Source organism: Rosa rugosa, chromosome 2 (genome assembly GCF_958449725.1).
Source record: "Rosa rugosa chromosome 2, drRosRugo1.1, whole genome shotgun sequence".
NCBI lineage: Eukaryota > Viridiplantae > Streptophyta > Magnoliopsida > Rosales > Rosaceae > Rosa > Rosa rugosa.
Window position 1 is genome coordinate 66,448,943 of NC_084821.1, and position 120,771 is coordinate 66,569,713.

General features: G+C 38.4%; 16 protein-coding genes, 4 long non-coding RNA genes, 2 other non-coding genes and 1 pseudogene across 30 annotated transcripts; 8 read left to right on the forward strand and 15 right to left on the reverse strand.

Annotated features, from left to right (window-relative positions):
* The first annotated feature begins 15,441 nt into the window (after positions 1 to 15,441).
* Positions 15,442 to 19,454, forward strand: LOC133729462 (trihelix transcription factor ENAP1-like). Its single transcript, XM_062156999.1, has 2 exons — positions 15,442 to 16,586; positions 19,002 to 19,454. Exons 1-2 carry the CDS (start codon positions 15,494 to 15,496, stop codon positions 19,013 to 19,015), a joined length of 1,107 nt encoding a protein of 368 aa, XP_062012983.1. The 5' UTR covers positions 15,442 to 15,493; the 3' UTR covers positions 19,016 to 19,454.
* On the forward strand, positions 16,593 to 18,526 carry LOC133729465 (uncharacterized). Its single transcript, XR_009856377.1, has 2 exons — positions 16,593 to 16,782; positions 17,000 to 18,526. It is a non-coding gene; the product is annotated as an uncharacterized LOC133729465 (long non-coding RNA).
* Positions 19,455 to 20,096: 642 nt separating the features above from the next.
* On the forward strand, positions 20,097 to 21,369 carry LOC133729463 (senescence-specific cysteine protease SAG39-like; annotated as a pseudogene).
* Positions 21,370 to 22,238: 869 nt separating this feature from the next.
* LOC133729464 (protein LIGHT-DEPENDENT SHORT HYPOCOTYLS 10-like) lies at positions 22,239 to 25,735 on the reverse strand. Its single transcript, XM_062157000.1, has 2 exons — positions 24,947 to 25,735; positions 22,239 to 22,538 (listed from the first exon to the last, which is right to left on the reverse strand). Exon 1 carries the CDS (start codon positions 25,535 to 25,537, stop codon positions 24,980 to 24,982), a length of 558 nt encoding a protein of 185 aa, XP_062012984.1. The 5' UTR covers positions 25,538 to 25,735; the 3' UTR covers positions 22,239 to 22,538; positions 24,947 to 24,979.
* Positions 25,736 to 36,220: 10,485 nt separating this feature from the next.
* LOC133729466 (uncharacterized) lies at positions 36,221 to 38,127 on the reverse strand. The gene is made up of 3 exons (XR_009856378.1): positions 37,643 to 38,127; positions 37,453 to 37,533; positions 36,221 to 36,537 (listed from the first exon to the last, which is right to left on the reverse strand). It is a non-coding gene; the product is annotated as an uncharacterized LOC133729466 (long non-coding RNA).
* Positions 38,128 to 39,297: 1,170 nt separating this feature from the next.
* LOC133729468 (protein SCAR3) lies at positions 39,298 to 45,813 on the forward strand. 2 transcript variants are annotated; one of them, XM_062157001.1, is made up of 9 exons: positions 39,298 to 39,698; positions 41,037 to 41,200; positions 41,449 to 41,572; positions 41,702 to 41,834; positions 42,054 to 42,121; positions 42,250 to 44,677; positions 44,792 to 44,890; positions 45,258 to 45,368; positions 45,458 to 45,813. In XM_062157001.1, exons 1-9 carry the CDS (start codon positions 39,544 to 39,546, stop codon positions 45,494 to 45,496), a joined length of 3,321 nt encoding a protein of 1,106 aa, XP_062012985.1. In that variant the 5' UTR covers positions 39,298 to 39,543; the 3' UTR covers positions 45,497 to 45,813. The 2 variants fall into 2 exon arrangements, with proteins under 2 accessions (XP_062012985.1, XP_062012986.1); XM_062157002.1 differs by having other exon boundaries at positions 44,795 to 44,890.
* A 2,853-nt stretch (positions 45,814 to 48,666) lies between these two features.
* Positions 48,667 to 49,513, forward strand: LOC133729470 (dof zinc finger protein DOF1.5). Its single transcript, XM_062157004.1, has one exon. It carries the CDS (start codon positions 48,802 to 48,804, stop codon positions 49,321 to 49,323), a length of 522 nt encoding a protein of 173 aa, XP_062012988.1. The 5' UTR covers positions 48,667 to 48,801; the 3' UTR covers positions 49,324 to 49,513.
* A 404-nt stretch (positions 49,514 to 49,917) lies between these two features.
* LOC133729469 (dihydroorotate dehydrogenase (quinone), mitochondrial) lies at positions 49,918 to 54,121 on the reverse strand. The gene is made up of 11 exons (XM_062157003.1): positions 53,798 to 54,121; positions 53,490 to 53,569; positions 52,641 to 52,964; positions 52,196 to 52,451; positions 51,737 to 51,817; positions 51,543 to 51,650; positions 51,431 to 51,460; positions 50,796 to 50,933; positions 50,613 to 50,650; positions 50,397 to 50,496; positions 49,918 to 50,319 (listed from the first exon to the last, which is right to left on the reverse strand). Exons 1-11 carry the CDS (start codon positions 53,942 to 53,944, stop codon positions 50,245 to 50,247), a joined length of 1,377 nt encoding a protein of 458 aa, XP_062012987.1. The 5' UTR covers positions 53,945 to 54,121; the 3' UTR covers positions 49,918 to 50,244.
* A 2,645-nt stretch (positions 54,122 to 56,766) lies between these two features.
* LOC133729471 (olee1-like protein) lies at positions 56,767 to 57,641 on the reverse strand. Its single transcript, XM_062157005.1, has 2 exons — positions 57,325 to 57,641; positions 56,767 to 57,243 (listed from the first exon to the last, which is right to left on the reverse strand). The coding sequence occupies exons 1-2, from the start codon at positions 57,485 to 57,487 to the stop codon at positions 56,897 to 56,899; spliced, it is 510 nt and encodes a 169-aa protein (XP_062012989.1). The 5' UTR covers positions 57,488 to 57,641; the 3' UTR covers positions 56,767 to 56,896.
* A 130-nt stretch (positions 57,642 to 57,771) lies between these two features.
* On the forward strand, positions 57,772 to 59,522 carry LOC133729472 (uncharacterized). The gene is made up of 3 exons (XR_009856379.1): positions 57,772 to 58,131; positions 58,446 to 58,733; positions 58,934 to 59,522. It is a non-coding gene; the product is annotated as an uncharacterized LOC133729472 (long non-coding RNA).
* A 707-nt stretch (positions 59,523 to 60,229) lies between these two features.
* On the reverse strand, positions 60,230 to 64,204 carry LOC133729475 (14-3-3-like protein D). Its single transcript, XM_062157013.1, has 7 exons — positions 64,043 to 64,204; positions 63,427 to 63,733; positions 63,255 to 63,342; positions 62,444 to 62,553; positions 62,152 to 62,300; positions 60,653 to 60,708; positions 60,230 to 60,533 (listed from the first exon to the last, which is right to left on the reverse strand). Exons 1-7 carry the CDS (start codon positions 64,104 to 64,106, stop codon positions 60,531 to 60,533), a joined length of 777 nt encoding a protein of 258 aa, XP_062012997.1. The 5' UTR covers positions 64,107 to 64,204; the 3' UTR covers positions 60,230 to 60,530.
* Positions 64,205 to 65,134: 930 nt separating this feature from the next.
* Positions 65,135 to 69,923, reverse strand: LOC133729473 (putative lipase YDL109C). Of its 7 annotated transcripts, none has more exons than XM_062157011.1 (12): positions 69,538 to 69,923; positions 69,290 to 69,434; positions 68,916 to 68,983; positions 68,539 to 68,609; positions 68,171 to 68,413; positions 67,549 to 67,712; positions 67,408 to 67,463; positions 67,243 to 67,295; positions 66,880 to 67,048; positions 66,680 to 66,777; positions 66,486 to 66,596; positions 65,135 to 65,680 (listed from the first exon to the last, which is right to left on the reverse strand). In XM_062157011.1, exons 1-11 carry the CDS (start codon positions 69,704 to 69,706, stop codon positions 66,495 to 66,497), a joined length of 1,338 nt encoding a protein of 445 aa, XP_062012995.1. In that variant the 5' UTR covers positions 69,707 to 69,923; the 3' UTR covers positions 65,135 to 65,680; positions 66,486 to 66,494. The 7 variants fall into 7 exon arrangements, with proteins under 7 accessions (XP_062012995.1, XP_062012993.1, XP_062012992.1 ...); XM_062157009.1 differs by having other exon boundaries at positions 66,482 to 66,596; XM_062157008.1 differs by lacking the exon at positions 65,135 to 65,680 and adding an exon at positions 65,788 to 66,379.
* A 1,113-nt stretch (positions 69,924 to 71,036) lies between these two features.
* On the reverse strand, positions 71,037 to 72,578 carry LOC133733187 (heavy metal-associated isoprenylated plant protein 29-like). Its single transcript, XM_062160811.1, has 3 exons — positions 72,438 to 72,578; positions 72,162 to 72,237; positions 71,037 to 71,774 (listed from the first exon to the last, which is right to left on the reverse strand). The coding sequence occupies exons 1-3, from the start codon at positions 72,441 to 72,443 to the stop codon at positions 71,356 to 71,358; spliced, it is 501 nt and encodes a 166-aa protein (XP_062016795.1). The 5' UTR covers positions 72,444 to 72,578; the 3' UTR covers positions 71,037 to 71,355.
* An 8,699-nt stretch (positions 72,579 to 81,277) lies between these two features.
* On the forward strand, positions 81,278 to 81,688 carry LOC133731329 (uncharacterized). Its single transcript, XM_062158726.1, has one exon. The coding sequence runs from the start codon at positions 81,278 to 81,280 to the stop codon at positions 81,686 to 81,688; it is 411 nt and encodes a 136-aa protein (XP_062014710.1).
* A 1,213-nt stretch (positions 81,689 to 82,901) lies between these two features.
* On the reverse strand, positions 82,902 to 84,819 carry LOC133729476 (plant-specific TFIIB-related protein PTF2). The gene has a single exon (XM_062157014.1). The coding sequence runs from the start codon at positions 84,718 to 84,720 to the stop codon at positions 83,164 to 83,166; it is 1,557 nt and encodes a 518-aa protein (XP_062012998.1). The 5' UTR covers positions 84,721 to 84,819; the 3' UTR covers positions 82,902 to 83,163.
* A 331-nt stretch (positions 84,820 to 85,150) lies between these two features.
* On the forward strand, positions 85,151 to 86,287 carry LOC133729478 (uncharacterized). The gene is made up of 2 exons (XR_009856380.1): positions 85,151 to 85,649; positions 86,023 to 86,287. It is a non-coding gene; the product is annotated as an uncharacterized LOC133729478 (long non-coding RNA).
* Positions 86,288 to 87,269: 982 nt separating this feature from the next.
* LOC133729477 (UBP1-associated protein 2C-like) lies at positions 87,270 to 90,568 on the reverse strand. Of its 2 annotated transcripts, none has more exons than XM_062157015.1 (2): positions 89,420 to 90,568; positions 87,270 to 88,386 (listed from the first exon to the last, which is right to left on the reverse strand). In XM_062157015.1, exon 1 carries the CDS (start codon positions 90,486 to 90,488, stop codon positions 89,421 to 89,423), a length of 1,068 nt encoding a protein of 355 aa, XP_062012999.1. In that variant the 5' UTR covers positions 90,489 to 90,568; the 3' UTR covers positions 87,270 to 88,386; position 89,420. The 2 variants fall into 2 exon arrangements, with proteins under 2 accessions (XP_062012999.1, XP_062013001.1); XM_062157017.1 differs by having other exon boundaries at positions 87,270 to 88,427.
* On the reverse strand, positions 88,640 to 88,826 carry LOC133734965 (small nucleolar RNA snoR143). Its single transcript, XR_009858709.1, has one exon. It is a non-coding gene; the product is annotated as a small nucleolar RNA snoR143 (small nucleolar RNA).
* On the reverse strand, positions 88,918 to 89,019 carry LOC133734943 (small nucleolar RNA snoR103). Its single transcript, XR_009858688.1, has one exon. It is a non-coding gene; the product is annotated as a small nucleolar RNA snoR103 (small nucleolar RNA).
* Positions 90,569 to 91,931: 1,363 nt separating the features above from the next.
* Positions 91,932 to 92,255, reverse strand: LOC133731330 (large ribosomal subunit protein P2-like). The gene has a single exon (XM_062158727.1). It carries the CDS (start codon positions 92,253 to 92,255, stop codon positions 91,932 to 91,934), a length of 324 nt encoding a protein of 107 aa, XP_062014711.1.
* Positions 92,256 to 103,448: 11,193 nt separating this feature from the next.
* LOC133731331 (uncharacterized) lies at positions 103,449 to 105,752 on the reverse strand. The gene is made up of 3 exons (XM_062158728.1): positions 105,640 to 105,752; positions 104,036 to 104,433; positions 103,449 to 103,647 (listed from the first exon to the last, which is right to left on the reverse strand). Exons 1-3 carry the CDS (start codon positions 105,750 to 105,752, stop codon positions 103,613 to 103,615), a joined length of 546 nt encoding a protein of 181 aa, XP_062014712.1. The 3' UTR covers positions 103,449 to 103,612.
* A 6,397-nt stretch (positions 105,753 to 112,149) lies between these two features.
* On the reverse strand, positions 112,150 to 113,751 carry LOC133728376 (flowering time control protein FY-like). The gene has a single exon (XM_062155793.1). The coding sequence runs from the start codon at positions 113,619 to 113,621 to the stop codon at positions 112,278 to 112,280; it is 1,344 nt and encodes a 447-aa protein (XP_062011777.1). The 5' UTR covers positions 113,622 to 113,751; the 3' UTR covers positions 112,150 to 112,277.
* Positions 113,752 to 114,162: 411 nt separating this feature from the next.
* LOC133733191 (U-box domain-containing protein 7) lies at positions 114,163 to 117,860 on the reverse strand. The gene is made up of 2 exons (XM_062160814.1): positions 117,098 to 117,860; positions 114,163 to 115,411 (listed from the first exon to the last, which is right to left on the reverse strand). The coding sequence occupies exons 1-2, from the start codon at positions 117,541 to 117,543 to the stop codon at positions 114,562 to 114,564; spliced, it is 1,296 nt and encodes a 431-aa protein (XP_062016798.1). The 5' UTR covers positions 117,544 to 117,860; the 3' UTR covers positions 114,163 to 114,561.
* Positions 117,861 to 120,771: the final 2,911 nt, after the last annotated feature.

Here is a 120,771-nt window from a genome sequence, read left to right on the forward strand (position 1 = left end):
CTGATATTTTGACAAAAGGATTGCCTTCACCTATCTTTCGGACACATTGTGTCAACCTCAGACTAGTCACCCTAGCTGAGCTTGAGGAGGGGTGTTAGTTGATTACCAAAACTCTGGAAGTTTCAGGAAATATGTGGACACGTGCCTCATGCCAGCTGTTTTCCTGTCATCAAGTCTCTTCCATCAGCTAATTAGTTAATTAGTTACTAATTAGTGGTTTAGGTTAATTAGTTAGGTGTGAGTAGTATGAGAAACAATATACTAGTATACTCTTTTCTCTCAAACTATCTTCCTCTCCATCTAGTTGTTCATCTTCACAAACCCTAGCTCTTCACTGGTACCATGGCTATCAGTAACAAGGTCACCAAGGTCAGGAAAGCAAAGAGAATTTAAGAATGCTCCTCATGATTTGCCTCAAAGCTGTGCTCATCTGTTTGCTGTTTTCTAGTGGAGTCGAGGTTATTGATGCTGCGAGGATTGGTTACGGTTCAATTAAGGGACCACTTCCTTCGCCTCTTGCTCCATACAATAGAGGTTGATCCCAAATTACAAGGTGTTGTGGCGGTCCTCCTACAGTTGTTGGTGCCAACCACCACATAATTGATAATCCTCGATCATCACCTTCACTTAATTAGTTCTTAACATGCCAAAAACAAATGGTTACCAACAAAAATAAAGGGGTTAGGGATTATAGCTCCATTGATAGAGCTGGAGCACTTACCCCAAGTGTTATTCAACTATTGCATGGATCTATTATCTATGCGTTCACCTGTTGGGTCTTCACATAGTAAGATGTTGGATTCTCTCTCTCTATTTTTATTTTTATATTTTATAAGGTTTGTGAGGAATGTTATCTGCCAATTTTCTGGGCTATATTTTGATATTGGTAGTTGGATAAAGTATTGTGCGATCAATTTGGTTTATGAGGATAACCACCCAAGTCATTTTGGTCCTGGTGCATGATGCATATATAATCTAGCACTATTTTGTGATGGGATTTTAGATGATTTTGCATTGCAGCTTTTCATGTCTCATTGAACATCCATGTTTGCTTTTCTTATGCCCAATGTCGTTTTTCATTTTACCGACTTTTTCCAAGTCCGTTCCCAAAATGATAAAGCTTTATTTTATTTTTTTACAGTTCCGTGTCAAGTGATGTAGGAGCAGGTGAACAGTAAATTAGGGTGTAGAAAAGAGAGAATAACTACACACATGCGCGCGTATAACTATATATATGTAAAGCATAAATAACTAGGTGTTTATGTGATCTTTGGAAATAGACAAAACCTCTTGAGATGTCTACTTAATTACCCTTAGTCTCTGTTTGTTAGCTAGGAAATCAAATCTGGAATGTGAAATAGTTTCTCATTCTATTAAATTATCGTGTTTGGTTAAATCATAAGTTTTGAAAGGAAATTAAAATAAATGAGTTGATTGGAGTTCAATTCCATAAAAGAGGCGGAATAAGAATACCATCTAGGGTGTGGTATTTCAATTCTTTTACTCAAGATTAACCTCGTTAATTTGTGGAGTTTGTGTGCCATGGAGAAAATGATCATTCACTTCATGATATCATCCACCATGCATTTTGCACTAACCCTAAATTAATTCATGGCCCATGATATCCTAGATTTTGAAGCCAAAATGATTGAAGCAAAGGTACGCGGAAACATACAAATGATTTGAGATATAACTAGAAGAATTCTAGCAGGTTACTTGTTAATTTGTTATACATGGAGATAAAAGGAATAATATTCAATTGATCAGAAAAACTAGCAGCAAAATGATGCAATAATTTACAAAGCAAGAAATAAAAAAAAAACCCTTTAATAATATCAGAAGCATTACATACAACAAGGCTAGAAGCTATCAACTTCCTGAATCTTAAATTGAAGCGGACCATGCAGTAATGCGCTCACTTCCATAAACAGTAGCTCATAAAGAGTGAAGAAACCATATTCTTTTGTCATCTTTTTGCTGCAGAAGAATGGAGAATCCGAGAATGATCAATGATGGAATTGAAATTAATTACTGTTTACTCCCTATACTTATAGGGTTTCGTCGTTTCAGTCCCTGACCTTCGAATTTCATCTTAAAAATCCCTAAACTCTCAATTTCCTCCCAATTGGTCCCTGCCGTCAACTTTCCGTCAAAGACCCCGTTATTTTGCTGACGTGGCATTAATTTTACGCTAAAATATCTATTATACCCTTATTTACTCTTTTTTTTTTAATTTTTTTTCTTTTCTCTCCTTTTTTTTTGTCTTTTTCTTTTTACCTCTTCCTTCTTTTACTTTTTTTTTTTTAATTCTCTCTCTCTCTCTCTCTCTCTCTCTCTCTCTCTTTTTTTCTTTCTTTTACTTTTTACCTTTTCTTCGTCCAACTCTCTCTCCTCCTTCTACACCTGTGACCGACTCCGGCTTCCGCTTCTACACCTGCGACCCCATCGATCCAGGACTTGAGGCTGAGGGGCTGCTCCGACCCTGAATCAGCGTAGGACGGCCCAGATTCATGAGTCCCGATCCAGAACTCGGCGTAGGGCTTGACCGGGTCGATGTCCGACCCGGAATTGAGAGCGAAGAGCCTGGCGACCTTGGAATTGTGGCCGAGAATGCCCCAGTCGTAATTCTTGACGGAGCAGCGGAGCCGGATGGGCCTTTGCTTCTTCTTCATGGTGTTCTGCCACGGCTCCATTAGCTACCTCATTTCGATGCAGATGAAGGGCGATGAATAAATAATGATTTCCCCGAATTGCAGGAGGAGAGAGAGGGATTGAGGGGAGGAAAATGGGATTCTGTCGGTGGCGAAATGCGAAGGGTGAAGCTGACAAGAGCCGATGGTCAAAAGTGTCAACGTCGCTCCGGTGGGGTCTTTGGCTCTTTGCTGGGTATATATTTTGCCCCGAATGTTTGTTTTGTTTTGGTTTCATTATTCAATCTGGGTTGAATATCCATTCTTTAGGTTATTGATGGGTCCTGTCTCTTGAATATCCATTCCTAATGTTCTGCTACTCTTTTGGACTGTCGGCGGCCATAGTCACTTGAACCTCATTCAGTTCTGCAAGGAGTAGCTCTGCTGCTCTTTTGGATTTTCTAGTCTCTTGCTCAGAAGAAGCTACATCTGCGCGCAAATCAAAGCACATTTTCCCCATCTTAATCTCTGAAGTTCTATTCATACTCTGCAATTTTAACTTGCCCCATCTTAATCTCTGAAATTGGGCAAATGGTTTTTTGTGGGATTTGAATTTTGGGGAAAAAATTGGATGGAGAGTGCATCGAAGGTCTAGGCTGAAATCTGGGTGAAGAATCAAGCCCAGAAGAATAGGGATTCATGAATCCAATGAATTGGGAATTTTGGGTTCGTGTAATTGTACCTAAGATGCTGTAGTTCTCGTTGTTTTTGTTGTTAATCGGCCTTCGATGGAATCATGGAAATCGAAGACCTGAATTATAGAGGAAAGCCTGTAAGGGATGAGGGCAATGGGTCTTCTTGTTGTTGTTGTTTAAGGGATGATGAGGATGGTGATGAGAGGGCGAGCGTACGGAAGCTTAGAGATATAGATGGAGTAATGTATGTGAATCTTGATTTGGAATGAAGTTGCAGACGAACTGGAAGTGATGATGGGTGGGAGGGTAGAAGAAATTGATTAAACAAAATAAAGGTAAATCAAAAGAGAGAATTGTTATTTTTTTTTTAAAAGTAACTGAGGGTAAAATAGACATTTTGGAGTGTCAGAAATGCCACGTCAGCAATTTAATAGAGATTTTGACGGAAAATTGACGGTAAAGACCTATTGTGTGAAAATTGAGAGTTTAGGGAGTATCCGAGTGAAATTGAAAAGTGAGGGACTGAAACGTCGAGACCTTATAAGTATAGGGAGTAAACAGTATTTAATCCTTGAAATAATTAAGTGAATACTACTGAAGCGACGCCTCCCACTTTTCAATCGATTTAAGTATAACTAAAACGGTCCCTTTCTCTAATCTCTACCTTTTGCTTCCATTTCAAACTTAGATATGAATTTCCAAACGAATCTTATGCTGCACCCATTGTACTCATATACGTAGTAGTAGTATGTACCTACATACGTCTCCCCAATATTTGTATACGGTTCAATTATTGAGCTTATACGTAGACATATACGGTTCGATCATTCAATCTTGTTATCTGCAAAAACTCAGACTTTGCATGTGGCAGAGTTTAACCTACTCCTCCGCCATTGTCAATCACGTACCTAGCTAGCTAGCGACCTGTCGTATGGGACTTCATACCTTGCTTGGTGGCCTTCTAGTTGCATATGTTAAAGTTTGAAATGAGATGTAAGAGGAAACGAAAACTATACGGCCGTGTTTGTTAGGGGGGATTGTGTTACCCCGGCTTAATTTCTTTTAGAGTCCTCCACTCTTCAAGCCAGGCTATGCTATAGAGTCCCTTGACCAATGTTTGGTGCCAGCGGGATTAAATATAGAACCTGCAAAACCTTCAACACCAGCAAAGCTCCACAATCCGTGAAGAGGGAAAACGACAGAAGAACCAAAGCTGTCCAAGTGGGCCAACTTCTTATTCGTCCGGGGGTGATTGGTTTCCGAGAAACAGCAAGAGAAAAACAAACCCAGCAAGAGAACCAAAGCAAGTCTGCTGGCTTTTTTCTCTCAGAAACCTCACGAGTCTCTGAATCGAAGCACAGAAGCACCAACCCACCACCACCTTCACTACCAGGTTTACTGATCGCAACCCACAACTTCTTAAATGTTAGATTTTGAAAATTTCATTGCTTTTTCTTCAATTTGTGGTTGTTGTGGTTGTTGAATTGGCTAAAGTTGATGATTAGGGGATCTGGGTCGTTGAAATTTGTTGGTTTTAATGGCAGCTTTTGTGGGTTGAGGTTGAATTGCAGGTTGAGAATGATGAGAGAACGACGAACGGAAGGGAAGAGACGAAGAGTAGATCGAGTGAATGGGGCTTCCACAATCCCATGATTTTTGGTGGGTTTGTGGTAGACGGTGTCGGGGTGGTTTTTGGGACTGTGGAGTCTCATTAAAAAGAGTCCCCTTGCTGCCAAACATGGGATAACTGGGATTGGACTAGATAAGAATGTCCAATCCAGTCCAATCCCGTGTAACAAACACCACCTACGTGTGTTCAGATCATAATTTAATACGCAAATTTAAAAAAAAAAAAAAAATCATCCTCTAATCCTAAGGCATTGGGTAGGGAGATGATTGAGAGGGGAAGCTTGTTCACCCATATAACTCACGGGAAGTATGGATAATGGAAGTCACCGTATCTGTCACAAAGTTTTTCCCCGCGGGAATATGCTAGAAAGAAATTTCCTCAAAGAGTAGCAATTCTTTGAATATCTCTAATTAGGGATCGAATCCACTAAGGAGGGTCACTTTTCTTCTTCATGCAATCAATGACTATTTTGGAATCACCTTCGACAATATTTTTGGAGCAATTGAATTGAATAGCTTGGAGAATACTGTTTTTGAGAGCACTGGATAGAATACTGTTTTTGAGAGCACTTCAGCAATCGGAACATTAATTGGAGAAGCCTAACTTTCTTGTGCCAGCAACAACCGGAGAAGCCTAATGATAAAGCTGGCCGCCGCAAGCCTTTTATGATTAACCGATCAGTCAACATTGGAAAAAGCCTAACTTTCTTTTGTTGCGCCGCAAAGCTTGTTAAAATGTCACCTGCTACAAAACAGCTTGCTGAGCGAAAGGAAAAATTTGCAAGCAACATGCATGTGCTAGATGGAAATTACATTGGTGTTTGTATTCAGCCCTATGGCTATGAATACCACTAACATATTTCAATGATATCGAAAAGTAAAACTTCTACTACGCATATGCACACATTAATTCAATGGTGTCTCAATCCCTGCAATGAACAATAGAAAACTCATACAATGCTTATACACCGTCAGATAAATGTGTGCATGATATGCACGCATGTATAATAAACTTTCCGATTGAAAAGAATGCAATTTATGGTTCGAGCATATGCATTTGGATCTAATCTGCTAAATAAAGCTTAGGTGGCAGATTATTGACTTTGATCCAGAAACGACATTGACTTTTGACAAGAATTTTCAGAGGGTTTTTGTCACGCCCCTGATTTTTTCACAAATAAAAATCGATATACAATCTCATAATTATATATGCTTGATCGTTCAGCCATCAATACAAAATACCTGTAAACTTTTTCCCTTTTTAAACCAATTACATATTGATGCCCTGAACCCACTGTATCAATATTGACCCGCTCCACAGAGTCATATATTACATAAGCTTTCAAATTAAATTGTCAACAACAAAATAAAACGTAAATGCTGCTCAGAGTTAACTATACAACGGAAGTCCTTATCAACGGTAAAGTCACAAAAATGGCTTCCTACCGTAAAGCTGCAAAGGCACTACCTCCACTCCAGCCCCGATTATCCTAACCTGCAGGATTAACCCCTATATCGTTTGAATAGTGTACCGGGTTGTCACACAACAAACCCGGTAAGCTTTTGCAAGCCCGTATGAGTAACTCAAAATAGTCAACACAACTCACACTAGAATTAAGGAAAACAACTCACGCTTTGATCCCTTAAAAACACGAAATAAAGGAGAATAATCCACCCTTAATTTCCTTTCAAATCGAAATAAAAGAAAGCAACTCACACCTTGGTTTCTTTTAAAACGAAACATAGAAAGCAACACACTCCTTGGTTTCTATCAAATATAACATAGAAAACAACTCACACCTTGAATTCTATCAATCGTACCATAGAAAGCAACTCACACCTTGATTTCTATCAAATATAACATAGAAAACAACTCACACCTTGAATTCTATCAAACGTACCATAGAAAGCGAATTCTATCAAACGTACCATAGAAAGCAACTCACACCTTGGTTTATATCAAATTGTACCATATATAGAAAGCAACTCATACCTTGATTTCTATCAAATCGTTAATAAGGAAAATAACTTGCACCTTATCCCCTTAAAAACCGTTAATAAGGAAGCAACTCACACCTTGTTCCCTAAAAACACGTAATCTCATGAGTTAGATATAACCAATTCCTGTTACCCCATGAATCACAATTGTGGCAGACAGACTAGAGCTCTAACTGAAAACGTAACTACTCGTCCGGCCAAAGACGTGATTACCTGATATTCTGCCCAAGGTCATAGACCTTCATTCCTCGAACTTTTCAGTCCCTTGGAATAAAACATTAAAGGAGTCACACTGGACCCAAAATGTTACACAAATCGCAACGCTTTTCAAAACAATCGAAATCAACATTTCCATAATCATTTGTTTTCCGAAAAGCCATAACCCAAAAGAATAAAAAGCATCATTCATGCATATTGTTTTCATACCCAAATCTCAACGCTTTTCAAAACAAATCGAAATCAACATTTCCACAATCATTTGTTTCCCGAAAAGCCATAAGACAAAACAATAAAAAGCATCATTCATGCATATTGTTTTCATAAATCACAAACCCACCAAAACATATATATTTCACGTAAATATATATATATATATATATATATATATACGTAGTCATCCGCTCATGAATGCCTACTAATACCAACTATAGTTTGCAGTTAAATAAATAACTCTCGAAACGATAAGGTAATTCCGTTCATAAATGAACCTTGTGAGATTACTCACCTCGAAATTCCCGCTGCGTCTTCAATATAGAACAAAACAGTCTAACCACCAACTAACCGTCCGTCCAAGAATACTTCGTCAAGTACCTAAGGAAATACAGTCTTGATTTAGTCAATGAAACACAAGGAATAACGTTCGAAACCCTAAATCGAACCAAAATTCCCAAAGTAACGCCAATTGAGGCGAAACCACATCCGAGACCACCCAATGTCTCCGGAATACTTCTACGATCGATATGTCCAAACCACAAGTCGATCGGACGCTCGGATCCTCCTGGATCGAATAAATCAACCGGTATGAAACCGTAAAAATCCTAACAAATTCATACGAACTCTAAAAATTGCGTATTATATACCGAAACGCTCGTATCGACGAGTAGAAGATATATAATACCAGAAACAGTCCCTTACATGGCCAGAATGCCGCCGGTCAAAACTCAGTATTTCACAAAACTTCCAACATCAAAGATGTTCATCTCAGCATGCTTATCCATTTTCATAACTAGCACGAAGTCAAAATCAAAGCATAAAGGGTCGAAAACTACCTCGCAAACCTTGGATTACTGTTCAATCCGAGTTGAACCAAGTTTCACGTGAATTGATCCAAACAACCACCATAGATCGATCCAGGAGACTTCTACGAACTCACAACAGGAAGCATGAAGCCACGACGTCGCTGGAACTAGGATCTCCGGTCAGGTCCGAATACCTCGATCTGTGCCGCCTTGCAACGCCGCCGTGGAGGAGAATCGCCGTTAGAGGCCACCACAGAGACGACTGGAGCAAGGAGGCAAGTCGATCTGGAAAGTTTCACCGCCGGAAAAGCCGGGTCTGATTTTCGGGTTCAGGTCGGGTCAGACGCGGGTGAGGAGAGAGAACGGAGAATTTCTAAGTTTCCGGAAAAGGAAACTTGCCAAATGAAAATAGTAACCTTCCAAAAACGGAAATCCCTATATATAGTAACTTTTCCAAATTTTCAAATGCTCATAACTTTCTCATACGAACTCCGATTGACGCGTTCCGCATGTCCACGAACTCGTATCGACGCGCTCTACAACTTTTGTGAATGAAGTTTTCAGAGAATCTCAACGTATCAAAAGTCAACCTTGAACCCCCCCCCCTAAATCCACACTTTTCGAATAAAAATTCGTCCGAAACACTTCCGCTCCGTCCACGAGCCATGAAACCGTCCAATAACCACAATTTAGATTCCGGAAAATCCTCAGAAAATAAATACAAATTTCCGGGGCATCACAGTTTTTTTATTAATATTTTGTTCAAAGAAATAAAATATAAAAAAAAAGTAGCAGGATAAATGTTAGGGTTAATTACATATAAGTGCATATTTGAATGTTTTTTTAGCCATAAGGCCACCAACTAGTTTTTAATTTTCTATAAGTTAATAACGTATGAGATGGGCTGAATAAAACCGAAACCGACATAGAAGGAAAATAAAAGCCTAGGGAATCAATTTTACTCTCATCGCCAAACCCAAACCATGATAGGCAGGAAAATCCCAGGCTTGCGAAGAGAGCAAGGAGAGAGCCCGGAGAGGCGGAGAGCATGATCCGGCCGGAGATACGGTATGTTTTTTTATTTTTTATTTTTTATTTTTGTGATTTGGGGCTTTGGCTCTTTAATCACATCTTTCAATATTACCACAAACAGGTAGCAAGGTCAAGGCCCGGAAAGCAAAGCGTCCACCTGCTGGAATTGTACCTTGTAAGATTTTGGATTTTTTATTTATTTATTTTCTTTTAGGTTTAAATTTTCTGCGCTGTGTGTTTTGAGGCATATCTATGGTATACAAGTTTTTGATGGGATCATAGATGAATTTGGGTTAAACATTCATGTGTGCTCTTCTTGTGGTCGTATTCAATTTATGTTGTCATAGTACTAATTCTTTTGGTTTTAATGTTACTGTGAAACAGTCAGGACAATAAAATCAGATATCGTCACTTATCCTAGCAAAGATAATAATGCTTTATTTTTATTACAGTTTATGGTACTAATCAATATTAGTGGTCATAGTACTGATTTTTTGGTTTTGACATTGCCACTTACAGATGCTGAGTCTACTACATTGTACTTTACGATTGTAATAAGCTCTTGATTTTTGTATTAAGGTTCGGGAATATCCTTTGGCTCTGTGTTTTGAAGAACATGAATATTTTCGTAATTTTTTTTTTTGTTAATGAGACAAAATACTGTGTGATCAATTTGGCCACTAGTTTGCATTAGGTATAGCCAACGCAGAACGATATTTGTAGTTTTGCAATATAACTTCTCCAGTCAAATCATTTTGTTCTATTTGGTCTATGCCTGATCCATAGCACACAATGAAGATAGAGCAAATATCTGTTGATGGGATCATAGATTTCGTTGCATTAGCAGTTTTGTGTTTATAACAGTTTTAATCACAGATTTATTCTTGCTTTTCTTATGACACTATCGATACGTTTTCTAGTACCTTATGTGATGTTGTAAGTCCTCAACTCTTGATGTTTTGGTAAGAAAATTATATATATATATATATATATATCAGATCCTATCCAGAGCGATGCCTCGCTCTGAAATTTCGGAGTGAGGTTAGGGTTTAGGGTCACTTTTCGGTCTCATATCCACATCTCGACCGTTCAGGTTTTAGGTACTAATGTATAGGTCATCTCTGCAAAATTTCAGCCAAATTGATGATCTATAAGGTATCTAACTTGTTTAAATCAATTGACGAACTAAATCTGTCCAACCTGAACCGTACTAGCTTTAAGGCAGTTATCAATGCCTTAACGACCATCAATTTGACTGAAATTTTACAGACATGATCTATACATTAGTACCTAAAACCTGAACGGTCGAGATGTGGATATGAGACCGAAAAGTGACCCTAAACCCTAACCTCGCTCCGAAATTTCAGAGCGAGGCATCGCTGTAGATAGGATCTTATATATATATATATAGACACACACACATAATGGTATTTCATTTAACGGAAACGCATTCATTTTATATATAAATTTTGAGAAAAGTCAAAAATTAATGAAAGGTGCCAACTAATTAGAAACTTTAAAAATTAAATTGAATACATAAAAATAAAAATAGAAAGTAATTATAATAAAGTTGGGGTGATGGCACAAACTTGTAATTTGCCTGCAATTCCTTTCCCCACATTTGGGTGTGTACCACTTCCCTTCTTTATTGCGCCGAACGTAAGCAATCAATTAGGGTTGGAAGCAGCAGCTGAAGGCTTGAAGCAACGTCCTGCTGCTTTCCTGAACGAGGCAGTGAAGTCTGTGCTTGTGGGTGGGCCCAAGCCGAAAGTGTGAAGGCCTTTGTGGAGCTTTGCAGATCCAATGAAAATTGCGACTTACTGGGGTGTTGTGAGGACTAGTTTCTGTGGAGAGATTGTGGAGTCTTGCAGATGCATGTTTATGTTTTTGTTGGCCCAATTTTGAATGATTATAGCTCTGTTTGGTATTCCTTGCTGATCAAGAAAGAAAAGGGAAGTTATTGTGGAGCCTAATTGCATAACCAATTTAATGGTCCATCACTAGGATGGTTTTTCATGGGTGACTTCTTCAGTGCATTGGCCAAGAAGCTGAAGAGAAACAGTACTGGTATGTAGAATTACCGCTGAATTTTCGTTCCCCCAGGAACCCCGGCCTCTGAAAGTTCGGAAAGATGTACTTCTTAAGTTAAAGAGCAGCAGTACGTATTATTTCTTCTTTAAGCACATTCATGGTATCGAGAATTCGAGACTATGCATGTTTGTATTGTTAACTGAACTTGTTTACAGGATATTTTTAGGCCGAACACTGCCATAATTGCTGAAACTGGAGACTCCATGGTTCAATTGTCAAAAGCTCCGCATCCCTGCTATATATCGAACACAACTGTTTGTAATTGTGTACATTAAGAAGTTGGTATCCAACCAGTTATATCATTTTTATTCAGGTATGAATTCAAGATGCAAACTCATTTGACAAAAAAGATGAGGTGATAATTGAGTTACATACTCCCGGCCACTTCCATACTTTGTGTCATAATAATAATTTTTGAATTTAGATTGTACTAGCAACAGTTGTAAATGTTTGCCAAGTGATATAATTGTGTTGCTTAGTTGAATATCAAACAAATATTATAAATCAGATTTTCTAGTGCTGGGCATAACACACCGGAAATCCGGTAACCGACCCGACCGCACCGGATTTTCCGGCTTGGAAACCGGACCGACCAAAAACGGTGCCGTTTTGAAGTCTCACCGAACCGAACCGGTTCATAACGGTTCAGAATCGGGTCCAGCTGTTGAACCGCCCGACATAAACTGCCCAAACTGCTTTTTTATTTAAATTAATTTTTGAATTAATTTTATTACTTGTCTAATTATGATTGGTCATAAACCAAGCTTACATAGACTTGTATGCACCTGATCTGCAGAAACCCTAAGACCCTCACAGCCTGGCCGCACGACCTCATTTGCCAAAAGTTCCAAAACTCTCTTCAGAAAACTCTCCCAACTCTTGAAAAAAACTCTCTCGATCTCTCTCGACCTCTCCCAACTCTAAAAGATCTGCTCCGATCTTGTCTATTTTCTCTAAAAGATCTGCTCCGATCTTGCGAGGGTAAGCTCTCTAGGTATTTGGTCTCTTCTCTTCTCTCTCTTCTCCGATCTGGGTATTTGGTTGCTTTGCAATTGGTGTTGTGTTCTTATTGATTCTTGTGGTCAATGCTGCAAAAGAAATGAAGTGAAATGCAAAAGAAATTCAGATTGGATGCTTTGAAGTTTGAATTCTTGCAGATTAGGCATAGGAAGTCTTTCAATCGGTGTTCTTGCTTTCTGTTTTTAATTGTGGCTTTCAATTGCTTCTCTTTTGTAGATGCAGACTATGGAAGAAAATCAACTTAATCAAGGGATTAGCGCAAGTCCGACTCCTACACCAACTCCAACTGCAGGTTCCAGTATTGGAACCAGTCAAACTACTCCCACACCAACTCCTCAGCCTACAATTGATCAAGCTACAGTACCACCAGTTCCAGGAGTTCCAGTAGTACCACCAGTCGAACTACTCCCAAACCGGTTACCGGCCCGCACCGAACCGCATTTCGGTGAAACCGAATAATGCGGCCCAGCCCACTGAAAAACCGGTTGCGGTTCTGAAAATGGCTAAACCACAAAATACGGTGCGGATGCGGTTTGGGCCTCAAACCGGGCCGACCCGCACCGAGCCCAGCCCTAAGATTTCCTTCTTTTTTTTTTTTTTTTTTGTAACTCGGTGTCATAATAATAATTTTTGAATTAAGTACAATCTCTAGCAAGAGTTGTAAGTGTTTTCCTAGTGATATAATTGTATTGCTTTTTTTTGAAACTAAACGACGACAACCTAAAACTCCAAAACCCAAAAGAAAAAAGGGAAGAACTTGAACTAAAACTCTTAATTATCAAAAATACATCCGTAAGAGCACCGAGAAAACAAGAGAGAAAGCTAGGGTTTGGAAAGAGCGAAGGAGAGTGTGACGCTCGACCGGCGGTGCCTCCTCGTTGACCGTGGCTTCCCGCCTCAGCGACGTATGGCAAGTGTTGCCGGACGGGAGATGGGGGTTTTGTCTTCTCTTCATTGGTTGGGGCTTTGCATGCTTCTTCTCTACTCTCAGGCAGAGGCGCAGGCGTGGAGGGGGAATTCGGCTGCGGCGCAGGCTTGGAGCAAGGGGCCACAGGCCAGATCGTGGCGGTGGCATGCCATGGATCGTATGGCGCTGGTCTCTGTTCGGAGGTTGGTCGCTCGGCGATGTTTGCAGAGGTGGGTTCGGGCTCCCAAGCGGATGGACACAGATGGGTGGAGCGATTTCGTTCCGAGGTGGAAAGGCACGGTGATTCCCTTCTTGTTTCTCGCTGGTTTGGATTGGAGTGGATTTGTTCCCAGATCTGGATCCGGCCGACGACAGGCAAGTGTATCAATGTGGCTTGCGGGATTGATTGGGTATCTTTGGGGAGGTGAGCTCGAAGGGCAAGAATTATGGAGGTGGTCTGCCGGCGGGGAAATTGGAGAGAGGGAAGTTGATTGTAATAGCTTTGGTCTGGTCTTGTTTAGAGTTTTATTTTTGGTTAGGCTTTTGGTTAGTCTTTTCTGGTCATTAGTATGTCCCTACTCTTTTGAGCAAGGGTTGGGTCAAATTGAGGTGCCATGGATTTGGTGTCATTCCTGGGGACGAGTTGGTTTAGTTTTGGTTTTATCTTATGGTCAATGTGCTGACAAACGATCCTTGCACGTGGTCTGGTATCATTGGGACACGGTGTGGAAGAGGGCGTTGGTTGTCTATGAGGTGGTATCTAGATTCTCGGGATTCTCTGTAGACCGAGGGGTTGGGCGATATAGGTGGTTAGGGGTTGGGCCCTTTCGGCTCAAGGAGGTCATTCTGGATGACGGACCCGTAACTGGTTTAGGTTTTAGGGAGGAGAGTGGGGAGTTCTTGTCCACCACCGGTCATTCCCATGTTATGTAATTTTAGTTATCAATAAAGGTTTCTTATTCTAAAAAAAAAAAACGACGACAACCTTTTATTAGAACTAGTTGTTACAAGAAGTAGCAAAGAGCCCATCAAGAATCGGAGGGACACTCCCACTCCGTGAAACTTGTAGCCCCGAAACTAAGGCAATTTTAGCAAGATTATGAGCAATCCTATTTGATTCTCTATAAACATGTGTAAAAAAAGAACCTGCCAAGAAAGTCAAAGAAGAGATGTCGTCGACGACTACCTAGCTCTGAGGTGTCCTCCCCTTCAGCTTGTACTGCTTGCACCAGACGCAAACAATCTAATTCGAACATGTACTATAGGTGTCAACTGATAGTCCTCTGCTAGTTTACAAGCAAGGCGGCCAGCGAAGGCTTCTACCATAATTGGAGACATGATATGATCAAATCTGTAGCATGCTCCAGCCACAACCAAACCTGTTTCATCACGTACTACACCACTCCAGCACCACCTCTAGGTGTGTTTTCATCATAAGCCCCATCCAAGTTAGCCTTGAGCCAACCAACTGGTGGAGGGCACCGAGGTTTAACCTGGCGACTAGCTTTGATAGTTTGTTTAGCCCTCTTCCTCTACCGCCACAGATCCCAAAAGCCAAACTCCACAACTGCATCCTCCGTCAATGCCAATGCCGCTGTCATTTCTTCTACCATGAGAGCAAACGATAAAGATTCAGAAAGCAGAGGGAAACCCCAGTTACTCTCTTTACCCTAAGAGCAACTCCAACAACTTCCCCATATTTTGATTTTTCTCTACTTTAGAAAAAAAAATGAGTCTTTTTTGCTCCAACAGACTCCCTATAACTATCTCTATTTTAGGGAAAGTGAGGAAAGAGAAAACCAAATTCTCTATATTTACAGCAATCTCTAAAATAGGAAAAATATAGAGATTTTAGAGATTTTTACAGCAGAATCTGTTGGAGTTTGAGAACAAAAAGATGCTAAAGTTTTGACTTTTGCATCCCTATTATATGGAAGCTGTTGGAGTTGCTCTAACATTAGCACGTAGGTTTTTTCATAACGTATGGTTTTCCCACACAATTTACCCGTGACTTACTTTCTTGTTCCTTTATTTAGGGAAAACTGTAAATGGTGTAAATGTTTCTGGCATATATTTATCTAGAAAATAAGATTGAGAAATAAAAATGGGGAAAATCTGAAACGTAATTTTGCTCGTCGTGTATTTTTATCTAGTACGGTAAAAAAATATTAATTCCGGTAGGTAAGAGTAAAGCAATTGGGAAACGGACCGCGAGCCGAGCCGAGCCGGTAAATTAAGCCACTAAGGCCAATAATGACATCGACAAAGCAGCTTCACGCGCTCATCCCGGCGACCTGCCTCCTACACTCGCGGCTCATTCGGCCGGCGCTCTCCTCCCACCGACGCGACCTCTCTCTTAACACCTCTCTCTCTCCTCCTCCTCACAAAACCAACCACAACCCCAAACCCCCCAATTTCACAGCTCCGTTCCCGATGGGCGACCTAACGGAATCCTCACTCACGCCGTCAACCACCACCCCCAATTCCTCCTCAAACCCTAGGCCCATGCCCGTCCGCGAGGACTGCTGGAGCGAAGACGCCACCTCGACTCTCATCGACTCCTGGGGCCGCCGTTACCTCGAGCTCAACCGCGGCAACCTCCGCCAGAAGGACTGGCAGGAGGTCGCCGACGCCGTCAACGCCCTACACGGCCACACCAAGAAGACGCACCGTACGGACGTCCAGTGCAAGAATCGAATTGATACTATCAAGAAGAAGTACAAGGTCGAGAAGGCTAGGGTTTCTGGAGGATTGACCTCTTCCTGGCCTTTTTTCGATCGCCTCGACGCTCTCATCGGATCTAACGTCAAGAAGCCCTCGCCGTCGTCGCTCTCGCCTTCGCCGCCGGTCGCGGTTCCGCTGCCGCTGGCGTACCGGAAGCCGTCTCCGGCGAGGCCGGTCGTGACGGCCGTGGCTCTGCCGCAGAAGAGGTCGGCGTCCGCGGCGGCGATGAACGAGGGGTTCTTCAGGATGAATTACTCGGCGGTCGCTGCTGCGGCGGCGGCGGAGAACGACGACGACGACGACGACGACGACGAAGAGGATGAGGAAGATAACGACGACGGGGATGAGGAGGCGGAGGTGGAGAGGGAGAGGGAGAGAGACAGCGACGGCGAGATTGGAGGCGGCGGCGGAGGAGAAGGGTTGAAGAGATTGGCGAGGGCAATAGAGAGGTTTGGGGAGGTGTATCAGAGAGTGGAGGCTGAGAAGTTGAGGCAGATGGTGGAGTTGGAAAAGCAGAGAATGCAGTTTGCTAAGGACTTGGAGGTTCAGAGAATGAGGATGTTCATGGACACACAGGTCCAGCTGGAGCGGATCAAGCACGGCAAGCGACCCGGCTCTAATGGTGAGCCGAATCTGTCAGCTTTCTTCTGTATGCTATAGGATTGTTTTTTGGTTTCGTCTCTGAGAATCAATTTGTTAGTTTTCAGGGTCTTGTTGGATTTATATGCTCTTGTTGAGAAGTGTTGCCGATAATTGAATAATCTATTCGCTTATATTGACTGGACAATTGTGGTTTGATCAATGCTTTACATAACTGTGTGGTGTGGCAATTGTACCCAAGTTCATTGACTAGCTATTACAGATTCAAGATACAGCTGCACTTCAACTCGGGAGATGTCTTTGTACTGATGTGAAAGGGTTTTTCATCGAAAAGCACATGTTAATTTAGAAAATCTAGCTCACCCTGCTTGAGGAACTAAAATAGGTTTGTTAGTTGCTCAGTTTAGGATATACAATTCCCCTTTGCGTAGTAAGGTCGTATCTGGCTAGGTATTCAGAATGGAATTAGGAAGGATATCTTTTGCTAAAGAGCTTTACCCTACAAGTGTGGTTGTGGATTCGAGCTGCTAATTGGTTTCTGACAGTGATGTTGTTCAATCATATTATAACATTTAGCTTTCAGAGTTTACCTATGTAAAGTAGCTATTCTTAAAATAGATGCTCGGTGTGGGAAGTTGTGAAGACCTATGGACTGTGTTGGTTTTTTGTGAAAAGAAAAAACAGATAAGGTGATATATATATATATATATATATATATATATATTATGCTTATACATACTCAAATTCTGTTAGTAAGCTCATGAAAAAAGTTCTGATAGATGTACTTTACATAATGACTGGTTGATCATCTTATTTGTTCTTTTCTGACCGATTCTCTTTCTGGTATTTTTGTTTCCACATGATGTCTTGGTTGTTATTTATTGTCTTTGGGTTCATCTCTTGGTAGTGGGAGACTTTATGATAAATTGCTTGTCCAATTTGAGACCTCTTCTCTGCTTTTCCTTCCTTTAAAGATGTTTTCTTTTTGGTATATGTAATTAGAGGTTAATTTGTGCATTGGATTGGTTATTTGGCTTGTAATTTACATGCATTCTGGGGTCTCCTCAGATAGATACAGGATGCATTATCCATTCCTTTCTTGGTTCCATTGCCTTGTTTGCTGTTTTACCGTTTGGCATATTTATTGTTCCATCCTCATCAATCTAAATTTATGCAAATTTTTTTTTATGTCCAGGCTCTGATAATAGGATTTCATGTTAATTTAATTGGGAGTGGTCTAATAAAAAGAAGGGCCTTGGAATGGTACTTAAACTTACTGAGTGAGATTTTAATAATCTATGTCATTGAGACATTAATATTTCTCATATGATAAATGTTGATACAAGAAAGCAGTTCTCTATCTGGGATGTAAGACATAAGAATGGAATTTCCCTTGCACAGTATTTTTATCAAATAGCTTATTCTATTGGAAGAATGTTTCAGAGAAAGTAGTGATAATCTGTGATAGCAAACATATGTACCCTATTGAGACTAAATTAAGGTGGCTAGGGATGGGAGTTCAGCGTGATTACTTTATATTGAATGCTTCTCTTACATCCTCTTAGTTTTCTAGTATGATTCATTATCGCAACAAACTTTAGTTTTTTGCCTCTGACTATTTCTATAACATTTGTTCATGGGATGTTAACGTCTGTAAAGTTGAGAGATTCACGTAGAGCTCTATCAATTTGTAGTATGGAAGAATACGAGTTTTTCTTTGAATCCATTCATCTTTTCATCATCTCCCTCCCAGATTCTGTGTGCATGTGTCTTCGGTTAAGATTGCTATCATATTATGTTTTTCGTAAATTCTATGATTACTTAAAAGACTGCTGAATTGCTAATGCATCTAAGCAAAGAGCGTTTACTAGCCTTCAGTAGATTCTATTGCTAGGTTTGTCATATTCCACATTGCAGAAATGGTCAGTCTGTTGTATATTGATAGGTATCGAAGTAGAAAGATATATTATTCATGCATAGAGCAGCCTTGATTCTCTTAACTGCACATGGTGGATAGTGCCTTTGATAACTGTTGGTAGCTTCCATGAACAAGAGTGAACTGCTGTTATCTTCATGAGGCCGATTGACACCATAAATAGAATCCTTCTTATGTATTTAAAGCTATCTGATGTGACAACTTGCAAGACATGAAGAAATGACTCGACATTGAAATAGGTCATAACTCATAAGATGTGTTTCAGACTTTCGATATTATTGCTAGCAGTAGAAAAAGTATTCTGAGCATGCCATTGATGTGGAGCCTCATTAAGGATTGATGTATGTGAGTAGCAATCACTTAATTAGGGAATCTTTACACTCAATATTTGCCATTAAGCTATCTGATTAGCTTGTTTATACTCTGGTTTGCATTTTTGGTTCCCTTGCATTCTGTTTTCCCGTAGATTTTCTAAGATCTGTTTATGGTTCTATTTTGCAGATATTTATAGCTAGCCATTTGCAAGAGTCCTGTAATGGTACATGCGAAGCATATGTAGTATCTTCTTGATTGAGTACATATTGTTCCAGCTGATACTGGCCTTGGAGAAAGCTTCTGGCACAACATTCCCAAGTGACTTTGGTTCTTCTTAACCTGGCTTTTGTTCCTTCTACTTATTATTATCATGTTGGGTTTTTGGCAGCTGTACTTGGCCTCAGATTGGTCCAATGACTTTGCTTTTTCCGCTGTAATAGCTTTCTAGCTGTACTTAAGAACAAAATCTAGTTTCCTTGTGACACAGAAAAGTAGGCTAGGCAAGTGATGCATCCGGGACAGCATGGTTTCAACTTTAACATTTAGTTGGTATAACTATCCCCTTAAGTAATACCACCGATGTTAGTTCCTGTTGTTAGATGTTGCTCAAGCCTGTGATGATTTGTACATTCTCTTCCATTTCTGCTCTCTCTTGTAGCAATGGTGTTTAGAAGTTACTAATGCTTTGTGTAGTAATTGAATGATCTCCAATTTCGTTCAAGTTTTTGAAGATATCTCGAAAGGGTATTCCTGATATGAGAATAAGAGAGCGAGATGTAGAATGAAAGGATCTACGATTCAAAGAAGTAAAAGCCTACAATTTCACTGCTCCGTCTGCCTCTGCCTCCACGTCTTGGTGATAATTACGATCACCGAATAAGGGTCTTTCAAAGCAGCTGATGAAAATTTAAAAAAATGTGATCACAGCAATAAAAATTACCCCAAAAAAGCCTAGAAACCACACCAACATCTTCCATGTTGGTAAATTGCACCCCTCTGCTTCTCCATAGGATGATTCCAATTCTACAAAGGATATACGATGTGATATAATATTTTTATCACTCAATATTGATTTCAGAAGTTACAGCTTGGGTTCTTATACACGGAAAGTTAAATTGCAGAATCTGGATTCCAAAATTGTTGGTTTCAATCAAAACCTAGAAATGCAAGTCTCCATCAAACAATTTCCTCACAAGAAGTTTTTGAACACGTGCCCACTTCGAAACCGTACATCGTGCTCATCAAAACCTAAACATTTCTATAGTACTAAGACACCTTTTCATGGCTCTCAAAAACCAATTAGGCTTGGCCTTTCTCTTCACTTTGGCCCTTTGCTGCTCAGTTAGTATTTTCCCGCCAGCTTAGTGACGAGAAAACCATGCTGAAGCGGCACGAGGAGTGGGTAGCTCGACATGGACGAGTTTACAAGGATGCAGAAGAGAAGGTGAAGCGCTTTTTGATCTTCAAGATCAACGTCGAGTTCATAGAAGCTTTTAACAAACAGATGGAGTACCAAGAGTACACACTGAGGTTAAACGAATTTGGAGACCTAACTAACGAGGAGTTTCGAGCAATGCGTAATGGCTACAAGAGCCAATCCTTGTCCAACTCCCTGAAAGCTACAAGTTTTAGGTATGGAAATGTCAGTGATGTGCCTTCTTCAGTGGACTGGAGAGAAAAGGGCGCGGTGACTCCCATCAAAGACCAAGGAAAATGTGGTAATTAAGCTTTACCAACAACCAATATATATATATATATATATATATATATATATAGGGAGGATCAAGAGATGACGTCTTTAAACTCTTAAAGTGAAGATATTTTTATTTTTAGCATGTATTTTAATAATCACACCATTCATTCTCTAGTATCCTACACACGATCACACACACACACACACATATATATATTCTACAGTTAGGAATACTGTGTTATGTGACTTATGTTGTTTCAATGTTGTAGGGTGTTGTTGGGCATTTTCAGCAGTTGCAGCTACAGAAGGGATCAACCAGCTTAAAACGCTTAATTCCTCTAGCAGAGCAAGAGCTTGTGGATTGTGACACTGGAGGCAAAGATCACTGTTGTAAAGGTGGTCTAATGGATAATGCCTTCCAATTCATCCAAAGCAACAAGGGCCTAACAACTGAAGCCAATTACCCCTACCAGGGTGTTGACAGAAGTTGCAAAACTCAGAATGCTACATCCCAAGCAGCCTCCATCACTGGGCACGAGGATGTGCCTAAAAACGACGAGAATGCTCTGCTGCAGGCAGTCGCCAACCTGCCTGTTTCTGTTGCCATCGATGCAAGTGGATCCGCGTTTCAGTTTTATTCGAGTACGTGGTGTGTTTACTGGAACCTGTGGTACCAACTTAGACCATGGTGTTGCCGTGGTTGGGTACGGGACTAGTAGTGATGGGACTAAGTATTGGCTGGTGAAGAATTCTTGGGGAACAGGATGGGGAGAGAGTGGATATGTAAGGATGCAAAGGGATGTTCCTGCCATGGAAGGACTCTGTGGAATTGCTATGGACGCTTCTTATCCGACCGCATGATTAACAAAATAGATGAAAATGTCATGATACATATAGTTCTCATCTCTACACTCTACATACACAAATATATATATGCAAATAAATAAATACACACACACACTGTAATTAATAGAAATTCCATCTTCATATGCATGGCTTGAATATTTGTAAGGATTATGTGCTTGCATATTAATTGTTATCATCGATGTTTCTCATATATATACTTGAACCTTGAACATTTGATCCATTCAGAAACTTAAATCGAATTATATGACTTGGTTTTGCACCAAGATCTCTCAGACAGATAAATAGCAAAGAAGAGCAGTATTTAATGTATGATGCTAGCTAATTAAACTGATATATATATATATAACTTTGCTCAGGAACGGAGGTCCGTTCCTAAGCTTATGGAACGGATTTCCAGTTTTTTCCGACTTTTCGATCACACATTCACATCTTAACCGTTCAGTTTTTAGTTCCTAATGTATAGATCACTTCTGTAAATTTTCAGCCAAATTGATGATCGTTAAGGCATCCAAAACTGCAATTTATACGAACGAATCGAATCTGTCGAACCGGAACCGTTCGTGTTCATTGTTGTAAATTGCAGTTTTGAATGCCTTAACGATCATCATTTTGGCTGAAATTTGCAAAGATAATCTATACATTAGGACATCAAAACTGAACGGTTAAGATGTGAATGTGTGATCGAAAAGTGGGGAAAAACTGGAAATCTGTATCTAAGAAAAGGTACGGACGTCCGTAGCGGAGACGGACTGTGTGTGTGTGTGTGTGTATATATATGTATATATATATATATATATATATATGCCATCAGATAAGAGAAACAATACTCGATCTTCTACCTGTTTTATGGGAGCTAGCTGTAATAGAGAGATAGACAGATATAGCATCTTGTTTACTGAGCTTTGAAAATGTCTAGGAAATTGTAACTAGAAATTAACTTACAAGAGGTGTAGCTTGATTGCAACTACTTAAAACTTTAAAAGTAATACAAGTAGGGTTTGAACTAGCTAGCTTGCTGTAGTACGTAGTAAAGATTATTTAGAGCTAGGCTAGCTGATATAAATCGTAACATATTTCCACATTTCCAGAGGAAGAAATACAGATTACGACCTTGCTATATATATCCATCTCATGCATCCAAATGACCTGTTATATATGTGATCCTGCAATGACATCACACAAAAATGACACAATGTTAATGTCTTCCAACTTTCATTGCTAATTAGGATATAATAGGTGGTGATTAAGGACAAGAAACTGTTTATATGCTGCAAAGACCATTACGTCTATATATGCTTTAAACATCGTTGCTCGGATCCATTAATTAATTTCACTTGATCTTCCTTGGCTAGCAATTCAGCAAGTATACAGATAATAAATAAAATCTACATTAGTCCGGATTTTTAACTTAAGCCAAATAAAATTAGGCTTCTCCTTATTGACCATGAATATATAGGAGTTGTGCCAAATTATGAAGTCGGATGATAATTGTGTTTTATAGCCAGATGATTACAACCATTGTGATTCCTTAATCTCAAGCAAGTATGAATTCAAAAGGCTATCAGAAAATGTAAGCTTTATGAAATTATGATGTAGCATTCTTTATAGAGACATAATTAATCCACTCGATCAACCATGCAAATGATGATGAGGTATCCTAATTCGATCGGACGGTCCACAAAAGGGCAAGAACTGAAGGTACTGTAAATGAATAGGGTTTGAATTAAGTTTGAGAGAAAAATCAATTGTTCAAATTCATTCTCACTATTGGCATGACCAATTCAATTATGAATTTTCTTTAACCTAAGACGGATAATACAGTGCTCATCGAAATGAATTGTGATTTGTGAAATTTTTGGAAAGAGAAAATTTCCATGAGAAAAGATATTGGATGCTAGGAAGTCTTTTATGGTTTTGGATTATTTTTGTTCGAGAAACAAAGAGTTATTTAAGCAAAATATGTCCAATTGTCGTAGAGTTGCAACTAGACTTTTTTCTTCAAGAAAGGATGAATGATCGTCGAGAAAAACAGGTTCTATTTAAAATTCAAGTAAGGTATAAGTATAAGTAATAATGTAAGCAGGAAGATACTATTAGTACTTCCATAGAGTCATTCTAGGTGTGTAGAGCTAGTTATTGAACTAAATATGTGTCTGTTAAGAAATTCAATAATCACAATCTGAGTTTCTATCTCTTAACTTGCCTCCATTTGTATGCGTTGTGATGCCAAATACTTTAAATGTCAGTTAATTTTATCATTATTATAATTGAATCACCTATAAGTGATTAGATTTAGACAAGAAAAGTTATATATATGAAGAGATTTGTAACCTTCTATATTTTTATGCAAATAGTAGTACTGAAAATCATGGACTACGCAATCAGTTCTAAACTAATGTGTGAGCAACAAATTAAACCGGCCAATAGCTAACTGAGTTGTTTAATAACCATAGAATCCTGATTGTGTAGAAAACAATAGAATAAGATCAAGATAAGTCAAATACTTTTCACAGCCCTAGCTAGTATACAATCGATGCTTATCAAGCAAAGATCTTGGGACGCATTAGTGATTTAAGTAAGCAATCTACGAAAGGCAGCTATGATATCTCTCATTCTTTAACAATATTAAACATATTCCCTATGGTTTTGGTTCCACCACCAGAAAAGGTATTATAATATATCGATCACTGCATGCATGATCCATATATCTACAAAAGAGATTGATTGCCTGATTGGGAAGAGAATCATACTGTATGTTGTTAATTTATAATAAGAACATCTCAGTCTCCTCTATATACGTACGTTAGTTCTCACTTCCTGAATATACAGCTCGCATGCAATGTACGTACGTATATATAATATATGCATACAGTATATACCTATAAATATATATGTATATCCACACTGTATATGGTCGCCCATGGGGACTGGAGAGCACCAAATCAAACAGAATCACAACCGAGCCAAAAACAAATGAAAAGAGTACGTACAACCAAGTGATGAGAAAATAATTAATTTAATTAACTATGAGGACAAAAATAGAAACAGTTTTGCCTACTGAGATCGATCGATCCATTGATCGAGAGAGAGAGATCAGAGAGAGAGAGAGAGAGAGCCAAAAAAAAAAAAAACTTAATGAATCATGGCATCAAATATATAGGGGGAGGGTCCTTATCATAGATCATATTGAAGTAAAATGTCACCAACTAAGTCAACTAAGTTCTCCATCACTTAATCTTTTATGCCTGCAGTTTAATTGAGTAGCGATTATTGAAATTAGGGTTTCGTAGGTTAGGGTTTTAGGATGAAATTGAATCTGAGTGGGTATACAATACTGAATTTTACCCGTTCAGTTTGAAATTTGATCCAGCTCCACTTGTTAAAACCCCATTTATTGTCTGCTTTAAGAGTATACTTTTCTGTTAGTATGAAGCTGATGAATTATTACTATAACCAGCAAGTTACCATATAAAACAGTTTTCGGAATTCAAATTAAAGCAGAAGCTAGCTGAAAACTGATTATCACTCTATATATATAGTAAGTACCTAAGTAAAAACAAAATTAAATTACCATAAATCGATCCGAAGAAGCCAAAGCAACTAATCAAGAAGTGATCTGCTTCAAACCCTTAGCCTCATCACTAATCGCCTTGAGCTGATTGTTCCTCTTCTTCTTTTTCTTCTTGTATGGAATCCCTCTCGCCTTAGCTTGGCACTCCTTCACTTCCCTCAGGTAAAGCCGAATAGCTCCGTTACCGAAAGGGTTGGTCTCCGGTGCTCCTCCGTGCTCCTCATACGCTGCCCTGAGGCGCCCGATCAGCGCGTCGAGGCTGCCCCAGGCCTGCCGGAGCGGGCAGGTGCAAGGGGCAGGAGGGTCGGGCTGCCCGAAAAAGACACAACCATGTAAGTGCACCTTGGTCTTTCCAAACTGGTCGAGGTAGCGAAGGAAGTCGAGGACGTGGTTGAACTGGCAATGGGACATGGAAACCGGAGGGGTCTGGTTCTTGAGGTACTGGCCGAAGGTGTTCCAGTCCCGGCGCTTCTGAGACTCGTAGCGGCTGAGCGGTGGAGGGTTTTGTTGCTGCTGCTGTTGATGATCGGCGTTAGTGGATCGTGAGGAGGAGGCTTCGATGGAATCTTTTCGTCTATGATCTCCAGACATGTTTGGGAAGAATTGGAGAAATGGTAGGAGGTGAAAAAAGAAGGAAGACAGAGGTATGGGAAGAATAGGTTAGTGCAGTGTTGAAAGAAAAGATAGAAATCGAAATCACATCTTTGGGTCTATTGAGAGGACATGTCATGGGCCCTGTGAAAATGCTTTATGTTCCTCTTTTTCTATTCCTAGCTTAGCTATCTAGCTCTAAACACTCAATCCCTCTCCGCTTCTCACTTGGATCTCTCTCATTTTTATAGTGACACTATTAGCACTGAGTAGTATTATATTGTTTCTTGTTTCTTGGGAATATATAATTATAATGTGTGGTATGGTACTCATCATCCAAAACAAATCCAAGGAAAAATATGGGTAGAATAATGTTATGCCTATATGCTATCATCCATGCAATGATTACTCATTTTCATCTGTAGTCAGCAATATGAATATATGATGATCATGACATAATATATATATATGGACCCTGGTTAATTTCATATGTACAGGGAAAAGAAATAAAAGTTTACTCATTCAATAGGACAGATACACTGCTAAAACTACTTAGTATCAATAATTAGGGATCTTTTAGCTACTTCGATATATTAACATTAATGACACATGATAGAACAGTTTTACACATACATCAATGATAACTTCATATGTCAAGTTAGTCTACCACAACTATGATAAAAAAAAAGACCGATATTTATCGCGGTAGGTAGAACAGTAAGAGAATACGCGTTAGTAATTGTGACCGTTTATCCAACATAAAAACTTAATCATAATTATTACAAATTTACAAGATTTTGAGCTTCCTTACCCATTATTGTTTAAAATTTGATACTCTAGTCTCTACATAATATTGACAACGTATCGGGGTTTTGAGAATAAAATTATTATGAATCGATTTCCACCCTTAGTTAATAGTAGTTGCACTTGGTAAGCACAAGAGCCAAAGCTAGCCTTCTATTATGGTAAAAAAAAAAATAGTATCAGGGTTTTGAGAATTTATCTATTCACCCCACTAAGTTATCTTATTTTAAGTTTTAACGACCAATAATACATATCCTTGTATTATTATTTTAATGTGTCTACTATTTGTTTCCCCTTGAAATTTGTATATTTACGTTGTTACTCGGGCAATGTTCGTTGCGGATGTCGCTGTCCTCCGCCCTTTTTCATGATCTACATGAATGGTCACAAAAAAAGTCATAGGAATATAGCTCTATATTCCTTAAATCCTGCTGTGTAAATTTTAATGTAAGCCAGGTGGTGTTTGAATAATGACAAGAATTCATGATCAAAGTGCATTATACGCTCGGAAAGTTTACGAGTTCAATTTGGAAATGGTCGAGTCTGAATAATCTCCTATGGTAAATCCAAGAGATCGAACATTCTAGTGCAGTATCACAAGATGCATGTATCCAAAATGGTATAGTTCATTAAATAATTTAGAAGTCCTTTTGTTGTTAAACCCGTGTAGTAACAGAACACATCTTCTCTCTTTTCCCCAAACCCTAATTCTAATAGGCTACTTTATATCACAGAACTTGATTAGTAGCCATAATTTCTGAATTAGGGTAGGCTTGTAAAATTAGAGCGGATATGGAGTGAGCTAGCTGGCAATTACTTAGTGTGTTTGCATCGGATTCTAATCATAATTGAGTGTAATTTACTAGAAGAATAGTTGATGTTATTTATTATATTAAAATTTGACGGATATTACATTAAAAATATAGACCGAACTTATAATTTTTAACAAAGAGAAACACAGACATCACATTTGGAAGATTTTAACATTAGAAAAGCAGTTTGGATACTTGCAATAAGATTGTTTAGAACACTGTGGAAATAAAAGGAAGAAACAGTTACTCTGCAATGATGATATGAATGCATAGTCAATAGTAAAGAATGCAAGACATTGAAAAGAGGGGGATGACTGGAATCGTGGAGACATCTTTGAGAGGGAAATGGGACCCATCCTTAGTCTGTTCTTGATGCAATAATTACAAATGTTGCTTGGAGTCGTTCAAATAAGAATTGAATAAAAGGTTAGAAAACTCTGACTTTAGACCCTCATTTAGATCGATTAAATGCTGATATAGGTAATTAGTTTGGTTCAAAATACATAAACAATAAGAAAACATGGCTTCCAATTACGGCGTTCGGAAATTAATTTGGAGCCCTATGCTATGAATTTACCCTTTCTGGATTGTGATTTCTTCTTTATTTTCTTCTTTCCTGGCTTTGACATGAATGATCAAAACCTTTATGGTGCAGCTTTTCAGCTTTTTGCCGATTAAGATGGTGGGTGGTGGAGTAGTAGTAGTAGTACTAAAGGCAAACAAGTTAAACTTTCTCGGCAACCAACAAGACAATTTTACATGTACAGACATGCAGACACTATTTGTTGTTTGGATGATTAATTATCTCTCTTTATGGATTTGGTGTTCGATCGATCAGGTCCCCTTATTGACAAGTTACACGCTCTTCCAAATCATTTTGCTCTTCGATCAGCTCAGTGCGCATAGATATATAGGTCTGAATTAATGACAGTGCGTAGGTCCAATGGGACCTTAAAATCCATCTATATAATTAAGATACTAATTGAGAAGCGTCTACCCTAATCTTTTAAATATATATACCCTGGTTATTTGAACAACAGGTAGAAGTGTTCAGATTATGGTGTGAGCCTTACATTAACAAGGAATTTATATAGATATCGATTATATTATTTTTAGGAATTACGGTTGAATGTTTTCTATAAGTTTTGAGTTTAGGGTTTGAACAATTTCAACTCTCGATTGTGGACTAGCACTTCATATTAAGATGTTGAACACGTTGTTGCTTATACATTATACAATGTATTTGATATACAAAACAATTTTGAACGACAATATTGCAATTTGCATTGATACCTAGTTCAGAATTGACTATCATAATTTAAAGTAGAATTAAGAATGCTTAGGGCATATATAATTTCGTGGAAGAACACAAGCTATGATATATATGATCCTCAAATAATGAGAAGATCTTGTGTGGGACAACTAGGCATACATTTGTGTCCATTATTCCACCTCCCAACGTGGACAATGGGACCAAGTGTTTGCTTATTAAAGAATCACCACTACTACAGTTGCACACTATTTCTCTAGATCCCATTTAAAAGGATCAATTGTCGATCGAGGAATACAAATTGAAATGTTAATGCCTGAATTTAAACTCATATTTCTCATAAAATTGTGATAGTTTTAAACTAATAATGTTCATGAAATCAGCTGGATTAACGGTGCCCTCAATGGAACGAGATGGATTGGCTGGTTTAATAATTTTGCAACCAAAAAAAAATAAAAATCATGAAATCAGTTGGACTTAATAAGCTGGAATCATGAAATCAGCTAGTTTAATAATCTTATTTCATATATCTAAAACTTATCTCTGTACCCTGATATGGAACAATCTAATTGAATGATGAAAAATATGCCATATTAATGGTGCAAACACCAAACGCTGATGAAATGGTAAATTTATAAAAGTAACTTATATGGATTTTAAATTCCAAAAATTGAGTCGATTTAAGATGACAAGCCCTAGAACTTTGTTCCTTTATCAAAGTTTGAAGATGAGACATTGACGATAGATCGACAACATAAAAAACATATATAATATGCATTATAAAGGGTCATAGAGATCAATATTGATCAATTTTGAACCATGTGATGTGTCGCATAGCGAATGTTCTTAAGTTTTTTTGGTGGCAAAGGAGACCAACATGCATGTATATATTGATAATTTGATAAACTTCAAATTTAGATTCTTTAATTTGAAAGTTTCATATAATCATCTAACAAAATTAAATGTCATTTGTACATATATATATATATACCGTCTTGTTTTTCCTTGTTATGTGGAAGAGAACTTGATGAAAAATATCTAAAACTTATCTTGGTACCTTCAATTGGAACAATCTAATTGAATGATGAAAAATATGCCATATTAATGGTGCAAACACCAAATGCTAATGAAATTGTAAATTTATAAGAGTAACTTTTAAAAATTCATATATTTTAAATCTAAAAAAATGAGTCAATTTAAGATGACAGACATTTAATCTTTAGCTAGATAGTTTTTACGCTTCGTTCCTTTATCAAAGTTTCAAGATGAGACATTGATGCATGAAAACATACATAATATGCATCATCAATGGTAGATCGACAACACGTGAAAACATATATATTATGCATCATTATAAGGGTCATAGAGATCAATATTGATCAACTTCAAACAACGTGATGTGTCGGATAACGAATGTTCTTTAGTTTTTCGGTGGCAGAGGAGACCAACATGCATGTATTGATAATTTGATAAACTTTAAATTTTAGTTTCTTTCAAAGTTTCATATAATCTAACAAAATTAAATGTCATTTGTACGGATGAACCCTCTTGTTTTTTCTTGTTCGATCGAAATTATATGGAAGAGAACTTGATGCCATACAAACAACTAGCTAATTAAGATAAAGAAAAATCGATCAAGGTATATAATTAGCATCTTAGTAACATCAAACTAATTTCTTCTTTTATTTTGGATTAGATGGTAATGCTGTGAGATATCTTTAGTCGAGGAGAAGGAGCTAGGGCCACTTTAAAAGCAAAATTATGCAGTGTCGAGTCATTCAAATGGGAAAGAAGGAAAGTAGTTATTGCACTGAATCTCAGTTTGCTTTATAAGACAAAAAATCAAACTTAGTCTAGGAGGTTGATTGAGATGCTTGCTGTTCTTGCTGTTCATCCAAATTTATATAAGCGTTACGTTAACGATGAATTATTACAATGCCCTCTTTTAATTTCTTATCAGAACGACACGTGATTCTTGTCCAAATGTCTTTGACTGGATATTAAAGTCAAAACGTACCCTAATTATTTGTCACTTGGGTCTGCCAAGTGCCAATTTGGTTGCCTATAGGCCAGGTACTAGGTCTGAAAGAGTTTTAGGCCAACCCATAATTGAGTTCGGCTCGGCATTAGAGGCCCAATATTTGTTAACTTCACGTCACTTTTATGAAAAATAAAAATAAAAAAACCTTGACACTATACACTCTAATGGGATGGCTGTGGTGAAATTATGGCACAGAACATTTTGAATAAAAAGTGATTTTGTTATGATCTGATACTAATAAGTTGTGGCATGTTATTTTTAATAAAAAGTTGTCTCGACGTTGTTTGACACTTATATGTTGTCAAATGCTATGACATGTCAAAACTTATGTCAAGCGTTAACAACATCTTTTTTATTTTTTATTTTTTTTATTATTATTAAAATTCTCCTGTGTTATATTCTCATTGGTAGAGCATGATTTTCAATACATGTTTCAAGTGACCGCTCACAAATCAACTATCATATTTTTGATTTCTTATAATTTTCTAAAGTCACAAACCGAAAAATCATAAAAGATAATAGAAAATTTGATTTTTGTGAGTGCCGTCACTTAGAACATGTCCTAAAAGTCATGTTTTACATATAGTAACTATGAAATGAGACAATTTGAATACAAAAAGTGGTTTTGACATGGTTTTGCATTTCTCGTGGCACGCCATTGTGACATGTCAAGACATGTCAAATCTCTATCCACACTTAATTTATTGAAAATTTCCAATTGCCATAACCCGACGATTGGTAGAGAATGATTTTTTGACATGTTCAAAGTGAAGGCACTTAAAATTATTTAATTTTATGTTTTTATGAGTTTCTTGATTTTTCGACTTTGAAAAATCATAAAAAAAAAATAAAAAATAAAAATAAAAAAGGGTTGAAGTTTTTGAGATCCATCAATTCTACAATTGATTCAAAATTATGACTTAGCTAGGGGTGAGAAAATTTTTGGGAGAAGATAAGAACATGTCATTTTGCCCAAAATATCGTATGTTACATGATTTTCAGTATGAAATCACAGTCTCAAATAACTTTTTTTTTTTTTTTTGAGATAGTTTCAGCATTGGTTCTCATAAAGTTAGAAAAACATACGACATTTTTTTGGTGTGCTTAGCCTCACTTACATGGGTGTGACATGAGTATCGTTAGTCTTATTAGACATAAACACCAATTACACCATTAACTTCTCATTTGACATGAACACTGATAACGTCACTTGGCATGGGTGTGGGCAGTGCCCACCTTTAGCCACACTTAACATATCATCCTGCTTTGTTGGATTTCACCAAAATCACAAACCAAACTCACGGTACTAGGCTTTACATACTTACATTATTTAGTTATTTAATTAGTGCTAGCTTTCAAAATAAATAACTCGACATTGACAAACTAATTAGCTAGGGAGCATTTCTGGAGAAAACAAACAAAGACCATGTGTTTAAGATTTGCCGAGGAGCCTAACCAAACTGATCGGATCTATCGATCACATATCAGAGACAAGTGCTATATGTTGACAAAAAAATAAAAGAAAAAAGACAAGTGCTATAGCTAGCTCTTGGGCAAGTACGTGCTTTGAAGCAAAGCATATGATTGTCTCATTCAATATCTTAAAGAGACCTGATTTTTACAAATCAACTTCCCTGAATTGGTTATCAAACAAAGGAAGGATTATTTTGCCAGGCCATCCATAGCCCAGTTCTGGTCATAGAACATGCATCTCTGTAAAGATCTCTGTAAAGATGAGGATGCTCAAAATTGCAGTATTTGGTGCTATATATCCTAGTGAAGATAATCATTGCAATGCCTATGTAACTAACTATATGAAAACCCACCCGCTAAAATGGAATGCATTCTTTACAAATCAGACTCTAGGGAAACAGATAGATATGCTAGTGGCTCATGTTTTGGCTGTGGTTTTTGTAATAGGAGGTGGCATTTTGGGACTTAATTAATTATTCAAAAGAAAACTCCCTTGTTCATTATAATGGTCATGTGAGCAAGCATCTTTATACTTATCACTGATAACATAACATAACACACACACACACACACACTCTATTCAGAGCGAGGTCTCGCTATGAAATTAAAGTGCGAGGTTAGAGTTTAGGGTTACTTTCGGTCTCATATCCACATCTCGATTATTCAATTTTTAGGTACTACACACACACACACACACTCTATCCAGAGCGAGGCCTCGCTCTGAAATTAAAGTGCGAGGTTAGAGTTTAGGGTTACTTTCGGTCTCATATCTACATCTCGATTATTCAATTTTTAGGTACTAATGTATAGATCATCTCTGCAAATTTTCAGTCAAATTGATGATCTTTAAGGTATCTAACTCGCTTAAACCAATGGACGAACTGAATCTGTCCAACCTGAACCGTAGCAGCTTTAAGGCAGTTATCAATGCCTTAACGACCATCAATTTGGCTGAAATTTTGCAGAGATGATCTATACATTAGTACCTAAAAACTGAACGGTCGAAATGTGGATATATATACGGATTTGCTCTTCTAAGGAGGTTCGTTCCTTAGCAAATGAACAAATTTCCATATTTTGACCACTTTTCGATTACATATTCACATCTTAACCGTTCAGTTTTTAGGTCCTAATGTATAGATCATCTCTGCAAATTTTCAGCCAAATTGATGATCGTTAAGGCATCCAAAACTGCAATTTATAATTATGAACACGAACGGTTCAGGTTGGACAAATTCGGTTCATTCGTGTAAATTGCAGTTTTGGATGCCTTAACGATTAAGATGTGAATATGTGATCGAAAAGTGGTCAAAATATGGAAATCTGTTCCTTAAGCTAAGTTAAGGACTTCCTTAGCAGAGCAAAATTCTCTCTCTCTCTCTCTCTATATATATATATATATATATATATATATATATATATATATATATATATATATATATATATATATATATATATATATATATCAAGAGAGAGAGTTCCAATCCAATCTTAAAGATATATATATATATATATATATATATATATATATATATAGAGAGAGAGAGAGAGAGAGAGAGTTCCAATCCAATCTTAAAGATATTCAAAAAAATATTTGTAAAGCTCTCAATCTACAGTAATCAGACTGTACGTATCATATGAAATTTAGTAATAAACTAGTGATTATCAATCCCATCCTTTGCTAAGCTTTATAACATATATCAAAGATTGCTTTCAAGTTTAAAATACTGAAGCTAGGAGATGTAGGAGCAGAGGTTTAAAACTCGTAAAACTAGTAATGAGTAATACAGGAAGACATTTCAAACAAGAAATGAATTATCAAATATTTTTACAAATCGTATATCTTTTGTTGGTGATGAACATGACTCATGACCAACACAAAAATACATGTATATCTTTTTCTCCAACGAAGTATTCATTGGGCAAAGTTGTTTAACTCATATTTTAGTTATCTACTTAACAAAAGGATAACACAAAAATGATTTCTACTAGCGCAGATCACTTAGCTTTATTCTAATTAATCGAGACTTAGAAATGAAAATAGAATCAAAGTAGTTGATGTGAATCATGCCGTTTTGCTTCACTATATATAGCTAGCTCACAATTGTGATATAATTAAAGTGACATTCTCAGAATCATTTAATAATCTTTGTTCTAGTGCCAATTAAGAACAATATTACAACCAAAATAGTCACGACAAAGCGCATCAGTCGACGAGCTAAGGGATTAAATTCTTAAAGCAGCTAGCAAGCACAAGCTATTGTAGCTAACATCCCACAAGTCCCATAAGTATAGTCTTCTCACCAGCAAGTCAGCATGTTGAATCTGCTAGGGGCTCCCTCCATACACTTGGATCATCAAACATTCTGTCCCATCATATATATAGGGTTTGTTTTCTTCTTTATATTTCTGCAAGCTAGATATATGCATGTCTTAGTAGTAGCATATTGTAATCTGTACTGCAAACTTCGCTAGGTGGCGGCAGAGCCAAAGCAGTGGCGTGGAAGCCCCGCCACGAAACCGCTGCTATTGTTGGTGGCAGCGCCGTGGTTGCCCACTTGCACTGAATGTTTAAATACTGATTTAGTACGTAGTTCAATGGAAATAATGGCATATAATAATAGCCTCCTTCTACATTTTAGGTATGACTTGCAATTCATTAAAACTCGGGTTCCCAGATTTCCATACTGCAATAATCTTCACATAAATGAATTGTTAAATATTCCACTTTGATTCAAAACCCTACCAGTTGGTATTATTAATTTTCATTTTTCTTGGGGTGGAGTGAAGGCTAACTAAGATTCTGGACTGCTGATCTAACTAAGGTCAATTCTTCACCAAATTTTACGATGGGGTGAGTCAACCCTACTCACTGACAGAAGATGGGGACCCTTTTTTTTGTTCTGATATGGGGACCTTAATGTTTGTTACGCTATTGCCCTCATATTATTTGGACTGGAATCTTAGGCTTAGTTTGGGATTGCTGTGCTGTGAGGGGAAGCACTTCCGAACTTGCTGTGAGAGGAAGCACTTCCTAAGTTGCTGTGAGGAGAAGCAGCTGAGGTGTTTGGTAAACTGTTTTTAAAAGTGCTGTGAGGTCCAAAAGCAATTTCTAGGTGTTTGGTAAGTTGCAAGGCAAAAGTGCTTTGGCTGGGTATAATTACCAAAATGGTCATACATGCTAAGATATGCTACTAAAATACTTAATTTTGTTTTTTGATTAATGTAACCATACCAAATTAAAAAAAAGTTCTCATGTATTATTCTTGTACCCTTGATTGGACTGAATAAAAAATTTACTTTAAATCCTTCAATATGCATATTATGTAGATTAATTTTCCGACCATAGTTCAACGGGAACCATTACACAAAATATATTAAAGTCACTTGAAATTTGCAACTAAATGCTAAGTAGATGCATTCATTAGACTTTGTGCAATTGCATTTCTTAACACCTCCATTTCTTGTCTTCCTGGACCATCTCCATCATGTTCATTATCCTCCATCTCTTCACTAGTCTCTTCACTTGAGTAATTTCCACTTTCATCAAAATCAATATCTCGTTGAGCATATCTTCTTATGTAATTATGAAGAGCCATAGTAGCAATAACTATCTTCACTTGTTTTTTATAAGGAAAATGTGGCATATCACGTAAAATACTCTATTTCTTTTTCCATACCCCAAAAGTACGCTCAATAACACCCCTGAGTGAAGAATGTGCATGATTGAATATTTCTTTATGACCGGTCGGTTCATCACCTCTACGAAAATGTGGAAGGTGGTACCGCTCACCTTTATATGGTCCTAAATAACCCTTCATTTGTGGATATCCTGCATCCACCACATAGTATTTTCCTGAAATTAAAAATTATAAGGAATGATTGATCTCAGTAAAATAAAAGATTATAAGTTATTATTTGTGTAATTCCGGAAAAATAAAAAAAATTAGTACCGCATGGACTTGAATAAAAAAAAAAAGGCTTTCTAGAAAATAGCAAATTGGCAAGCATTTATATAAGGATAACATATTCAAGAGATGAATTGGATTTCAGCATTGTTCATAATTTTTCACAAAAATAATTCAAACCCGACAATAATGATTCAATTTTTCATAATTTTACTTTACTTTAGCATTGTTCATATTCAAGAGATGAATTGGAAGTCAGCTACCTATATACAATGTTCAACATTTACTTTAGCCCTTTTTACACTTTAGGCCACTACTCTTTCCACCGGTGTTCTCATTCAGGATTTCTATTGACTGCATATCCACAATGGTGAATAATCTGACGAAAGATAACAAGTTTCTTGCAATTGCATCATCTTACATTGAGATGGGAAAACATTTACAGATAGTGACTAAAGTGATACCTTTCTTGTATTAGCATCACATTACATGGATTCAGTAAATAATATGTCAAGCAATAAGGTTAAGCTCAATAATGATTATAAGAATACCCTCAATGTCTCAAATCAATTCCTTCTCATGTTGAATACAAAATTTCTCACTCCTTACTTGCACACCTACTATTGAGTTAAAATCTAACAAAACTTTGGAAGAATCCTTCCACCACTAGGCCACCTCCATAACAAGGCCATCTGCAGTACAAAAAGCTTTCACAGAATCAGTAGGCTGCTTGATAGGTATACCAAAATTTTAACTTGCATGAAATCTGGTTAGTGCAGCAAAGACCTAATTTATAAGTTTCACCCTAGAAATAATGACTTCCAGTATAGTTTTTTTCTACGTCATCTTACATTTTCCCATCAAACTCAATGGTGCAGCACAACTTATAAGGGAAAAGAAGAAAGTAATGGCTACTTGCAGTGCTGAAAATGCTTAGTTGCTTTGGTGCTGAAAGTGCTCTACTAATTATAGTAATTTTTACCGAAACAACATTCTAAAACACATTGTTTTTGGTGACGGACATAGGGAAATAAAATACTGTTATAAAAGAATGGCCAAAGTATCCCTCCCCGGAGTGCAAATCAACTATACAATCTAGCAATTATATTTGTCAAAAACGAGTTCTGGTGAAACTGCTCAAAATCGATAGGGAATTCAAAAATTTACATCAGTTTCCTGCCAAGCATTAGCCATCCAAACTAGTTTTAAACCGTAAAACCAACTGAATCTGTAACTAAGAAGTTCCATCCATTCAAATTGTTCATAAGCTGAAATAAGTTTAATCCGATGGTCAAAGAACTACTCAAGATACAGGGAAGAAAAAGGAACATATGCCACCAAAGATGTCTAAAGCTTTAGCAAGTCAAGGATGTAAATCATAATCACTCCAGCTTGAAGTACTTGAGTTAAAAATAGAAACTGCAGGTTCACCTTTCTCTCAAAACCCAAGACCAACTGATAACAACACACAACCAAGCACTCACTCAGTACAAGCACTCACTCAGTAAAAGCACAAACCAAACTCACAGAAGAATACCAATTACATGGGTACGAATAAAAAAAAAGACTGAATCTGAAAGAGTAAGGTAAAGAGAGCAAGATTGAACCTTTTAGTGACAGCAGAGAGAGAAGGAGGAGAAGTTTGATGAGGATCGAATTATCCAATGTTGAGATGTACAAGAATTCTCCTATATAACAATTCAATGAAATCTGATCAATTTCTCGAAATAAAAAGTAAAGAGAAGCAGTCAAGCAAACTTTGGGTTCTGGAAATCTGACTGAGTGAAGCTCACATACCTTACTCCTTTTTGTGCAGCTATGGAGGAATCAGAGGAATTGGGTTCCGTTTGATAGATTATCTTCAGAGAAGAAGCATAACCCAGAAGACCCAAATTGTAGCGAGAATCCACGAATTGAAGAAGAGGAAGGAGGAGATGTGGAATAATAATGATATTTGTGGAGACGGCAAAGAGATGGAACCCACGAATTGAAGGAGGCGAGGCCGGCGAGAATCCACGAATTGAAGAAGAGGAATGAGGAGATGTGGAATGAATGACGGCAAAGAGATGGACAAAAGATAGGTTATGTTGTTTCGATGTAATTATCAGAAAAGGAGGAGGACATAATTGGCAGGAAGTGTGAATTTCATTAAACTATGCACTGTTCAACCTCCGTGTTTTTCCCGAAGCAGCTTTCCAAAGCTACAAAATGTTGCTTCTCAAATTCGGCTTTACGGAGAAGCCATTTCAACCAAAAGCTGCTTTCTGATATTTTACCAAACACCATCCTCTTGGCCCAAAAGCAGAAGCAGCTCCAAAAGCACCCCAGGAAGCAATGCCAAACTAAGCCCTAGTGACATAGTTTTTTTTTTTTCTTTCTTTCTTTTTGGTCTGAAGTTCTTGGCCTCTTTAGCTACATGTTTTTAATTATTGGGTATTTTGCTTATGGAAAATACAGTCTATAATGGCCAATTATTAAGGGCACCACTAATTTTTTAGGGTAATAAGAACAAAGGGTTAGGTTGATCTCAATGGAAAATGATGCATGAAAAGAGTAATGAGGTGAAAAAATTGATAGTCCATTAATTAATTTCACCATCATATAATCAATAATTTGCTGCCCATGCAATCAACATTTAGAATATATCATTGTCTTTCATTTATCTATATCTACCTCCAATCACACAATCTTATGCCCAAACTTGCAAAGATACAAAAACCTCAAGGACCCATTACTATTCCAATTTTGCCCATGTCTAAATTTTTAAGTAAACGAAATGCTAGTAATATTCCAACAACATTTTCCTTCATTTTTTTTAGTTGGTTCATCTTCTGAGGCAAAATTTCAGAAATCGTTTTATTCCATCTCCTGAATGTAAAATTTCAATTACATCATTCTATGTAATTGATTTCTAACCTTTCTACATGTTAAAATAAAATTAGGATAAACAAATCATAACACTATAGTTTATTTTTGTAACCGCTAGCAATCTTTTCCTTTTGACTTTTTTCAGGATGTTTATTATCTCCAAGTCAATTTTATAGTTTAACCGTTCATCCTATGTTATTACTTTTTTTCTTTGATATATAAATGATAAATTATTAGGTAGTCTTGAACTAACACGTGTTTGCAGTTTAAAACAATCTAAATCATCAATGTGTCATATACACTAACACTAATTGGTCTCATTGATTTGACTTTTTGTTCTAAATTTTGATCCCTATAATCATTCTTGAAAATAATAAGACCGTTGGATCGAATTATAGACACGTAATACTCTAGAACTACAGAATAATTAACTATCGGCATTACTTTTTCCTTTGAACATATATATATACACACACACTGAATACTTTTCCTTAAAATTGGGTACTTGTAGGACACCCAAGTCATTCTATGCAAACCCAAGTGCAATTCAAGTAAATATAACCCATCTCCCAGACAATGATTTCCATTTTGCAAGGAATGGCTTGCAGAGTTGGCAATGTCCCCCCCTATTTTCTCATCCCAAACACTCAGTCCCTCTCGGCAGTTAAGCAGCTTCAATCTCCCCACCTACTCTTTCTTCCTCTCATTCATTCCTTCATTCAATGCCTGCTCTTCATTCATAAAGCTCTCAACTTTGTCTCTACCAAGCCATTAAATTCCTCTAAAGTTTTCACCTTTCCGCTCAGAAATTAAAACCCATTAGAGAAGAGATGCCTCTGGTGAGGTTTCAGGTGAGGAACGAGTATGGTCTGGGTCAGCCTCAGCTGTACAAGGAGGCTGACAGAGAAGATCCCAAGGCCGTGCTCGACGGTGTTGCCGTCGCCGGCCTCGTCGGGATCTTGCGCCAATTGGGGGATCTCGCCGAGTATGTCTTTCGTTCTTTTGCTTCTGGTTTCTTGTACATTTCGTGTGTTTCTCACTACCCTTTTGAAGTTTCTTGCTTTTTCTGTGTGGTTTGGTACTTGGGTTCAGCTCATTGTTCACTGTGTGTGCATTTTACCGTTGGGAGTTTTTGTGTTTTTGGTTTGGGAGGTTTGATTCTGTTGCTGAAGTGAATGCAATTTGTGGGTTTTGGAGTTGCAGGAATTGGGTTTTTGATGGATGAAAGTTTGAGTTTTTTGTTTTTTGTTTTGTTTTGAATTATGTGATTGTGAGTTGAATTTCTGGTTTGCTGTTTGAGTTTCTGTTTCTTGGGATTTCTTTTGGTACTTGGGAAGGAATGAGAAAAAGAGTTGAGGAGAGGAACATGTGCAGGGTTTTAGTTTTGTACTGTTGGATCTTCTTAGCAGCTGTGACTCTCTGAAGTCTAGTTAAGAAGGACAGAAGGAGTTCTTCTTTGTGGTAATTTAGGATTTTGGAATTGAGTTGTTTCATGTAGTGGTGGTTCACTATATGTGGGGGGGATTGGGGTGCATACAGTATGCACTTTCAAAGCTACTTGACATGAAAGAGCGCTGGATCTTATATCTGTAGGTACTGTGTTGTCCTCATAGAATACGTTAGCTTTCACTTATACGTATCAGAAAGTTATAATATTGGGGAACTACTAGATTTCGTGGTAGTTTCTGTCTGCAAAGTAGAAGCTTTTATTATGGTTGTGGATCCTTAATACCTGTTGTCAAGAACCTTAGTGTATTGGCCGTTTTAGGGACCCTTCATGCTGCGAGATTGGTTTTGCAGTATCATTTAGATTACTGGAGAGGTACTTCAGTTATATTGTGACAATGGCACACAAAGGCACTGCTACAAAATATCACTGTGCAAGAGATGTCTCAGGTTTAATAACATTATAACATGTACAGCAAGTTCTGACCGTAATGTGCCTCTTAAGATTAATTGGCTGCTAGTTCTTCTTTTGGCTGGAGATTGATGTTAAATGTACTTAGGGAGAGCCCCTCAAGTTGGGCAAACGCCAAAACTTGTACTTCTAAAATACTACCTACTGCAGTCTTACGCTAATAAACTTTTGAGACATAAAGCATAACTGTGGATCTCTTGTTTTGGCGACCAAGTCTGAAACATAACCAGTAATATTCTCAGGTTGAAACATAATGATTATTCGCTAAATATTCTTTATTCCCAAGAGCTTAAACTGTTTGGAACTTTGGATATAGGTGAAGAATTACTTCATATTGTAACAACTGTTCATCATATAATATTGTCATAAAACGGTATTAACTTAGAAAGAAATTTTAACGTGTAGATTTGCAGCAGAGGTTTTTCATGGTTTGCAAGAGCAAGTAACGACTACAGCTTCTAGAAGCCATAAGCTGATGGTTCGCGTTCAACACATTGAAGCTGCACTTCCTCCCCTTGAGAAGGCTGTACTTGCTCAAACAAGCCACATACATTTTGCATACACAGCTGGTATGGTTCTTGTACCTCATGTTGTAAGGTGTTTACTTTAGTACTGTGTTTTATAAATGATTTGAGACCAGGTGTTTATACTTAAGCTTGTTATAGTCCAAGACTGAATCTGCAGAATATGTGTGACATTTAAATTAACTTCTCTTTGTTATATTTTCTTTATTGTGGAGATGGTTTTGTCTATATTCCATATGCTATTATCAATATCCTGATAATTAAATCATTAATAGATAGCAGTTACTTTGCAGGTTTAGAGTGGCATCCACGTATTCGAAGTGAAAGACATCATTTCATCTACAATGACTTGCCACGCTTTATCATGGATTCGTATGAAGAATGTAGCGATCCTCCGCGTTTGCACTTGCTTGACAAGTATAATTAATTTATTTTCTTTACCTATTTTTACATTATTTGGATTAGAAGCATGGTCAAGTAGTGAAGTTTAAATTTGTATTCTGACTGTTACATACTTACATGGTTGAACCTTCGCTTGGCATTCAGATTTGATACTGGGGGTCCAGGATCTTGTTTAAAGAGATATTCAGATCCAACATTTTTCAAAAGAGCATCAGCTATCTCTGATGAAGCAAATGCTGAAAAAATCCAAAGAGATAGGAAGGCTCAAAGAAGCAAGGTATGCAATATTGTTTTTGAATTTAGCTCAAAAGCCTCATTATTAGAGAGCACATAGATTAAATTCGTTGATAAGATCGTGTAGTGCAATAAACCATCACTGTAGTTCTCATGATGATAACTTCTGTTTCTGCTATTAAATTTTGTAATTTGTTATTGGGTTGTTACTTTAAGTACTTCCAATTTCTTTCTTGTCTGATTAAAATGTTGATATGGACAGAAAAAGAAAGGATCACAGCATAATGGAGATGTATCACGTTCTGCATCGATATCCAATCGCAGTAGCAGGTATCCTACAGATTCATAGTTTTATACTTGCGTACAAATGTGTAGATATATTCATAAGATAAAATGTGACTTATGGTTCCGTCTTTGATTTGATGGAACTAAAACACTTATGATCTCTGACTCTGCAGAATGCAACCTATTTCTTCTAATGTGAATCGGCAAAGCTCGCCTTCGCAAACTGTCTCCACAACTGACATGGCGGCATTAAAGTCTGACCTGGGAAACAATTCTAATTCTTTTGGTTCAAGAACTGAGTCAGGATATAATGAGTATGTTGCCCATTCAAGTTCCTCCCTGCAAGCCAAACAACAAGAATACAAGGAGTCCCCTACTTCTGAATCTGTGCATCATGATGATACTCTTGAATCTGTTTTGCATGATGGTGAAACTGTGTTTGTAGATGGTAACTCTCCTGGAAGTTCATTACAGGACCAAGTTACCTCTGGTTCATCTTGTGGTAAATGGGATGAGAAGGCAGAAATAGTAGATCCTACAGGTCAACAGAAGTGTTTAGATGAAACTACAGAAACGCTCCCTACAATGGATGACTCGGATGCACATGAAGGGGGAGCTGGTCACATTAAGAGTATTCAGCAAAACGATTTCCTCTTTGATGGCGAAAATATTTTGGAGCCAACCTCGAGCAGGAACCAAATTGATGAAATTGAAAGTGAACCAGATGAACCAGATACTTTCATGGATGCACTTAACACCATTGAATCAGAATCCGAAAATGATCTTGATTGTCAAACAAAACGAGAAGTGAAACATGTCCCTACTTTTGTCAACAAGAAAGGACTGGATGCAGTGCATGATATTACCATGGATTGTTTGAATCCTCAAACTCCAAGGTTTGAAACTCATACTGCAACATCTCACAGTTCCCCGGAAAGAGAAACGCCGGTGGATCTACCAAACTTAGCGTCATTAGAGAGCCCTGTCCCTGAGCAGATCCCTCAAGTAGTTATGGAACCTTCTAATTCAAACCACTCTGTAGGCTCTGATAGAACTGAAAATCTTGATGATTCAAGGTTAGAAACTGTTAATTGTGATTCAGCATCCTCTGGCTCTGGAACTACTAATGTGCAGGATAACATCATAAGCAGTTTACGTGAACCTCAAGACTCTCCTGCTGACATTTCCAGGAATAATTCAATAAATTTCTGGACTAATGGTGGCATGTTAGGACTTGAGCCATCAAAACCTCCTGATTTCACCATGGCAAGTCCTGTAAATCCAGCTAGCAGTAGTACATCTGAGACAATTGGTCTCTCAAATCATGCTTACAAGATTATAGTCGACGAGCATGAAATGGAACCAAGCATGTTGACTATGGATGATCGATGTAATGATAAAGGTCAAGAGGATGGTATCTCATCAGAGAAAATATCTAAGGGAGTTTCACCTACGGAATTGTATACAAAGCTTGGAAATATTGATGATTCTGATAAGAGCAATGGATTTGGCCATGCCATGGAGGATGGTTGGAAAAAAACCAACGCAATGGAACCTGGAATTGTGTTACCAGTTGCTCCATATACTAAATCTGCTTCCAATGACTTACATCAGGAGAATGATGAAAACTCTTCTCTGGTTTTCGGACTTGGTCGTAGGTTACTTGAGAATGGTTTTGGTAGAAATGTATCGTATGACAAATTTGAGCCTGCTAGTTATTTGAATGCTGGTGAATTGGAGCAGAAAAGCGAGCACCAGAGTGTAGTGTACCAATCATTTCCTGATACAGCCTTCAAAGAGCAGTCTGAGGATGGATTTGCAGTTCATTCATCTCCTTCTTCACCACCACTTGAGCACATGAAGATATCTTTCCAACCCATAAATGGCATTGAAACTTCCAAACTAAAACTGAAATTATCTGATGGGATTCAAAGCCATGGAAGTGTAAGAGACACGTTTCAGTCATTCCAGCTGATCCCAGAACCTGCTATCCCTCTGCATGAATTTGGTTCTGATTCTGACGATGACACCTTCTGTCGATCATCTCCTTACATATCTGATGATTGTGTTAGCCATCACTCTGAGTCCAATTCTGAACAGTGGGAGTCTAGTGAAACTCCGGAGAGAGACAACCATGAACTTTATGATGCCTTGCGTGGAATCTCATCAACGGAACACATTTCCAGCTCCCCAGAACTAGGGGAAATAGGCAGCAATGCCATTTATAGTGAAGGTGGAATCAAAAGTGTTCACTCTGAGAATGGTATGGTACAGTATCTCTCTGATCCTTTACTTGATCTTCCAAGCTTAGATGCTTTTAAACCTGTACTCCTGCAAGAACCAAAAGATGATTCTACACCAATGGATGTCCATGGTTTGAGATGTCCTGGGGAATCTACACCAGGACCACCACCTCTCCCTCCAGTGGAATGGTGCCTTTCAAAGCCTCAGTTAGATGCTACAGAAGAAAATCACGATGTATCTGAAGGTTTTAAACATGTACTTGATACAGACCTCTTGGGGTCTATCACCTTCCAGCAACCACCATTGAAGCAACAAGAAGTGAATGAAGAGCCTCTTTCTATTGAACCAAAAATCAAGGTATTGTCTAGTATAATCCAATCCTACTCATTCAAGTTATAAAAGTCATACAATTAAGAATAGTGGGGTATCAAAACTGCAAAAGAACATATAATCAAATACTTCTTATGGCAGCAGAACCAGCAGGTGAATGAACACAAAGAAGCTGATCAGGCTCTAAACAGCAAAGAGATAGACGAAAAGGACGATTTCTTACAACAAATCAGAACACAGGTCAGTGTGCCATCTCTATTGTAATTTGGTCCTTTCCAAGATCCTGAAAGTCACTTATCTGCTTATCGGAGTGTTTCTATTCATGTGCAAAATGTGCCTATATAGATCATAAATGCACAGTTTTTGGAAATAGACATGTGGTACTCTGGATCCTTAAAAGGCTTTTTATGCTTTGAGCATGTCTATGGTCATTCATTGCCATTGTTGATAAGTAGATTGTGGTAAAGCTTATGTTTTAATCAGTGCTTAACTTTTTCAATCATATTATATCTACCTTGTTGTGACCTTGAAAAAACTAGGCAAGTACAGTAAGTAATAAAGTAAACTATTGCTAATTTGTGCTCAATCTGCTGTTATGTCCTTCCAGTCATTCAACCTGAGACGCACAGTGACAGCAAAGGCAACAACTACGACACCAGGACCCGCTACCCATGTCAAAGTCACTGCAATTTTGGAGAAAGCAAATGCCATCCGCCAGGTTCCCATTTGCCCTTTTCTTTACTTCTCTTTCTTTCATTCTTTTAACATGCATTGTAGTACAATTCATAATTTAATGAAACTTGTCAGGCTGTTGGGAGTGATGATGACGATACCTGGAGTACTTAATCTGACCATGCTTGTTATGCCAGTCCATCAGAACAATCCTCTTGTAGCCGGAGTTTACAAAGTTGGCGGTGGCTAGGTTACATAGTATGTGAATAATTTCAGTTACTTCCTGTAATTAATCTTAGGGCTAGTCTTGTATTCCCCATTTCAGTAATTTTGATTGATTCCTTTAGGTAGAAAGATGAGATAAGTTGTAGGGCTGAGTATGATCGTTTATCTACAAGCTTGAGGCAACCATTTATATAAAATGCCTATAATGCCTGAATATATTGTTGTTGTTCCTTGAGCTCTGGTTTGTTGATATGTTCTTCTTGCTTTGTCTGTCAAACGTAAAAACAGAACACACGCATTAATGGAATATGTCACTACATGCAATTTGATTGTGTCATTTGCTTAGCAACCAAGAATCATGGAGAAGACACCTTGCATTCATATGGGTATGGAATGTTAATCAAGTCTAGTTGACCAAAACCAAATTCCTCAAGAAACTTAAAACTGGGAAATTCTGCATGCAGACTAATCAAATTGACATAGAAGCGTGAAAATTAAGTACGAATATAAAATTTTTGAACGTATAAAAATACAAGAAGGTGGAGTATGACGAACTTTTTGTGAAAATTAAGTCGAAGCATAATTGCGATTCTAAAGTCATCAGAATATAGAACTTAAGAGCCTTTTTTTTTTCCTTCTCTGTCTTTTTCTTCTCTTTAAGACTCTAGCATTATCAATAATATCTCTGTAACTTCTGGTGTTTAATTAATCTTGTTTTGAGCTGGCATTGCAAAGCTTCCAACCGGCACACTGATTGGATTAAGAAATTTAATACTTAGTTAACACATAAATTAATGAATAAAGAAGGAAAGGAAGACTTTCTTTTTCATTTGATTAGAACAACTTGATAACCAAAACCATGACAGCAGGTACTTGGTACTTACAACTTTCCAACTCCACCCAAAATTATATGTTTTGTATATGGGATAATATCCCAATTAAGGATGTGATTACGGTGTGTGTGGAATGACAATGACACATATAAACCCAACTGGATTCACCCATAAGTAATCGAAATAAGAGCTGCAACTTCTAAAAAACTTCTGCTAATATTCTGCTGATCTTTTGCTCTTTATTTTCATTAGGAAAAGAAGACAGTTTATTTCTAAAAGAAGGTTCTCCAACAATGAAAAGGATGCACGTAGATTATACTTTGTTCTTTACATTAAGCTTTTAACTAAAAGAGACTGGGAAAGCATCACAAAGAAAAAATGCATGCATTTCAATTTTCAAAGTAAAAGAAACCATGATATGAGGTACTTTGTCTGCATTATATTATTAGTAAAAGCGTTACAAATGAGGTTCCTTTTGCATTAACTAAATAAAGATTCCTTTATTAAAGAAATCCCATATCAGATTACTTTTTTAATTTACAAATAATTGCAAAGAACTGAAAGCAACCCCGACCTTAATAATGTCTGCAAAACTACAATGTCAAATGTCAAGCGAATGAAAAAGAAGCAACAAAAGTTAATCATCAACTCCATTTAAGACCTGAAAGGCTGAAAAGATGGCTTTGAAACAAGTGTTTAGCAATAGCATTACAAAAAAGTACGCAACTTTAATGTCAACATGTCCATGTCCATAGTTCTTCGGTCTTCTTTTCTTTGTTGATAATACTAGAAAGGATTAGGCATGCTACTGCAAGCTCACTTTGCTGACTCCGATTGCACAAAACTCATTCAAGGCATGAGTATAGTTTTGAACTTGGGACCTTATCTGTTATCTATTAATGGTTTTTAATTGTGGAAGAAAATTCGAACTCAAAAACCTCGGATATAGCCGTAAATGCTCTTAATAATTAGAAATACAATTCCCTCATAAGAGCCTCATCTTTCATTCATGTCCATCTCTTTGAGAGAGAAAATGCTCTCAAGTACAACGTTTGAAGATAGGATCTTCAGATATATAGGATCATGCGTGCGTATATTAGATGGACTCAAAATTAGTGTTGTGTCATGCACCTTATAACGAGTAAAAGTTTAGAACATTTAACTCAAAATTAATTGATATTTGTTGGAAAAATTTAAAATCAATCGCATATTTTATTAAGAAACCAATTTTCGATATGTAATTCTACATGTTGATTCTCCCTAGACACAGAAGTACGAGTAGAACATGTTCTGTTCGCCCATGCCTTGCAATGGAAACCATTGTTGGCAACAGTAGCTTTGTTAGATAAACAACTATGGCAAAGCCATTCGATTCTTCATCGATCGATCTGTCAAAAAGTCTCAGTTTCAATCTTAAAAAGTCACTAATCGATCCGCATGTAATATACTATAACTGGCCCCTTTTAATATCAAATTAGCACAATGTTTGGTAGTGCCAAACTGCCAATTAGATCAATTTGCACAGTAAAAGTTGAGATCGATGCATGCACTATGGCCTTTTGCTCTCCATAATATGCTTTAAGACCACCTAACTAATCCCCTTTTTCTCTTTTCCCAGAAAGTATTTATAAAGTTCTATATAGAGCTTCACCAGCACTGTTTACTGTTGGGGGGCTAAAGAATAAATAAGATCAATAGTACTATATGGTAGTGACATATAATATTCCATGGTGCACCAAAAGTAAATGGCCAAATGGATGGAGATTTCTCATAACATAAACAAGAAAAAGACTCTTGCTTTAGCTTTAAATCACTTTATCACTTTCTAGGGTAAGAATATGTACACAACCACAACTTTCATTAACAACAACTAAAAGGGCTTTTATCTCTTTATGCTCCTATCACTATTGATATTTGTCTGAGACATGCCTGAATTGAGACGTACTTTAGACTTTCTAGTGAATAACTATAATGTGTATCTGATTTCTGATACATTACACTAGTTGTGTATCGTTTTACTTAATATTACCATTCGTTAAATGAAATTATGTGTTGGAAGAGTTTAGACAAAGATTGAAAGAGATTTTGAAAATATATGCTTCCGATGAAACATCTTATATTAGTATGAAAAACTAGACCGTGATGATGTGGAGATATGATGTGTGCAAAAAGCTCATCCTCAGCTTTTTCCAAACCCACCTGCCTGGCTTCTTGGCGGCTGTCACATGGATTTTTACATGAATAATTCTTGCTTTTAAATTAAGCACTTCTATCCCATACCTCCTATATATATTCGTAACCTAAGAAGTAGCACACCCACCTTCCTTAAAAACCGATACAAAGTTTGACTCTCACATTTGAGAGCATAACACATCTCTCTCTTCGTGTCTCTGTCTCTCTGTCTCTCATTCTTAAAACTCCATGGCTGAGGTCAGCAGCGGCCAAGATGTGCCCGGAATTAAGCTGTTTGGGACAACCATTACATTGCAGAACAAACAAGTAGTACTAAAAGATGATGATGATCATCGTCAACCCAAGAAAGCCGACGACGTTCATGACCAAACGGTGGAGATGAAGAGGCCGGAGAAGATCATACCATGCCCTAGATGCAAGAGCATGGAGACCAAGTTTTGTTACTTCAATAACTACAATGTAAACCAGCCTAGACACTTCTGCAAGGGCTGTCAGAGGTACTGGACGGCCGGCGGGGCCCTACGGAACGTGCCTGTGGGAGCCGGCCGTCGGAAAACCAAGCCTCCGGGCCGGGAGTTGGCCGGTTTCCCGGAGGGTTGTTTGTATGACGCTTCAGAGGTGGTGCACCAGTTTGAGTTGGATGGGGTGGTGGAAGAGTGGCACGTGGCGGCGGTACAAGGCGATTTCCGACATGTTTTTCCGGTGGTGAAGCGGCGGCGGAGTGGCTCAGGTGGTCAAACGTGCAGCTGATCATTGCCTCTTGATATTTTTCGTCCTTGTATAATTTAGTAAATTTCATGAAAATGAAATTACAATATAATATGTATGCGTTGTGTTAGCCTAATGTTAAGGGTGCATATATACGAGTGGTGAAATATGGGTATTTAGTAATCATTCAATCACATATAAATGCAAGTGAAATTGCCTTTTTTTTTTCCTATTTTTCTGAAAGATTGCCTTTCTATTAATATATGGTTTAAATGATTCTCTCTCTGTCTCTCTAAATAAAAAAGGGCAAAAAAAAAAAAAAAATGAGGCAAAGACCTCTCAAACTCATTCATGCAAATGAAGCCGTAGGGAAGCTAGGTTTTTCTGATTGAATTGCAGCATGAATATTATAAAGAGACCTGGATAGTTGACCATGTTGGAAGGATAGGATCTACTTTGAAAACTTAAGAAGGGAGATATGAATTACAAGCAACCTTCTTGGTTCTTGTCAGGAAAATCTGAAAATGTTAATGTTTTTTGACCAGAAAAACTAAGATGGTAATTTGCTATTGCACATACCTAGATAACCAGGGGAAATTATTGTCTACAATTTGTTTACCTCTCGGCCATGATGTGTTAGCACGTCTCCACCAATAATAACTGGAGCTTTTGTTAGAGAAGCTTTTAATAATATTCAGCAACAGAATTTTTGTTTCATTTGCTACAACTAAAATCAGCATTCATATTATATAGTACAAAACTACAAACAAAGGAATGCCTCTTCAATTTACTCCGAAATTATCTCTTCTAATCTCTCAAACATTCCTGACTCCCCCGTTGATCCCAAAAGAAGGATGATAAACAATTTAAAACCATAATTTACACCATGCCATGTGAAAATTTGCTTCCTTCCTAAAGCACATTCGGCCAACTCCTGAATTTAAGTGGGGCGAAAGGGGGCTGTCATCTGCAATCTGCACCAACTGCTTCAACAACGGTTTTGAAGCCATCTCTTTCTAAGCATTCGGTCAATTCAGCCTAAAGAAAGAAGAGATGAGACTAAGCACATTTTGACATCAGAAGAAATTAAGGTTCATGTGAGCATCAGAAAATACCTTTATCTGGGGAATGAGAGCAGGCCCCCCATAGGCAAACGCTGTATAAAGCTGAACAAGAGTTGCTCCAGCTCGTATTTTTCGATAAGCATCCTCGCCACTAAATCAATGGCGTAAACAGATAAAGATTAGTATACGAAAACTAAAGTACCACTAACCCTGAATAGAGATGTCACTGAAAAAAAAAATACTAATAAAGGAATGTTCTCATCTTACCTACTAATACCCCCACACCCTACTAAAGGAATCTTCCCCTGATTGATAACAGATAACAAGTCAAAAAGTTACGAGCTCTGATTCATATATTCAAAATGAACCAAAAAGCTATCTCAAGTTCTATGTACACTCTACCTCAGTGTAAACATCATGAATAACAAGTTATACGAAAAGCCAACGTACCCTTGTCAACAGGTACATATCCTTTAAGAGTCTGGTAGAGGTATCAAATAGTGGTTTCCCACTCAAGCCACCAGCTTCAGAAGCCACTGGGTTTCTACTAACAGACTCTGGTCTTGAAACAGTTGTGTTTGATATAATCTAGAAACAAATTAAACAAATTTTTAACTTGCAATAAACAAAATTTCAAGAATAAACCCCACATACTGAAATTATAAACTCATCAGTAACATATAGAATACCCTATAGTCATCATTTCACAGCATGGGATAATGTAGCCAATTTTTCCATCTTTCTCATAAGTTGAGTAATTGGCCATTCTTCTTAACATATGCCAAAGAAAAAGCTTTTTCCTTTTTCCCCCATTTCTCAGAAATCTCAAGGGGGTGATCAAAGACAACAAATTCTTGAGATGTTTATAATAAAGTATCTATTATGCAGATAAACTTTGATTTTAATAAACCACGCGTCAACAGCAACATCTAAGCAGTAAAGAAGTCTTTTATAATTTTATTACTTCACAGAGTTGGCAGCCTAATAGTGCAAAAAGCAAGTAATATTCACATTTTGATAGGCATGATAGAGCATATATGCCAAACAAGGGTACTCATTAAGTTTCTGTTTAAAAGGAAACATACCAATCCGTCCAAGCGAAGGGCAAGGGCCACCTATATCCATACAGAAGAAAACCATGAGAGCACCATCTTAAGGAGAAAAGAAGTAATCAATTACAAGCATATATATACATACTGCAGCAATATCTTCAAGATCTTCTTTAGACAAATCTGGAGCAATTTTCACGAGCAATGGAGGAGGGCCCTCTTCACCCCATTGCATTTCATCACGAGCAGCTTGTACCTTCATAACAGAAAGTGTTACATTTTGCACTAGTTTTGTGAACAACGATATTGAACAAAAGGGGAACCATTCTTTGAGCTCCATACCTTCTTCACAAGGTCCTTTAACTGCTTTCTTCCTTGAAGCATACGTAACCCGGGGGTGTTGGGTGATGAAACATTAATCACCTACAAGGGGATAAGCAGATAAACAGTCAAATTAACACCACAGGATTAAACTCGAGAGTTATGGAGACACCAAAGTGCTGTTTGTGGATCATTACCAAAAACTTGAATTGCATTCTTTTGGACATAATGAAAATATGTAAATTTCTGACTACTTCAACAGCTTTTACCAAATTACTTCACGACTGTTGAAGGGTCACTTTTTTTGTTTTCTTTGTTTTCCCTAGACTTGCTTGTATGGCAGAACATCCATGTTTTGACTTAGAAACCAAAATACATGTTCAAACTATTGGGAATAAACTTGTCTTTAGTTGCAAAGCAGCACAGTATCCCTAACCAGATAAATTACTATGCAAGGTGAATCAGTAGAGAAGAACCTACCAAGTAATCGGCATACTGGGACAAGGAATGAACCCCTTGTACATAATCTGAAGCAGCATCTTCGCTTGTCTTATTTTTTCCAAGATTCACGCCCAGTATGCCAGGGCCAGATTTTCCTCCAGTTTTGGCTTCATCAGCTGACGAAGATGAAGTATTTGAAGTTTCATCCAACATCCTCTTACCATGCTGGATTCCCAACCGCTTTGCAACGGCAATAATTCCTTCACTATTAAAGCCACATCGATTGATGATAGCTCTGCATACAAAATCAAGTAGATTGATGGCACATAAGTCAGAAAAAAAAATTATTAGACGTCAAATTTTCAGAATCCAAAGAACATTCACCACCTTCCAAAAGTGAAGAGAAAATTTGTGTTCACACATGCCATATCAGAACAACAGAATAAGATAAAAAAAAATAAGAAGAAGAAACTAATGCTCTTACCCTTCATCACGCAATCTGAAGATACGAGGCTTTAGATTACCCTCCTGTGGAACAGGGGTTACAGAGCCAATCTCTACAAAGCCAAATCCTAAACCAAGTAAGCCATCAACAGCCTCGGCATTCTTATCAAAGCCAGCAGCTAGACCTATAGGGTTTGAGAACTTCCTTCCCCAAACTTCTAGGCCTAAATTAGGTGGATCTGGTCTCTTCTCCCTAGGAACCCAACCACGTGCTGCGGCTGAGACTCCCAGTCTATGAGCAACCTCTGGATCCAGAAGAGCAAAGAACGGATTCACAAGTTTGGTAGCTGAGAATAGCCATCCACTTCAAAATTTTGATATCCAAAAATTAGCAACATGTATAACTAAACTTAAACTTCAATATTTTATAACAGTTAGGCCATTGAACAAACTGACAAATCAGGCTTATATATTTTCTGCAAAATAAATATAAATAAGTGCACACAGGCAAAACTACAGAAACCTCAAAACATAATGAAAATCCAGATTTAGGTGTCTTGTTAAACCCTTAGAGGCTGCACACCACACTCTCACTGATAATAACATGCATTACAGGCTATTCTCTCTTAGCATCCGAGACATCTCAAAATTAAATTACGATTCCACAATCAAGCATATTACTCCCAATGTTTCTAGGTGGCAATGGAAGTTTTAACATTATTCACCAATCACCAACAAACCCACACCACTCGGTTCTCAAGTCATCAAAGGTTTTCCTTAATCAACATGGGTTATGCTCATACTTTGTGGTGAAATACATACAAATATTAAAGTACAGTAATTGCACACAAAAGCAGAGAAGTTGTAGTCAAAGACATAAAAGAGGTACCAGAAAGTTGCTTCATCTACAGTGCTTGCATAAGCTCCTCCAGCAATAACCAACCCCAAGGTGGCTGCAGTAAACAACCCCTAAACAGTTCAAAACAACCACAACCCACTTCAGAAACCAAACAACACACTCAACTCTTCCACCACCAAACAGCTTAAAACAAAACAATGAAAAGGCACCACTTTGGCGAAATGGGTTTGCATGAAACTGGAACTAACAACATTCCAATCCCCTAACTCTTCTTCCTGTGATCACAAAGACGCAGCCTTTACATAAAACACAAAGAGGGGCAATGAGAGAAAACATACCCTCTTGGAAAAATGAGGGATCTTTGGAATCTTTGGAGGGTTTTGTGCAGCAGAGGAGCAATGCCTGGCAGCTCCAATTGGAGCTGTGCATGCTGTTCTTCTCAGCACAAAGTCTCTCAGTAATTTTCTTGAAGCCCTTGCCGCCATGAGTTGAAATACAGAGAGAGAAATCAGAAAGGTTGGTTTGGATGATTCGAATTCAGAGAGAGAAAGATGAATATTTTGGGAGGGACAGAAGAACGGAGGGGGGTTCACGGCTGCTGGTGACGGCGGCTTATTGAAGGAGCGGTAAATAGCATAGAGATGGGTTTTGGCTTTTTTGGCGTATGGGCAACCGGGTTTTTAGATTTTATTATTTTTTTTTTTTTTGTTCTTTTTCCTTTTTATATACATGAAAACAAAATTATTTATATACCTTGAAAAAGAAGAATCTCAAAAAGGCAAAAAGTTTTCAATGAGAAAACATGAAATTGTAGACGTGGAATCTTCCTATACATGTGTATTATGCTCGTAATATGACTTAAATTAACTTTTTTTTTTAACAAGTCAATATTGTGAAAATTCATCTTCAAAACAAGTCTAAAATTTCACCATTTCGGTTCAATAGTTCAAGAAAGAACGGTTTAATTTCATCAATATTATACAAGGATAATTCTTGAAGAAAATAAATTAAGTTATAAACTAGATATCGTTTGATGACCTAAGTATATTGAGACAAAAATGATAGAGAGCTGTATACCAAATCGCTAAATGTCTTTTTATTTGATTGTTCTTTTACGATAACAAAATTTGTATAAGAAAGTACAAAATTAACAATTTTGTTAGTATCACATGTTGAAGTAGGTCTCCAAATTTGAATAATGTACTAGAGATTTACTCGATCTATAGAAGTCTAGAGCATTTATACATGTTCATCCATTAATCATATATATGATTATCTAAATAATCACGACTATTTACTCAAGTATGCATTAAATTTGACATTGTCAATACTTGATTTGTAAGAGAAACAAGTCAAGCTCACTCATGATCTTTCGTTGTTAGATGATTCCCAAAACCTATTACAATACTCAATTAACTTAGCTCAACTGGTTTGTACATAAAGTCATAACTTACTTTCTCTGTATAAAGTAGTGGTACATGAAGTCGCTCTTGCGACGGTGCGATCAGTACATAAGCTTGCCCGGGCCGGGTGTGAGGCGGCTCAGCCACCTCAAACGTCTGTACTCTGTAGTACACTTCTGATAATTTATTGTTGCGAGTGCAAGTCATGCATATTGATCGATCGAGATTACTTATACATTCCAATATATATGTACGTCATTTGCTTATTATTGGCACCTCCACACCCAAACACAATACAGATCAATTACCAGAAAGGCAGAAAGGCAGGCATCATATCTATGATCAGGCAAAGAAATCCGAATCTTTTTTTTTTTTTTGGTTACATGTGTTAATCTATTTTGCACCAAACACCCTCATTATTTCTAATAACTCCACCAGCATCTATATTTCTAATAACTCCACCAGCATCTATCTGGCCTTTATCATTCCTAGAACCATTCACATTAAGTTTAAAGTGGTCTCGATCTGTCAGGTTTCTTCCAACCGATCATTTCCGAATATATGCCATTATATTAATATCCTGCAATATTAGGTGATATATATAAAGTTCCGAATCACTTTTGCAGTTTGCTCACAGTGGCCGGCCAAGGAACACAGAACCTTTTTCTTTATGGTTAGCCATCATGCATGGAATTATAATGAAGCTCAAACTCGACTAATTGATTCTCCATAAAATAAAAATGGCATTGCTATCTGCAGCTAATATCGTAGTATATATAAAATTACTTGAGCATAAGTTGAAAATTAGGGCTTAGCTCTTAGGATTTGAAAGAACTCAAAGTATTGTGTTGGATCTATACTCAACACCATAAGAAAAAAATAGGAAAAAAAAAATATATCATACTATTTTACATGCATAAGGAAATACTTCATTGATCCATCTATTAAACCAATGTGGCAAAAAATTAATCTCATTTGAGAACAATACAAAAACTAAACCAACTTTCCAGTAAAACTATACCCTCCACCTGGAGCCTGCTGGCGGCATCAGCTTGGGAGCTGTGAGCAAATTTGAGGAGGGACACGAAGCAAACGGCAGAGGCAGCAAGCCTAGTAGAACTATGTTTTGTCATTATTGTTAATTAAACGTTTGCTTATTTTTCTTGTTTTGTTGAATATCAACCAAGAGGAGGACAAGATCGAGTGCATAGCTACATGCAGACTAATTAGAGGAAGGAATTTTTCTATATTAGGAAAAACTTACGTATTTTTTGGGAATTTGCTTTGTGCTAGCTTTTGTTTGTTATGACCCGTTATCCAGACCTTAAATATTGATCCGTGTCCTACAGTATATTTAGCATCCAAACAATGATTCGATATTTCAGGACCCATATTTTCCATAAAAACACCCATTTTCATTTTCCAAAAAAGGGTGGTCGTGTTGACACGGTTTGCAAAGAATTAGGTTTCCACGGGTTCATAAACCATCGCTTCACGGCGGTACCGGTTTAAGAAGCTCATGAAACTTTCAAACTTTGTGTACTATCGGTCAAGAAGCCTCAGTTGATATTGTTGCTGGAGCACTTTCACATATCCTTTCTCCAGTAGCACTTCTATAGTCCTAAAATAGAAGATGAACCTGAAGAAGCTCCTTAAGTCTATTCTCTCCCATTGGTGGCTGAAACAACGGCCAGTTCATTTTGGCATCAAAACTAGAGATGCATAACCACTTAAATTATCATGGATTTTTCTGAAAATCTAAATGATTAGTCATATCTTTCATTTTATTCTCATACTCAAAAGACGGAGCTACAAGCTTCATAATTCGGCAGAACATCTAGGTTAGTTAGGGATGCTCAACAAATTGGTACTAACAAGTAACAAGGCACATGCCTGTGCAAATCTCTTGATAATGAGCTTATTATCATTTCTTCAGAAGAATATAATCCGAAGTGTGTAAACGACACATAAATCACATGGAGCTTAAATCTGTACACTTATTCATAATGTAAGAAATGATCGACTGATAACAACTTATTCGATGTCGCCATCCGGGGTGAGTCCAAGCTCCTTGAGCACCTCAGGGCACTCAGGAGCAGCTTCCTTCTTCATGAAGCCAAGAGGGTTCGGAATGCGCACCGGTCCGGCAATTCCATTGTGTTTTGTGAGACTAATCCTCGCGCTGGTCTGTTGGTGTAAGTCGTGGTTAATCTCGTTGCAGTCCTCGTTGGGGCTGCTCACCAGGACGACCTCGCAATCCTCCTCCTCATGGTCACTATCCACTTCAATTGAGTACCTTCCTTGCTCGTTGGTCTCGGCCTCCTTGCTGTATGTTATGCTACCACTTTCGCGGTCCTTGCATTCCAACTTCACCTTTGCACCTGCCATCGAGAATGGTTGCTTGCATTGTAAGAAACTGAAGATATATTTGCTCGATTAATTTAAGCTTAATGTATACCAACCTTGTATAAGCTCGCTGATTCTGGTGATGAACTGGATGCGGCAGCTGTCACAAAAGACTACGCCTTCAATCTGGAGTGTTGTCTTGTCTTCGCTGTAAGCGTTGTTGATGAAGGACAAGAAGCAAAGGGCTGAAGCGAGGATGATAATACTAGACTTGGCCATTGTTAAATAATTACTGCTAGTTTAAAATTGCTTGGAGATCAAATCAATCAGAGGATCGAGGACTATATATTAGAGAAAGAAGGGTTCCTTTTTATAAGGGAGAAGACTACGTAGATTGTGGAAGATTTGTTTTGGATTTCTGTTAGTAGTTACTAGTCTGAGGTTCCCATCTTCATACCTTCTTGTTATGTTTAAGACCTCACTATATCTATTGTAATTTTCTTACTTGTTTATATGTGGCTGAGACAATTATTTTGACTCGCTCTTTTGCTCCTTAAGTCACGATCTGCCTTAGAAACTGTTAATGAGTAGAAACTACTCATTACCTATACTAAAGCGCTAGCTCCCCGTGAACAGAAACTCTCAAATTGATTTACTTTTTTGCCCCTCATTGTTTCTTTATTACAATGCTGCCATTCGACTTTCATAGAGTGAGAGAGACTGGGAGATAGATAGAGGTCTTTTGGGTCTTCCGCGAGAGACATGCACCGAAAGAACTCAAAGAAGAAGAGGGAAATTCACATCACTAGACTGATCGGAGAGAGAAGGAGAAGCATCTTTTTGATAGTACAAATATAAGAGAAGAAGAAAAGGGAGACGAAAATCGAAGGAAAGCAGAGGCAGAGATTGAAGGAATTCAGTAGGTAGAAATTGAAGGACAAGTTTGAAAATATTGGATCAGAGGGTTGCTTTATATTAGAAATAGAAGAAAATGCTTAAAATTTTCGTTAAAGACATGAGTATATGAAAAAAGCTAGCTTTAGTGATAGTAATTGATTGCTGTTTCAGTAACAATTAAATTAAAAGACCTTTCAGGTTGTGTGTTTGAACTATCAATATATGCCATTTTAGTTTAATATGAAAGCTTATGTCTGCTGTTTCTTATAGTATGTTGAGTTCATTTTTTTATCTAATGGATGGAAAGTCATCATTGAATTAGTATTTTGCAATTGTGTAGATACTTTTGAAGATCAAACGTGAAAGAAGAAAAGAAAACAAAGCTTTGACTATGGAATTGTTGGCTGTGGCATATTCGTCCCGTGCAGCCAAAATTGAGGAGATTATATATAGGCTGGACCTGCTGGAATTTTCAGCCACACATAAGTATTCTCTTGCATCTAATTCCACTTGCAATGTGGAAGAGGCTGGTGATCTGTACAAGGCAGAAATGGAGGAATATATGCATAGATTTGATAATGGAAGAATTAGACAAAGAGAAATATAACTAATGCATGCACCCTATCAGGTACGCTTTGTTTTTCAGTTCAACTTTATTCTCATTTTAGTATCTTCTGATTTAGAACTATCAAGAAGTAGGGTCAGGATCCTTAAGTTTCACACATTAGGAAACTGACCATGTTCCATATGTGGATATCAAGCTAATCATGTTAATACTAATGTCTTTTCCAATTTCATTCATTGATGTGCTTCTCTGTCAAATTGCAGTGAAGTTGATTCCACAGTAGCATCCTTCTCTGGAGGAGCAATTGGACTGATCTTAGCACTGACAGTGGTTGAGAACACATTTTGGTCAATTTGTTTTGACATTGACAAAATATGATAGGGAAATTATGTTAAAAAGAAAAATGAGAGTATAGAGGGATAAATACATGGCCTAATGCAAATCCTGTGCAAGTATGGAGTGAGTTGATATCCGACATTGAATTTTTTTTTTCCAAAGGTCAACAAGGATGGTGAAGAGTATGGTGGAGGCTGAGATTTAAAAGATTTCGTAAATTTCATCAATGAGAAATGTGGGACTAGCAGAGATGCGAAAGGACAACTTACTTCCAAAGTTAGTACCATTTTAAACCAATGAACATATCTCATCAGTTTCCTTACCAATTGTCTTCTCTTAAGCATGTACGTTAGAATAGTCTTAAGTTTGGATGAGTTGGTGAAGAAGTTTGTGAACCGGCTTTTATGATATGTAAAACGATAGCATATTCGGCAAGCATTATAAGATTGTAATTTCTACTCTATCACCTATAAAAACACAAATCCGCAGCATCGCTCAGGCGAACTTTCTAGTTTATTTCTAAGTCATGATCTGCCTTAGAATGTAACCATAGACAATGGGTTTAAATATACAGGAAAAGAAGTTTCGAGTAGAAACTACTATTGACACTCTGAACTACGGAAGAAATCATTATATACACTCCAAATTTCTTTATTTAAATTTTTTCTAGACTCACGAAATCAGTAAAGAAGATCAAAGATTGAGAAGAATTAAAAGAATACCGTAAAGATAAATGCTATGAACCACCAGAAATATAATCATGATATGAGATATATTTCTGCAAGAACACAAGCACAAATATCATGTCTTGTAAATTTTCTTTGTTTGAGTTTGAACATTTAAAAAACTTGTAAGTTTCATCAAAAAGTTTTTATCAACACGGTATCTCAATTTTTTTACACCTGCACTCCCATGACATCTCTCAATGTGTCAATCCACGCAAAACTCCATTTCTATTCAAAATTTTCATATACGTTTAATCTAACCATTGGACCACTAGAGCCATTATTTCATTTAAGGGATCAACAAGCATTTTCTAATCACATTTACTGGTGGCCTAGTGCGAAAATAACTGACATGAGTTTCTTATAATCTAATATTTCCTGGGAAGTTTCCTTGGGCAAACAAGGTAGTTAATTGGGTGGATTCTTGATGTTCTATTAAATATTGGTATCATGCCTTGAGAAAAAAGAAAAAGAGAAAAAAGAAGGGGGCAGCCTAAATGAACAACACCACAGTGCCACACATTCAGCAGATAACCAACTCCAAGTCTCCAACTAAATGGAGTCTCACATCCTCAACAAATAAAAGGATGATATGTGGAAGAAAAACCTTTACATTAGGTCAACAACATGGAAAGAGAACTCAGGGTTGCAAATGCTACAGTGACAGGTCAAACTACAAATGCCAAATGATACTAGAATCAAGTTTGTAAAAATCAGAAATAAAAGCAGCCTACGAGTAGACCCTGCAAGTTTTCTTCATCCATAAAGTACACAAGTCCTACCCATGGTCCATGCCGAGTCACTGCCCAAAGAAAAAAGGAAATAAGGATGTCAAAAACCCTCTAAATATGACAAAAATGATTGCTAGATATGGCTGTAAATGAAAGAACAAAATGGTGGCTAGATGGGCAATAAAGCTACCTCTGCATCTTCACCTCCAGTTTTTGCAGAGCTGTCCGCCTTCTGCCCTTCTTCAACTGCAGCAGAATAATAAATGAATGAATTATGCAGATATCAACTCGTTAAGAAAATCTGGAGACAGGGAGAGCAGGAGCGGGAGATAGAGTCAATGACAAGGGTAATTTGGAACAAAGTTCGATACAACCTAAGATATAAGAACAAAAGCATGATCGAACAAGACGCATCTTGACAATAATATCTCAACCCCTTAATGCCACATGCATAATCTGCATTAATCCCATATACAGTGATTCCACCTCATATATGTTCAGGATTACAAAGAAATTCTTTAAATAAACCTATGGCTAATTGAAAAAGATCATGTCAACCCATTAATATCAAATTCGTCCACATAATTGGCCAAATTTCTATCATACGAGGCTATTAGGAATCAAAGCACTCTGTATCTTTAACAACTTGATGTGATCTAATCAGAATGTTCATTGAAGGTCTTACTGGATCAAGCTGGGAAAGAAAAGAGACAAACCTAATAACGAATTCACATCCTTGCTACATAAAAAACAAACAATTTTGATTCTAAGTTCTACTTCTATCTATAATTACTCTTTACTTTTTAATTCTGCAACTATAATTCTTTTATGTGCTACATAAAAACCTTATGGACAATCTTTTGGTAATCTTTTCAATTTCTAGAAGTATCTTTTAAGTTTCCTCGGATAAAGTATCAAGAATCATCTTATAGTTTGAAACCACTATCAAAATGATGTGTTTTACATAACCACGTTACATGTATGAGAAAACAAAAGACTTATATTGGTTAACTCTTCTACTGTTTCTGAACTCTGCAAATATCTTTTTGGCTTCCGCAGAAAAAGTATCAAGAAATCACCTAATGGTATCTGATCACTATCAACATATTATTACATAGCTTTCTACATCAACATATTATTACATAGCTTTCTACACGCATGAGCTAGCAAGGCCATGCCCTCTCTTGCATAGGTGATACAGGCTGGAAACCCCGAGAGTATGAAAATAAACAATAATGCATACAAATGACTACTACTACTTGGGTCATCGAAATTTGCAAAAATCCAAATAGGCTGGTGTCATTTAATTGAAGACAACTACCATTATTAGGACATTTAACTGCACCATACCAGTGCAACAAAAGATATGAAGTGAAATTTAGAAGCTATAAGTAACCGGATTACTCAACGAAATATGACTTTAATAGATAGGAACACATCAGACAACCATTACTCCATCTAATAAATTGTCAAAAGACACCCCCAAATTTGAAGTCACTAATAAACATCCAAGACTTGAAACAGGATACAACCAGTCCTTACTAATGCATCCGCATGAAATGACATTAATCCAGAAAGCCACCATCCTCAAGATAAAAGAAAATAAGATAAAATCCAACTTGAGAGAAACTCTACCAATACAAATGCAGAAGGTAGAATAATCTTTCTCTTATAATAACTTATAATTACCTCCATCCTCCGGAATGTCAGAGGTCCACAATGTGAGGTTGTCCCTCAAGAGTTGCATGATTAAGGTGCTGTCCTTGTATGACTCCTCACTCAAAGTATCCAGCTCGGAGATAGCTTCATCAAAGGCTTGCTTTGCAAGATGACAGGCTCTGGTAAAAGTTACCAATGTACAACCAAGTAAATTTCGTTTCTTCTACTTTTGCTTTCCGTCAACAAACGAAACATTACATTACATAAACTAGTTAAAAAGAAAAATCTATAGCACGAATATTGATCACAATGAAACGCATACCTTTCAGGAGAATTCAAGATTTCATAGTAAAAGACAGAGAAGTTCAAGGCCAATCCCAGCCTGATGGGATGTGTGGGAGGTAAATCAGTCTCTGCTTTGCTAGAAGCTGCCTGGAAATAGATAAACAGAGAGACAGTTTGAGTGACAAATCAATTACTTGTGCATTTGGACCGCGATCTAAAAAACAGTAATGACAGTTTATGTATAGGAGGAGAAAATCAGTATAGCCATATCAAATGCCGTCCACACTTTCTGATACGCCCACATTGAAAATATAAATATTAAGAGTCATATGTATATCCTAATCAAGGCAAACAGCCTGAAGGAAAACAAGAAATATCAGGGACCTAGATGGGATCCCGCACTCAAGGATTCATTAGTGGACTGCTTTGACCAACAATAATAACTTTCAAAATGCACATACACACTACAGCACAATCACTAAACAGTTACGAATACCTACATACACAGGCCAAGTCTTGCAATGTAGAACTTAACCTAAGACTATACCCCCAGCCCTCCACAACTTGAAACACCCGATCAAATCTAGGATGTGATTGTCCACTATGATAAAATCATCATATAAAGTAAAAAGAAACTAAGCAATATCTTCAACACAACCTGGTGTTAGATAGTACCAACATTAACTTTAGCCAAGTATAGTTAGTTTTGGATAATATAAATCAGATATAAGTTTCTACTCTTTCCTGTTCAAGCAACCAAGAGTTCATCTTTTTGACATCTTTCTTTATCCTAGTCTCCTTTGACAAACAAACAACAGATAAACCAAATTAAACATTTTCCAGCATACCTGATAAGCCTTCATTGACTGATCAGCAACCTCTTTCCTGTCATCACCAGTCTTAAACTCAGCCAAGTAGCGATAGTAATCTCCTTTCCTGCAATCACACAAAACAAACCACTCAAAACTCCAATCCACACACCAAAACCCCCAAACAAAACCTTCTTGAAACCACACTCACATTTTGTAGAAGAACACAGTGGACTCGAAAGCCGAGCAAGACGGAAGGAGATGCTCATCAATAACCCTCATGATGTCACTGCAAATGCTGGAGAGCTCAGTCTCCACCTTGTTCCTGTACTCCTTGATACGGCTCACATTCTGCTCATTCCCCTTGCTCTCCTCCTTCTGCTCAATCGAGGACAGTATCCTCCAAGAAGCCCTCCGTGCTCCGATCACGTTCTTGTACCCCACAGACAGCAGATTCCGCTCCTCGATAGTCAGCTCCACGTCAAGCTTCGCCACTTTCGTCATCGCCTCCACCATTTCTGCCAAAAGATTAAAGTAAAAACACAACTTCAAAACCTCAAACCCTAACCCTAGCCTAGATTTCGCTCTAAAAATGCTCAAAAACTAAGAAATCAAAGGCCTAGATCTCGATTCTCCTGCCTAACACTGTTCTTAGTCCAGATTCTCATCACAAAAATCACAAAAAATAAATAAAAAATAAATAAATTCCAAAGCCAATTCACAGTCCGTTAAGCTCTCTGCTCTCGTTGATTTCCTCACTAAACCAAACAGATTTCACAAAAAAAAAAAAAAAAAAACTGAGTGAGAGTGAGAGAGAAGAAGGGTACCGTCGTAGCGCTCGGCTTGCTCGGCGAGCTTGGCGGTGTAGACGTGGTTCTCTCTCTCGGCCATGGTCGATCTCACTCACTCTGAACCTTTTTTTTTTTTTTGGTTATCTCTGTGAGCTCTCTCTCTTTTCTCAACCTTTCTTTCTCTTTTGTAAAAAGGTCTGGAGAAACTGTTTGGTATGTGAATGAGGTTGGGTGAGGAATGGGACCCAATTCTATTATGCCACGACGGGGGCAGGGCTCCGGTTTATGTCTCCGCCACGCCCCTTTTGGCGCGTGAGAGCTCATATTCGTTGAAAAGGCGAAGCGCGTGTATTGCACGAAGAGGAGAAGGATTTGTGGCGGGGTAGCAAATTGGAGGTTGGGGATTAAAGGTTAATGATACCCTTGAGGCCTTGACCATAGAAAGAATATGAGCTAAATGATAACATTTTTTTTTAAAGACAAATTTTAGCCGTAAACGTATCCTGATCTAGTGTAAAGAAAGTAATTTTTATTTTTGGTTACATGAATGCGGTTGAATTTTCATTAATTTAGAATTTTGTTAGTGTTTGACGTTTAATCCCTTTCGTATACAACTTGTTTAGTTCTAATTGGAAGGAATGTTGATTCTATGTCCCGCCTGACACGGTTTAACACGCGGTGATACTTAAATTCTTAATTGATTAGGTTTGAATTTTGAAACATAATGTTACAATTTGAAGTATTGACGTCTTTTGAGACTGTAGTTTTGTGGTCATGTGTGACTTTTTTGACCACCGTGTATGTACAGTAGAATTTTCTAAAGAACATGTCCAAATAAACTTATGTTCATACATTTTCTAACATACCTGCAAAAAGAAGTGTGAATGCACAACATTATTACTTTACTTTTCGAGTTAATAGTTAACAAGGCCATGTTCACAAATCACTTTTACAATGTGCTTGATCTTCTCGGTTGGCGGCCGGCATATCACAGTCACAAATCGTATTCTTCCGAGTGTGGAAAGAGATTGTATTCTTCTTCAAATCAGGGAGGGGTAACCCGTTTCCTATATAATCTAGGAAAGAACAACATGATCAACGGAATTAATTGAATTAAAATTCCCAAGATATTCTAGATTTCAATATTTGATAAAATGTCGATCAGATCCAACTCATTCATTTCATTAAAACCAACATCCAGCAGATCAAATACATAACCAACCAATTAAACAAATTTCATATTGTTAACAACTAGCTAGCCCTCGAGGGAGGGATTGATTCAGTAAAATGTTGTCATGAATTGTGGGATCATCATCCGGCTGGTCATCAAAATGCTGGAAAACCAGAAGAATAAAAGCAATGAAAATAAAAGCAGAAACAACGAGGATAAGATTCAAGTAATACTTGCAACTATATGATAAGAAATAGGCCTCGCATTCGATGGTCTCCAAAGGATTGGTATTGGTATGCTGTGCAGATTGTCCATTAACCAAAGGAAACCTGTGATCCAATTCACATTTGAACTCCAACTCCTCTTTCGATTACATAGTATTCCTAGGAGGCGATACCGAGAAATAGAGCTGGGCAACCATATTATCATCTGTAATAGCAGCAACTACTCCTTCACTATCAACCTTTGAAACACCTAGGCCGTCCACTGGTGCAGGATGATAGCTAGAAATCATGCATGAAATTTGGTTCATAAATACATGCCAAAAATAGCATGATCTCATTCTATAAATCGACCAAAAATCTTAATGCATTTAATCAAAGCTCACGAATGGGGGAAGTCCTCGGTGTATAAGCCCCTGGTTTTGTTTACAATGTGTTATGATATATTAACAACTGACTCTGTGAGTAATTAAATCCACTAGTATGGGTCTGATACATGGGAACCCTTCCAACTTTAAGGTATGGAACTGGAGAGCACACTAGCACAGTCACGAATGAAACCTAAATTATTGGTACATATTGGTGCTAAACTAATAAGACTGACTTGAAACCCACAACATTCATTTAAGTTCTTGATCTTTCTGCTATAACTTCTGTGCAGAATATCCCGCTCATGCATGTCTGTTTTTGTGTGGTTACACCTTTCATTTCAAACATGCACCTGACTACTCTATCAACGTCTTCCCCACAAATCAAGGTTATATGAGCGAACAATGAGGTAGGTAAAAGGATGTACAATAGTGACTAACAATACGTGCTGCAAGTGGCCTAGTGGTTCTTGCTTAGTTGGGTGTGCTCCCCAACCTAAGTTCGAACCCCGAAGCTGTCAAAGTGGCGAGGCACTGTGCTGCAATGCACAGTTGGAGCATTTCACATGCGCCGAAGGGGTTTATCTTGGGCCTAGGAAGCCTTTGGGTTCCCCTTGACAAAGTCAAAAAAAAAAATAGTGACTAACAATACGTTTCATTGATTGATCTCATAATCTCAGGTTTTTCTACATGTTATCACTATCAGTGCACTTACATACAGATTATAGCTATAAGCTGGCAGTCAATGTGGAGGATTCTTGTTGCTTTAGAGTGTCAGCAACGTGTGCAACCACTCCAGCACCAGCATTGTGAAGCCATTCATTTTTTACCTGGATTTACAAAGAGAAATCCATTTAGTCAGAATGGAGAGATGAGGCAAATCCCATGAAGAAAGATTGATTCAGAACAGTACATGAATGTTGTTGTGGGCGAAGAATGGCCAAGGTGCAGAATGAAAGCTGACATCAACTTTTTTCCATCCCAACTGTTGTAAGCCTCGTATCATTTCATCTGTTCACAATACTAAGCAAATTTTTACCCAATGCCAAGTAAAGGATTGCATTCCATCTATGTCATCATATCATGAATATCTGCTGGCACTTATGTACTTACCTTCAACAATTTCATGATATTCCAAAGTGTTCTGTTGGTTGGGTTTACTTTGGGCTGCCTCCTTCGCCTTAGCTGCTTCAGGAGGAAAATGGGGGCCGTCAGAGGAAACTGGGGGACAATACTCTACATCTACAACATGCTTGTAGCCAACCAAAGACCGGCGAGGAGGCTGCAAATAATGTTAAAATCATCAGATTGATGCATAAAATTGAAGGGTAGACTCGGTATTTGAATTAATCAAAAGCTAAAATATTTAGCTTGAGAAACATGATGGCCATGATTCCAAAAACAAATTATACCGGTTTTGGCAATAGATAGCACAAATTTACAGAAGTTACAAACTATGGTTATATCAACAATCACCTTAAAAATTTCTGTCTCTCTCCTTATGGATGATGTACGCCAACCAACCATATCTGTATAATGTTAAAGAAACTGGTATAGAAAAGAGAGACTAATGAATTGAAATTTGAAAGTTTAGGCATTCATATAATTCTGCTACAAAATGAATGATAAACATGAGGATACGATCATAAGATACATTAGCATAAAGAATCCGAGATCTAAACGATCCCAATGCAGATCTGCAAAATGAAACATCAGAACCATAATATAACTTTGCCAGAAAAAGAAATGCCTAAAGTAATTAATATAAAATGCTCAACTTACACAAAATTTCCATCTTCACAATCAGATGCCATTCTCAAAAGAAGCGGTGGTTTTTCAGGTTTACCATCAGTGAGGAACAGCTGACTACCAGTTCGACCAACAACAATAGGAGCAATTGGCGCAGCCAGCTTTTCTAACAATGGTACGCCTAAAAGAAATGGAAGCTGAAGAAAAAAGACAATTAAAATATTCAAATTTAGTATGTGAAGGTTAGGTTCAAGTAGTCCCAGTTACAGGACATAAACAGCTACCATAATAAAGCATGACAGAAGTGAAGATATTTAGTTAAAAATGCATTTCTATCTTCGTTTTTTTACATTTGAAGTCTCAGTATCAGTACTATGTTTAATTGTTCTCTCGATAATGTGAAATATCTGACAAACATTGTGAACAGTCCCCTAATGGATGCCCTCCAACAACTCTTGATTGTTGCACAATTAAATAACAGTGTTAACATCCTTTATCAGAAAAGTTAATCCATCTACTCATCCCTTACTAAGTTCCCTAGGTATACGGGTGTTTGTTCCAAGTCAGAATGACTTCGGAAAAAAGTAATACACCTTAGCAGAGTCCAGAATGGCATCTTACTATAGGGTAAATGTAGTTAATAAAATAAAATTACCTGCTTTTTCCCCCTCACCCCAAGATGTGGGGTTGCCAATGTTACAAAATTGATTGGCTCCAAACCGGCAATCTTTCCTCGTCTCAAAGAGTGTGTTGCTTTTGAATTTACAAGAGGTGAATTGGGAATATCAGTGGGTCTGTAAAGAACAGATATTGCGTATCTTGCAAACAAGCCCCCTAGAGAATGGGCTAAGAATGAGATTTTCTTCAGGCTATCAGTCTTTTGCACAACTTGCATGACCTGTTAATCAAAATATTCCAAGGTTATGCAAGTACGGATATTATTTCTCAACTAGCCACAGGTAACATGATTTATAATCAAAGAGTAAACTTTACAAATAGTGGCTTGTAGATTTCAAAACTCACTTCATCTGCCAGTCTCTTTCCAGCTCCATCAATCCCGGCAAAAGTTTTTGTGTACGTGTTGCATGAACTTGCTGAAATACAGTACGCGTGATGTTAAAACTAGCATATTAAAGAATAACAGCCAATGTTAAATTCATGCATTTGAAGACCAGGTAAGGTTATAGAGCAATCTTATAAGCTAAGATACAAGAGCTTTTCAGTCCAGATTTCCCATTGTCCTACTTAATCTGACAGCTCTCAACCCCACCACTACCTTTTTTTTGACTGATACTCTGTTTCTTACTGTTCTTCTAACTTATTAATTCTACATATTTAAAACTATCATAAGCTGAAAGCAAAGTTCCACATAGTTGAAGAAGTAAGTGAGATCAATTCACCATAGATTAAGAAGCTTCTGCCTAGACGCTTTCGTAATTCTGCTTCCACGTATGTCCAATCACTTGGGCTGCATTACTAAGAATCAGTTAACTTGATATCAATTCAGGGGAGAAAGCCAAAGAAATGCATAATCACGGATAAACAAAACAAAACCAAAGCAACAGCAATCATGCAATCCTTCAACTTATATAAATCCGAAAATTTAAACCAAGACTAACAAAATCAAACGACTCAAAGATAATCACTTTCACAATTATATGCATATATTTCCAACAAACAAGACTCATCTCACTCGAAGGTATGCACATATTAGCCTCTATCTAACATATAACAATTTTACAAATCTCTTTTGAGGAGTTGGAAGAACACATACCTAGCCAATATGCCATGAACAAGTACGAGAAGATGATCAGGCTTCTTCTCCGCACTCGCAACACCTCTGGAGGAAGAAGCAAAATTCCCCTGACTGGTCATAGCGTGAGCTCTGAGTCCTTGGTTCCTCCAGCAATTATACGCCCCTGAAAACTCAAAATCAAAATCAAAACCTCAACAAATTCAATCTCCTTATTTCTAAAATCAAGCAAATTTCTCAGGCAATTAACAAAATCGTACTCAATTTACCAGAAGAGAAGGCCAAATACGAAGAAGAGCAACACGAAGACGAAGACGAAGACGAAGACGACGACGGCGACGAACCTAGAGCTCCTCCTCCTCCATTCCGTCGATTACTGCTGCTACTGAATCTGGGCGAGTAACCGCAGCGCGCGTGGATTAGAGGAGCGGAGGCCATTTATATAGGGTGCAGGTGGAAGAAGAAGAAGATAGAGATAGAGAGAGATCCTAATTTCTCGTTTGAATCAAAGAAGGCAAGGTCAGCATCGATGCCATACTCTTAGTTATCATCTTTGCTTTTCTGACGAGCAATCATCATAAGCAAAGCCCATGTCTAATGTCTTCTTCCTCAGACACATAGGTAATTTTCTATTCTCTCTTTCCTTTTTTAATTACATGTACGTAAATGTAATCAGACAGCGCACTTATTATTTAAAAACGCGATTTTGTTCCTACATTACGTGTTTAATTTGAGGACGTGCCTCAATGGCTATCCCGTGTACTAAGAACTGATATATCCATCTAAATTACGGTGACTATTTTCTTCTCAAAAAAAAAAAAAACCTTGGGAAGTACTTGCCGAAAAAAAGGATGGTCTTTTTGTGTATGATTTGTGGAGATAGGTTTCCAAACTTGGCTTCTAGGTGACCAATAAATAGACATGAGGTTTTGGCTTAGAAAGGAAAGGAAGAATTTGGTTCATTGTATGTGAAAGAAACGAGTCGAACTTAACTAAAAGATAAAACTCTGAGTTATACTTGAGTGTATTTAACTCGTAAAATATGTTTGTATACCTGTTTCAAAGCGAAATACTCAATGGAGAGGTTAGCGATAAGATTAAATTGATGCATGTCTCCTTGATTCGATCGAGGTTTTTAAATTCGTGTTGGATATGTTGCAACACTACGCATGATCATGACATAAAGGAGATGAATTTCACTAATTTTTCATGGTATGTGTATAAAGGTAGCACATCACATGTGGGTTGAGCAGTTCAAATCAAAGTAGCGCCAAAGGGAAGAAATCATTGTAGTTGTTCGTTGGGTACAGGCAGGTCAGCGGCTACATACATATTACAAAAGCATATATACAGCAATCTTATCCCCAAGAATTATTGGCTGGGCTAAGTTTTTGGCCCGCCTAATATGCCTAAAGGCTCTTCTTTCTTATCAGCTTCAAAATAAAGACATAAGAAAAAAAATATCTATGAGCTTAGTATGTTGTCATTGTCTTCATATGCTTGGATAAGAAAGCTACAGGATATATTAGTCGGTGGAGTGCATCGAATTATAGTTGGTCGAGTTTAATAAGGTGGATTTGTAATTACACGTGCAATGTATAATGTGATTGATTGTATAAGGAAAACGTCTCGTTTCTTAGTCTATTAATTTATATTGTGATTACTTCAAATTAAAAGTATTGGTACATATCACGTGAGTTGCTTTCTAGTCGGGCAAAAAAAAAAAAAAAAAATTCTCAGAAGAAACTCACTCAAATGCTGGACTAAATTGGAAAAACCAAAAATATATACATGCCACTTCATTCATTATTGATATACATGATAATTGATCACATCCTATTACAAAAGTAATGGAGAGAGTGAGAGACTTATGAGAAGCGCACACTAATTAACGCTTGTGAATCACTCAGAAGTACACGCATGAATAATTGCATATATACAGCAAAACTAAATGGGAAATCAACCACTAGAACCAGGGGCAGATTTAAGGTAGACAACCAGTCCCAAGTTGAATTTCTGTCATGAAAGAGCTCCATGTATATCATGAAAGAGACTACTAAATTTACCGTAACATAAGACCTATGATGTCACATAATGGAACAGGCATGAGGGTTTTCATCACTGAACACAGCAGTGTCCTGCTCATTAAACATGGTGGAGTAAGGAGGAGGCTGATAATAGCCATGCTCCTTGCCACTGTAGCCATGCTTGTAGTAATTGTACGAATAAGACGAGTAATTGGGAATCGAATTGTAGGTGGTAATCTTGTGTTTACTTTGATGATCATGATGGTGGTGGTGGTGGTGATGTTCGTGGCCATCGCGGGGCTGATGCTGCTGGTAGTACTGAACATTAAGGTTGTGACCATATTCAGGGTTGTAAGGGTAAGGCCAAAGCTCAGCTGTCCTTCCAGTCCTCCTCACTGCCTTTAAAACCTTCTCTTGTTTAGCCCATCCCATGACAGTCACCTTCTGCATGTTTATATCCACGTCAATATCGTCTACTCCTGTAAAATCGATAGTTGCATACAAACAATATTAGATATATCACATTAACTAAATCCATCTGATTAGATATTGTTGGTCAGTTAATACATAAGTCTACGCCCATTCAGTTTGGTCTTGGTCTTTGATTAATCTCTTGATCAATCTTACTCCATCGTTAAGATTCTTAGTACTCGGATGCCATACCTCGGATTTTTTACACCTTTGAATCTAGTTATATCATAAAGATCTCAACGTCCAGAGCTATAGAGCTAATTAATAACCATACGTAAGTACAATCAAATTTATAAACTTTAAGACTGTGAGCCACAGATCCATATGGTCGATAGGAATAAAGCTGATATCTGAAAAGGGAAATAGCAAAAAGAGCATTTGCAAAGTAGTTATACCTTTAAGCTTTTTGAGAGCTTTCTTTATCTTGTTCTCACAGCCAGAACAGTCCATGTGCACTTGCATCTCTACAATCTGCAGAAAATTAACCAGAACACAAACAATAGTTCAGATGCAGTACAATTTCTGCTTTTAAAGCTCTAGCTTGCTGAGTGATCGTATATTTCGACCAAGAAACAATGGTATATAACTTCAGCCGTAAGTAACAATTGCATAAACCAGAAGCATGCACTCTTTTTCATAATGCAGCTAGATAGGTTAAAGCAAGTACGTACCGTCATGTTTCGAAATAAGCGGATAGCTTTGGTGATCTCTTATGAAAACTACTGCTTGAAGAACCTTTGGCTCTAAGAATGAGAAACAAAACGAGACAGCCCTCTCTATTTATAGAGACAAGCAGTGGTAGCTGTTTCTCTCTCTTTAAAGCAAAGAGAAGAAGATAATGACGGCAAAATAGGCTATGGCTGCTTACGCAAGATCGATAAGATAGAATAGTATTCTAAACCGAGTAGTCCCCACAATTAACTTTCTTCGTTTTCTTGGTCTTGCTCTGAAAGAAACAGGTTGGTTAAAAGCAAGAGCTACTAGTACTACGGTTTAGAAAGTGTACAGCAAGTTCTAAGAACTTGAAGTGCAAGGAAATAAGATATGAAGCAGCAAGACATAACCGTGTTGGTTCAAATGTGGAGGAAATAACAATGAATTTTCTCCTGTGTTTATGTAGTCACTCTAACATTTATATATGATTAGTCAACATGTAGTTTGTTGTGAGCGGCATTGATTTTTTCAAGCTTGTTTTAGCCATTGTGTGAACGCTATTATTATCATCGCGCGTCATCAATAAAAACTTGTTAACTATGGTCATCATTGTGAAAAGTCATTATATATGTGCATGTATTCCATCATTTGAAGCTAGCTAGCTAGCTAGTCATGTTTTATGACGGATCTATATAAAGAGCAAGTTGACATACTAAAATTCTTGTGATAATGACCGATTAGGTATTGACCCAGTAGTATTTCTCTTCACTATGTTCAATTATTGATTTTTTTTTAGTTTAAATTCTTCCAGTAAATCCAAACAAATATGTTTATGTCATAAGGCATAAGGGCAAATGCACCGGTGGTTTAATTGGTGGACCAATTGGGCAATTGGTAGCAAATGGGCAATGCACCCACAAAATACTGCCCGACTGATTGCTGGGGCCAGCGTGGGGACCAGCTGCCTGGGCAATTGGCTGACTGATTATTGCCCAACGAAATGCCCGACTAATCAAGGTGGGCTCCATTTCAGCTTCCAACAGTTCTATTTTGCAAGCACACAAACATGCAACGGTTTAAAATTATAGCCGTTGGATCTCAATCCAATGGCTGTAATTAAATACCAACGATAATTTTTTCTTCTTCTGTTTAATGCAAAAATTAATTCGAACGTTAACAAAAATTAAAATTTATTTTGAAGAATTCTATAAATACTCATTCCCTCTCTTTAATTTTCCATACCAAATTTAACATTATTTTGATCTACAGAATTATTCAAATTTAAAGTGTGAATAGTAGATTAGCAGGCAAATTGCCTTTTATTGGTGCATTGTGTAAGCTAGAGGCAATTGCCAATTTGGGATGAATAGTGGATTGGTAGTACCAATTTAGTTGACAAATCAGCAATTGCCCTTGGTTCATGGGTGCATTTGCTCTAACAGATGCATCATACATACTAATAATGCTAGTGAATACTATCTCTTATAGTCTTACATGTTTGTACATTATACATGTGCAATGTTTGTTGTTATGGTAATAATACATGTGCAAATTATTTGTTCTCCATAAAATATGAGTCCAAGGGGCCAAGGGGAAATAATTTGCTTCTTTAATTGCATGTAGGGACTAGGGACTATTAGCAAAAACAAAATAAATGTAGGGACTATATATATCTCCTTAATAACAAATCACAATTTTGATACATGGAAAAAACAATTTATTTTCTCCAATAAGTTATTCATTTGTCGGATTAGTTTTTTTTTTTTTTTTTTTTTTGAGAATGAAATTTTTTTTATTCCAAGATACTAATATTACATAAGACGGAAATAACCGGTGGTGGACATAAGTTCCCCATTCTCCTCTCTAAGAACAACCTCAGTTCATTTGTCGGATTAGTTTAGTAAATAAACTTATAAGGAAAAGTCTCTCAGAAAATTGACTCTATCATATCTTTACAAAACCGAACAAGGTGCATGTTCAGTATAAAAGCGTTTTTGTACCTCTAAATAGCAGGTCATGTTTCGAACTTACTAGTAAATATGATAAATTCCAATCTCGATCATATGGTGCACATCGGTTAAGTAAACTCCAATGTCATCAAAGGCCAGTAGTGTACGTAGTAGGAATCTTACAGATTCCAAAAGCTAAAAGACTTTACCTCCATCGGTCTCCATCTAGGGTTCTTTCCCAGGAAAATGCAGCCAGAATATTGTAAGCCTAGTTGCTTCTTTCCAGGTCCAATTTTCCAGTCAAATGTTCTTTAAAAAAGGAGGATATCCAATAGGGATAATAAAGATTTTCCCAAATTTTCATATGCAAGAGATAATTAACATAATTCCAGAACTACTTGCTCAGCAGCAGACGACTTTTAAAACCAACCCAGACTTTCAGGATTGAAGTACGTCGTGGACAAAGACTTAAAACTTATGTTAACTACCATAAAATTTTGTCATTATATATGCATTCCCCCAGTGCACAACTTCAGTCTACTATCTCTACTTCATCTAATTAATTGCCACATTATCATGATAACAAGGACATGATCAGCTGTACACTTGTAATTATCCTATTAGGTTGAGGATGACTACCTAAAAAATGATCTAATGGTGTGAAAGAGAAATCTAATTAACATATTAAAGGGCAAAGAGCAGATTAAATATTTCATTTTGGAGTTCAACATATAGTCGGTGAAAAATGCCAAATGATTACACCAATGCTAGAATATTGCTAGCTAATAATAAGGAACTAGATTATAAAAATAGCACGAGACGTTGCTTCTATTTTTTTATTCATTTTTTTATTTTTTTGAAAACGGGTGAAGACGTTGCTGTTAATCACATTAAAAACAAAATTTAATGGTTAACATAATGGGCTTAAAATTATTCAATGTTTTTGAATCAGGGAAATTGTATATTCATCACAAGCCATAATAAGCCGTTACATACAATTCCGCTGTCATTTAAGGCTATATATAGACAGACAAGAAGATATATAGCGGTAGTACCCACAAATGGTACGTACAAATAGTCCTACTCATTATACATTTAAATACGTAGAGGTAGCGGAGACCCTCCTTTGGTACTACTCCAGAGGCGCTAGAGATACTTATAGTGCACATATAGGGATGGGCCTAGGGCAAACACCCCAGCCCAAAGAGGAGTGACCCACAAGGATGACTTGACCCAAGCCCAAATTTCATCTCAGCCTCCCTGGCTGCACACGACACAGGTGCAGCTTCGCCGGATCCCACCGCTGCATCCCAACGCCTCAACCCGCGGCGCCACATACCTCGCTGCCGTCGTCACCTAGCTACAAGTCGTGCCGCCACGGTCAAAACATAGTGCCGAAGCCACGACCAGCCTCCCACGATGCCCGATCCGGTGTAGATCCACCATTAAGCCCCACCATCGTCGATGACCTGCCGTGTACAGATGCTCACCGCGTCCAAGCCGTCGTTTGGTACTTGCCGTCAAAACCATCAGCCAAACCTTGAGCCAACACCCCTCTCTCAGAGCTCCCGAGCAAGTAGCCTTCAAACACCCGTCCGGCAGCAGCTCATTCTCGGTGAAGGTCTCCCTACCGACCTCGAGCACCGCTGGACATGCAGAAAGATGCAAACCCTAGACCCTTGGAGCAATCCGGGTTTTTTGGAGCAGAAGTTTATTTGTTTATCCTAAAATTATTCAATGTTTTTTTTTTTTTTTAACAAACCCAAATAGGGCGACTATCATTCATCGAAAGCCAGAAATGGCCATTACATATCCTCCCTCTACTATCAAGGGGTAGATAAAAAGTTTGTGGTAGTAGCACAGTGATACATAGATTAGGTCCAATCATTTGACGGTTCCATGCTTCGAAAGGAAGCATATAGACTATTAACTACAACATAGTAAATAGGTCGAGTAAACTAGACTCGATGACGCTCACTAAAAAAAACTAGAAGCATAGCTCCCTAACAAAGTAGGGAATTATTTTAATCAAAATGACTAAACTAAATAAGAGGGCCTAGATCAAAAACCCAGCCCAAAACTAGCAGCCCAACAGCCCAAGAGAAGACCCGACTCAGGCCCAACAAGAATGGCCTGACCTGAGCCCAAAGTCAATTTCCAGCCACATTGGTCGTCGACCGCCGCTACCCAGCGCTAGACTTCGCCGCTGCAAACCAACGTCGGACTTCTCCGCCACAATCTAATGCCAGACCTCGCCACCGATCCAGAGCCCGACCTCGCCGCCTCAATTCCACGCCGGACTCACCACTGCGCCCACGTCGAAGCTCGATTGAGCCACGCCGCTGCGAACCTAGCCTCCCAAGATGCAGCTGATCCAGCACCCCGCCATCATGTCGCTGATCCTAGAGGTGCCCCGACGAAGCCGACCCGCGCTGCACCACCGCGCTCTAGATTTAATCCGGTGCTCATCGTCAGACCATCGAGCCAGATCGCAAGCCAAAACCACATCCCACAAGACTTTCAGGCCAATAATGATCGAACACCCGTCCGACAACAACTCATTAACGACGAGGAGGACCGACGCCGACCATGAGCGCCGCCGGACTAGGAGGAAGTCGCAAACCCTAGACCCAAGCCGGCCGAGTTTTTTGGAGCTCGAGAGCCTGGCAACTCTTTTTAATATCTAACTTACATATATGACATATAAAATTATTCAATGTTTGGTATAATTAAATTGTGATTTATTACAAGAAAAATCTATTAAAAATATAATCTAGCATGAGAAAAAAAGTTTAGAAATTTTTTTTTTCTCCAAAGTGCTTAAATTCTGGAAAATCAATAAAAAATAAACTATTCTAGATTTTTCAGATCTGTCTTCCTGAACTCGTGGAACACCAAAATCTCAACCATATTTTTTAATAAATTTTCTCTAGTTTTTTTTTTTTAGGGCAATGGAAGACTAATCCATTGATCGAAATCATGACGACCTCACTCGGTCAAGCATGAAGGGTACAAGCACCCCTCATATTACAATGCAAGCTTAGTAGAGTACTACAATCCAAAACATAAACTCCAAAAAAGACTAAAATCCTAAAGGAATTGCTGAAAACAAAATACAGAATTGAAAAAAACTCTCTAACCCTATACTGCCCTAGGACCGAACCACTGGTCTGAACATCTTGACGCCTAAGACCCTATTGGTGTACGTCGCAACACTCAGCCCAGCCACAGCAACATTCGAGGAACATTACATGATAACGAGCAGGATAGGCCACCTCCCAGAAATCCCAAAACCAAGCCTGACCCAAGTGTTGGAGGAAGAGGAACTGAGCCAAATAGGCCCAGGTCACCAGCCTGCACCTGCAGCCCAGATCGGTAGAGGCCCAAACAGCCCACTACCCAAACCCTTCGCCTTCCACCCCCAGATCGACCGGCTCTGACCTTTCAGAAGATGCAGCCTCCGCCCATCACCGCTCCGGTGGTCGACCACGATCTTCCCCCATCAAGATAACCTGATAAAAACCTCCTTGGATCTAACTGAGACCACCTGCAATCGAAAGAAGAAGACAAGATCCTAAGCACGAAGCCGTCGGTGAAGCCCCGACAAGCGCTTCACACCTCCACAGAAACCAGGCCGACGCTACTCACCGCCCTCCTGCAATTCGATGCCCTCCGATGACAATCAACGTCACAAAGCACGACCAAACGTCGCCCGTGCCTTCAAACCTAGCACCGGATCGAAATCCCAGCCGCTGTCCACGTACCCGAAGAGAAACGACGCTGTAAGACGTCCTCTGGCAGGCAGGATCGAACCGACTCCTCCGCCCTGCTGCACAAAACCCTAAGTTTCGGAATATTGAGCTCCGAAATTTTGGGAGCTGTGAGACTCCAAATCTGCTCACTTCTATTATACTTATGAGTATCCCAATACTTAATAAATTTTCTCTATTGATTTGGGAAGATTGGGAAAAATGAATGGATCGAGTTTTTTTTTATTCTTTCAAGAGGAGCGCATTCTAAAAATCATGTTCACTAATGGTATGATTATGGTATAGGAAAATTCAAAGAACAAAGAAGCTTGACATGGTTAGCGCATTAGGGCATCAATAGCATGTCAAAACATGTCCAATCTTGAAATTCTCTTATGTCATAAGCCCGTCATGGGTAAAACAAGATTCTTAGAAGTTGCAGCGACAGAACGCAAAAATTTCACCTGGTTTTATTTTTCTAATTTTTTACTTCGGAAATTTAAAAAAAAAAAAAACGGTTTGAAATTTTTTGAGTTTCCAGACTTTGACAGTTGCTTAGAAAACATGATTTGAGGGTGGAAAGATTCTAGCCAGAATAAGAACGTCCAATTTTGACTAAAAAGAATTTGTGCTATAGTACACAATTTTGGGTGAATGGTTTTGGATAATTTTATTTTTTTGACAACAAATTTTGAATTTGGTTCTTACAGAAATTTTTTTTCCCCTGCATAGAGCATGTTTTCTATAGTTCTTGTAGTGCATTATACCATCAGAATTGTATTTTTCACATGCCTTTTACAAGTGTTCCTCGACAATTGTTTGTTAAGACTTATGAGTACAACTTATTTTAAACAATGCAAGTGAGTTTTAACCATGTCTTCAAAATTCCTCCAGAACAATACAAAACGAATGTTAACAGATAGTGCTCATACCTAGTTTGTTTCTTCTTCTAGTTGCAGGATTAGTTTCGTTGCTTGGTGATTCTCCAGATGTTGCTCACTGAAATATTGCCTAACTTCCTTCACAGAGCTTTTTTTATGACGTCTTCGAAACTCTTTCTGCTAGATAGGTAAATGTAACCCTGCCATTCTTTTAACGTACAGCTTCAATCATCAGTCAAGAATAATGTTGTTGAAAACATCCACCAAATATCTACTAGATGGAATCTCTACTTTGTTTGAGACGTCAAAGATCTGAAATATTAATACAATAATGTGTAGCAAGGAATAGCTAAATTTGAAAGATAAAGTAATGTTAATCACTAGGATACCAAAGTGCTAAAAATTGGAAAAATTAGAACACCTTCCGATTTTTTTTTCCAATTGGAAATTTTCAATTCTATACTCATGATGAGATTATGGTACAACACATTTGAATAAAAAGTGGTCCTACTCTTGACATGGTTTGACACGTATGAACGTGATGTGAGGGCACTGTAGCATGTCACATTGTCAACTACAATATTTTTCTTCTGCCATAAGCTCATCATTTGTAGAGTATAATTTTATAATGTGTCTGAACTTGCGGAACAACAAAATCTAGAACATATATTTTTTTACGAAATTTCTCGATTATCGAATTGGGAAAATTGTAGAAAACTAATGAGACAAAAATTCTTTCAAGAGTAGCACATTCTAAGAATCATGTTCCACCAGTGTTGAAATTAGGGTGTAAGAAAATTTTAAGAACGAAGGGGCTTAACATTATTGGCACGTTTGAAATTACTATGGGGCATTGGTAGCATGTCAAACCATGTCAACTCTTGTGTTCTTGAAATTTTCTTGTGCCATAAACCCACTATTGGTAAAATATGATTTTTAGAATTTGCTACAAGTGACAAAACGTAAATATTCTGAGGGGTAAAACTATGGTATGTTAACATTTCTCATACATCAACTATTTTTATCACTTTAAGGACTCATGTTACCACTTTGAGGACTAATATTACTATTTTGAGGACTCATATGATAAATTAAGAAAATTTACCACTTTAAGGACTCATGTTACCACTTTGAGGACTAATATTACTATTTTGAGGACTAATGTGGTAACTAAGAAAATTTACCACTTTAAGGACTCATGTTACCACTTTGAAGACTAATATTACTATTTTGAGGACTCATTTTACCACTTTTAAGGCAATTGTATGCATGTCATACGTTAACACATTGTAGAATTTTCCTATTCTGAGTAGTTTTATTTTTACAATTTTTCTAATTTGTGCACTTTGAAAAATCATAAAAAAAAGATTGGGTCAAGATTTTCAAGTTTTGTCACTTTAACAATCACTTCAAAAGCATGATTTAAGAGTGTGAAGATTTTGGTGAGAAAATAGAAGCATCTGATTTTGACAAAAAAACGTGTGCCATAGTTTTAACTTTTAAGTGAGAAATCATGAGTTTTGACAAACATTTTGTTTTTGGAACAAAGTTTTGGATTTGATTCCAAAGGAATTGGGACATCATTCTATGGCGAACAACATTTTTCCATGCACTTAGCCTCACTTCCATCGACATTTCCATTCACCTCACACTTTCCATTGCAATTCTATTTAAGATTTCCATTCATCCAGAGTTTAGGATATACTTTTTTTTAAGTTTCAGCCTTAGCTATTTCCCTAAAGCCGTTTTCTCAAAATTTTCAGTCTCTAGCTAATAAAAATTGAGTTGTTCTTTTATTAAAGAGAAGTATAGTGGTCATTGGTGCTCTCCTAGTTTAGGTCGGTATAAAAATTGAGTTACAAGAGTGTAATCCTTAACACAATGCAGATTCAATAGAAAAATATGACCTCTCTCAAAATATTCCAAACTAACACAACCCATTATCAGAATGCAACATTGTCTGTTAGAAATGGAACCCAACAAAAGCAGCAAAATGGGGTGAAGACCACAACATGCATAGTAGCTCGAGTAACTTTTTCAGTGAATTATAAAATAATGGTGCCAAAACAATCCACTCAAGACGTACAAATGAAGACAAGGCCGGAGAAGTAAAGGGTAACACTGGAGATTAGTACAACGTCGATACCATTGGTTTCTCCATTCTACTTGTCTAAGGCATGTAGTGGAGTTTGTATAAATTGACCCGTCAACCCAGAAGTACCTACAATACAACTTCACTTCTTTACTTACAGCTTCAAGGAAAACAAAGATATCAGACATGGCAGAGAAGGAAGGAGGAATCGTCAAGAAGGGCCACGAAGAGGGACTGGCATTGGCAACTGCACTTCTCCAAGAGTTTGAGCTTCCACTCGGACTTTTGCCCCTCGCTGATGTGATTGAAGTCGGTTTCGTGAGGAGCACTGGCTACATGTGGATCGTCCAGAAGAAGAAGGTTGAGCACAGCTTCAAGATCATCAGTAAGCTTGTGAGTTACGACACAGAAATTAAAGGATATGTTGAAAAGAAGAGGATTAAGAAGCTCAAGGGAGTGAAGGCCAAGGAGCTCATGTTGTGGCCTCCAGTCAGTGAAATCATTGCTGATGAGCAACCCACTGGAAAGATTCACTTCAAGAGCCTTGCTGGCATCACCAAAACTTTTCCAGCTGAGGCATTTGCTGCTGGTCAGTGATGCGTGTTGATCACCAAGCAAGCCAAGGTCCAGTAGCAGCCTACATTTCATCAGTTTAAGATTTCAATTTCCCTATTTAGGGAAGCCTATTTTGTCTTTTCTTTTTCCCTTCTGTTTCGTATGGCTTTGTCATGGTAAGGTTTCTGATTGTGGTATCCTACTAGAAAAATAAAAATGCAGTTAATGATATATACCAATGAAGTGGATTTGATGCCAAATGTGATTGCAACATGCATGCATAATTATAATTTCCCAAATCCTTCCTTGATATTGTAAGATTCATAAAAACAGATAGCCCATCTAATCACAAGATATCTACCAAGGTATCCAAATCTTACTTATTATTATTCCCACAATAATCTAGCAAATGAAAAGTTCATGAAAATATAGGATTCACGTAATGGTCAGTTGGGACACAGGCCACAAATAACGAACAATTATGTCTTCCCAAAACTCAAATGTCGAGAAAAGAGTTTCCAAAAAGTCTGAAAACTGCTTCAACTTGGGGCATCAGTTCTGATTTAGATCTAATCACTACATAAGTTTCATATTGCAAGCAAAAGGGCAAAAATCCAGCAGTTGCAGTTAAAAAAAAAAATGTATCATTTACTGCGCAATGTTCCACCACATTGACAAACACCTCAAAGTGACTTCACAATCACTAGAATGTATGCAAATAAAGGAATGTCGATCATCAACTGAATCATAACAACCAGATCAAATCATAGAATATTAGCCACAGAAAGGAAGCAGAGGAAGAGAAATGAATTTTACTGCGTCTGCTGAAGTGTTAAAGCATATTGAAGCTTACTTAAGTAAGAGGCCTGATTAAAGCAGGTGGACTTGCAATGCATTCTGTGGTTTCGTTCGACCATCTTTAGCCTTCTGAGCTGACAGAGGAAACACAGAAACAAATGAGCTTTGCTTAGTCATAGAAACACTTCCGTACATCGTACATCATACAAAGAGAAACTAATTTCATGTACACATGCCACAAAAACAAGAGGGAAGGGAGTAAAAATGTTCCAATGAAAACATTCGATCAGCCGGAATGTTGCAATGTATATGAATGACTAATTAAACATTTTGGTCTATTTAGACCAATCTTATTTGAGTCCTTCATGACCGAATCCCCCACAAAATAAAAGCAATGAATAAAACCAGGAAACATAGAAAAACAACATCTATGTATAGGACAGATAAACATCTGAGACACAAGAATTTCAATTATTAATAGGTGACTATGGAGACAAATGAATTCCTTTCTCGATAAATAACTTTTGAGACAAAAGAATGGTGCCTCATTACGAGGCCAAGTATGTGTTACACTGCAATTCTCAAGTTTCAAAAACATTGTAAGAACAAGTGATGTGTGACAAATTTTAACAGCATCAGACAAAAATACTCTTCGATCATGCAGTTGCCGAGGCATGGAAGCATATTGCACCATTTTCAGTTTGACCATACCAGGAGCCTTACACAAGTCCAGAGTTAAATACATGTAAATCTAATAAGCTATTATACCACCCCTTCTCAATCTCCTCTTCTTTTACTTGATGAAGGAGGAGGGTTTCAATAATTAAATCTTCCCAATCAAGAGTATGCCTTCTCTTTCTTTTTCTTCCAGTCTGTACATCTTCAGAAATGCAAGCATCTGAATGAGCATTTGATGGATGCATAATCTTATGAATTCGCTGTTTGGCAGCATTTATCCTTTCTCTCCTCCTCTTACGGGCCTTGAGACCCTTAACATAAGATGGCGGCATAGGATCCAACCCTACGTCTTTCTCCAAAATATTCTTAAGCAGAAGCTTCTTGCTTAATTGTGACTTCCCATTCCACCACTCAGTGCAATCATGGGGATCAAAATACTGCCTCTCTTCTCTTTCATGAACTGCTCCAAACCCACCAGAGGACTTAAAACTCTCCATCTCATCTAAAAATTTTGAGTAAACCATGGCTAAGCATTCATGCGAAAGCTTCATCTTATCCATCCGCTGAGAATCATCTGAAACCTTCTTCAACTTTTCAACTTCTGCTGCAGCCTCATCTGCATCGCAATTCCTCCCCAAACACTCACTGACCACATCTCTCAAATCAATCCCAACACCACCCTCGGAATCCTTCTTCCCTCTAGGCTCCGACATAGACTTCTTCTCCATATACTGAATCACCGTCGGCGCATGCCTGAGAACATTTTTAACCGTAACATCCTTCCCCCAAGGCAACACCTGTGCAGCCTTCACAAGCGCCTCTAAAAGCTCCCTATACCTCAACCTACAAGTATTAACAACAGCATTGACTTCCCTAGCACAATCCTGAATACTAACACCCCCGACTCCATTCAACTCCGCCACCAGAACCAAAATCGCCACCACCATCGGAAGCGGCCGGCGGCCAGTGGTCAAGAACCACTTAATAGCACACTGTATCAAAAAAATCCCCTGCTTCTTCATCCTCTCCCTCACACTCCCTCCCAAACTCCCGAACCTCCTCCAATTCTGTAACGTCCTCTCATACAATCTCACAATATCAAACTCAGGGAAATCAGGTTTTTTCAACTCGAGAAAATCAACAACACGCATAATCATCCTACCAAGCTCGTAATCGTCGCAGCCGATCGTCGACGCGACCTCGGCGATCGGCATGGACTTGCTATCCCTCCTCATAGCAACATAAGCACAAGCACCGATCAAGACATTGAACCAGTTACCTTGGCCGAACTCACCTTCGGTGATCTTGGCGATCATGGCCTTGATCTCGTCGGCGCGGGACGGCGAGAGGTTGAGGCGGAGAGTGACGTCATCGATGAGGTTCTTGGCCTCGTAGATCTTGGTTTCGCGGTAGTGGTAGTCGGTGCCCTGGCCGGAGGTGCCGAGGCGGATGAAGGTGCCGGTGGGGCCGGAGACGCCGCCGTAGACGTCGACGAAGTTGTCGAAGTCTTGGAGGTGGCCGCAGTTGGAGCAGTAGAGGCGGCCGGAGACGTCGTCGGAGGTGAAGGAGTTGGAATTGCAGGAGACGCAGATGGGCATGGTGGTAGGAGATCTGAGGCGGAAATTGAGTTTAGGGATTTGGCGGTGGTGATTGTGATTTGGGTTTTTGAGAATTTAAAGGTTTGGGCTTTTTGGTATTTACACCCGTTCGTAACCTAATTCCAATAGGAAAGGGCAAAGGGGCGGCGGTCCTATTTATGATTTATATAACTCCTTCAGGAAATGTCCTCAGATAAAAAAACACCCACTTTTTTATCTCGTGATCTCACAAAAGAGAAAGAGAAAGAGAAAAAAAAAAAAAAAAACATTTCCTGTTCTCTTTCTCTTTTGTGAGATCACGAGATGTTATGCTTAGGGCTGGGCACCCAAAACCGAAGTCCCGGTCCCGTTCCGAAACCGTCCCGAAATTTGCCGGTACGGGCCGGGATCAAAATCTGAAATTTACTATTTGGGCCCGTCCCGTGGAAACGGGCCCGGTACCGGTACTAGCTTAGTAGAAACCGATTGATCCCGTCCCGTCCCGTTTGAATTAATTAAATTAAATCTTTAATTTTTTATATTATTTGGTTGGTTTTGATTGGGTAATTTAATGTGGGAACACAAAGGAATGACACACCTGATCAAAACATTTTGACCTAACTCACCTAAGTCCCTAAGCAGATGGCAGATCTGCATCCGATCCCCAATTCACCTCTTCTCCACTCTGGTTCTCTCCAGTCTCCAGATAGATTTATGTTCGGCAGCACTCGAGCAGCGACTTCGCCTCCTTCAGCCCAGCGACGTCTAGCTGGTTGCCTGGTTCCCGAGCAGGAATAAGATTTTCCTTCTCTTTCCTCTGTTCTCCGTTGGTTCGGCTGTACGCACTGAGCCAGTGATCACGACGATTCTACGAACCGCCGCCTCTACCACCGAAGACCTGCCAACACCTCCGCCCCTACCACCGCCTCCGACCGCCGTACCTCCTTCAGGTATTCTCTCTCATCCATTTCTCCTCCCTTACTATCGCTTCTCTATGAGTTCTAGGGTTTTTCTCGCACGTATAATTTCCTTCTCTTCTTCGGTAATTTCAGTTTTATGTGCTGTTCTGGTCCATTACTACTGTTAATTTCAATTCGTTTTCACACTATCGCTGCTAGTTTTACTGGATTTGGGTCCTCTCTCTCACATAATTGGGTTTTTGGATTGCTAGATTAATTGGGTTTCAGTTCATCTGTATCTATGGCTTGGGAGGATATATGCAGTTTGTAGAATTGAAAATATTGTTGGTTTGAAATATTAAATTGCATCTGATATGACATTATCCTGATCCAGATTTGATATAACAATTTGATTCTATGTCAGATTTACACGTTCAACAATCCCGAAAGCAAAGGGGAAGGGAAGGGCTGCAGTGGTAAATGTTGACTAATGAGTTTATGAGGTTGTGAGACTGAGTGTGATGAAGTGATGAAGGCTTTTTGAAATGTGTTTAATACTTCAAGACTTGTAGTTAACTAGTTTTTAACTTTTTATCATGTAATGGACTTTATAAGACCTACTGGACTTATTGTTGAATTCATGAATTGGTTTCTGTGTTTATTCATTTATTGAACTTATTGTTGGTCAATTGAATTGGCTATTTGCTGTGTTGCACATTGGAAGGCTTTCCTGTCATAATCTGCAATTTGCATTACTGCATTACAGCCATGTCATAAACTCATAATCTGCATTACTGCACTTTGAATTCATAATCTGCAATTTGCAGTTTTGCACATATTGTATTATTGTCCATCTTCACTAGTTCATTTCTTCTTTTCAAGAATTCTTCAATTCATTTTAGTATTTTACATTTTTACATTGTTTGATTTGGTTTAAGGCAAAATTGATTGTGTAGATTTATAAGTTGCAGTGCTAAGAGGACAGCTGCATCCTATAATGATTGAAATCTGGAAATTTTGGATAGCTGTTAAAGTACTCAAGTAGTCAAGTGTGAAAAAAAAAAAAAAAAAAAAAAAAAAAAAAAAAACTTTTCGGGTATCCCGAATTGGGCCCGATCCCGGTCGGTTTCGGTACCTTCGGTACTAACTTCAAAAAACCGTAATCCCGTCCCGTCCCGTCCCGAAAAAAATTTCCGGTACCGGGTTCGGTATCACTCAATAACCGGCCCGTCCCGGCCCGTGCCCAGCCCTAGTTATGCTCGTGACAATTGAAAGAGTAATGACAAATTTCTTGATTACAAGCTACGTGAGTGATTACAAATTTCTTGATTACTAAGTGAAGATTGTTTTTGTTCTCCATACATTGCGCAATTTGATCATGATTCAGTTTGTTTCTGTGATTTATAGAATGACGCGATTTTGCTGTACAAATGATAATGTGATCAACTGCACAAGGTTAATGTGAAGCTGGCATTATTTGACATGGAGGAGGTGGATGTGTTGTTCAACATAAACTCTCATTTGCCCAAAAATAGAAAACAGAACTCTTCGTCAAAGTAAGATTATCAAGCTGTAAGGGCGCTTGCGATTATGATGGATATGTTGAATTAAAAACTATCATAAAAGAGAAATTGAGAAAAAAAAAAAAAAAAAAAAGGAGAGATAGCTGTATAACAAATAACTTAATACATCTGATTTCATTGACACTTTTTTTCTGTGGGTTAAACTGACATCGAACAACTCTACAGGCTAACAGTTGCTCTAGTGAAGTCATATCTAGCAACGTTATCAAGGAGCAGAAAAATCCAGGAACTGTAGGTTAGCACTACTCAACCTGACAGTCAGCCATACAGATACAAGACAATATTAGGAAGATCACAATTACAACTCGAGGCTTCTCTCCACCACAGAATATTTGGCACACCAAACTGGGATCCAAGCTTCAGGAGGGCCGATGCTTGGTGCGATTCCACCAAGATGAAGCCATAAAGAACAGAGAAGGCAACTCAAAAACCATTAGTTAGCAGCCTGAGTCATGATATATGCACAAAAGCCAACAGAAACCACAAGCATAGCATGTAATACTTTCACATCTTTCTAGTTACAAAAATCAGAGTTCTATTGAAGGATAACTCTATGTTCAATTATACAACCATCTAAAATCGAAGCAAATGGACCATATAAGAAACAATTAACAATGTGAAGATTCAATCTATGTACTTAGGTGGTAACTAGTAGCAGAAGTGAATGTGAACTCATATGGATGCTTTTCTGCCATGAGTACAAGCAGTCCAACTTCTAGGGCAATGGAGGGGCATTGAAAATAGAACCCCTGTGGACTATATGTATATGTTTGTGTGTATAATAATTTATTTATGTATAATATATGTATCATCTAGATAAAAAGGTACAAACTATGAAGCCTCTTGAAGAAACACATCAAATAACCATGTATCACATTTAAAAACATAAGAAATAAAATTAATAATAATGCAATAACCAATTACACAAAATAGGGGAAGTATTGTCATCTACTAAGAAAATATAAAAATAATAAAATCCCTACTCCAGTAAACCATGTATCACAAAAATCATACTATCCTTTCGAATAAGTTCTACATTTAGATCAAAATAGATCACAAAACAAAGCACAACTAGAGAAGCAGATGAAGTGAAGCAGCAACAGAATCACAGCAGTCCATATAATCAATCCAAAGATTCATTGTCTGCAATCATGAAATCACCATAACCATTTAAAGCATTTGCGCCCAAGAAGCTTCTCAAGGACCTGAACCAAATACCCATCACCGTTCAAACAAGTAATCAAATCTAAACAAACCAAAAGAGAAAACTTGTAAGATTGAAACGAAGAGAGGGAAAAAAGAAAGAAAAACAAAAAGGAAAAGTAGATAGTGCATCTGCCAACTCAAATACTGCAAACACCTTGTAAAGCAGTGATCTTACTAACTAACAAAACTCATGATTTAAAAACTTCACACGCTTTTCAAAATACATTGATGAAACTTTTTCAAATAAAAAAAAAATGTGAGATGGAATCAGTAGACAGAACGGAAAAATACACCGCCGTCTGTGGATACCCATCCCTACGGTTGTCTGGCCGCTGCCTAATTCACAGAGGTGTAAACCAGGCATTCTATGTAAGCACTGTTGTATTTAAGAGAAAGCAAAAACAGAATCATTTCCTCTAAACAAACACGACAAGTGCATAAAAATGAAAAGAGAGACAGCACCTAATACCACTATATATAAGCAAATAGCACACAACTTGACTTTAAAAATTGAATATATGGGGGTGATACAATGTCTGTAGGTCCTTTATGAGAAATCTATTCATTGATTGCCCACCTAAAGCCTACATATAACTGTTCGTCCATATTTACAGCAGGTACACTTACTAACTGTCCCACCAAGAATTAGGACATGTTGGAGTCACATATTGATAAAAAGAAGAGAGCAAAAAGCCCAAATTTTTTTCGCTAACCAAACATACCAAGTGTAGTCTTCTAAACTTCAGAAAAAACACATAAAACAAAGCAACTACACAAGGATGATGAACTTGACTACTTCAGAAAAAAAAACACATAAAACAAGGATGATGAACTTGACTTGGTAGTGAAAGAAACAACAAAAAGCAAGAAAACACAATTATAAGAACTTTTCTATTCAAGCTTGGCACTTTACAACACTAAATTTGTGACACCTTCTAGTACCACAATTGACAAGTTAAACTAATGAAGGTAAACTATCTATCTATGATTGGAAAAAAAAAAAAAGGTGTGGAAACAGAAAAGAAAGATTACCTCAGTAGTAAGGTGGCGGATACATTCCTCCAGGTGGTCCTCTTGGCATTGAGGGAGCCTGATGATGCTGTGGTGGAGGAACCCCATAGCGCGAACTGTCTGGATAGACTCCATGAGGCATTCCTACCGAATTTGGAGGCAACTGTGGGGGCACCCCATACTGACTGAAACTAGTATTATACCTAGGAACCACTGGCTCATGCCCACCAGGATAACCCGGGTACTGCCCCGGCTGAGGCTGTGGCCTAAACATGCCCGGCTGCATTTGCTGCGGAGGAGGGACGCCTGAATTATCACCCGGGGGTCCTTGAGCGCCACCGTTTTTACCCTTCTTGTTATCCACAGCTAATTTGCAAGTCACATGATGACCATCAATGTTTTTCAAAGGCTCAATGAGAGCGGCCCTGGCACCTTCCTCGGTCTTGTACACGAAGAAAGCAAAGCCCTTTGATTTTCCGGTGGCCTTATCAAACCCTAGGGGACCTTCTTCAATCTCTCCGAAAGCCGAAAACGCAGACAACAATCTCTCGGAGGAGATATCAAACGGCACCGTCCCGACGTAAATCTTCCTCGCCGAGACATCGGCGCCGCCGTTGCTGCTACTGAACGGCGCCGAATGTCCGGCGGCGGCGTACTGCGTGACGGTGATTCTGCCGTCGATCTTCTTGCTCGGTTCCTTGAGCGCAATTAGGGCTTCGTCGGCGTGCTTGAAGGTGACGAATCCGTAGCCCTTGGATTTTCCGGTGGCCTTGTCGAAGATGACGATGGCTTCGTCGAGGTCACCGAAGGCGGAGAAGACGGAGCGGAGCGAATCGGTGGTGGTGTCGGCGCCGAGGCCGCGGACGAAGAGCTTGCGGAGGGTGAGGTCACGGTTGGTGACGTGGCGGAGGGATTCGAGGACGTCGGGGTGGCGAACGACGGCGTTTTCGAGGATTTCGACGAGGTGGTCGTGGGACATGGGCTGGAGGAGTTTGCGGAAGTCGTCGGGGGTTAGGGTTGTGAATTGGGAAGGCGGGGCCGTCGAAACGTCGCCGTTCTCGTCCGTCTTCCGCTTCTTTGTGAAGTCCATGGTTGGTTTTTGGTTGTGTGAAGAAGAAGAGGTTTGGGATTTTGGGGAGGACTGTCGACTTAGACGAGTTTGTGTATTAGGGTTAGTGTATGGATTGCACCACACTTTTATTTATAGGTGTGGGATGGTAAAGGACTAGTGGGCCTTTGGGTCTAATTGAGAGAGCCCACCGGACAGTACCTCAATCAGTTCATTGGGCCCAATATTTGGATCTTCTTCTTCTTTTTTTGGTTACATGTGGTCTTCAGCCCAAGCAAAAGCAAAACGAAGGAATCACAAAGAAAGTGTGTGTTTTTTTTTGGATTCAAAGGCTAGTATGGCAGCCTTCAAGCCATAACCATTAATGAAACTGCAGAATACAAGAGAAGGGGTGACATTGTCCCGTTCGGCCACACTCATCACCCATCGGATGGACCAAAGGCTAATGCAGGCATGGAGGCGCAGCCGGACGAGCAAATTTTCTCTCTTAGAATTGTTCTCTATTCTCTATCGGCTTGCCCCTATCACAAACCTCACAAAGCCATCCATATCATTGTGTTTGTGTTCATATGGAAGTTGTATGTCTCTACGATACATTAAGTAGGCTTAGTTCAATTCAGAGGTAGACTTAGTTTAATACAAAAATAGAGTAGAGTCCTAAACTAGTCTATCAATATATGGAGCTAGTTTACTTAGTGTATCGCTATGTTGATCGATATACAGTGGACGAACATCATGTTTGAAAAATTTTATGATTTTAACATTAAAACTACTCGAAACTATACATATATAGGGCACTAATTCTATGAATGGAGACAGACTGTGAGGTTTAAAGTGAGAAAGTTTGAGTTCCAAATCTGATTGACTATTTAGAAAAATTTCTCCAACTGAAATTAACGTTTTGTTTTAATTTGAGCAAAACTAGATTATCAAAACGAATCAATTTGAAACTATTATCACTAAGAAGCTTACCTAAATGTATGAATTCTCCATCTATCTTTGTATCTATTACAGCAAAGAGTAGACGCAAAAGCATACGATTCGAATAAATTCTACATTTATATCACGAAACAAAGAAAAACTAGAGAAGCAGATGAAGTGAAGCTCAATGCAAAGACTCATTGTCTGCAATCATAGTCACCATAACCATTCAGCATTCGCCCCTCAAGAAGCTTTTTCTGATCAAGGACCCGAACCAAATTCCTACTCACCCTTCTAATAAATAATCAAATCTAAACAAACCAAAAGAGAAAACTTAATACTATAACAAGGTTATATAACAGAGATAACCAACAGATTTTGTGTAGCACTAGAAAAACAAGAGAAGTACAACAGAGATTTCTATAATCTTTGGTTTTTCCTTTGATTTATTGAATACTTGAACTACAAACGAAGGAGATGTGCTAGCACTATCCCAAATTTTGAAACATAAAGGAATAACAAAACTAAGAAAGCAAATATGTTTTAGTTGTCGGGGCCAAAGAGACCGAAAAGAGGTTCATCAAAGTCGTCCTCCTCTTCTTCAACCTTCTCTTCCTTTGTCTCCTCAGCAATAGCAGGAGGAGCTGCAGCACTAGCGTCACCGCCAGAAGGCACAGATGCCAACTTCTCTTTACCGGATGCAACTAGCTCGGTGATATTTTTTCCATTGACTTGGGACAAGAACAATTCGATTCTGTCTCCATCAACCTCAGCTCCAACTGATTCGATAAGTTTCTTCAGATCATTGGCAGAAGGATTGGTGTTCCCTCCCAATCGAGCGAGCATGTAAGCAGCAATCACCTTCATCTTGTCTAACTTTTGGTTATTTGGTTTATGGAGTACTTAAATTGTGAATTACAAACTAAGCAGACGTGCTTTATATATATAGAGTACTATCCCATATCTGAAAGGAAAATCAATGATCCTAAAACATCAAAGAAAGCAAATCCTTTTCCTTGTAGGATAAGAAGAGGAAGGAATCCTTGTCCAAGTTATATTTCTGGCTAGGAAAACAAAACCTAGATCAAGTAGGAAACTAAATAAAAAGTCTATGGAATCGAAATCAGGGAAATGTGAATAATGGGCTCATTCTCTTCTCCGAGTGGGAATAGAACTCCCGCTCTTTAAGACCTGTATCAGAACCCAATTCTGGGCATGAATGAATAACCATGTCTCTTGAAAGACTAGTTATCTCCGATCAGAACCAAAACCGCTCCCCACCGGCGCCGAAGCTCCGATCGAGAGAGATCGATGTGGATCACGAGATCCCGACTCATGGTGTCGATGCTAACATGTTTGTGTCACCTGAACAAGAGAATTTAAACATTGTGAAGTTTGTATGAAGGACGAGGAACACTGGTCATATGATTGCCCGTACTTGGAGTGTATTCCAAACCCCAAGGACACACCTGTTGGCGAGGGCTATATCATAGTTTGCACCCACTGGCGGGCCACTGCAGTACCATGATGGAAGCTGGGAAGGACGTGCAGTAAGAAATCCTTATGATTCGAGTTTGACATTTCGAAAGCCTGGTGTGATATATCATAAGCTTGATGCTAACGACGAAGACGATGCATGTACTTGATTAATGTGGGTTCCTGTTTGTAAAGCAGTATTTAGATCGGCAAAGAGTGCCTTCTGTGAGAATTTTATCCTGTGTGTTTTTAGCATAAGGAACTATATAAGTATATATATAGTTAAATTTTTTTTTTTTTTGATCTCAAGGTAATCAATTCCATTCATCTCAAGCCAGAATGGCACGGATACATACCTTCCCTTGCCAACTCTAGGGCAAGTTTAGGACGTGGTATGCTAGCACCACCCATTAGACAACCAGTGCTCACTTATTAGAAGCAAACCTATAACTATGACAAAACTTGAACATAGTAAATAGGCAGAGTTCGACAAAAAATTAAAAGTTCTTTAGCTGACTCCATCCTCCCGGGTCCCAAATTCGAAACCACATAGATCCAGAGCCCAAGAATTGAAGCCAACTTTGTTTGGACACCCAAGAAGGTTTGGGCACCCAAACAGAATTAGACCTAAAACAAGACTTGGGCCACAAAACTAATCTTGACACCCAACCCAGATTGGGTTTGGCCCACTGTTGCACCGTTCACCCGCACAATCCCTGAAGCTTTGTTCCGGCAATCGACGATCAGCGTCCAGACACGCCGACACCTCTCCAGTTCACCTCCGTTCGCCGCCGCGAGCCTCGCCATACCCCTCGTCGATTCACTCGGACCCATCAGACCAGTTCTGATCCAGCCAGACTCCACCATAGCGGTCACACCTGGAAGCACCATAGCCGCCTCCACCGCTGTAACTGACACGAGGCCCGTCGCAGTCGTCCATTGGGAACTGAAACTTCGTCCCTGCCATGATTGGACAATTTGCATCTGTGTGGCCGTCATCCCCACCCATACTGCCAGCTTCATACCAGCCTTGAGCCTTGCCCTGCTCGGTCGGATCCGATCTGGATCTTGATCGAAATCCTTCCCAGTCACGAGACTCCAGCGCAAGAATCCGGCTACTGCAAAACCCTCTCTCTCCCCCACAAACTGTGGAGAGGAAGTCCAATGGAGAGATCGTCGAACGAGATCGTCGTTTGGTTGCCGCGATGAGGCAGCGAGAGGCGGAGAGGGAGATTCCGCTTGGTGAGATCGCCGACCGGCGTTGCTTAGATCCCCAACCATGGCGGCTAGGGTTTGATAGAATTGGGCAGAGGATACGGAGCATTTTCCTCAAGGGCCTGTTTGAATGAATATATATATAGTTAAATGGGACAGTGTTTAGCCCGTTTAAATAAGAGCCGTCTGTAAGTGTTGTGTTGATTTCTTAACTTTTCATTGTTGTTCTGCTATTGCTTCTCTTTTAAACTTAATAATTAATGAAAATAACTTATAGATAAAATCAGGGAAATGTCAAAAATTGTCGTGTCTGGACTAAAAGAATGAAAGTTTTTACGTTTTTTTTTTTTTTTTTTTCGTTTTTGCGAAGAATAGCAGTACACAAAAAAAAAAAATTTGAACCAAGGAATGCTAAGAACTTGTCCACTTTCTCACACGATGTAATTGTCAGAAGCTATATATGTACAAGAAATGCAGTTTTCTTTTTCATTGAATTCATTTAGAGTCATCACTCATCAATAGAACTTCTGGATGGGTCACAAGTGATGTTGAACTTCTGGTAGATAGCAGCCATCACCTATCCCGAATGGATATGGAACTGTGAGATTGAGTAATGGTGACAAGAATAGGACTAATTGCTTCGAGTAATGGTAACAGGAATAATAGCATTTCTTAGTTATATGTAGAAACCAATCCTTTGTGGGAAGACTGATATGCTTGCAGTGTACCTCTTATTGAACAAGGGGTCAACTAGCTGATCCAATCCTATAATTTCCTGGAAGTAAATATTTGGCCGAGTATCAGAGTCGGCGTCAGCATTGCTTGGTTGCTCCATGCTTATTGGACTAATTAGCTAGATCATAGACTAACTAAAAGCATCTGGGGGCCTTGGCAAATTAGATATCTGAGACAGTTGATTCAACATTGATTCACAGCCAGTTTTCGTATGATGGGGAAAATGAACTGGTAGGTGCACAATTAGAGAAAAGGGAAAACAACTAAATTCAAAGAGAATGCATTTCATTGATAGCCCAAACTGGGGATGAGGCATACAAAATATAGCAATGTCTCATGTAACAAGAAGGAGACACGTGGCACAGGACCGCCACTATGCAGATGAATACAAACTGCAACTACTGAAGGTTGAAGACAAGGAGTGCAAACTGATGCTGTTGGTGCAAATTACTGGAGTTGTACTGCAGTACTAGTTGTTCAGGCTTTCGTTAGTGCAATGTTTAATTGATTGGCATTCCCTAAGCATAACAACCAAGAGTCATCGTTTCTTGTAGAGAAAAATGCACCAACAGTCCCTCAATTATTGTGCACCGGCCAGTTTGATACCCAGACTCACAATGGTATCAATGTGATACCTAGACTCAAAATTTACTATCATCAACGACATACTTCCGTCAAATTTCCATGACGGTTCTGTTAAAGAGGTGATGTGGCAAGCACGTGGAGGGAAAAAAAGGGGCAAACATGTCTTCTTATCCAAATAGTAGACCTAATTGGTTTTTTTTCTTTCTTTTTAATTTTTTTTAATTCGGAGTTTCCTTCCCTTTTCAATTTTTGCATCCTCTTTCTTCCCTCCCTTTGTATTTCTATCGTCTCTCTCAGATTTCGCCGCCACCCACAAACCCGAACCCGTAAAACAACTACTCCGGTAAGTCTCAACTCCCATTCAATCATTTTGAACTCATGAAAAAATTTCGGCTCGAATTTGTATTCTCATTTCCGATCTGGATTTGGGTTTCTAGGAATCCAAATGGGGTTTGTTTGATTGTGATTCTCGTTTTAACTTGGGGTGTGTATGTTTTAACAGTTGGGTTTTTGTGGGTTCTTGGAGATTTGAGTATTGAGCTGAGTTATAATGCTTCTGGGTTTGAGTATTGACCTGAAATCGGCCCTCCATTTCAGCGAATTTTGCCGACGAGGAAGATCTGCGGGGACCGAGAAATTGGGCGAGAGCCTGGAGAGGCTTGACAGTGTCGCCGAAGACCAACGAGAACAGATTCGAGAAGGGGGCGCGTGACTTGTCGGAGGCGGAGGCGGAGGCGGACGGTGACGAATCATCGTCGGAGATGACGCCCAGGGACCACATTAGGATTCCAATTCGGATAGGGCGATCTTGTCGTCGTTGCCGGTGTCGAAGAGGGTGAAGGCCTCCTTCATCGAATTGACTTGATCGTCGCTCAGATCCTTGCCCATTTTTTTTTTCAGGTTTTTGGGTTCGGGGCGCAAAGAAACGTCTGGTTGAGAGTCCTTTTTTTTTTTTTTTTTTTTTTTTTTTTTTTTTTTTTTTTTCTGGGTCTGGTCCGGTTGTGAGTTTGGTGAGGTTGGATTGGGTTTTACATCAGAGGAAAGAGCGGTGCGGTCGACAATAAGATCTTTCCAGATCAGGTGAGAAATTGCAGCTTCGGTGGAGGAGAAGCCGAGAGCGAACGAGAGCAAACGAGCTCTCATCATTTTTGGTTTCTGGTTTTAATCGAGGGTATCAAGCGAGTTTCTGGTGGTCCGGTTGTGCGTTGTTGCAGAGGAATAAAGGAAAAAAAATTAAAATTGGAAGAACAAGAGGAAGAGGAGAGAAAAATAATAAAAAGAATTATTTAAATAAATAAATAAATAATTTTGAGGACTGATAAGTCAATGAAGCTATCAAACTGGGCTATTTTGGTCATTTTCCCTTTTTTTTTTTCCCTCCACATGCTTGCCACGTCACCTCTTTAACAGAATCGTCACAAAAATTTGACAGAAGTATGTCGTTGATAGCAAATTTTGAGTCTAGGTATCACATTGATACCATTGTGAGTCTGGGTATCAAACTGGCCGGTACACAAGAGTTGAGGGACTGTTGGTGCATTTTTCTCTTTCTTGTAATAGCTTTCTACTCTTAGATCCTTGAAAGAATGGAATGCTTCAAACTTCATGTACAACTCTCATCAATCAGGTATGTCTTGCATACATGCGCATACTTGTCAAGTGGTTAGGATTGAACTTGTCTTTAAATCCTATTGTAGGATGGGAAAATCTTTTCAATCCTAATGTACTGATATGTGAATTTTTAGAAGGTTTTATCCAAAGCATTCAAACTTTCTTAAATTGGTTTATGGGCTTTTCCTTTCAAACGTCTGATTTTAATCCATGGATAAAAACCTCATTTGAAAAGCCTTTCCGTAGCAGAAACCCTGGGAGACCCTAGTTCATTCATATCTTATATATACGTGTTTTCCACGTTGTTAGGGTAGGGACACCAGAACAGAAAATATATATCTGCTAAGTTTATAAAGAGCTTTCTGATCTTTCATCCTCAGAAAGTATTGTGCCAAAATCATTGTTGAGAATTCTTCATGAGCTGTTCCTTGTTTAGCTCTTGAAGGATTATCAAATCTCAAACTTTTTCTATCAAAAAGTTTTCTGGTTTTATGCTTCATGTGTGTTGGTAGTTCATGCATGATTTGTGCCTTGAGGTGATTGGCAACCGAGGTGAGAGTTGTGCCATCTCAAAATTGACACACGGATTTCTGTTAGTATTTCTATTTCACACGGATATCTGTGGCTTTTAACTACAGTAAATCCGTGTGTGTTGTTATTTTGCTAGTAGTGTTCAACATTGATTCACAGCCAGTTTTCGTATGATGGGGAAAATGAACTGGTAGGTGCACAATTAGAGAAAAGGGAAAACAACTAAATTCAAAGAGAATGCATTTCATTGATAGCCCAAACTGGGGATGAAGCATACAAATATGTAACAAGAAGGAGACACGTGGCACAGGACCGCCACTATGCAGATGAATACAAACTGCAACTACTGAAGGTTGAAGACAAGGAGTGCAAACTGCAAACTGATGCTGTTGGTGCAAACTGGAATTGTACTGCAGTACTAGTTGTTCAGGCTTTGTCTGGGGATATTTGAGATTACTGGCCTGGTGTGGTAATTGGGGCTTGGTCTCAACATGAACTCGATCTCTTTTTCCTAATTGAAAGGATGAACTTCATCTCGGTTTTCCTTTGTTTCTTCTTCTCTTTTTTTTTTTTTTTTCTCTCTCTCTCTCGCTTTAGATCAGACATTGTTGGTCTGCTTTTTTGGTTTTGCTTTGTTTGTCTTTTTTTTTTCCCTTTTTTTTTTTTCTTTCTTGTTTGAAGTAGCAAATGATGATTAATTTGGTTTGTGTTGTAGTATAATGTATAAATGTATGATGGCTATATCATGTACAAATAGGTACTTGAGTGTATAAACATAGGTATGAAGACTTATGTAGCATAAAGCTTGTAAAGAGATAACAAGCATGGCATAAATCATCATTGAAGCAGCCATGAGCTGTTGTTTGATGATGAGCTTAGTTATCATTTTGAGTTTCTCTTAGAGCATTCACACTAGCTTTGTATTCCTATAAATACCCTCTTATGTAGGGGTGGGCATTTTGTACCGAAAATGCGGTTACCGACCCGAACCGCACCAAAAAAACGGTTCGGTAACCGCACCGAACTAAAACGGTGTCGTTTTATGATCACACCGCACCGAACCGTATAAAAGCGGTTCGAGTGCGGTTTCGGGTCATAAACCGCCCGATTTAAACCGACCCACACCGAATTTATTTTAATTACATTTTATTTATTTATTATTTCTCTATTGATGGAAATGTTGGTTTTCAATATATAAGAAATCCATTTTTAATTAGGTTTTCAGTTTGTAATAAGTTGCTATGTTTGCTTGATCATTGATATATGTATATATATATGTGTGTGTGTGTGTGTGTGTGTAATAAGTTGCTATGGTCTTTCTGCAAGTTGCTTGATATTTGGGTGACATTTACCGATTTGTGTGGACTCTAAATGCATTCAAAATTTATTTATGTCTTATTGAAATTGTTAGGTAAAAATAAGCCTGATTTTGGCCCTCTCTTTCTAGTTGAAATTAATAAATAGATCCCACTACACCAAAAACAGCCTTTTACCGCCCACAATGTGCGCCGTAAATACCCTTTTACGGTGCAAAAAAGTAGGCTGTAAATGCCGGAGCCGTAAAAGACATTCCTCTTTAACGGCGTGCATAAGAAGGCCGTAATTGTGCATCCATGCAGGCCGTAAAAGACATTCCTCAATAATCCAATTTGATTTATGGGATGTTTGCACGCCGTGAATGTCAAGAAAGCACGCCGTAAATGACTCTCTGACCACTTATTTACGGCGCACTGGGAATGCCATAAAAGACTTTATTCACGGCCTACAACGAACGCCGTAAAAGACTGTTTTTATGGCACACTTTTGCATGCCGTAAAAGTAGTTGCCCAATTTTTTAAGGCCCAATTTGCACGCTGTAAAAAGCTTTTCTGTCAATTTTTATATGTCATTCACGACGCACATAACCTGCCATAAAAGTCTTTGTGGCAAAGAGGTTTCCTGGCTGCTCATAATCCAAAAATGATCAACTAACAAAATGACTTGAGCAAAAATAATATTAACCTCAAAGTACAGGTGAAACAGCATATATATCATAGATAATAGAAAGGGTTTTAACAAACTTTTTATATCCAATCTGCTACAGACCAAGTACAATTTCTAGCAAACTTGAGTTTAAACTTATGTTAAGAATATAGCATATTACAAAATATACTACATCATCTTTTGAACATTTAACTATCCAAATGCAGATTCTCTCAATTGACCATCACTTTGAGCACTTTATCATCAGTAGAGCAATGTTAATAGAAACCTCAAAAACTGGAAGTCCCTGTTATGAATGTAAAGCACAGTTAATAATAAACGAAAGCAAGTACTCAGCAAACTATCTAATAGCAGATGACCATCTGAGTTAAACATACATATGAAGATGTCAATTTTCCTGTAACAGTAACAAGTTCAATTATCCAATACTTCACAACAACTTTTCTGAAAACAATCAATGACATAAAAACACAAAATAAACAACAAACACTAAAAGAGAGAGTATCCATAGTGCTTTTCCATTCCTCCAATCACACCAAAAGTAAAACCCCGGCTCTCAACTCAGGCAAGGAAATATGAACTCTGTAAAACAGAACCTGTATATAACCCCAAAATCTAGCAAAAATAAGTGCAGCTCTTTCAGACTTTCCAACAATGCAATGAAATCTGATGCTAAATGAAAACTCAGATAATTTAAAATGAAACTAAGAAGTAAGAACCAGAAAATCTCTAGATCTATTCAATTCTCTATTTCTTAATCATTCTTTATTCCGTTAATTATGTTTCAAGTAATAACACATTTCTAAATTGGTCATCAAACAGAGAAAGCAGTATTTGGCTGGCCATTTCTGCCCATATATAGCCCAGTTCTGATCATCGAACATGCAAGTCCGTAAAGATAAGGATGCTGAAATTTGGTGTACTTGGTGCTATATATCCCAATGAAAATAATCATTGCAATGCCTAGATAACTATATGACAACCCAGCTACTAAAATGGAATGCCTCCTTTACAAATCAGACTGTTGGGAACAGATATGTAGTTGTTAAATCAAATATTTACCTAATCAAACCAAAAAAGCTACGTCTCTGAAAAATCAAACATTGTTGATGGAAAAAAAAAAATACCAGCAGAGGAATTCATGCGCGCTCTATCAAATAGTAATCCACTGGATCCAGTCAAATGGTAGCTAACTGCAACAAACCATACCAAACAGAAATTAGACAAATTGAAAGTCTTCAGACCCTATAACGACCGAAGAAAAACAGAACTGAGCTTTAACATGAAAGGGGCTTATCTATCTTATATTGCAAATCTTGATTTTAAGCTACCAAATATTTTAGATTGCAGAACTGCAACTGAGCCCTAAATTACAAAACTTAAACTATATTTCTTAAACTGAGCAATCATATAGGCATTTCTAACAAATCTTTCTGCAATTCCCATGAAACAATAATTAAATACAAACCCAAATTTCATAGTCGATGAAAATGTAAACTTGGCTCGGATTTTGCAAAGCTACTACGTCATTGAAATACTTTGTGCAGGCGAGTTGGAACAAATCAGTGAAGTCACTGGGATATTAGATATGTCAATGTATTTCACATGTAGCAGTACCATCAGTAAACTTAATAACCGAAGAAATAAGCACTTACTATGATTGGGTTCCCTCTACCCTGCTAAAATTCTGTTCTTTTCTTCAAAGTCCCCAAAGAAGACTAAGTTAGCCTCTCTTGAAAAATGCAAAGAAAAACGATCAGCAACGAAGCTAGATCATGGAAAAGAAGTAGGGTAATCAGTTACAGAAAACTTATGATAAAAGGGATTAAAAGCTATTATAATCTATAACATAGTCATCCAACTTGTTTTTAGAACCTAAGACCGGCACAGAGAAACCCAAAGATGAAAAAGCTTTGCTAATCAACATCAAAATTACAACAAAGCAATCAAAACTTGACCATTTCAGGAAGTATCATTAACATTAAAAAGAAATAACCCTGGGAAATCTTTAGTCCCTAGTCTATACCAAAGCAGTCATCATAACCTAAAAAAAGGTTTACAAAGCTTGAACATTCAATCTTAAACATCTCTGACAATGTAAGAAAAAAGTGGTCGACAATGTAAGAAAAAAGTGGTCACCAATTGGGAAAAAGAATTACCTTGCTCTGGAGGATAAGCCATCAAACAGATGTGAGCAGGTGTCAAAGATTCTAGATTGGTAGTGGCTTCTCACTCTAAACATATAGGAGTACAAATAAGAAAGGTGCTGAAAATACATATATTTAATCAGAAATATGAAAAAAGGATATGCTCAATTCATGGGAATTTTTGCAGCATGGCTAGTTTCAACATTGAATGTTTTGGAACAACTTGGTGGCCGTAGCGTTTTCCGATCACTTTCATTAGGACTCCCATCATCATTGGCATTACAATTTCCAGTATTTCTAAATAAATAAATAAATAAAAAGAGTATATCAGAATTTAAGGAAGGCAAAAGATGCAGGTACTAAATACATTACACCCTTCCTCATACCTATTTGATGGCGTATCCTCCAGAAGCCCAAATCTTAAAACAACAACTACACAAAAAACCCAATTCTACCTATCAACAACTCATCTGAATAAATTTTGTTTTAATTATCATGATTATTTTATATTGTCCATCTTTTTTATATGGTTCAAGGCACAACAGTCAGAATTACTCAACTATTTATACAACAGTAAGAATTCTCAACTATTTCTCAAATAAGGAGCTGCTTCTTGCTTTGCTTCTCATTACATTTTTCATTTTCCTCTTACCCCTACCACCCCAAATCAAAACTTTACTCAGTGGAACTTTCTCCAATCTTTCAGACTTGTTAGATGAAAGGCTGCTGCTAGCACATACCAGTTTCGCAGATAAAAAGCCGCTGCTAGTACATTCTTGTATCTTTACATTGTGCTCCAGAGCTGGTACCTGCGAATAATCAATCAAAAAATTTAAACAGCTTGACCCTATTTGCAAAAGTGCAGAAAAATTAAATTTGGGGCAAAATTCAAGAAACTACTTTCAAGAAACTCAAAGTAGTTTCTTTAAGCAATTGTATTTCGATGCGTTCAATCATAGTAACCGAAAGTATTTTCTTTGTATTTTTAGCACTTGCCTATTTCCATGTATTCATAGCTGAAAATATATAAAATTATATTTCTTGACAGCATTAGAGTAACCGATCAAACCTACATTTTAAATTTCTAGACAGCTTCCCTTCTATCTTAGCAGGTATTTATGATAAGAATCTTTGACTCTATTGATCCAGACCCCTATGATTAAAAGTGTTTAATATTTTTCTTATAGTCATATGGATGAAATGGTTATCTAAACAAACTAACAGAGTAGAGAACAGTTCAGAAGATTTTGACAATCTCTATGGGCAAAGCAACTCAATGGAGCTCAAGCTCAAGTTTATTACCAATCTCTATGGCATTAACTGAAAATCCAAGGGTTGCGAAATTACAATGAAAATGCTCAGACAAAATCTGTCATGTAAAATTTTGAAATAGCAAGACAGTAGCAAGAGCAATCTTAGTCAATGACCATTAATTCTAGAATTGTCCAATTACACATGAAAACAAACAACAAAACTTAAACACAGACTATGAAATATAATCAGAAAACAAAAACTGGAAATCAAATAATAACCTTATAGAGAATGGTCGCCTATCGAGTTGAGAATGGACTATGATTTAAAGCCAGATCATAGTCCGTATCCCAAAAGAGGCACCAAGAAGACACAATTTGCTCCTCAAACTTTTGGCTATCTGAACAATGATATTGCTGCTCTTCATCCTCTTCTTCATCCCCTGATTATTAGGAATAGGCAAGGCCCTGGTGTATCGTCTCTAAGTCCACCACAATCTTGAACCCCTCCTCTTCTCTTTCCCACCCCAGCAACCTACGATGACATCAAATCAAAATTGAAAATCTCAAATCCGGCAAATAAATGTTCAAATCTGGCAAATAAGCTTAGGAAACCAAACCTGTCCTACTCGTTTTCAGTCCAACCTCTCTATCTCAGAGCCTGATCGATGCTATTAACTGCCATCAAAACCTAAATATCAAGGTTTCTGGGAGAGTTCTGTCTACCTCATTTCAATTACAAACATGATTAGCAAACACAGGAAATCTTCCAGTTACAGTAAAATCATCTGAAACTCTGTGGCTACCCTGTTTACTCAACATATGATCCTGACATGCACAGTCCAGAAGTTCCAAGAACACTCACCTTCAATGAGATAAATGGAGCATATATAAATCCAAGTCTCAAATGTCTTCCTGAATAATAACATCAGGGTATAAAAACAAATAAGAAAACCTAGAAAAAATCAAAGTCACACCCAATAAAACAAACAAAAAATATGGATTCTTGAAATTGCTTAGCAACGAATTCGCGCTTTTTCAAAAAAATTACCAGCTGAGGAATGCTTTCACATAAAGATCAAAACTTTACCACAACCCAGATGAAAAAAGTTACCTTCTTGGCTGGTCGAAGCTTCTTGATCCAAGCAAACTGGCTTCCGATTGAGGAAAGAGTTGAAAGCAAAGATCTTTGGAAGAGTAATGGGTGGCTTTCTGTAACTGAAGCTTGGTGGCCTTTTCCGGTACCCAAGATAGCAAATGAGCAAGACAAGGCCAAAGTTCTCAACTTTCTCCAAATGGGTTTCAGAAACTTCAAGACCCGGATTCCGGTGGCCCGAATCTCCGAGAGCCGTGATCACTTCAATGTTCTTTAATTTGGAGCTCAATCGATCCACAGAATCTCGATGATAGGAGCAGAAAACGTGGTGGTGCTGGGAGGTGGCCGGCGACTCGGCAGTGGAGCAAATCCACTGAACGGCGACTCGGCGGTGGGAAGAGATGGAAAACTGAGGTCTGTCGGAGAGAGAGAAAAGTTTTGTTTTATGAAATGAAAAAAAATAGAATTAGAAAGTGAAGAGGAAAAAGATGGAGGGAAATAAAAATTTTGGTGAAAATTTCCCGCCTTTTACTTTTACGGCACACTAATGCATGCTGTAAAAAATCATATTAAAAACCACATTAACGGCGCACATACTTGCAGGCTGTAAAAGATAATACTATTACGGCGTGTATCTAATGCATGTCATAAAAGACCAAACGAAAACAGACATTAACGGCGTGCATTAATGCATGCCATAAAAGACTAAACTAAAGTAGACAATAGACATTAACGGCGTGCATTAATGCATGCCGTAAAAGACCAAACTAAAATAGACATTAACGGCGTGGATTAATGCATGCCGTAAAAGACCAAACTAAAATAGACATTAACGGCGTGTATTAATGCATGCCGTAAAAGACCAAATTAAAATAGACATTAACGATGCACGCCGTAAAAGACCATATCAAAAAGTGTATTAACGGCATACCGTAAAAGTGCGCCCTAAATATATGTCTATTACGGCACGCATTGATGCACGCCGTAAAATGTGCGCGGTAAAAGAGTCATTTTCTTGTAGTGTCCAAACCGAAACCGACCCGCACCGCACCGAAAAATGGTGTAACCGAAATAATCGGTTCAGCCCTTTTGTAATGCGGTTGCGGTTTGATATATAGGCCAACCGAAAAAAGCGGTTTGGTTGCGGTTTGGGCCTCAAACCGAACCGAACAGCACCGCGCCCACCCCTACTCTTATGTGAGGAGAATAATACACACATTACAACATCAAATCTCTGCCTCTAAACTCTCTCTCTCTCTGTGTCAATTTATGTTTGTTCTTCAACACGTTATCAGCACGAGATTGCTCTAGAATTAGAATAAAAAATTGATAAGAGTAGAGGAAGTTCATCATCGATCGAAGTCATTTTTCCAAACCTACAAAAAACTTCCAAACCCTATAACATATCAAAGCCCTTGATCCAAGAAGTCCAGAACCGGTTTCAAAACCGCCAGAACCGGCCGGAAACCACCTGAACCGGCCACCTGAAAAATCGAACCGCTGCTGAACCGCTGCCGAGATCTGCCGAAGCCCTGCCGAGAGCTGCCGAGCACCTGCCGAGCGCATCTGCCGAGACCTGCCGAGAGCATCTGCCGAAGCCCTGCCGAACACCTGCCGAGCACCTGCCGACAGCTCCTGCCGACATCTGCCGAGGACCTGCCGAACACCTGCCGACAGCTCCTGCCGACATCTGCCGAACACCTGCCAAGCACCTGCCGACAGCTCCTGCCGACATCTGCCGAGCACCTGCCGACAGCTCCTGCCGACATCTGCCGAGGACCTGCCGAGCACTTTTCCGGCCAACTTTCCAGCAACTTTTCGGACACTTTTCCGGCGACTTTCCGGACACTTTTCCGGTGACTTTCGGAACACTTTTCCGGTGACTTTCCGGACACTTTTCCAGCGACTTTCCGAACACTTTTCCGGCGACTTTCCGACACTTTTCAGGCAACACTATTCCAAGGTATTCTTTACTAAAAGTTCCCGCTTTTAAGTTCTTTACTCCTTTTTCCTTTTTTTCCTTTCTTTGGGAACTTGCAATTAAAAAGCGGAATTATAGAAATTCACGTTAAACGAACTAAGAGCGTTCGTAATTGATGAACTAAGAGTGTTCATAAGACTTCGGACTAAGAGCGTCCGTAAGCATCGATTTATGACCAAGTAAACATCGTTGTTTTGGTCTAATCCAAATATCTTGGAAATTGATTTCTTGGTAGCATAGCTCAGAAATCTTATTATTTTAGTTTTCGTGGAAGTATAACTCCGAAACTAATATATCTTCTCTTCTTATTTTCAGGATGTCGAATGAACCTAGACTCGACTTTCCCATGCTTGACTCAACAGGCTCGGAATACCACAGCTGGGTAACTGATATTGAGAACCATCTCACTTCCCAGGGAATATTACCCATAATCCAGGCATCTAACCCAGATCTTGTGTTCAGTCGAACACCGACAAAGCATGCGCAAGCAGTTATCTTGATGCGGCGTCATATGGATAGAGCACTCAGGTTGGAGTACATGTCCATCAAGAATGCAAGAGAACTCTGGGTAGCGCTAGAGGAGCGTTTTGGTAATATTCAAGATACCCTCCTCCCTGACTTGAAGGTTCAGTGGAACAATATACGCTTCTCCGACTTCAAGTCTGTTTCTGAATATAATTCAGAAGCTCTTCGCCTCAAGGCCATGTTGAGGTTCTGTAACAAACCTCTCACAGAAGAAGAGCTCATTGAGAAGACTCTCTCCACCTTCCCCGTCGATGCAATTGTACTGTCAAAGCTGTTTCGCACTGACTTCAATGCTGGACGAATTACGAAGTTCAATGAGCTTATAAATGTTTTGTCGGTAGCTAAAAAGCACGACAACATCCTCATAAAGAATTATCATTCAAGGCCCATCGGAACCAAGAGCGTTCGCGAGGCGAATTATACTGCACCCAAAAGGGGGCGCAAGGAACGGTATCCTAATAACAGGGGATATGAAGGACGAATGGGTCCATATAACCGCTCCAATAAAGGAGGAAACCGCAACTTTAGAGCGGGTACACGTGATGGTAACCCCACACGTGGGAGAGGTGGATACGGCAACAACATGGGCCATGGAAGTAACACCATGGGCCGTGGAAGTAGCACCATGAGCCATGGAAGTAGCAACACGAGCCGTGGAGGTCGCACCATGAGACGTGGTAGCAGCAGCCGAAACCCTCCTAGGGAAAATCCACAACATGCACAACGTGCACCTCAATTGAAGGGAGGCAACCACAATGATGTGTGTTATCGCTGTGGATCAACTGAGCATTGGTTCAAGCTATGCAAGGCAAGTGAGCAACTTGTTGCAAGATACAGGGCATATAGGGACCTGAGGGAGCAAGAAGTTTACCTTGCAGAAAATGAAGACGGTGAAGATATCAATCTCACAATTGAGAACTTCAAAGCTGTAAATAAAGAGCACGAGGATGCCGCAGACTTTGATTAGAATAAGTCTTTTCTATTTTCCAAGAACGGCAAATGTGCCTTAATCAATAAATGACAATTGTATTAACTCTTTCTCATGTGGCGCGCCCAATGAAATATGATGTCTAGGAAAGTGATTGAGATCGGGGTATTTAAGTGAGCCTCGCTCCACCAACATCTCTCTACTTTCCTGGTCATATTTTGTTGGAGTTATCAAACAGATTGAGTAACTACAATTTGTCAGGTTTGTTTTTAGTTCTGGAATAGATTTTGGAAAAGTTTGATGTAATCATTAGCTATTTTCCTTATCAATAAAGTATTATCATTCAATGTCATGGACATGTGTTAATATTCCAAACTTTACTATTTTCAGTATGTTTTCCGGAGAATTGGAATGCCTTCTTGATAGTGGCACCACACATACTATATTGCGACATAGGCAATTATTCTTATGGATGACGCCTAGTCAATCCTCAGTAACTACGATGGCAGGACCATCACAATTGATTCATGGTCGAGGACCAGCTCAATTTCTATTACCAAATGGCACAAATATTAATGTTGTCGAAGCTCTATATGCTCCAAGGGCCGGAAGAACCCTATTGAGTTTTAAAGATATTAGAGCCAATGATTTTCATGTGAAAACACATTGTGAGAATGGACAAGAGTTCCTTTGCATCACCTCTAATAACTACGGAAATACACGAGTATTAGAAAAACTTATGTGTCGCTCTAGTGGATTGTATGTAACCACTATTAGAGTCATTGAATCCAACCATGTCATGAATGACAATCTATGGGATTCTGACACATACAGGCTTTGGCACGACCGTTTGGGACATCCAAGTCGTGATATGATGCTCCGTATATTAAAAACTTCTCACGGACATCCATTCTTCAAAACGAAAAGAAGTACGAACCAAAGATTGGTCCAAAGAGTTACTTCTGAAGTATATCATTCATTTTGCAAAGCCTGCTCTTTAGCAAAGGTAGGATCGAGACCATCCTATGCAAAGGACACTAAAGGCAATATACCATTCTTGCAAAGAATACAAGGTGATATTTGTGGACCTATCCAACCAACTTGCGGACCATTTAGATATTTTATGGTGTTGGTTGATGCATCGACACGTTGGTCACATGTCATGCTCTTATCCACAAGAAATGCTGCATTTGCTAAACTCCTAGCACAAATCATTAAATTAAGGGCTCACCACCCTGATCATCCTATTAAGTCAATTCGTCTTGACAATGCTGGAGAGTTTACATCAAAGACTTTTGATGATTATTGCATGTCCATTGGGATCGAGGTTGAACATCCTGTCCCACATGTACACGCCCAAAATGGTCTCGCAGAAGCTGCCATTAAAAGACTTCAAATGGTTGCTAGAGCATTGGTTATGCGCACCAATCTCCCTATTTCTGCTTGGGGTTATGCAATATTGCACGCAGCTGTGCTTATTCGTCTGAGGCCCACTGTCACCCAACCCTTTTCTGCGTCCCAGATGGTGACTGGGTATGAGCCTGATGTCTCACATTTACGCATATTCGGGTGTGCAGTCTATGTGCCCATTGCGCCGCCACAGTGCACCAAAATGGGTCCTCAAAGACGATTAGCCCTTTATGTTGGCTATGATTCTCCCACCATTATCCGCTACATAGAACCCTTGACGGGTGATCTATTTACCGCAAGATTTGCGGATTGTCACTTTGATGAGACAGTATTCCCGTCGTTAGGGGGAGACATGAACACTAATGTTCAACCGGAACAACAGGATTTGTCGTGGTATGTCCCCACTTTGTCTCATCTTGATCCCAAAACCGCACAGTCCGAAATTGAAGTGCGGAGAATTCTCGATCTTCAGAACGTGGCAGAATCAATGCCTGATGCGTTTTCTGATATTGCAAAAGTGACAAGATCACACATACCTGCTGCAAATGTGCCGGCAAGGATTGATGTCCCTAAAACCAGAGGACATGATGCCAATGGCGCCAACGTCCCCTATACAGGTGACGCATTGGCTAGGCCCACGGCTCCTGCCAAGAAGCGCGGGAGGCCCATAGGTTCGATGGATTCTCGCCCAAGAAAGAAAGCGAGTTTGGCACAAAATAATCCATTAATCATCGATACAAATAATCCATCTCATGAGAATATTCCGGATTATGGTTATGTCCAAGAGACATCATTGGGGGATGCTCCAATGACAGAACCAATTCCAGAGAATAGAGAGATCTCCATGAATTACAACAGTATACATGTGATGATGGATAGAAATTCTATGGCTATTAATGATACATTTGCATATCATATTGCAAAAGGAATTATAGAAAACGATGATATCGAACCTCGCTCCGTTGAAGAAAGTCAACAAAGGGCAGATTGGCCTAAATGGAAAAATGCGATCCAGACTTAATTGGATTCACTAACAAAAAGACAGGTATTTGGGCCTATAACGCTGACACCCCCAAATATAAAGCCTGTTGGCCATAAATGGGTCTTTGTTAGAAAGCGTAATGAGAAAAATGAGGTTGTTAGATATAAAGCCCGCCTTGTGGCACAAGGTTTCTCACAACGCCCTGGAATCGACTACGAGGAGACATATTCTCCCGTAATGGACGTTATAACATTCCGCTACCTTGTCAGCTTGGTAGTTTCCGAAAAGCTTGACATGCAGCTTATGGATGTGGTTACAGCATATCTCTATGGGGATCTAGATTCAGAGATATATATGAAGGTTCCAGATGGACTTCAGTTACCCAAATCAAGTGGCTCTAAACCACGGAGCGCGTTTTCAATAAGATTAAAACGCTCACTATATGGATTGAAACAATCCGGACGGATGTGGTATAACCGTCTAAGTGACTACTTGATTGGGAAAGGATATATTAACAATGAAATATGCCCATGCGTGTTCATTAAAAGGACAAGTTCCGGATTTGCAATTATAGCAGTTTATGTCGATGACATGAACCTAATTGGAACTCTAGATGAGTTAAAGGAAACTGCTAAATATTTGAAATCCGAATTTGAGATGAAAGATCTTGGGAAAACACGGTTTTGTCTCGGAATAGAACTCGAGCACCGTAGTGATGGGATTATGATCCATCAGTCAACGTATACTCAAAAATTACTAAGGCGCTTTAATGAGGATAAAGCAAAGCCTGTGAGTACTCCCATGATCGGCCGTAGTCTTGAGCCCAGAAAAGATTCGTTTCGTCCAAAGGATGAGGACGAGGATTTATTAGAGGCTGAAATATCCTATCTAGGTGCAATAGGCGCACTATTGTATTTAGCTCAATGCACAAGACCGGATATCTCATTCGCAGTGAACTTGTTAGCCCGACATAGTTCTGCGCCAACACGCCGCCATTGGATTGGTATAAAGACAATTTTTCGATACTTAAGAGGTACGATTGATATGGGCTTGTTTTATCCCTACCAAGATAAAAGAAAAGACGGAAGTATGGGATCGGACCCCATAAGGCAAAAAGCCACCTTCCGTAAAGAAGACGTTGGTGACACCGTCCATGATGGCCAACGTTCTCCTCCTCCCTTCCATCAAAATAAAAATGATGTTTTGATGGGTTTTGCTGATACAGGGTATCTCTCTGACCCTCACAAAGGTTGCTCCCAAACAGGTTACGTCTTTACCATGGGAAACACCGCGATATCTTGGAGATCTACAAAACAGACCCTTGTTGCTACTTCCTCAAATCATGCAAAAATTATTGCTCTACATGAAGCTGTGCGAGAATGCATATGGCTACGGTCTGTAATAAGACATATCTGAGGAAGTTGTGGTTTGAAGTTTACCACAGATAAACCTACATGCATTTATGAGGATAATGCAGCTTGTATTGAACAAATGAAGTTAGGTTTCATCAAGGGCGACAACACCAAGCATATATCGCCTAAGCTCTTTTACAATCAGCAACAACAAAAGCTTCTGAAGATTGAAGTGAACCAAATCCGATCAGAGGATAATGTAGCGGACTTATTTACTAAGTCGTTACCTAAATCCACCTTCGAGAAACATGTGAAGAGCATCGGATTGAGAAGGTTATCCGATCGAACTCCCACAATTGTAGCAATCAAGGGGGGAATATCGACATCAGGGGGAGTTATGATGTCTACATGGTCAATCTAGAAGAGTGAAGGACATGTTGTACTCTTTTTCCTCCTCGAGCTTGTTTTTATCCCACAGGGTTTTACACTCGAGTAAGGTTTTAACGAGGCAACGGATGAAACATCACCGCCGAGTTTAAACGGCACAAGGGGGGGAGTATCCAGAAAACATACTCCACACTCAACGCGTATTGTTCTCTTTTTCTCCTTCGACCAAGGTTGTTTTTTCCCACAGGGTTTTATTACTTGGCAAGGTTTTTAACGAAGCAACTTTGAAACGCATAGACAATACTATTTACATGAAATATCCAAGGGGGAGTGTTGTAGTATAATGTATAAATGTATGATGGCTATATCATGTACAAATAGGTACTTGAGTGTATAAATATAGGTATGAAGACTTGTGTAGCATAAAGCTTGTAAAGAGATAACAAGCATGGCATAAATCATCATTGAAGCAGCCATGAGCTGTTGTTTGATGATGAGCTTAGTTATCATTTTGAGTTTCTCTTAGAGCATTCACACTAGCTTTGTATTCCTATAAATACCCTCTTATGTGAGGAGAATAATACACACATTACAACATCAAATCTCTGCCTCTAAACTCTCTCTCTCTCTGTGTCAATTTATGTTTGTTCTTCAACAGTTTGTTTTTTTTTGGTCTGAAAATTTTTTTGGTTTGTTTAAATTGCAAATCCAACACCTGGAATAATATTGGTTCCTTGGTTTCCAGTAGCAATTGTTGGTTGTCCTTCATGTAATGGAAATGGAAAATTACCAGTCATGTGACCAGCAAAAGCAGAACTTCGATCACCAATACTTTGATTCTGACTGATGTTACATTTATCTCCTGGCCTATTTCTGCACCAAAACTTTGTTGTGCGATCATTGCTACCACTGCAAAGCATATGACCAATTGGATGCCATTGGAGATCCCACACACTGTTATTGTGATTGTTACTGTGTGCATTAGGAACTTCAACCTGGGGAGTTTCATGCCCAACAAGCCAATGGAAAATGGATCCATCACTACTCCCACTGACAAAATATTCTTCATGAAAAGGATGCCAAGCTAGAGCAGTCACTTCATTCCGATGCCCGCGGAATGATTCAAGCTCCTTCATAGCCCTCATGTCGTAAAGCTTAATGACTTGGTCCTTAGAAGCAGTCAGCAGACAGTTACCATTTCGGTTCCACTTAACAGAATGCACCCAATTTTTGTGATCATGAAATGAACAGAGCTCTCTCCCTGTCCTAGCATCCCACAGTTTGACAACACTGTCTTTCCCACCTGAAGCTATTAGAGACTTTGTAGGGTGCCAGTCAACACTCTTCACATTCCAACCATGGCCAGTCAATCTGTGCACTTCTTGGCACCGTTCATAATCCCAGATTTTCACATAAGTATCATCCGAACATGAACAGAACTTCAAATTAGTCCTACAAAAGCTCAAGTCCCGAACCGATTCTCGGTGAGCAGATTCATTGACTAGCACATTGTTCATGTTACTCGTCCAATACTTTATTGATCCCCCATCATCACCAGAAATCCAATTCTCACCATCATAACTCCACGCCATAGACCTGACTGCTTGATCATGAGCCAGAAAACTCAATTCATAGTTAAATGACTGACCATCCCAAAGAGTGAACTCCCCATTTTGCGACCCTGTAATGAGACGCCTCCCGGAAGGTGTCCACAAAACCCGATTAATCGGAGAAGCACGGGCTCTGTAATTTGTACAAGCATGCACAAACTTTGCAGCAAAGCTCCTAGATGGGTTATCTGAATACGCAACCGGCGGCAACGAATTGATTGATGCTGCTGGTGTAGGTTGCAACACTGTTGTATCCCTTGCATCACGCTGCCGCTTTCGAGTCTGTGTGTATCGCACGACAGAGGTAGTGTAATCAACTGTCGTTTTCTGGGTCTGCTTTCTGTTTCTTATTGCACCAAAGCCATCGACATGAGGAGGAGCATGAGGACCAGCAGGGTCGTAGGGGTGGTGATGATACTCTGGAACCATATTAAGTAGTTGAAGGAGAGAATCGACGGTGGTGATCTTCTTTGTTCGGTTGTTCTGCGCGATTTGAGATCGTCGTCAATTGATGAGAATACGGCCAATTGAAAGAGTAGATCGAGCCAAGAACGACGGATTAGGGTTCCGCTGCCGGAGAAATTTGGGGGTTTTCTGGTAAAAAAGAAATTAAGAACAGAGCGAGCGGGTATAAGCAATTGGTTTTTTGGACTACTTCGAAGAATGAGGAGACGTGCTAATTTATAATAGAGCAGCATCCCTTAAACTAAAAAAGGAAAGCCAAGAGTCCTAAAACCTAAAGGAAAGCCAAATCCTAAAACATGAAGGAAAGCTAAAAATCCTAAAACATAAAGGAAAGCCACAAATCCTAAGATTCTTTCAAAACCTAAACCAAGTAGGAAACTTTACAAAATCAAAATCAGAAAAATATCTAAATAGGGGAATAATATATTATCGTCATTTTCTTCACACTCCATACAAAAATTATAAAAAGGAACGCACAGAACATACTGTCATATCCCTCTATATATCGGAAAAACAGTCCTGTTTTCTTGAGTGAACGGGGGTTCCTCTATATACAGAACATGAGGAGTAAATATATTCAATAGAAGTACGTTATCATCTATCAGACACTGAGAGATTGAACAACTCAACAAAGCAATGCAAAGAATTTTTGTCACTATAATCCTTATATCCCAAGCAAGGGATTATTGTTATCCATCTGGAGAAAATTTGTCCTCTTCTTCACACGATGTACAATTGTCACAAGGTACATGCACAAGACATGCAATTTTCTCTTTCAAGGAATTCAATTCATAGAGAGACCATCACATGCTTTTTATAACCAATAGCACTTCTCAAGTTCTCTATGCATGCTAATCTCTGAAATATGAGGGAGTATGTCGACTAAAACTCTGTATATCTTCACTTAGTAAGGCAAACTCTTAGAGCTTGTGCTAATAATCAAAGCCTTAATCTTAGAAGAGTCTCCAGAAGCACTCGCCCGCCGCGTTATCATCTCCATATTCTTATGTAAACTCTGTTTCACCAAATTCTTCATCATCTTCTTCCCTTGTTGAGCCTCCAGTGGATTCACAGGTGAACCGAATGCGAACCTTGCAGTCTGAGGCCCGGAATGGGGGCCCATTTTCGCTTGCCTTTCGTCCTTGAACCACTGCAACAGTTTTAGCGCTCTTTTCTGAGCTAGAGAGCTACCCAATAATGCCACTTCAAGAAGTACAGGCACAATTCCAGACTTGGCCATTTTCGCTCTTTGGTCTGAGCTTTGATGAGCTAAAATCATTAGAATGTAGCTTGAAAGTTCCTGGCATTTGGATTTTTCATCCCATGTCAAAATTTCTATCAAACTCTCTGGGACCAGAGGACTATTTTCCATTGCCTTCTTCCCCATTAAGGTCACAACCAAGTTCCCCAATGTTGCAAGAGCTTTCTCGGAGATTTCTTTATCGGAAGACAATTTCAAGAGTGTGTCCACTACCCCATTGGAGACTAAATCTCCTGCATTGTCCAACATGGTGGATAGGTTGTGAAGTGTACCCAAACATGACTGTTTGGTTTCGACATTGCTCGAATCTGACTCTAGAATGCCAACTAGAAACGGGACAATTTCCGATGAGGGCAGAGGAAATGGGGTATTTGCAAGTGAAGATAACAACATGAGCAGTTCTGCAAATTGATGCCTTGTTGGCTCATCGAGAATGTTGATGTCTTTTGGTAGTTTGGAGAAGATTCCTGCCTCAACCATGAGAGCCTTGTTCCTGAAATATTAAAGAGAAAGTTAGACATAGAAGAACAAAATACATGTCTCAGCTTTTGTCTAGCTTGAGGTTGACAATACGAATAAGTACAACGTTCGAGTCAAATAATGGTTCTGAAATGTGTCCAAATGAATAAGTGGGCTTCTGGTGGAGTTATGAAGTCAATGAGATTCGAAGATTTAGATCTGTCTGTAGTGATGTGAAGGTCAACAAAATGGGGTTTTTTATTTTGCAAAAATCAAATGGAATCTGAACAACTACAACTATATCATACAAGGCATTTGAAAAACTATTAGGTCTTGTCGTTTTGATTACACTGCTTCCTCTCCAACTCTTCCAACCACTCTGAAACTTTGTGGTCAGTCGACAGTCACCGCAAGCAGCGGCCTTCTCATAATTCAAGAAGCATGTGGCAACTACAATTGATTTGTATTCTAAACTGTTTATCGTTACTACGATATATTGATCAAATTTAACGATGAAGAACAATCTATAGTCTAAAGGAAAATGCCTATTAATCTAACAATTAACAACTAGTATGTTGCATTGATCTATGATACTATTTTTTTTTTTTAATGAATAAGGGATTAGGCGATACTAGCTCCTCGGAGGCAAACGATGTAGGGAACAAGTCTCACCCTCTATCCAGAAGGAGAGGGGTTTGCCACACTCTGGGAACCCACCGCCCGTCCCCCTATTTTTATTTTATTAATAACATAAAAAGAAAATACAACCTAAAGAAGGGGGGACATAAACCTTACCCCAAAAGCTAGAAAGAAAGACAAAAGGAAGTGAAAAAATTGAAGCAGAACCTCAAATTTTCCCAACTTCCAGAGAATTGATACTTCATAGATAATAACTCAACCTTTTTTTTTCTTTTTTATTTACAACAAAATTTATCTGTAAGTCCAATTCATAACCTTTAATTTAAAAAGAGATTATTACCGCTAGATCAAATGATCGTACCGATGATATCTCAAGTTGGGCAGTTGATTCCATGGTAGGCTGCGTATGAAAAATATGGTAAGCAATAAGCTAAGGCCTAGGGCGGTACACTAGTACTCAAGATGATTTGAAGGATAGCAACCATTCAAATATGCCCCATTCTTAATGATTCATTTCCTCCAAAGTCCAACTACTAGATGATAAATAAGTGAATATATTCTTGCCTCTGTTCGCTAATGGACTAAAAACCCTATCCCATTGTCCCCACTTCTTAAAAATGCCAAACCTTTTTAGCTATACACCTTTTTTCTATCAATGGCTTGATCACTTGACTTGGTAAAGATTCAAATGTAAATATAAGTGATTGTTAATTTTTCTTTGATTGACTGTATACATATGCATGTCCCCATCTTTCCTAATACATGTATATTCTAAAATCTAAATTACCCTACAAAGAAGAATCACTTAATTCTACAAGTCAAATTTTTCCTCATTAAACTAAATTAGTTTAACACAGCTTGAGTTCTAATGGCCATTCAATAAGTGTAATCTAGCTAATAGTCACTACTTTCTAATTCTTTACAATGTCAATCTCTAATTTAATCCAGATTCAACGATGAGTTTGTAGTTTTGTGCTATGAAATTCATCTCTTTCTAACTTTAACATTGACACTTTATTTGATAAACAAATCATAATTTTAGAGTGAAATAATGTAAGAAAATTAAGGGGTTGAAACTTACGTGTAAGTTCCATTGGCAAGCTGAACCAAGGCGAAAACGGCCACTCGCCGGCGATCAACCACCTCCGACGCCGCCATGGACACCAACACTGGTATAATCCCGAGTCCACCTACCAATTTCCTCACCTTGACGTCATCCTTAGCCAACGTCCCAATCTCCTCAGCCGCCAACTCCTTCTCTTCCCAGCTCCCAAAGTGAAGCTTCTTCACCGCCCTCTGCAACCCCAACCCATCATCCTCATGATCACTACTGCTCTCCTTCACCATAACCTTGACCGGTCTCAAGCTCGACGTATCTAAGAGGTGAGGATCAGACGACGTCGTGTTCCTCTTCCGGTTACTATTCTTGGAGCGCAGGAACCTCCGGATGCGATTGAAAAAGCGAAGCTTTATATATGAATATAGCCATATAGGAGAAGAAGAAGACGATGCAGTAGAGTCAGACATGTTTGGTGAGCTTGAGACAATTTAGGCAAAGAAAAAAAAATTAGAGAAAGGGATTGAGAGACTGTGTAGGGCTTTTGTTTCTTTATATAGCTTTCTTTGCAACTCTGACTTTTTAGAGAGCTGGTGGGACAAAGAAGAAGGAAGAACGACTTTTATGGAGGGTGATCAAAAACAGAGGGGAGCACACAGCACATGCAGGAGGGAACAGTGCTCAGTACTATTGGAACTCACAGCACATTGTTACAGACCGTGCCCGATATTTAAATGACAGGTTTATGATCTTCTAACATTAATATGTAGTTCTCGGATTTTGTGTCTCGATACAAATTGAGGATATGAAAGAAAATAAAATAAATGAAGCTATTACAAATAAACACTATTGCTAATAATATCGAAACATTTTGAGGACAAAAATTCATATATGTTTTCTAAGGTAGTAAAATAAAAAGAATATATATCGGTGCTTATGTGGTACCGTTAATAGTAGGCCACGCAAATTCCGTTACACAACACGCATATACTAGATATAGAGCTAGTGTTTTTTCTCTCGAATTTACGAGAATGCCTTCAACACCAACTCCATTATGGGGAAGTTGCCTGGATGTGATGAAAATCGGACGGCTTAGACTATTGTTGACTGTTATGCCATAGTTTCTGGGAGCGTCATGCATACCGTGTTAGGAATTAATTTAATTTGAATTATGCAGTTTAATTAATCTAGGGTTTGTTCTGAGATGTGAGCTTCAATTATGGCATGTGGGAAACAGGGACAGAGAGCACCTGCACTGATTTTGCTGCAGTTTCGAAATCATGGTTATACAGGTGGCAGGTATGCACGGAATTAATGGCTTTGCTGCAAATTTGATCCAGAGATCTAGTCTCCTTTGTTTAATTTTATGTTTTTTTTTTAATCTTATTATCAGTGTACTAGTTGCGATTTTCTCACATGCTGGGTTTCATTTGCTGATTAACTTCTTCTTCTTTTTTTGTTCAATGAATAAAGAGTGAAGCTTAAAATATCTAAAAGATATTCTAAAACAGATTAAGAGCCTAAGTGGCCGTGAAAAATGTTGAGGACAGAGTGTTTGATCAATAAATAGCTATAAAGAAGAAGAAAAATGTAATTAGGCACCAAAACTAGCTAGTATATGCTAGTATCTTCGTCTCATTTTTGGTAAATAAAAATATGAAATTGTCATGAACACTATTAATATATGTATGTTTTGAGTGTTTGATAAATAATCGCAAATAAATTAAGTCATTAAGATAAGTAATTGTCAAGCAAACCAAATTAATCACGACATTCACATCTCACTTAAAAAAAAAAATTATGAATCAAGTACTTGATCAATATGTGCATATTGTAACAGACTGCATTCACATATATACACAAAGAACAGAGACCAAGTATCACACAAGTCTCCTGTTACTATGGCACATTGATTTTTCAAACTGGATTCTGTCCTTGGAAGTTGAAACAATGAATTAGGCACTATTGCGTCTGCCCAATTTAGCTGCAGGTGCAACATTGCCAAAGATCTTCAATAGACCAAATCAAGGTCTTCAGTTGCAGCTGTCTGCATAATCTTCTTGCAAATCAAGGTGTATATTCTATATAATAGTTAGGTTATTTCCCACATCAGTTATCATGAACTGGGGAAAAAACCTATAGCCGTCCAAAATCGGGGAGAAAGTGGCTAACTCTTTGTTTAATACAGCACGTCTAAAATGGATGAGTCAAGTCCTCCAATGGCACGACTAGCTAGCTTGGCCAAATAACGGCCACCAAATTTTAATATTAAAGATGCAGAGGCCTTCCATTCTTCCTCTATTTTCCTCGCAGAATATCAAAACAGATTTCACCATGATATATAGCATGATGTAAGCCAATACAAAAGTAACTTTAATTATCTAGAATAATGGTAAAGGGGTACGTTGGAGACTTGGACCTATAATTAAATAATAGAAAATTATGGGAGAGCAGTGAATTTTAAAATATATTTTTTATTTTTTTTTGAAATGGAATATATATTTTATTATATAAGAGGAAGTTCGTTAATCGGCTTGTTTCACTTGCACACTGTCTAGACCTCTTTGCGCTTTTCTCACTGATTCAATAGGTTCTGGCTTTTTATAGTGCTTTTTCGGACAAACACCTCCTCAATTGCAGTGATCTGTTTGTAATACAATGTTGACACATTTGTTAACCTTTATGGTCCAGTAGTTCTCCAATGTCGCATCAAAACTCATATGGTAAGAAGTCTATTAAAGTTCCGAGTTTCATATGCATTGATCCCTATCTTCTTTGCTTACTTATCAACAAATTGGTTTTTCCAACTTGTTTGGTGTTGGTTAGGAATGTACTTGGAACCATAGAAGTTAGTGCACCACTTAGAGTATTTGACACAATATTGATCACCATTATTGACTCCATTTTATTCAAAATGCTTGGTGGAGTCCCATTAAGAGGCCATGCATATCACATACACATATTAGATATATATGATCATGAGTTCATGACGTAGAATTCCATTAACAATTTATCCATCCATTGATCGTTGAGGTCCTAAAACACACCTACTGAATTTCTCCCACGTGCAAGAGCCAAGCGCATAGCTTCATATATAGTTAAACACTTAAACCCACGAGGGGTGGTGTTTGAGCCAAAAGTGCCAAGAAGTTAGTGGGTGCTTATATGATGTGTTCCATAATCCTTCCTTTTAGCCTCAAAGTCCTTACCTTACAAAGGCATTTATGATATTTGCCAAGTGGTAAAGTTCCACTGTGTTGCCATGTGTCATGCCCACGACCTTCAATATGAAAAAAAATTTAGTCTATATGATGCACAATTTAGAAATACCAAATTTAAATTTAAAACATTTCTCATTCTTAACCTTATATCACAATGTTACGTTCGAAAAAATAAGGGTTTTTGTCAATTTATCTCATTTCTAGAGATTTTTTTCCCACTTACCCCATTAAGTTTTTTTAATTCCCTCTTACCCAAAACATTCTAAGGAAGTCTTCCCTAATACCCCATTAAGATTTTTTTTTTTTTTTAAATACCATTTTACCCTCACCTTTGTTACTTAGAGAGAGAGAGAGAGAAAATTGAAGAGAGAGAAACCATAAGGGACTTCGCCGGAGCCCGGTCATCGGCCGCCGGATTCCGGTCACCGGCTGTCGGATTTCGGTCTCCGGTCGCCGGATTCTGTGCTTTGGGTCAAG

Bases quoted from the DNA above. Each gene is read 5' to 3' on its own strand.
- LOC133729462 (XM_062156999.1), top strand. From the start codon at position 15,494: ATGACATCGACAAAGCAGCTTCACGCGCTCATCCCGGCGACCTGCCTC.
- LOC133729464 (XM_062157000.1), bottom strand. From the start codon at position 25,537: ATGTCTGGAGATCATAGACGAAAAGATTCCATCGAAGCCTCCTCCTCA.
- LOC133729468 (XM_062157001.1), top strand. From the start codon at position 39,544: ATGCCTCTGGTGAGGTTTCAGGTGAGGAACGAGTATGGTCTGGGTCAG. The intron at 41,835-42,053 runs GTATGCAATATT...TGATATGGACAG, and splicing joins GGAAGGCTCAAAGAAGCAAG to AAAAAGAAAGGATCACAGCA. The intron at 42,122-42,249 runs GTATCCTACAGA...CTGACTCTGCAG, and splicing joins ATATCCAATCGCAGTAGCAG to AATGCAACCTATTTCTTCTA.
- LOC133729470 (XM_062157004.1), top strand. From the start codon at position 48,802: ATGGCTGAGGTCAGCAGCGGCCAAGATGTGCCCGGAATTAAGCTGTTT.
- LOC133729469 (XM_062157003.1), bottom strand. From the start codon at position 53,944: ATGGCGGCAAGGGCTTCAAGAAAATTACTGAGAGACTTTGTGCTGAGA. The intron at 52,965-53,489 runs GTACCTCTTTTA...AAAATTTTGAAG, and splicing joins GTAGATGAAGCAACTTTCTG to TGGATGGCTATTCTCAGCTA. The intron at 52,452-52,640 runs GTAAGAGCATTA...TTTTGTATGCAG, and splicing joins TTCAGATTGCGTGATGAAGG to AGCTATCATCAATCGATGTG.
- LOC133729471 (XM_062157005.1), bottom strand. From the start codon at position 57,487: ATGGCCAAGTCTAGTATTATCATCCTCGCTTCAGCCCTTTGCTTCTTG. The intron at 57,244-57,324 runs GTTGGTATACAT...TCTCGATGGCAG, and splicing joins AATCAGCGAGCTTATACAAG to GTGCAAAGGTGAAGTTGGAA.
- LOC133729475 (XM_062157013.1), bottom strand. From the start codon at position 64,106: ATGGCCGAGAGAGAGAACCACGTCTACACCGCCAAGCTCGCCGAGCAA. The intron at 63,734-64,042 runs GTACCCTTCTTC...ATCTTTTGGCAG, and splicing joins GCAAGCCGAGCGCTACGACG to AAATGGTGGAGGCGATGACG. The intron at 63,343-63,426 runs GTGAGTGTGGTT...GTGTGATTGCAG, and splicing joins ACTGTGTTCTTCTACAAAAT to GAAAGGAGATTACTATCGCT.
- LOC133729473 (XM_062157011.1), bottom strand. From the start codon at position 69,706: ATGGCCTCCGCTCCTCTAATCCACGCGCGCTGCGGTTACTCGCCCAGA. The intron at 68,414-68,538 runs GTGAGTTTTGAA...TTTGATTAACAG, and splicing joins GAAAGAGACTGGCAGATGAA to GTCATGCAAGTTGTGCAAAA. The intron at 67,713-68,170 runs GTAATTTTATTT...TTTTTTCTTCAG, and splicing joins GGGTGAGGGGGAAAAAGCAG to CTTCCATTTCTTTTAGGCGT.
- LOC133733187 (XM_062160811.1), bottom strand. The intron at 71,775-72,161 runs GTATAACTACTT...TCGATTTTACAG, and splicing joins AGCTCTCAAAAAGCTTAAAG to GAGTAGACGATATTGACGTG.
- LOC133731329 (XM_062158726.1), top strand. From the start codon at position 81,278: ATGGCAGAGAAGGAAGGAGGAATCGTCAAGAAGGGCCACGAAGAGGGA.
- LOC133729476 (XM_062157014.1), bottom strand. From the start codon at position 84,720: ATGCCCATCTGCGTCTCCTGCAATTCCAACTCCTTCACCTCCGACGAC.
- LOC133729477 (XM_062157015.1), bottom strand. From the start codon at position 90,488: ATGGACTTCACAAAGAAGCGGAAGACGGACGAGAACGGCGACGTTTCG.
- LOC133731330 (XM_062158727.1), bottom strand. From the start codon at position 92,255: ATGAAGGTGATTGCTGCTTACATGCTCGCTCGATTGGGAGGGAACACC.
- LOC133731331 (XM_062158728.1), bottom strand. From the start codon at position 105,752: ATGTCGGCAGGAGCTGTCGGCAGGTGCTTGGCAGGTGTTCGGCAGATG. The intron at 104,434-105,639 runs GTGCTCGGCAGG...TCTCTCCGACAG, and splicing joins TCGGCAGGAGCTGTCGGCAG to ACCTCAGTTTTCCATCTCTT. The intron at 103,648-104,035 runs GTAACTTTTTTC...AATTGAAATGAG, and splicing joins AGCTTCGACCAGCCAAGAAG to GTAGACAGAACTCTCCCAGA.
- LOC133728376 (XM_062155793.1), bottom strand. From the start codon at position 113,621: ATGGTTCCAGAGTATCATCACCACCCCTACGACCCTGCTGGTCCTCAT.
- LOC133733191 (XM_062160814.1), bottom strand. From the start codon at position 117,543: ATGTCTGACTCTACTGCATCGTCTTCTTCTTCTCCTATATGGCTATAT. The intron at 115,412-117,097 runs GTAAGTTTCAAC...TTAATATTTCAG, and splicing joins CTTGCCAATGGAACTTACAC to GAACAAGGCTCTCATGGTTG.